Source organism: Pelophylax lessonae (genome assembly GCF_965119305.1).
Source record: "Pelophylax lessonae genome assembly, chromosome: 1".
NCBI classification, from domain to species: domain Eukaryota; kingdom Metazoa; phylum Chordata; class Amphibia; order Anura; family Ranidae; genus Pelophylax; species Pelophylax lessonae.
Window position 1 is genome coordinate 140,067,203 of NC_138768.1, and position 144,179 is coordinate 140,211,381.

General features: G+C 43.4%; 1 protein-coding gene across 1 annotated transcript; it reads right to left on the reverse strand.

Moving 5' to 3' along the window:
- Nucleotides 1–2,242: 2,242 nt before the first annotated feature.
- Nucleotides 2,243–112,242, reverse strand: LOC309555193 (baculoviral IAP repeat-containing protein 1-like). Its single transcript, XM_082257049.1, has 10 exons — nt 111,677–112,242; nt 98,546–98,645; nt 73,073–73,154; nt 71,999–72,035; nt 68,333–70,468; nt 23,854–24,021; nt 21,968–22,129; nt 14,290–14,376; nt 12,252–12,416; nt 2,243–3,017 (listed from the first exon to the last, which is right to left on the reverse strand). Exons 1-10 carry the CDS (start codon nt 112,221–112,223, stop codon nt 2,671–2,673), a joined length of 3,831 nt encoding a protein of 1,276 aa, XP_082113175.1. The 5' UTR covers nt 112,224–112,242; the 3' UTR covers nt 2,243–2,670.
- Nucleotides 112,243–144,179: the final 31,937 nt, after the last annotated feature.

Here is a 144,179-nt window from a genome sequence, read left to right on the forward strand (position 1 = left end):
CCTCTGGTAAGCAGCCCTCTTATCCCTTCACACATGGGTGTCATTTCCTGCTGTCTCATAAGAGAAGGAACCACTTGGAACATCTGATACTTGCTGGGACTTGTGGTACACTCCGGGTGTAGCACGTTATTATTAGACCTTTATTTCATTCACTTTTGGGTTAACCCCGTTCTTTTCACTTTTTTTACTTCATGAAGTTTTACTTTTGAGGACCTTTGTCCCTTCTGTTTGATTGTGCACATATTTCTTTTTGTCATATGTAGCCCTGTGGATTTTACACAGGCTGTATTATCTGAAATGCCCAGTAGATGGCAGATGGACTCAGTATGCTGTTAATAAAACATTGAGCACAGGACTTGGCCCTTTCAGTCACAGGTTTGTTGCATCATCACAGTGTGACCAGGAAGTGGTGTGTGAGAAAAGACTGAGGGAGATGGGACACCAGCTCTGGATGACTTCTTATCCTTCTGCTCAGGCCTTATCACCTATTAATGTCCTGGGAGGACTTCCTGCACAGCTCTGAGGAAGGAGGTCATGGAAGACTTCAAGAAGTTACCACATGCTCAGCCAGAGACAGGACATGTGACTAGCTGTGAAAGACTGCAGCACAGAGATAGAACCCTGTTGAGAGAACTTACTTCACCCAAGACCACACCAGCTGAGAGAGGGACCCCTGGCAAAGGCAAGCACTGAGTCCAGACGTCTGGTGAATCCAGTGAGAGGAGACTGCAGCGGACTGATCTGGTAAATTGCATTGTGAGGGTAAGCCAAGCCTCTCCCTGTATCACCACAGTGCACCTGTCTCCTCACTCACAGTAAAGACTCTGAGGTCCAGAGTGGACATTGCACAGCTCAGGCTGCTTCAATGACTCTGTGGAACAGGACTTATAAGGGCCCCAACTCTCCTTGTGCACCAACGGCCATTAGGGTGAAGATAAGGGGGTGGGACGCAGGTGTGCTAGTGGGTGGGTGAAGAAAATCCACATTGCATTGTTATCTGTGTTACTCTATTGTATTTTCCTATGTATGTTGGTTCATTTGCTGCTTACTATATAAAGTTAGTTCCAGTTAGGCTGTGTCAGTCTCATTGCACCAAGTATGTTCCCAGTGGGACCCCACATCCCTACCCCGGATGCCCCACTGGGTGGAGGCACTGCCGCAGACATGTACCCCAGCTCCCATATAGCGGAGGCTCAGGATCCGCCTGTCAGGCATAGTGAGTTAACTAGGGTTAGGGACCCCAAAGACACTAGGGGGCGCCCTCAAAACCCCGTTACACATATTATTGATTTTATGTCCCTTGTTGTTTTAGCGCTGCACATTTTTGCATATACAACTTTCCTTTAGATTTACCAAAATTGTGTAATATGAGGTAAAATCTAAATACTTTCAAGTTGTATGCAGTCAGGCCGGCCCTTCTACTACGTATTTGAAGGTAAATCCCAAAGCAATTGAACAACAAAAGTTGGGCAATGTGTATCCAGCCTAATGCCCCGTACACGCGTTCCGATAATCGTACGACAAAACTCGCTTTCGACCTGATCTCACGATAATCGGATCATTAGTACACAGCTTTCGACAGCCGATCACGACAGTTGGTCCAACAAAATCCGAAGGGACAAACAGGAAAACTTCTGTCGTACGACATCTTATCGAACAATAATCGTTTCGTCAGTACAGTATGCGTATGCTAAAAGTCGATCAACAAATACCACGCATGATCGGAAATAGTCAAATGACGTTGCACGACGCAGGGGTCAGACGTATATGACATCACTTCCGATATGTAGCTACGAAAAATACACTTGGTCAGTGAATCGTACGAAGAAAATCTGATGGTTTGTACGCAGAGTTGGTTTCGATTTCAGTAACATGCAACAATTACGAAACAGTAGTCGTACGATTATCGGAACGTATGTACGGGGCATTAGGCTGGCCATACATGTTCAACTTTTGTTGTATAATTTTCTGTTAGATTTACCACAAACCACATAATATGAGGTCAAAGCTTAACAACACTTTCACTTGTATCTAATTAGGCAGGCCTTTGTACTACATAGTTGAAAGTAAATTTCAAGAAAATTGTTCAGAAAATTGTAAGAAAATTGTATCGTGTATGGCCAGCCTTAGCCACTCCACTGGTCGCAGGCACTCTGACATCATTACATACAATGCAGGACAAGCAGTCTTGCATTGTAAGCAAGGATGCCAAGGATGCACCCAAATCCCACAGTCAGATCCAAAAGAAGAGCATTGGCTGCTGGGGAAGTGAGGTAAAAGGTAAGTATAGCTGCTATTTTTGTTCCCTCTAGATAAAAGGCACTTTGGGAGGGGGAACATACATTTTACTACGTTTCAGCGATGCAAAATTATGCAGGGGCCCTCGTGATTGGTAAGAATAGTGGATATTGCTGCAATGTTGAGACTGACCAAAATAAATAAAATAAAAGGGGGCAAGGTTGACTTTTTCAGGAAATTCCCAGTGTGCATATAACTTCAGGATCTACTGATCATTTATACATGCATTTGCCAAAGAAGGTAACCTCTGCTAATGCATATTTTCATAATTGCCTTGGTAAAAATTGTCCGTATCTGTAATGAGGTTACTTTGTATGCCTTCAAACATTTTAGGATATCTATATATTTAATATTCTAATTCTCAATGGTGGGTTAAAATGGCAAAAACCACTGCCATGCAATCTTTAAACTTTTACCTTGAGGGTGACTCTTTTTCATTGAGTTAAACACATTTAAATCATCTTCATCAAGCAGCCAGCCATACATTTGTATGTACACCAGGCGCGGTAGTCTGGACACGAATCGCACAAAGGAAATGACAGTTGTAGCATGTGACTTAATCTGCTGTATGAACACGCGAGTTATATTCAGGTTACTGAGTTCCGGCATGTGCTCTGATCTTTCAAAAAATCTTCTCCATCCAGATTCAGTGATGTTGGTGTTGAATTGAAGTTCAAGTTGTTGAAGATTTTTCAGATAGCCATTTCTTGTAGCATCAGCTATGAAGATTTTAATATATACATAGAAAAAATGTGAACATTGAGAACCTAGAATTATATAAAAATTATCCTAACTTAAAATAAAACCGTTCTTAACAGTATTTACCTAAAAGCTCCTTGGGATGACATACACACACAGGCCACAAAGGGGATTTAAGTGACTACTACTACTACTACTGGTATTTTCATGCACAACAATCTCTAGTGTTTACAGAGAATGGTTAGAAAAACAGAAAATATCCAGCGAGTGGCAGTTGTGTGGACAAAAATGCCTTATTGAGAGGTCAGAGGAGAATGGGCAGACTGGTTTGAGATGATAGAATGTCAACAGTAACTCAAATAACCACTCGTTACAACCAAGGTATGCAGAATACCATCTCTGAATGCACAATACATTGAATCTCGAAGAAGATGGGCTACAGCAGCAGAAGACCACACCGGGTGTCACTCCTGTCAGCTAAGAACAGGGAACGGAGGTGACAATAGAAGATTAGGAAAACATTGCCTGGTCTGATGAGTCTCGGTTTCAGCTGCGACATTCAGATGGTACTTGGTAGGGTCAGAATTTGGCATAAACAACATGAAAGCATGGATCTATCCTGCCTTGTATCAACGGTTCAGGCTGGTGGTGGTGTAATGGTGTGAGGAATATATTCTTAGCACACTTTGGGTCCCTTAGTACCAACTGAGCCTTGTTTAGGCACTTTCCTACAGTGCACTTTCACCCCCTTCCTGCCCAGGCCAATGTTTAGCTTTCAGCGCTCTCACACTTTGAATGACAATAGCGCGGTCATGCTACACTGTACCCAAATGACATTTTTATAATTTTTTCACACAAATAGAGCTTTCTTTTGGTGGTATTTAATCACCTCTGGGTTTTTTATTTCTTACAAAAAAAAAAGAAAAAAGACAGAAAATTTTGAAAAAAAAATACGTTTTTCTTATTTTCTGTGAGTACATTTTGAAAATAATTTTTTCTCCTTCACTGATGAGCGCTGATGAGGTGGCACTGATGGGCACTGATAGGCTGCACTTATGGGCACTGATGGGAAGGTACTAATATGCTGCACTGATAGGTGGCACTAATGGGCACTGAGAGGCGGCACTGATGGGCAGCACCATCAGTGCCCACAATCATTGCCCATAGTGATGCCAGTTAGTGCCCATCAGTGCCTAGATGATGAGGCACTGATGGGCACTGACTGGCAGCACTATGGGCACTGATTGTGGGCACTGATGGCAGGCACTGTAGGCATTGATGGTGGGCAGTAATTGGCACTTTATTTACATTTTGTGTAATCCGTGTCCTGATTACTTGTACTTGTCTCCCCTATGAGGAGGAGCCACTGATCGGCTCTCCTCGCCTCACACTCTGACAGTGTGAGGCGAGGAGAGCTGAATAACGTCACTTCCTCATTTACATGTGACCGGCTGTGATTGGACACAGCTGATCACATGGGTAAAGAGTCATGTCATTGACTCTTTACTGAGATCGGGGTCGCGTCATGTTCTACAACATGACCCGGCCACGATTGCTGGTCCACGCCCCCGGGGGCGCGCAAGAGAGGCTGTTCTGGTGCGCCGTCATATGACGGCGTCCCAGAACAATAGCTGCACCGCTCCGCCATCATTTGATGGCAGGCGGGTAGCAAGTGGTTAAACGCCACAGCCTACCTGACTATTGTGGCTGACCATGTCCATCCCTTTATAATTACAGTGTACCCATCTTCTGATGGCTACTTCCAGCAGGACAATGCACCATGTCACAATGCTCAAAACATCTCACCACTAATTTTCTGAACATGACAATGAGTTTGCTACTCCAGCGGCCTCCACAGTCACCAGATCTCAATCCAATAGAGCACCTTTGGCATGTGGTGGAATAGGAGATTCACATCATGGATGTGCAGCCAACAAATCCGCAGCAACTGTGTAATGCTATCAAGTCAATATGGACCAAAATCTCTGAGGAATGTTTCCAACACCTTGTTAAATCTATGCCACAAAGAATTAAGGCAGTTCTGAAAGCAAAAGGGGGTCCAACCCGGTACTAGCAAGGTGTACCTAATAAAGTGGCCTGTGAGTGTACATGCATTACTTATCTTCAGAGCACCCCGGTTGCCCTAAAACCCAGGGTAGTCAATAATGCAGAGATATCACTCTATATACAGCCATGATCTTGTGGTTTCACGGCTCACTAAGGCCTTCAAATTAATAATATATAGGACACTATTAGCCTTATTCAATTCTACGTTTTTAAGTTTAATACGAACCTATTTTTCAGGAGAAATTCCAGAAAAAGGTACATTTTAGGGTATTGCTTAGACACAATTAAACCTTCTAAATGTTTCCTATAACATCTATGAAATCTTCACTTTTTAACTTACTTGTTTATATGCAATAAACTAACCAATCAAAATCCATCTTGTTCTGATTTCAGATTAAATTCTGATTGATTGTTCTGGGTTACTATTAGGAACCAGCACAATAAGTCTGTTTAATACCATATAAAAGTACTTCAGCGAAAGTAGTTACAACTATTTATTTTTTAACTTAGACATATTATTTGACTACAAGATAATTTCATAGATAAACCCTGCTGCTCTGAACCTTCATAGACAAAATATAAAGCATGATCATAACACACATGCTATAGCATACAAAATAACATTAATGCTAACTAATCATATAAAAAGGGAATAAATCCAAGTAAAAAGTCCCAAATAAAGCCCCGTACACACGAGTCGAAATTCGGCCGGGAATTTTCGTCCGACGACCGATCTGCCGATTTTCGGCTTGTTAGTATGGTGCTTCCGACAACCGACTCCGACTTTTCGGCCGAAAGAATTCTGGTGTGCAGGCTATATAATTTTTGTCGACCATCAAAACACATCCGATTTTCGTCTCATTAGTACAGATTTCGATGGTGAAAAATCTTATGAGCAAGACTAGGCATGCTCAGAGATGAAAGAACACATACATACAAAGCAATCCAACACATGACATCACTTCTGTCGAGCGGGAAAATTCGTGTGCAGTCTAGAGCACATTCCAACCAACAGACACCACTCTGGACAAACGACGGACGACCGGTGGGCGGAAATTCGTTGTGTATGTAGGAGGCTTTAGAGTACTTGTGCAGATGTAAACAAAACAAGTGCTCCACCTCTAAGTGCCTCCAATGTTCCCATACAGACACTCACCACAAGTTGTGGACCTACTATTGCTAGTCAGGTCAGTAGAGCTTGTGTTTAGAAATATATTGGAGCACACGCTGGTTTTTTACACATGCACAGCTGCGGCCATTTTGTCCTCCCTATGCAAGCCATACATACCCAGTTCCAGTTCTTATAGGCACCTAAAAAAGTGAGTGTTTACAATATTTATGTTTGTGTTAATAAAATCAAACAGTTTTATGCTATGTGATCCTCCCTGCATGACGGTACACCATCTGAGAAGGACCCATAGGAACAAGCCGTTGGAGACTTAGGGGTATATCCCCAAACACAAGTGCTACTGACCTGACTACAATAGTAGGTCCACAACTTGTGGTGAGTGTGTCTGTAAGGGAACACTGGAGGCACTGAGAGGTGGAGCACCTGTATTGTTTACATCTGCACAAGCAATCTTTTATTTCGGACTTTTTACTTGGATTTATTCACTGTTTATATGATTACTTAACCTTTTATGCTATTTTTCATTGCTATAGCATGTCTGTTATGATCATCTTTTATATTTTGTCTATGAAGGTTTAGAGCAGCGCAGTTTATCTATGAAAACATCTTTTGGGCCTCATGCACACAGGGCATTAGAAAAAACAAGCTGCAAAGCCACTACCAATGCCAGGAAAAATCAGCTGTAAAAACGTGCTTTTAGTATCTTTTTTTATCGGCGTCAATGCGCGTTTAGCCACGTTAGCTTTTAGCAGCGTTTTTCTGCCTCTAGTCAAAATCAATGGTTGCCTATGCACCATCTTTGATACGGCTTTAGGCCATTGATTTGAATAGAAGTCACATCCAAGTCAGATCATGATGATCCGACTTGTGGTGCGAATTGCACTCCGAGGATCTTAAGGGGGAACTCCATGCCAAAATGGAAAAAAAATGGCGTGGGGGTCCCCCCCAAAATCCATACCAGACCCTTATCCAAGCATGCAGCCCAGCAGGTCAGGAAAGGGGAGGGGAGGAGCGAGCAGCACCACCCCCTCCTGGACCATACTAGGCCACGTCCTCAACATGGGAAGGTGGGTGCTTTGGGGCTAGGGGGGCTCTGCACCCCCCCACCCAAAGCACCTTGTCCTCATGTTGATGTCCTTATTTCACGACAACCCTGGCCGGTGGTTGTGGGGGTCTTCGGGCAGGGGGCTTATCAGAATCTGGATGCCCCCTGTAACAAGGGGGCCCCCCCAGATCACGGTCACCCCTATGTGAATGGGTATGAGGTACATTGTACCCCTACCCATTCACCCCAAAAAGGCAGTGTAGTGTAAATAATGACAAGAGACGGTTTTGAGAAGTCCCTTATTAAAAATCTGCCTCCGATCTTCCCCCTCTGATCTTCTCCACTGCCAATCCGGTCCTTCTCCGAAGATGTCTCCTGTGATTATGCCAGCTCCGCTCTTTGCGGCTTCTTATATAGCCATGGCCACCCGAAGACCTCGCCCCCTTGTGTCGTCACGCATCATCAGGTGACGACACAACGGGGTCTCCAGGTGATGTCACCGGGTGGCCACGCCCCACGGCTATATAAGAAGCCGCAAAGAGCGGAGCCGGCATAATGAGGGGAGACATCGTAGGAGTAGGACCGGATTGGCAGTGGAGAAGATCGGAGGAAGAAGATCGGAGGAAGACTTTTATTAAAGGACTTCTCAAAACCGTCTCTTGTCATTATTTACACTACACTGTCTTTTTTGGGGTGACCATACACATTCACATAGGGGGAGCGGGATCTGAGGGCCCCCTTGTTACAGGGGGCATCCAGATTCCAATAAGCCCCCTGCCCGAAGACCCCCACAACCACTGGCCAGGGTTGTTGGGAAGAGGCCCTTGTCCCCATCAACATGGGGACAAGGTGCTTTGGGGTGTGGGGGGGTGCAGAGCCCCCCTGCCCCAAAACACCCACCTCCCAATGTTGAGGGCGTGTGGACTAAATTTGGTCCAGGAGGGGGTGGGGTCACTCACTCGTTCCCTCCCCTTTCCTGACCTGTTGGACTGCATTCTCGGATAAGGGTCTGGTATGGATTTTGGGGGGGAACCAACGCCAATTTTTTGCGTGGGGTTTCCGTTAAAATCCATACCAGACCTGAAGGGTCTGATATGAAACCTGGGGGGGGGGGACCAGAGGGGGGGGGGACCAGAGCAGCCGCTCTGCGCCAGAGTAGCCGCTCTGCACCAGATCACTCACCTAGAACGTGATTTGACACTTCCGGGTCTGGGGCACGCGTGCACCACCAGCAACCTGCGTCCGCTGTGTTTGGACACAGCAGGAGCCAATCAGCGGATCCGGCGGCCTCCATGCCTGCCGAGACCTGCTGATCATTTGGGAAACCTGGGGGGGGGGGACCCCACGTTGTTTTTTTTTTTCGTTTCGGCATGGAATTCCCCCTCAAGATCCTCAGAGCGCAATTCGACCACAAGTCGGATCATCATGATCCGACTTTGATGCGACTTCTATTCAAATCAATGGGCTCCCATTGGGAGCCATTGATTTTTACATTAAAAAAACCCGTAAAAAACGTATGATGTGACTTAACGCTGTATAAGCAATGTTTAGCAGCGTCAGACGTTTTTACAGCTGTAACGTCAGTCCTCAGAACGCACTGGCCCTGGGTTTTTTCGCAGCTTGAAAATGCCTATGCCACTTACAGCTTCAAAACATCAGTGTGTGCATGAGGCCATAAAATAACATATAGGGCCGTTTTTAAGCAGCAAAAAAAAACCATCTGACGCTCCTAAAAGTAGCTGCAAAACGCCTTGTGTGCATGAGGCTCAGTGTTTTGATTATATAGAACTTGTTTTAAAGAGGTTGTACACAGAGAAAAAAAAATTTTCTCTTCTTTACATCCTGAAAGAGAAACCCATAATGAGCTAGTATGCATCGCATACTAGCTCATTATGAAATACTTACCTTAGAACGAGCCCCCGCCGTGCCGTCCGCTTACCTGTATGACGGGCGACATGTACAGTCGCCCGTCTTCTGGGATCGCGGCATCCGGCCATCTGATTGGCCGGAGCCGCGGTGACGTCACTCCCGCGCACGCGCGCGGGAGCCGACGGTCACGGCACGGGGCTCTGAAGGAACGGCACGATCTGCCGTTCCTTCAGAGCGCATGCGCCAGTGACGTCACTGGCTGCATTAAAGGTAAATATCTCCTAAACGGTGCATGTTTAGGAGATATTTACAGTACCTATAGGTAAGCCTTATCATAGGCTTACCTATAGGTACAACTTCCTGAGGAGGGTTTACTTCCTCTTTAATTCACAGCAGCCAAATCCACAGGAATGATTCATTTACACATTTTATACACTTTAACTCATTATTTCCTGGGCCCAAGATTCTTTTAGTTTCTCTTTATATTATTTGACCAGATCACTAATGTACCGTGAAACACATTCTGTATATATTGATAAAATTCAGTGAGGTTTGTAAATGTTAACCATAAATTACTAGAGAGTGACTGAATTTCATACTTTCCACACCGGATTAACAAATAGAAAGTGTGTAGCTTCTTGAAGAAATGATATATCTGCATCACTAATGGAGGGTCACAAACACATAGAGGATTCACATTCTTCCAGGAGATGACTTTAAAAAGTGGCTAAAGACTTAAAGTGGAATTAAACCTCTGCAAAAAAAACAAAATAAATAAAAACTGGGCTCATGAGCTTTATGCCATAATGTGCTAGTATACACACCATATTACTACATTATGACATGCAAGCAGGTGCAGTTAGCTAGCCTGCCACTAGGTGTCTCTGTGCCAGAATAGTGTCTGGTTACAGCAAACGGTGTCATCAGGTGCTAGGCCCCTTTTAGTTAGAGCCCACCTGCAGTGATGTAATGGGTGAGTCAGTGCCCAAATATAAGCCAGGGAGGAGCCCTAGTGCAGATGAAGCATGGGAGCCAAACACCCCACACCAGCACCGGTATAGCCAGCCTATGAAGGCACTGGAACGGGCAAGAGGAGAAGTAGACTTGCACTCCAGGACAGCTGGCTTTAAACTTCCTGACCCTTATTTGAGGGGTCTAGGGTGGGTTGCAAAAGGTTTTTTTAGGCCAGGCCTAGAGTTCTCTGGGTGAGGCTATTCCCCTTGAGGGCCCCGGTAGAGGTGTATATAGAGAACCCAGTCCTGTGAGTACCAATGACCCCAGGTGGAAGGAGAGGCTATTAGAGGGAGATAGCTGCTTAATTGCTGCATATGCTTTCACATGTGACAGCTGCAGTTTGCCAATAAATGTCATTGGCTATGTATTGTCAAGTGACTCCAGAAAGTATGGTATGTCAATGTAATATAAGTGTTATGCCATTTTCTAACTATGATCAGTAAAGTGCAGCAACCCTATTCTTGTGTGGACACTCCTCCATTGTCCTCCACACGCCCAAAAAATGTCCAAAAAAAGCCTGCAACAAAAACGCCCAGGTGTGTTGTTGCAGGCGTTTTTATGGACATTTTTTGGACGTCTTTGGAGGCAGGCATAACATCTGAACTTCTGTATAGGGGTATATATATACACACACACATATATGTATATATACACATACACACATATAGGTGTGATAGGAGCAGAGCCCTATGCCTGCAAATAATTTCATTAGCGCAGGCATAGGGTTCTGCTACTTTCACACCTATATGTGTGTAGGTGTATATATACATATATGTGTGTGTGTGTGTATATATATCCCTACACAGAAGTTCAGATGTCATGCCTGCCTCCAAAGATGTCCACAAAAAAGCCCAATAAACGCCTACAACAAAAACGGCCAGGTGTGAAAGGAGCTGAGCCACTACCCTGCTCTACTGCAATTCTAATACAAACAATCTTTTTCTATGGCGGTCACCCTGACATGGAAGGGTTTGGTCACCCTGCCATAGCAGTCAGAGTCAGTTCACCCTACACTACACTATGGTCACCCTGACACTTAACACTTTCCCTACAGAAACTAGATTTTTGAATCTAACTATAGTGGAAAATAGTACCCTAACTACACTAGATATTCCTTTCCTCACACTAATAAATTGCTAAATGACACTTTTGAAGCAGGAGTAACAGAACTGCTTCCACTCTCTTCCACATCCCTGTATTACAATGCTAGAGATTTGGCGGGGCTATCTTATATACTCGGGGGCGTATTCACTACTGATTGGCCTCTGGACCCCCTAGTCACTCCAATCACATTCCTAGCATCCTCCTGCCCCCTCAATTGGCTTTTACTGATGGTTCTGATCCAATCACCGGCTTTTAAAGCCCAGTTCCTGTCCCATTGCATTTTGGTCGGTTTTGGTTGACGAATTCCGAACTTTTTCAGCAAAAAGTTTGGAATTCGGCCGAATTTCGAACAGTCAATGTTCGGGTCGAACCGATGGTCGACCCGAACCGTTCGATCATCCCTAGTCATGAAGGGGGAAAAACCTTTTGGAGCTGAAGTGGTTAAAAGGAGTATACTAGAAAAATAATTAAAATTCAATGTGAAAATGAATATATGACCATATTAATTCTGACCATAGATATACTTAAAAGAGACCCTGCCAGGTATCTAAAGTTTTAAAGCAGACACAAAACAGTGTATACTCACCTCTCAGGTGGCTTATATCTCCTACCTACAGCACTGCAGCCACAGAAAGCCTCTTCTGTTTTTTTAACACTTCCAGGGACTGTTGGATGCCTGTGTCCCCTGCCATGTGTTTGGTTCCTTTGTTTTACTCATATAGTACTACCGAGTCCTACAGTGATGTTAGAGGAAAGTTAGAGACATTAACCCATATACAGTGGGTTACAGGCATCTTGGAAATGTTGATGTTGAAGAGGCTTTCCTGGGCTGCAGGCTAGGATGGAGCAGAGGTAAGAGAATTTGGTCATTGGAGGGGTGAGTATCCTCTGTCTCCTACTACAGAGGTGTTCCATTTTTAAAGCTTTAGAGACCTGACAGGGCGTCTCTTAAAGAGAAGGATGGTCATTGGTCACAGAGGGCCAGTCCTGAAGACACTTACTAGCACATACCCATGAAGTACTCACCTAAAAGTGCAATAGATTTATCATCAAGAATCTCCTTCATGGCGAGGAACTGGAGGTTAGCAAGGTTCTGGAACTGTTCAATAATGCGATTAGCAGCATGAGTCATTCCTTGGCCCACTGGCAAATACAGCTTCTTCAGATGAATGAGGGAGCCCAGTGCTGCAGCTATAGGAAATCATGGTTTATTATATTGTTTTATATCTTACAGTATTTCTAACTATGCTACGTATCTTATATACATTTACCCTTGGTCTTATGAGTTAAAGAAAATCTTTGCTGTGAGACCTATGAATGCTGCCATTGTTTCTCATTCTGCAAATACTAGCTGCTTGGTTTTCAAGCTGATTCTCTCATTTCAATACTTTGTAGCACTAACCCCAAACAAGTGTGCATATAAGAACTGATTTTACTCTACTTTCCTGATATGTGCACTTGTATTGGTCAGTGGGCCAGAAGTGGACATTTGTAACAGTCAGGCAGCTAGCATTATTAGAAGGTGGTCAGGAATGGAAGTCTACATTTCTCTTAGGCAAGGTTTACTTTACTCAGCAATAGAATACACAGATAACAGATTCCAGTTGTAATTTTTCTAGGCAAATAGCAAAATCACTGACTATAGCTACCCAGACCGGATTTTTCAGTTTTCAGTGAACTGCAGTTTTTACAATGAAAACGGTCAAAATGGAATGTAAACACCCCCATGAACCTACAACCTAATGAATCTCCACACTGTCTAGTTTGCTCTCATTCAACAACAATATTCAAAAGGAGTGCTCATTCTGTCTTATAGCCAACATATTTTACATCACTGTGACTACACTAATGTTCAGAGATTTAGGGAAAGTAAATTGTCCTTATAGGGATCTAGCAAAGGTAAGCCTCTTCATTAAAGATTGAAAACAATACTAAAATAGGTCCACCTCTCTGTGTTTTAATGCGGCAGGTCGTTACAAAAAGCCAGCTCTTTCCAAGCACACTACTATGTCAGGACATGGAACAAGCTGTATTTATCATTATATCAGAACATAAAGCATGTCACTTATGACACTAGGCAGTGATGTGGCTGTTGGGATAAGACATTTCCAAGACCACAGTGGCTCTCATGCTGTGTGCTCTTACTATGCATTGGCATTAATGTGCTGGATACACCACTGAAGAGTAGGGCTGTACTGAAAGTAATGCAAAAGTGGGCATAACTTTTTTATTAAATAATATGTAAATCCAACATTTCATATCCCCAATATGTGGCTTCTGTACCATGTACTTGTATGAAAAAGTATACTCTTCTCTTTGTATTGCTTCCTATGTGTGAAATCCCTGGTGTTTCTGCCAGTCCCTCTGTCATCCTTTTAAAAACTGACCACAATAAGCAGGTGAGCACATTATGGTCAGTTTTCTAGCTGTCCTGGGAACTCAGGCTGCTCTCCTCCAATGATCAGACTTGTCCTGACATGCCCCCCCCTCCCCCTTCCCGGGTGAGGGTACAGCTGCTTTTCCTCCCCCAGCTCTTATGCAAGTAAGAACAGAGGGAATGTGATCACTTATAAAAAAAAAGGGGGGTGGGAAGTGTTTATAAAGTTTTTTTTTTTTTTTTTTTTTTTTTTTTTTTTTTGTCTATACACAAATGTTCTGCCTTTCATTTCTATTAGTGGGTTGTTCACAAGGTGAGGGTTTACATAAACAGTACTTACATAAATTGTTGAAATATCTTCCTCTATAGTAACTTTTGTTCTTTTTCCTTTTCATTATAGGTACATAATGGATTACAAGCAGAAGTTTTTGGAGGTGGGGTGCTGACTGCCTGAATTCCACAAAAGTCCACAGAATGATTATGGAGATGACTATGGAGATGACACCATTGACAAGAGTCCCCAATGACAAGACCTTGCTCTGTCCTCATCTCTGTAAACATTTTGTAGCCTCTGTGGATGTCAGGCATCCTGCACTACTACAGCCGATGTTGTAATATTTATGTTCAGGTAGTAATAATAATATTATTAATAATGATAATAATACTGTAAACAGCAATGGCATTTACCAAAGTTCTCAGCGGTGTCTTTTTCTAATATTTTTTGATTGTCCAAATTTAAGACTTCCAAGGATGTTGAATTCTTCATTACTTCAGCTGCAAAGAACAGAGACAGTACAGTGTGAAAACCAGGTTATCCCAAGGGTTATGCAAAGAATCACACTATGCTGGTTTAGATTTGCTAGAGAATATTGGCTTTTAGTTTTACTGCTTAAAGATATTCATTATGTTTAATGTTGTTGTAAAAGTAAAAGTTTTTTTTACCTTAAAGTACAGCCAAAGCTTGTTTGGCTGTACTTCTTCTTTGGATCACAGGAGTGCAATCCGTTCGGCAATCCTTTGACCTATTTTCAGCAGACAGCGTGCTGAAGGACGCTATCGGCTGATATCACAGAGGGGGTCCAGGCTGGCGAAAGATCGCGATAATATGTTCGGGATCCATCCACAACCCTGGACCGGTTCTGGCACATGGCTCAGCCTCTCAGCGACCCGCTGACAGCCTGAGCCCACTGCTCCTACCCCATCCACAGCCCAGCGCTCCAGCTCTCTGCTCACAGAGCTCTGAGAACTGATCGATCAGTGGTGTTTGATCATTCGATTCTCAGTCTTAGAGCTGGTGGGGACAGATGCAGCACTGGACCAATGCTTCTCTTTTAATGCAGTCTCTGCATTAAAAATAAACTTTTTAGGGACCATGCACACTGGGCCAGCAAAAAAACGCTCATATAGAGTATTTTTGTACAGGCTTTTAGGAGTATTTAGCTTTTTTCTGCCAGAAAACTCCTCCCAATAATGCAAATCTGAAGGGGTTTTTTTTTGTCTGCCTCTAAACTCTGAGCCTAAAATATGCCTGTAAACATCCTAATGTGCAAGGGCACATAGGATAACATTGAGCTGCTTCTACAGGCAAAACACAAAACTCTTGTGGAAGCAGCATTTTTTAAGCCCAGCATGCATGGACCCTTAATAGTAGCTCCCTAAGCAGCCCCCCCTCCCCCTAAATTCGTACCCCTAAGCCTGATCTCAGGTCCAGCGGTGTCCATGTCTGCGGCTCTCTCCCCTCTCCCTGCTCTCACAGGCTTGGTTGGGTGTCTGAATTAACACAAACAGCCCAGCTCGGGATCGAGCATACATGAATGACCCCATAGGAATCCACTGCGGGGGAAAGAGGAGGTGAGGAGTCAGGAGAGCTGGCGGGGGACCCAAGAAGAGGAAGATCAGAGCTTTTGCACAGAGCAAGTAAGTATAACACATTTACAATTTTGGTAAATAAAATCAATTTAAGAACTATATCAAAGCTACAGTGCCTTGAAAAAGTATTCCCTTTAAAATTTCCACATTTTGTCATATTAGAACCAACTCTTGCAGTGGCAAGGGACAAGCTGTGTCTGGTGGCAGGAGAAGATGGCAAGTGACAAGCTGCATCTGGTAAAAGGCTACGGTGGCAAGTGACAAGCTGCGTCTGCTGGCAGGCGATAGTGACAAGTGACAAGCTGCATCTGGTGGCAGGTGACACTCAGGGCACCCACTGATTCTGCATTATGGTGAGTTGAACCATTTCATTTTATATTAAAATGTAATAATAGAAATAATGTACTGCAATCATACTGACACCATACCAACCATGGTTCCCTGATGATTAAAGCGCCAACACCAGACATTTGTCAAGGTCCTACCTTACTTCCTGTTGGCAGCCATCTTGGACATGTGCAGACTGTTGTCTTTTATAAACTCTTTTTGCATCATCACTTGCCTGCTGCCTGGGCGTCGCTCAGTGATGATGTTGCACACCTGACTATATATATCACCTGTTGGCTTGCAGTCCATTTCCCTTGTGTTGTGTCCCAAGGTGCATCACTGCTAGCAGTTTTCTGTTCTTCGTGTTCCTCCGTGCATGACCTGGCTTGGCTGATTACTTTTCTGGCTCTCTATTCCGCATCAGCAGATGACCCCGGCATCGACAGACTACATGCCTCTGAACTTGGCCCCCGGCTTGGATGACTACCTGCTTCTAGACTCGATCCTGGCTTGGATGACTACCCTCTCTGGACTTGATCACCTTTTGGGTCTCTTTGCTCAGTCGTTGCAGACCATGCTTGAATGCACAGCACACCTTGCTCCTGGTGCTGCTAGGCCATGGTTTCTCCTGCTGCTGCTCCTGTTGCCGCTCCTGCTCCTGCAGCTGGAATCGCTGTTACCAGAGGGATGACTGGTTCAGCCCCCCTCAGGCAGCGATATGGGAGTGAACCGAGTCAGTGTTGTGGCTTCCTAAATCAAGTGGGCATTTATTTTGAGATGGTTCCTCAGGCGTTTCCTTCTGACAGGTCCAAGGTGTGCTTCCTAATCTCGTTTCTCTTGGACAAGGCCTTAGCCTGAGTGAATCCCTTATGGGAGAACGATAATTCTGTGATACTCGTTTACCCGAGTTTTGTTGCCTCCTTTTGTAGGGCATTCCATGTGCCTGCTCGCTCTGCCTCTGCTGCTAAGCTGTTCCTGACCATTCAACAGGGTACATGAACCGTTGCCGAGTATGCCATCGAATTTCGTACCCTGGCAGCAGAGATGGGCTGGAATAATGAGGCTCTGGTGGCTGTCTTCTTTCATTGTCTCTCCGATGCATTGAAGGACGAGATTGCGGCCAAGGATCTCCCTGACAAGCTCAAGGCTCTCATTTCTTTCCTGATTTTGATCGATATTAGGTTTAGGGAGAGACCATCATTTAAGGAGCGCCTGTGGAGGCCTCCTACCAGATTGGCTCCTACGTTTTCTTCCCCACCCATTCCTACCTCACCTCCCAAGCTTCCTGGTGATGGTATGTCTGGCTCTGAACCCATGCAGCTGGGGTTCACTCGCCTTTCCGAGGTTGAGCGGGCCTTTAAGAGGAGGGAGGGCCGGTGCCTGTATTGCGGCCTTGGTGGGCATTTCCTGAAATCTTGTCCTTCCCATCTGGGAAATGCTCGCACCTAAGGTCCTGTCCGGGGCAGATAAACTGCTAATCACAGTTGTCCTCTCTGGGCAGCAGATTCGGTGATTACTCAGGCGTTGGTAGACTCCGGGGCAGGCGGTTACTTTATTGACAGTACGTTTGCTGCTGCAAATTCCATACCCTTGCAGCACCGTGTTTCTCCACTCGTCATCGAGGCGATTGATGGCAGATGCCTGCAATTGGCACAGGATACCCACGAGACTGTTTTCAGATGACATGGCGCTAGGGGCCATTCACAGGGAGTCAACCTGTTTCTAGGTTATATCGTCCCCAAACTACTCTGTTGTTTTGGGGTACCCTTGGCTTCAGAAACACATTCTGACCTTTGATTGGCAGTCGGTCGAGATCCTCTCTTGGTCTCCACAGTGTGGCGCTGTTTGTATCCATGGGCCTGTTAAGGTACTTTGTACCTCCTCGGATTCAGTGTTGCCTACTGAATATCATGAGTATCAAGATGTATTTGACAAGATGCGCGCTGGTACTCTTCCCCTTCATTGTCCGTATGATTGTGCCATAGACCTGCAACCTGGTGCCATTCCCCCTTGTGGCAGGGTTTATCCTCTCTCGGTTGCAGGTAATAAGGCCATGGAGGAGTACGTGGCGGATGCGCTTGCCCAGGGGCACATTCGCAAGTCCACATCTTCGTGTGGTCTGGCTTCCTGGCACCCTGACACCATTGTCCAAGCAAATTGGCTGCAGAGACTAGGTAACCGTGAAAGACTGTGTGGCAACTGGCAAAGTTAGTGACTGAGGCTGGACTGAGTCTTCCATTACTGTTGTGTCAGGCCCCATTCACATCTACTGATTTGGAATCGTGGGTGGAATCACCCGAGATTCCCAAATTGCACTGCAATGCTGGCAAAACACAGCATACATATTTGTGACATTCATTTTTAATGGCACCAAATCGCAGGGTGGTTTTGCTGTGATTGTTGCTCAAAAAATCTCCTGCTCCTTTTTCAGTGACAAGCTTTAGGTGATGCTGCTTGCCGCATGATAAATCACATGACAATTGTGCCAAAACTGCACCACATTTTAGGTGCCATTAGAAATAATTTACACACAAACACACGTGCTGCATTTTGCCAGCATGCCAGTATTACAGTGTGATTTGGGATCACTGACAGTGACAGAATCACAGCGATTCTGTCAGTGATCCCAAATTGCTAGATGTGAACAGGGCCTTAACCACTTAATGTCATGTACATGTATGTCATTGTGTTCAAGCGGGTATACCGGGGCCATGGCTGCAGCTGTCAGCTACAATTCCAGTATTGTTTTGTTCCACGATGCCCTGCACTGTAAAAGCGATCCTAGTGGCTAATAGGCTTGATTGCTTTTACAAGCGACAGGAGGGGTCATCTTCTCCTACTGCTCTCCGGTGCTTTTCCTGGGCTCTTCTGTCCCTCTAGAGAGCCTGGCATCTGATCCAGCAGTTGATGCATAGAGGTGCTACGCTGATCATAGAGGTGATCAGGGACCAGAATGTCACCGATCATCTTTATGGTCTAGGTCGGAGACCGGAAACAATGAGGCGAACACATACATAGTTCATGCAGGCATATGTAAACGGTGTTCGCACCACACATATTAGGTATCACCACAAACATAGTGGGAGCAATAATTCTAGCTCTAGACCTTCCCTGTAACTCTCAACTGGTAATCTGCAAAAAATTTTAAATCGTCGCCTATGGAGATTTTTTAGGTATCGTAGTTTGTTGCCATTCCACGAGCGTGCGCAATTTTAAAGCATGACATGTTAGGTATCTGTTTGCTCAGCACAACATCATCTTTTATATTTTTTCAAAAAAATTGGGCTATAGGGTTTTCCGCAATAAAATTCATTGAAGTGTATTTTTTCCAAAAAATTGTGTTCAGAAAACCGCTGCGCAAATCCCCTGTGACATAGAAAATTGCAACAACCACCATTTTATTCTCTTTGGTCTCTGCTAAAGAATATATAATGTTTGAGGGTCTAGCAAAAAAATACAGATTTTTGCATGTAAGAGAGAATTGTCAGAATAGGCCTGGTCTTCAAGTGGTTAATGGCATTGACTAAGGCTGGCCATACACTATACAATTTTCTTGTTCAACTTTCCTTTAGATTTACCAAAACCATGTAATATAGGGTCAAACCTAAACACTTTCAATTTGTATGCAGTCAGGCAGGCCCTTGCACTACATAGATTAAGGTAAATCTAAAGGAAATTGAATAAGAAAATTGTATAATGTATGGCCAGCCTAAGGCTGGGCTGAGTTTGTGTTACTGAAAGTCCAGCCTAGCACTGGCAGCCACAATGAACATGGCAGCGTGAGCCAGGCTGGACTGATTAAGCCTCAGTTCACAATAGGATCCACATATGAATAACACAGGAACCACCCCACATTCCTGTTTAATTCACATGTGCTTCAGGGTGGTGCGATTTGGGCCCAATCATTTTGAATAGGCTCAGATCACACCAAAGTCATGCATGCACCAATTTTGGAATTTCACTGAAACCAAATTTGTGTGGTTGTTTGCAACCTGTGTTTGGGGTGTCAGTGCAATCTCAACTACACCCCAAACAGGTTGCAAACGCATTCCATTTGCCTGCATTGGATTTCATGGTACAAAACAACCATGCTATCCTTTTTCCAAACTTTATGAATCTGGCACAATTTATTTTATTTAAAAAGACTTTTACTTAGTACCTGCTGCCCCCCCAAAACAAAAAATTATCTATAGCCCTGAACTCATGATACATTAGAGTGATGGACAGTGGGTAGAATGATTATCCCCTTGCAGATAGCTAAGAAGATCAGTGGGAACTTATCAGAGAGGCAGAAATCGCTTATTGCTCAAGAAACCCCTAGCAACCTTTGGAGCAACCCTGGTTGTGAAACCCTGCCATAGACAAACCTAATAGCATAATTTTACTTAAGAGTGCACAAGTATGGTTTTTATTTTTAATAAAAATGAAATATAACTATTTTTTGCATTAGGACTTTGTGCTCAGTATGTTTACTTTAAGGTTTACCAGGGAACATACAGTATCTCACAAAAGTGAGTATACCCCTTACATTTTTGTAATTTATTTTTTAAGTGACAACACTGAAAATATGATACTTTGCTACAATGTAAAGTAGTGAGTGTACAGCTTGTATAACAGTGTAAATTTGCTGTCCCCTCAATTTAACTTAATACACAGCCACTAATGTCTAAACCGCTGGCAACAAAAGTGAGTACACCCCTAAGTGAAAATGTCCAAATTGGGCCCAAAGTGTCAATATTTTGTGTGGCCACCATTATTTTCCAGCACTGCCTTAACCCCTTTGGGCATGGAGTTCACCAGAGCTTCACAGGTTGCCACTGGAGTCCTCTTCCACTCTTTTATGATGACATCAGGGAGCTCGTGGATGTTAGAGACCTTGCGCTCCTCTGCCTTCTGTTTGAGGATGCCCCACAAATGCTCAATAGGGTTTAGGTATGGAGACATGCTTGGCCAGTTCATCACCTTTACCCTCAGCTTCTTTAGCAAGGCAGTGGTCTTCTTGGAGGTGTGTTTGGGGTCGTTATGTTGGAATACTGCTCTGCAGCCCAGTCTCCGAAGGAAGGGGATCATGCTTTGCTTCAGTATGTCACAGTACATGTTGGCATTCATGGTTCCCTCAATGAATCATAGCTCCCCATGCAGCCCCAGACCATTACACTCCCACCACCATGCTTGACTGCAGGCTTTGTACTCCTCACCTGGTTGCCATCCCACATGCTTGACACCATCTGAACCAAATAAGTTTATCTAATGGTCTCATCAGACCATAGGACATGGTTCCATTAATCCATGTCTTTAGTCTGCTTGTCTTTAGCAAACTGTTTGCAGACTTTCTTGTTCATCATCTTTAGGAGAGGCTTACTTCTGGCATGACAGCCATGCAGATCAATTTGATGCAGTGTGCGGCATATGGTCTGAGCACTGACAGGCTGACCCCCCACCCCTTCAACCTCTGCAGCAATGCTGGAAGAACCCATATGTCTATTTCCCAAAGACAAGCTCTGGGTATGACGCTGAGCATGCACTCAACTTCTTTGGTCGACCATAGCGAGGCCTGTTCTGAGTGGAACCTGTCCTGTGTTAACCTCTGTATGGTCTTGGCCACCGTGCGGCAGCTCACTTTCAGGGTCTTGGCAATCTTCTTATAGCCTAGGCCATCTTTATGTAGAGCAACAATTCTTTTTTTCAGATCTTCAGAGAGTTCTTTGCCATAATGTGCCATGTTAAACTTCCAGTGACCAGTATGAGAGAGTGAGAGCGATAACACCAAATTTAACACACCTGCTCCCCATTCAGACCTGAGACCTTGTAACACTAATGAGTCACATGACACTGGGGAGGGAAAATGGCTAATTTGGACATTTTCACTTAGGAGTGTACTCCCTTTTGTTGCCAGCAAATTTACACTTTTGTAAAAGCTGTACACGCACTACTGTACATTGTAACAAGATGTCATTTCTTCAGTGTTGTCACATGAAAAGATGTAAAAAAATATTTACAAAAATGTGAGGGGTGTACTCACTTTTGTGGGATAATGTAGGTGCAGAGCTACCAGAGATATACAAACCCCAGAAAGGGATTTAACACCTAGCTGCATCCAACCAAAATTAAAATGTAGAATAGATAATATGTAATTATACATAACAGCAAATGAGGTTGAAATAATTACCCAGAGAAGACATGTCACTCTCCTGTAGAAATGATCCACACAGATTCAATTCTTTGAGCTTCTTGCAAGTTGTAAGTGAGTCTATCAGGCCATTATGTTCCACAGGGTTCTTGAAACTGAAGTGCAGAACTTCCAGATCTGCAAAACTAGGGATGAACTGGGCTGCAAAACAGGATTAACATACACAGTTAGGGCCGAATCGATGCTACTTTGTCCCCTAGGCCAGCTACTTTGTGCCCCTCCCCCCAACATGCACACAAAAGACACATGCACTGTTTAACAAAGATATAAATAAATGATCATACTCAGAGTGGATTAAACATTTTTTTAAATATCTCATATGACAACCCCTTTACATTTCCTTCATGTTAGTTTTTTAATTTATCTACCGAAGACCATGCTGATTTAAACAAAAGCCAAGAGATGGTAGATCAAAACGTCTTTCTGGTTGTATCAGAAAAAAATGAATGCATCACTGCAGACACATTTCTGGTTGTGTCACTAACCAGTAACAGGTTGTGTCTCTGTGGACATAGTTGGAGACATTTACCAAAACTTGCCCACGCAGAATCTGGTGCAGCTGTGCATAGTAACCAACCAGCATCTAGGTTTTATTGTCAAAGCTTTAGGCCCCTTTCACACAGGTGGACCGTTTAGATCCGCCTGTCCGTTTTTTTTGGCGGATCTGAACGGTCCCCCCATGCATCTCTATGGGGGATCGGATGTCAGCGGAGACATGTCCGCTGACATCCGATCCGATCTGTCAAATCTGGACGGATGGAAACCCTATTTTCCATCCGTCCAGCGGATCAGATTGGATGGGATCGGATGAGAACAGATCGACAGTCCGTTTCCATCCGATTTCCCCCATAGAGATGCATGGGGAACTGACAGCTGTGTCTCCGCATACAGTGCGAAGACACAGCTGTCATCCTCCTGCTCAGCGGGGGATCGGCGGCTCGATCCCCTGCTGAGAAAAACGGAATCCGTCCGACGGACATAGTGTGTGAAAGGGGCCTAACTGAACAAGCTGAAGTTAGAAGCTGATTACTGAGCACAGCTGCACCACATTCTGTGTGCTCCAGTTTTAGTAAATCCCCCCCAATATGTCAGTAAAATTATGCTTGTGTCTCTGTAGACACATTATTGGTTGTGTCAGTTGATACCAATTGTATTTCTGCACATACATTTGTGTTTATTTCTCCTATTATTTGGGCACTTTTACAGAGATGTCAGCTTTCAAAAACTAGCATTCGGATGACCCTCATTCACATACTTATTTTTACTTCTACACAAAAACTAGCAGCAGCCGACTAGGTTTCCATGCATATTTATCTTAATGCTGTTGCGTTTACATCATGCCAGGGGTGGGGATGGGAGCAGCTAAAGAGGGTTTGAGTTCCGTGTAGGCTGCGGTCGGGTATGAGCACTACATATAGACTGTACATACAAGGGTGGAAGTTTGCCCTACAGGTTTGGTAAGTCTATAAGTAGCAGGAGCCAACATAACTCTAAAGTGACCTGGCAGATAAGTGCCATTGCTGGAACTCATGTTGCTCTAGTGAATATCCCATGTGGCCTAGTAAGAAATCTGGTTGTGTATACAGTACCTGCAGCATTATCTTCATGTTTAAATTGTTCCGGCATGCACTTGTATAACAGAAGGGCACCCAATATTTGTTCTTTTGTCTTTAGTTCTTAGCCTCTATCAAAAAACCTAATTATGTTCAGTAATGATATTCCTTCTGTTTATTAGGGCTCATTCTAATGACACACTGCCCCACATAAAAGATAATGTTAGGTACATTTTTGTGCATATAAGGATGGTGGCAACCACAGCCACATTGACTTCTAATAATTAAATGTTAGGTTCTCTGGCCTCTTACCAAATCTTGCTGATTCAGTTCCACAATTGGGTAAATCAAGCACAATTTTTCTTATTTTGTTGAGTCTTGAAAATTCATTTGGCAGGTGGTCTATTACCTCTAGGTTAGGCAGTGTGACAGATAATTCCTTCAAGCAAGGGAAGTTGTGCATGCCACGGATCAGCAGGTCTAAAACATATTTAAGATAAAAAAAAGAAAAGAACATTTTAATAGTAGATGTTGGTCATCTTCATCATGATTAAAGTAAGTAAGAACTGTGTTTACAATATGAAAACAATAAACATCTACTAATCACCAGTCAATGGAAATGATTTTCTATATACCAGAGCATCATAAACATAGCTCTGAAAATGGATGTCAAAAGATTGTTTTTTTAAACTTTAATGTGTATAAAACATTGCTTTCTTAATCATATCAATCCAGTGGTTCCCTAAACTGTGGTCTGTGGGCTGGTACGCAGGGCCGGTCCCAGGCGGGTGCTTAGGGTGCAGTGCGCCCAGGCGCCGCCTGGTGGGGGGCGCACTATCCTCTCCCGGCCGGAAGTCTCTCACTGCAGCCTCGGAGCTGCCTGCTATATTCTTGTAGTTGTGAGCTGAGGCAGGGGCGGACGTACAGGGGCTGTGGGAGTCGCCATGGTGACCTGGCCCCATGCTGCAGGGGGCCCTAGAGGGCCCCCTGTATGCCTGGATAGGAGGAGAGGCAAGGACGGCTGAGACGGATCTCCTCGATCCTCAGCACAACTGTCTCCCATAGGAAAGTGAAACCAGTGTGTGCTGTGCTCTCTGCCTCCCCCTAGAGTGCAATACCCGGCAGGAAGGAAGGAAGCAAAAGGTACAGCACTGACGTTTTTTTTTTTTTTTTAAAGGCTTTCTCTATGTATTTGCATTTATCCCTGTGTTATTGTGTAGATGGGGGTGGAGGATGTGCCCTCCTCTCTTTTTGTTGTCACAGGCTCGATGGCTCCCCTGCACTGGAAGAAGCTGTCAGCCCGACTCCTTCATTACAATGCCAGCCTCATCCTGCAAACTCCAGCCAGGGGCCTCTCCTAGGGCCACGATCCAGCCCACCCCCAGCACAGACAATAGACAGAGAGGAGAGACATGGGATGCCAGTCTGTGCCTGGAGCCACACACAGCCAAAGCCCAGCAACCCACCATCATCCTTCCATCTATATACTGCCTGCCTTTGTACACATCTACAGCCCTTGCAGGAGCCATACACAGCCAGAGAGCTAAGTATGGCTCCTGAAAGGGCTGTAGCAGTGTACATCATCAAATTACTTCTATTATACCCGACAATACATCCAAGTCTATGGAGAGCTGCCTGTGTACTCCGCTACAGCCCTGGCAGGCGCCATACACAGCCAGAGCCCAGCAGCCCATCACCCTTCTAGATCACATCTACTGTACCCAACATAAAATCCATGTCTATGGATATCACATCTATTACACTCCTGCCTGTATACCCCGCTACAGCCCAGGCAGGTGCCATATACTTGCAAGGGCTCGTGGCAGATGTATTGGCAACTTTGGTTCCAAGTGAACATACACCAAGATATTACTAATAATCAATGCACATTAAAGGTGGCCATACACGCTACAATCCCATTGCCCAATCTTCTTTAGATCGACTAGCAACCATGTAGCTCAATGCTATGTATGTGTGTGTTTATATATGTGTATGTATTATGTGCCTGTGCTTATATATGTGTGTGTATGTGTGAATGAATATGTGCTTATATATGAGTGTGAATATGTGTGTATGCTTATATAGATGTGTGTGTATATGTGCTTATATATGACTATGAATATGTGTGTGTGTGTGTATGTGCATACATGTGTGTTTACATGCGTGTATGTATGCACATTCATTTTAATCCTGACCCCCTATATTTGTACAATCAAAAGTGTTTTTTTTTCCAGCTTGTTCATAGTACTAGCAAGAAAATGCCATTCCTCTGAAAAGCGATCCATGCTCATATCGCTTTTCAGAGGCATTTGGCAGGCGGTAAAAAGGCATTATGTTGCCTCCTCACCGCCTATTTTAACCCCCTAAATGCATCATCACTATGTTGCAACTGCGTGCAATGCACACAGTTGCGGGGTGGTTGTAGTGCAGCCCCATTTACCTGGGGGTACACTTCCAGCCACAGCATGTGCACCCCCAGCTGCTGCCTCTGCAGCTACAGGGTGAACAGTTAGGGGGTGGTAAAAACACAGTTTGTGTGCTTTTTACCACCCCTCAACCTCACATGTGAACAAGCCCTTTTTTCATATCTGCACAGCTGCGTGCTGCGTTTAGGCAGCAAAAAATAATTTCAGTGGGCTGCCCCACAGAAACACCGGGAAAAAAACTCCCTGTCTATTTTTTTCTTTCCTAATGGTTGCTGCGGGGGATCTGTCAGGATGAAGCCTTTACTGAATGGAGAGTCAGTGATCCATACTGATCACTGACTGTCTATTCATAACTGAAACATAGTAAACTGTGTTACAATGCTTCAGTATGTGAATGAATGGGGAGCTCTGTACAGAGCTATCCCTATCCATTTATTCTGTGCAGCTGAGGCTTCAGAGAAGGAGATGGAAAGCTGTGTCTCAAAGGTGGAACATCAGAGGTCTGTTTAGACTCCTGATATTTCACCAAAGCCCTCCAACGGGGCTCCTAAAAAAATGTAAAAAAAAAAAATATTTAAAAATATTATATTGTAAAAAAAATTTAATAAAAATAATAAAACTACTGACACCTGTGGCAGAACTACCACACAAACATTGCACTTGCGACTGGCCCTGACATTCCGCCACTGGGCTGGGAGGGAAGGGCCCCATCCGGGGGTCAGGGGGGCCCTTCATGGTTTTTTGCATCGGGGCCCTGAAGGTTCTAGTTATGCCACTGAGCTGAGGGAAGGAGCGACAGTGGGGGAGGAAGACAGGACAGAGGGAGATGCCGGTTTCCAGTTCCAGCTTTAAAAAGGCGAGCACAGGACAATGACAGATGATCAGGTGAGGTGTAAACATTGATGGGATGGATCGCTGAGTGTAGTGTAGCAGCTGCCTCTCCTTACAATCTTCCTCTCAGTCTGTTACTGCAAGCAGGCTGGGGGCTGCTCAGAGAGTTCCAGTCCAGCCCCTTTTTCCCATGCGGAGCTGTGGAGGAAGAAGTCTCATGGCATGTGTGTGAGTGTGACCAGCCATGCGATCCCACAGAGCCCAGCATACCACAGAGCCCAGCATACCACAGAGCCCAGCATACCACAGAGCCCAGCATACCACAGAGCCCGGCCCCACAGAGCCCAGCATACCACAGAGCACGGCCCCACAGAGCCCAACTTACCACAGAGCCCAGCATACCACAGAGCCCGGCCCCACAGAGCCCAGGATACCACAGAGCCCAGGATACCACAGAGCCCAGCATACCACAGAGCCCAGCATACCACAGAGCCCAGCACACCACAGAGCCAGGAATCAGGACAGGCAGCCAAGAATCAGGACCAGCAGCCAGACCCCAGGACCAGCAGCCAGACCCCAGGACCAGCAGCCATAAATATTTCTGCACCCAGGCGTCTGTTACCCTAGGATCGGCCCTGCTGGTACGGCCTTCTGGTTACTGTAAGGCTTCATGCACACTGGTTTCTTATAAACTCTGTTTATCCTGACAGGAGAAAATCAGCGTTATAAACTCACCTAAGCTGTATTTTTTCAAAACAGTCTAGGTGAGTTTATCAGAGTTTATCAGAGTCTGGAGTTTGGGAGTTTATTAATTTAATTGGCCAGAATTTTATTTTATTCTGGCTATTAAACACTGAGTTACTAAACGTGTCTAGAGTTTATGAGAGTTCAGCGTTTTTTTGTGGTCAGAAGAACTGCTCTTGAACGCAATTTTAGGGTGTTCAGACAACAGCCCATAAACTTCCCTGCTGATAAGCTGCTAAAAAAGTCCATGTGTGCATGGACACATAGGATAACATAGAGGGGAGTTTAGGGGGCTGTTAGAAAAAAAAATCACAAAAATGTGCGTTTTACAGCATCAGTGTGCATGAGGCCTAAATCCTCCCCTGTGTACATGGCTTTCTCAATGCACCTGAGGGAAGATGCAGTGCAGAATGACAGCATCCAGTAAACTATTGGAGTCACTACTGGGTGGGGTTATCTCCTGCCCAGAGGTGCCTGTAGAGCAGTGGTCTCCAAATGGCGTCCCCCGGACCAGATGTGATTCTTTGCCTGCCTTTATGCGACCCTTGGGGCACTATTCCTCACACTGATATAAAGCACTTTTCCTACCACTAAAACCATGGGCACTATTTCATCCACTGACACCAACAATAAGTCCCACTTCCTCCTACTGACACCAGAAATAGGACACTACTCCTTCTACTGATGCCAAAATGTGGCACTTTTCCTTCCACTGACACCAGTGATGGGGCACAATGCCTCATTGATACCAACAATTGGTAATATTTCCCCCACCAATACCAATGATGGGCACCATTTCTCCCACTTAAACCTATGATATGGCACTATTTCTTTCACTGAAACAAATGATGGGGCACAGTGCCTCCCTCTGATACCAACAATTACCAGTACCAATGATGGGACAGTATTCCTCCTCCTACTGACCACAGGTGCTATGTAATTTTTTTATTTCCACTAACAACCAAGCCTGAGCCTTCTCCCACTGGCCCCCCTAATGTCCGAATGGCAGTAACCTGGCCCTTTGTTTAGAAAGTTTGGAGACCCCTGCTTAAACGTCTTAGTTGTGGCATTTCAAGAAACACCAAGGGACTTGGGACCTCAGTTTTTTTTTTATTATACCTACCAATAAAACCAATGCTGAAACCAAAAAAAAAAACTTTATACAATAATAAGATATACCAAAAATACAAGCATAGAAGCAAGGCTTCATAATCTACCCTTTATAAATTGCACAAATTATACCTAAACGCAGTGGCGGCGTTTGCATGCAGTGCCCCCTAATCTGCATGCAGGGGCGCCGGACGCATGGAGTTCAATGGGGCTTTTTTTTTTTTTTGGCATCACCTGATTAGAGCCAGAGCCTCTAATAGGGCGATGCAAAGGGTGGACCCGAGGCGCAGAGCAGTGTGTCCTGAGCCCACCCATTGTGTGACAATAGCGAATGAAAATTCGCTATTGTCACACCGATCCTCCTCCTGGCCAATCAGGAAGCGCGTCCGATATGCGCTTCCTGATTGGCCGCAAGGCAAACCCCATGCCATTGGCTGAGGAGGAGGCGGGAGCGGGAGGACTGGAGGAGACGCGCCGCCGGGACCGAGGAGAAGCCGACGCCGAGAGACTGATCAGAAGCCGCCCGCCGCCACGCTGCTGCTCCAGGTAAGTAAGGGGGCACGCACGCTGATCTCTGCATTGGGGGAATGTATGCTGGTCAATGCATTGAAGGGGGCACGCACGCTGATCACTGCATTGGGGGCATGTATGCTGGTCACTGCATCGGGGGCATGTATGCTGGTCACTGCATTGGGGGCATGTATGCTGGTCACTGCATTGGGGGCATGTACGCTGGTCACTGCATTGGGGGCATGTACGCTGGTCACTGCATTGGGGGCATGTACGCTGGTCACAGCATTGGGGGCATGTACGCTGGTCACTGCATTGGGGGCATGTACGCTGGTCACTGCATTGGGGGCATGTATGCTGGTCATTGCATTGGGGGAATGTACGCTGGTCACTGCATTGGGGGCATGTATGCTGGTCATTGCATTGGGGGAATGTACGCTGGTCACTGCATTGAGGGAATGTATGCTGGTCACTGCATTGGGGGAATGTACGCTGGTCACTGCATTGGGGGCATGTATGCTGGTCACTGCATTGAGGGCATGTATGCTGGTCACTGCATTGGGGGAATGTATGCTGGTCACTGCATTGGGGGCATGTATGCTGGTCACTGCATTGGGGAATGTATGCTGGTCACTGCATTGGGGGAATGTATGCTGGTCACTGCATTGAAGGGGGCATGTGCGCTGGTCTCTGCATTGAAAGGGGCATGTACGCTGGTCACTGCATTGTGCGCTGGTCACTGCATTGAAGGGGGCATGTGCGCTGGTCACTGCATTGAAGGGGGCATGTGCGCTGGTCACTGCATTGAAGGGGGCATGTACGCTGGTCACTGCATTGAAAGGGGGCATGTATGCTGGTCACTGCATTGAAGGGGGCATGTACGCTGGTCACTGCATTGAAAGGGGGCACGCTGGTCACTGTGCATTGAAAGGCGGCATGTACGCTGGTCACTGTGCATTGAAGGGGGCATGTACGCTGGTCACTGCATTGAAGGGGGCATGTACGCTGGTCACTGTGCATTGAAAAGGGGGCATGTACGCTGGTCACTGTGCATTGAAGGGGGCATGTACGCTGGTCACTGCATTGAAGGGGGCATGTACGCTGGTCACTGTGCATTGAAGGGGGCACGCTGGTCACTGTGCATTGAAAGGGGGCACGCTGGTCACTGTGAATTGAAAGGGGGCATGCTGGTCACTGTGAATTGAAAGGGGGCACGCTTGTCTCTCTGCATTGAAAGGGGGCACGCTGGTCTCTCTGCATTGAAAGGGGGCACACTATACCTTAATTACTGAAGGCCCCTTTCGCACTTTTGCGACCTCAAAGTCACGCAATTTTTTACAGCGTTTTTTGCCGCAAAGCAGTGCCTATTACATTTTTCTGTTTGCGCACCAGCCGCCGCGGCTTAAACGACAAAAAAAAGAAACCACAAAAAAAAAAAAACCTCAGAAAAAAAAGGGATGGCGGGAATGCCATGGTTCCTAAGTTACCAACACTGTGGAGCTAAAGGATCTTTACTAAATAAACATTCAAAGAAAATTTATAGAAACAATGAAGCAAATGAACCTTGTTCTAACATAAAGCTAAATACAAGTTAATTTAATGTTAGTTCCCATTGGTCATTTTTAACCCTATCCAAGTTTCCCAGTTAGCTTGAAATTTTCCAGGTCTTTGCAGGTGTGCACCCATTTCTCAGCTTCCATAATATCATTAACATGTTTCATCCGGAGCTCCATAAAAGCCATATGTGGCTTTTTCCAGTAAACTGGTAATAACCCCTTAGCAGCATCTAATACGTGGGGGGAAATGTTCTTATTATAGGCCTTTGTAGAACTCAAAGTGTCATGAAAGAGACACTGTACAGAGCCATCAAGAATTAGCACTGTGGTAATTTAAAATATTTGTTTTCTAAATTTGATTCAAATTAGCCTAATTTTAGGACAGTCTCACCAAGTATGAAAAGATCTTTTTAAGCCACAACCTCACCAACACCTATCTGAAGTTGAAGGTGTGACGAACGCCCCTTTGCCTGGACATTCGCCACAGGCTCCTGGAGAAGTGTGGAGGCTAGCCTCCTGCCTACTGACTACAGGCCCTGGCTTTTAAAGGAACACTACTCTTTGTGAGGTGTATGCGGGGGGTGGGGGGGAGGATTGGAGTAATGTTATTTTGGATTCAAGTCTATGTCTCCCCGAGACACACAGACTCTGGGACTCTGAGCCCGTTAACATATGTTAAAGGCCTAGATGGCACGTTATCAATAAGGACTGCTCCACACAGTCAAACTCATAGCAGATGCTAATATCATCAGCTCAACCACCTGTCTTCCACACACATATTGTCTACTGTGGGGATGTGTTTATACTTGTAATAATGTGTATTGCACTTTATGAGCTTGATGCGACAGTCTGCCCTGGAGTGAGATCCTGATTAATCAAAGCATTGCTTAGATGTGGGTTCCATGTACTTCAATGTAGGAGATGGACAGTCTGCTACTGAGGTCTCCTGCTAGTGTCTATTTAATAAGGTGTTCTTTGTTTATACATAGGATAATGTGTATTTTGTTTCAGCCTTGTTGCCAGCTAGTCTGGTCACCCAGGCTGGTTTAAGGGCTGAATTAATTAGCATATTAATTATAACATTGTCCAGATGTGGATTTCCAGTTACCTATTGTTTCTGTCCAGATGGCTAGTTAATTAGCTCAGGTTAATTATGTTTTGGTATACAATTTCATCTGCATATGATATTGTTATCAGGCTCATCTGACCTGGTGTGTTTATGGGAGTGTAATGGGCGGGTTTACTCTGCCTCTGTATTGTATAAAAGTGGGCCATTGAGCCTGGATTAAAGAGATTTGTTTTACCCTTCATCAGGTCTAGGGAACCGGGAGCTATACTCACTACATCACTGGGGATTTGGGAGACTTACAACAGATATACTCAGCCGGAGTATTGGAGATACGTTACAGAAGAATACTCTGCAGTGAACATCTTCAGGACCCTATACCACCTGGACAAGAGTTCATAATTACTCTATTGTATTCTAGTACAGATAGAAGAGATATGTACCAACCTCAACATCTTATGTTTCTGAGAGTCTTTTATTACTCCCATTGACAACTGATGCAGCAGCATTTTCCATTCCAACTGATCACTGACACAGGGTAATATTTTACTTCCCTTACAAGGGGACATTTTTTACTTACACTCATATGGGAGCATAGACCACAGTCTAGCCTCAAAATAGTGTGAAAACATGACATCGAACTTGTAAGTCCTAAAGTGGAACTTCACCTAAAATATGATCTATCTAGGAGTGGGTACCTACTTCTGAGTACTGCTGATCACAGGGCAGTGCACCTGGCTGCAAAGTACTGGATTTGCCAGGCAAGTTATGTGGGTCTGCCATATTGCTATTTCAGACTGACTTTCAGAGCTGCCAAGTTATTGCTGCACAACATATGAACTTGGGCAAACTGAGATATGTGGCCCAGGAGGCCCCCGGTCTTGTTAAGTGTCTTGGTTCTGAAGTTAAAGAAATGTCCCTGAAGTGCTCTTAGGCTGAAGAAAAAACATAGTCACCACCGCTTACAAATTGGCCATTTGTTTAAAAAGTTTGGGGACCCCTGTATTAAACCATGTTAGAGGAAGTCAATATTTCCCTCTTACTGATTCCCTGCAAACAGATCCCTGCTTCTCCAGAAAGAGCAAATCTCACACTCTGCAGCGTGTTGTCAGGGAAAAGGTTATACAGTAATCTCCCGCTCCATCGCGGTTCAGTTTTTGCGGTCCCGGTAATTCGCCTTTTTGTTTTGTAATGTTATTTTACTATATAAATCATTAAAAATGAAATATTTTTGTGTTTTCCATAGCTCTTGCTCTGTCTCTTAGTATCTTTTATGTGTTTAAATGAGTTTCTATTGTTTTAAAAGTGTGTTTAAAGACCTTAAAATGCTTTTACACGTACAGTGACAGTGAAAAAAACATGCCTACGATGCATTTTAATAGGGTTTTTCTATTTCGCGGATTTTCACTTTTCACGGCTGGGTCCGGAACGTAACCCCCACAATGGAGGGGGGTTTACTGTAGTTATTTTTATAAAAAAAAATAACTGAAAGCCTGGCTATACACTATACCAGGGGTCCCCACACTTTCTATACAAGGGGCCAGTTTACTGTCCTTCAGAGTTTAGGGGGGCCACACTGTGGCCAGTGGGAGTAGAAAATGACTTGATGTCAGTGGGGAGTAAACAATGCCACATCTTTATTGGGAGGAGTAATGCCCCATCATTGTTGTCAGTGGGGGAATAGTGCCTGATTGTTGGTGTCAATCGCAGGAATTATGTTCCTATAGGTTTTGTCAGTGGGAGTAATAGAGCCCCATTATTGGTCTCAGTGGATGAATAGTGCCTCATCATTGGTGTCAGTGGGTGGAACAGTGCCCTATTGTTGGTATAAGTGTAGGCAATAGTGCTCCATTATTGGTGTCAGTGGAAAGCAATATGCCCCCACTGTTGGTGTCAGTAGGAGGAATAGTGCCCAAGGGCTAGATAAAGGCAAGCAAAGGGCCCCCAGGCCAAAGTTTTTAGATCACTGCACTATACAATCTCACTGCCAATCTCCTTTGGATTTACCATCAGCTATGTAATGCTGAGTTGATACTAATTAAATTGATTGCTTAGGTTAATCCTCACATTGCATCATTTTGGTAACTCTAAAGGAAATATTTCAAAAATTGTAAAATCAGATTGTAGAGTGTATGGCCAGCCTACAGTAGCACCCTGCACACCTTTTGATTTGATACACTTTAAAATGAATTTAGCCAATTTAACCACTTAAGCCCCGGAGGATTTGGCTGCTAAACGACCAGGGGGTATTTTGCGATTCGGCACTGCGTGACTTTAACGGACAATTGCGCGGTCGTGCGACGCTGTACCTAAACAAATTTGACGTCCTTTTTTTCCCACAAACAGAGCTTTCTTTTGGTGGTATTTGATCACCTGTGCGATTTTATGATCACGCGCTATAAACAAAAAAAGAGCGTCAATTTTGCATAAATAACAATATTTTTCACATTTTTTTATATGAAATTCCCCCAAAAAAAAAAGTAAAAATCAAAATTTTTTAACATTTTTGGCCAATTTGTTTTATGCTACCTATGTTTGGTAAAAAAAAAATTGCAAAAAGCGTATTTTGAGTGGTTTGCGCAACAATTATTGTGTTTACTAACAAAGGGAAAGATTTTTGTCATTTTTGTTGTTTTTTTTTTAACGCGTAATGGCGGCGATCTGCGATTTTTTTTGCGGTACTGCGACATTGCGGCGGACAGATCGGACCCTTGACTGACATTTTTTACACTTTTGGGGTTACCAGTGACATTTCTACAGTAATCAGTGCTATATATATGCACTGTTACTGTAAAAATACACTGGCAGTGAAGGGGTTAACTTTATTTGAGAGGGAGGGGCTCTGTGTGTCCCTAGGGGCGGGATTCTAACTGTGATTGGCTGTCTGTTGAGCAGTAGTTACACTGATCAACGGTCCTACATAGTACACAGGGGAGAATGACAGGCAGCTTGTTTACACAAGCTGCCTGACTTTCTCCCTCTCCCCCGCCGATCGCAGCGTGAGCGGCGGACATCGGGTCCGCCGGTCACACGCGCGGGGGGGTCTGTGACCCGCGCTCGCTCGCTCCCCAGAGCCTCACAGGCTAGTGACGTTTATTTACGTCACTTTGCCTGTGAGGGGCTGACCTCCGCAGTAAATCTACTTGCGGCGGGTCGGCAAGTGGTTAAACTGAAATGTAATTTGGGCTTTAAAACCTGTTTTAAAGGGTTTTCTAAATAACTTATGCATAGTTCCCAGCTGTTTTTTAGAGACTGTCCATGATTTGGAACAAAGTTCCTCTGTCCCTCTTTCCTCCTCATTTGTCCCTTATTTTGGCCTGATCTATTTAGTTGTGTAAGAAATGCATTTTTTTTATCTTTCAAAAAAAGTGTTTTCCAGTGCTAAAAAATGCTAAAGTTTCTCGCTGCATTTGTAAATTTCAAAAGCCAGTAGTAGTGGTAAAAAAAAAAGCATTTGTGGGTTTAATCAATAATTTTTTTGCATAATTCTCCCTTAACCAATTCCCAACCAGCTCCAGTATATTTACTGTGGCAGGCTGGCTTGTACAGGCAGAATGACGTAGGTTTACGTCTCTCGCCTGGGAGGAGCTAGGGGGTGAGCGTGCGCCGCCAGCGGCGCGCTCCCGCCCCCGATCGTCAGCTGGAAAGCTAAGGCATGTGTCAGGCAGCTCCGATTGCTGCCTGACACCCGCGATCGCTCCCTGCAGAGAGAGAAGGACGGTCGGCTGTTATAAACACAGCCGATCGTCCTTCTCCCTGAAATGATCACAGAGCTCATGTGATCCTTCTATATAGGATCACATGTCTCTGTGGTCATCTCAGAAGCCACACCCCCCCAGTTAGAATCACTCCCTTAGGGTCACATTTATCCCCTTGATCACCAACACTGTTAACCCCTTCCCTGCCAGTGTCATTATTACAGTAACAGTGCATATTTTTAGCACTGATTACTGTAGTAATGTCACTGGTACTCCCAAAAGTGTCAAAAATGTCAGTTAGGGGTCCGATCTGTCCGCCGCAATGTCGCAGTCCCGCTAAAAATCGCAGATCGCCGCCATTACTAGTAAAAAAAACCAAAAAAACAATAAAAATTACATAAATCTTTCCCATAGTTAGTAGACGTGATAACTTTTGCACAAACCAATCAAAATACGCTTGCAATTTTTTAACCAAAAATATGTAGCAGAAAACAAATTGGCCTAAAATGTTCAAAAATTTTGATTTTTACATTTTTTTGGGGAATATTATAAGGCAGAAAGTGAAAAATATTGTTTTTTTTTTTTTTTCAAAATCGTCGCTCTTCTTTTTGTTTATAACGCAATAAATAAAAATCGCAGAGGTGATCAAATACCAAAAGAAAGCTCTATTTGTAGGAAAAAAAGGGCGTAAATTCGTTTGAGTACAGCATCGCACGACCGCGCAATTGTCCAGTAAAGTAACGCAGTGCCGAATCGCAAAATAGGGCCTGGTCAGTAAGGGGGCAAAACCTTTCTGGTCCAGAAGTGGTTAAGGGGGCCTGGCAGGGTGTGTATCCTATGCTTACCTAGTTTTGATAATAGGTGTCGCTCGTTCTCATCTCAAAAAGTTGGGAGGTACAGTATGCTTATGTATTTGCTTAACTTAACTTATATATTTCTTCCTAAATTTTTTAGGTTGTGTGAAAAAGGTTCAGAACTTCTTTTGGGTTTTTTATTGCTGTATGTCCCCACTGGTAAGATTCCTCCTTGAACTGGTAATAAGGAGTACACGAAAAGAGAAGTGAGAAAAAAGATCTCTCCAAGGGAATCTAGACAGTATGAAAACCTTTTCTTAGTAGAGTAGAGGAGTGATGGGTCCTCTGTGAAGTTTTTATTGTGGTCTGTTTCCTCCTGTTCCAGTGAACCTTATTCCTCTTACTTCTTGCCCTGGTGTTACAGGCTTCCAAGGTAACAATATAAACTTGACAGATTTTCAAAATCTCCACTCTATCCAAAACCTAAAAAGTGTTACTAAACCCACAACAGTAAAATAAATCTCTATATTCATTACATGCTTGTTATACTCACTGTGGAACCTAAGGGGTTAATCATCAGCATTGTGTAAAAAGGCTGTTTGATCCTATCTTTTCTGATCCTCACCTTCTTCCACAGTACCCAATCCTTTCAATCCTGATAGAACAGATCCTTAAGGGCACTCTGCACATTCTCAGTTTGGTGTGTTTTGCTAGAGAGTTTTTTTTTTTTTTTTTTTTTTTTTAGAGGGTGCATGTGATCAGCACTGTTCAGACAGAGGGTCATGCAGCCTCATAGGACAGTCAGAGGAGAATGAAAACTCCTCCTACAAGCTTTAACCACTTGATGACTGCCCGCCGCAGATTTCCTACAGCAGGCAGCCGCTGCTGGGCAAATCGACGTAGCTCTACGTCGCTCGTTCCCACGTACCCCCGGCCCTGCAAAAGTTCTGATTCGGTTCAGAACTGATCAGTCATCAGGTCCAGGCCAATGATTTTTGGCCTGGACCTGCTGATCGGTCCTGACCAATCACAGACCTAGCTGTGCCTGTGTAATGTAAACACAGGCACAGAAATTACCCTCTCTTCCTTCCCCAAATCCTTTTTGGATTTCAGCATGAGAGAAGAGAGGATTAAACTGTGAGTACTGCACCAAGCACACACACACACGTAGAAAGACACATTTAACCCACTGGCCATCTTGCTATCAAGCAGTATCTCCCCAGCAAGCGTGCAAGATACGGGGTCAAGCTGTATAAGCTGTGTGACAGGGCCACAGGCTATACAGTTAGTTTCCGTGTTTATGAGGGTAAAGATAGCACTATGGAGCCCCCAACTGCCCAGACTACATAGGGAGCAGTGGCAAGATAGTTCGGGACTTGGTGTCACCCTTATTCGGAAAGGGGTACCATTTGTACGTGGGCAATTCTTATTCAAGCGTGCCACTTTTTAGTCACCTGCTTGAATTTTAAATTGGCGCATGTGGCACGTTGAGATATAATGGCTGGGACTTTCCCGAACGGCATGTAGATTCCCAACATAGTCGGGGGGCGAGAGCCTGCTTGAAAACTGACAAATTGCTTGCAGTGAAGTGGAGGGATACACGGAATGTTTTCGTTTTGTGCTCCGTTCACGCAGACACGATGGTCCAAATTCATACGGCAACCGGTGTTTTGGAGAAGCCCCTCTATGTCCACGAATATAACCTTAATATGGGAGGGGTGGACCTCAAGGACCAGCTTTTGGGGCCGTACTTAGTTGCCCGTAAAGCTAGACGCTAGTACAAAAAAGTGTCTGTTTATTTATTCCAATATAACCAAGGTTCCAATATAACCTTATTTATTCCAATATAACCAGGTTCCAATATAACCTTAATATGGGAGGGGTGGACCTCTACGACCAGCTTTTGGCGCCGTACTTAGTTGCCTGTAAAGCTAGACGCTGGTACAAAAAAGTGTCTGTTTATTTATTCCAATTGTCTTTGCTGAACGCTTTTGTGCTATACAAAGCGTCAGGATGAACTGGATCCTTCCTAGAATTCCAGGAAGAGATCATCAGTGCCTACCTGTATCCAGGAGGTGCTCCTGCCCCACTTTCCCTACCAGATGCAGTGAGCCGGCTGCATGAGAGGCATTTTCCACATGTCCTCCCGAGTACCCCTACCCAAAGACACCCCCAAAAAAGATGTCATGTCTGTCGTAAGCATTGATTGAGGCGTGACACCCGCACTTATTGTCCCTTCCGTCCTGGCCAACCTGGTCTCTGCATCGGGGAATGTTTCCAACACTGCCACACACTAGTGGAGTATTAGCTTAGGGGTACACCACGGCACAGTCTAGGGCACACTTACATAGGGTCTCGAAAGATGTTCGATGGCTATCGTCATTTTGAGAGACCCTAAGCTGGAATGTTGCAGTTGAAGAAAAAAAAAAAGTGTAAAAAAAAAAAAGTTACAAAAAGAATTACAAAAAAAATTAAAATAAAAAAGCCAAAAACAGTTGTCATTTGAGTTATTTTCCTTTTTCTTACTCTCTACTTCTACTCTTCCTACTTTTACTGTACTTTGTTACTGTTTTTCATTGGTAACCATTTTTTACTTTTCAGGTACCAATGTAATGTTTTTTTTCTATTCTATTGTTAACCAGTTTTCCTTGCAGGTACACCCAACAGCCACACTGATTTTATATATTCTGACACAAACAGTGTTTGCGCTCAGCATATATGGAAATCTCTGATGGCAGCGCTGTAGGAGGTGATTTCGCCAACGCAGTTTAAAAAAAAATAGGTATACATGGGGTTTGTCATGTATACCCATCATTAGAAAGTGGGTGGGATGTTTTGGGCGGTTAATGATGGGTATACTACACATTTTCTGGCGGAGATTTCTTCATCCACATCGATCGATGTGAATGAAGAAATCTGTTAGGTTCTCTTTTTTTTGTTCAGCCCACAGGCTGCATGAAAAAAAATACAATATATGCCAAACAAGGACCAGCAATGTACTGGTACGTTGCTGGACTTTGAGTGGTTATACCAGTATGATGCCTGCAGATTTAGGCATCATCTTGGTATCGTTTTTTACAGCCAGTGGTGGGCTTACATGTAAAAGTGATCCTAGTGGATAATTAGCCGCTAGACTGCTTTTACAGGCAGTGGGAGGGGACTCTCCCCCCCCCTCCCACAGCCTTCCGCGGTGGTTCATTTATCTAACCAAAGAGCTGATTGGAGACGAGAATGGCTCCAATCATCTCTATGGCCTAAGATATCAGAAGCTACGAGTATTTCATGACTTCTGTTTTGCAAGAAATAAACAGCGCCATTGGGAAATTGGGAAAGCATCTTAACACACCAATCTTGGTGTGGTCAGATGCTTAAAGGTCAGAGGAGAGATCTAGAGTCTAAAAGACCCCAATTTTTTCGAAAAAGAGTACCTGTCACTACAGATTGCTATCGTAGGGGATATTTAAATTCACTGTGATAACAATAAAAATGATTAACAAAAAAAACATGAAAGGGAAGGTGTCAAAATAACATAAAAAAGCAAATTAAATAATAAAAAAAATAAAAATTCAAGCACCCCTGTCCCCCCGTGCTTGCGCACAAAGGTGCAGGCAAGTGTCGGTCTTGTGTCACATGTAAACAGCAATTGCAGCATGCATGTGAGGTATTGTCGCGAACGCCAGGTCGAGGCCAGTAATTCTTGCAGTAGACCTCCTCTGTAAGTGGTAACCCGTAAAGACTTTTAAAAGCTTTTAAAAATGTACACATTTTTTTGCCACTGCACGGGCGTATGCAATTTTAAAGCATTTCATGTTTGGTATCTATGTACTCTGCATAAGATAATCTTTTACATTTTGCCACAAGTTTCGGGAAAATTATTATTATTATTTTTTTTTTTTTTACACAAAGTTGTCACTAAATGATATATTTGCTCACACATGCCATGGGTATATGTGAAATGACACCCTAAAATACATTGTGCTGCTTCTCCTGAGTACAGGGATACCCCATGTGTGAGACTTTTTGGCAGTCTAGCCGCGTACAGGACCCTGAAAACTAATCACCACCTTCAGGCTCTCTAAGGGCGCAAATTGTTGATTTCAAGTAGAACAATCCCCCCCAAATGACCCCTTTTCGAAAAGTAGACACCATAGGGTATTTGTTAAGATGCATGGTGAGTATTTTGCAGCTCTCATTTATTTTGGAAAATTAAGAAAATAAAGGAAAATGCATTTTTTTTCTCTTTTTTACAATTTCAAAACTTTGACAAAAAGTGAGATCTGCAAAACACTCAACATGCCTCTCTGCAAATAGCTTAGGGTGTCTACTTTCCGAAAAGGGGTCATTTTGGGGGGGGGGGGGTTGGGGGGGGGGTTATTCTTTCTTGGCATTTCATGGCCTCTGAAACTGTGATAGGTAGTGAGGAGTGAAATCAATAATCTACGTCCTTGAAATCAATAATCTACGCCTGAAGGTGGGGATTGGATTTCAGGGTCCTGTACGTGGCTAGACTGCCAAAAAGTCTCACACATGGGGTATCCCCATACTCAGGAGAAGCAGCAGAATGTGTTTTGGGGTGTCATTTCACATATACCCATGGCATGTGTGAGAAAAATATTATTTAGTGACAACTTTGTATAAAAAAATAAGAAGAAGAATTTTCCCAAAACTTGTGGCAAAATGTAAAATATTCCATGGACTCACCATGCCTCTTAGCAAATAGCTGTCAGAAAGTAAAAGCTGCTAAATTCCAATATTTACACCATAGTTTGTAGACGCTATAACTTTTGCGTCTACAAACTTATTGAGATTTTGAGATTTTTTTTGTCAAAGATATGTAGTTAAATACATTTTGCCCAAAATGTATGACAAAAATTGAGTATATTGGATATTTTTTTAAAAGACAAAGTAGAAAATGTCATTTTTTCTCAAAATTTTCGTTCTTTTTTTATTAATATCACAAAAAATAAAAAGCGCAGAGGTGATCAAATACCACCAAAAGAAAGCTCTGTTTGGGGGGGGCGTGGCTTGCCAGGAACCGTGATGAATGCCTGATTGCATAGATCCTGATCCACAGAGGACAACAGCGGCCCGCACAGCTTTCACAAGCACGAAATTCACACACAAATAGGGCGATCTGGACCCCTTCACATCCCTGGCCATGACTAGGAAGAAAAAGGAAGAGACGCAGAAGCTCACTGCCTTCTTCATCCAGAGGCTGCATGGGGACAGGCAAGATGGTGCTGGCTTCTCTCCACCTACACCCACACGCTCCCCGCCTAGCCCCACGATGAGACAACCACCTCGCAGGTATGCTGACTGCACCCTCAACTCCCCACAAGAATTTAACTCTACTCCCATGTCAGGGAGTCCTGAAAAGGCCAGATTCAAGCTAGATGGCGGGTAGAGGGGGGAGGGGGGGGGCCCTGACAAGGTAGCATAAGAGGACACTAGAGACCTGCCTGACTCCATTGAAGAGTTCCCCACTAATAATAAACCTGTAATGGACACTGTCCTAAAGGACATGTTGGTCTCACTGCGGAGTTCCTTACAATCAGACATGGCATCTTATATGAACAAAATGGGCAGAGACCTCCAATCAATTACTGAACATGTAGAACATGTGGAAGACAAAATGGGGGAGTATGCTACCACTATTAATGATCTTATGGATGCACATGACCAAAAGGAGGATAAAATGGAGTGGATCCGATCCAAACTTGCTGACATAGAGGACAGGTCGAGAAGGAATAATCTCAAAATCAGAGGGGTCCCTGAAAATATTCCTCAGGACAAGCTGCATGAGTATGCCTCCACCCTGTTCAAAGCACTTCTCCCTGACTTGTCGGATCTAGATGTCACAATCGATCGCATCCATCGTTTACCTAAGCCATCCTACCTCCCTGACACAGTCCCCAGGGATGTGATTCTAAGGCTCCACTTCTACCATGTAAAAGACCGCATCATAAAGGCATCCCGGGCGAATCCGCAACTGTCCCCTACTTACTCAGGCTTTCAATTTTTTGCTGACCTGTCTCAACACACGCTACAGAAACGCAGAAGCCTCAATGCTATAACTAAACCTCTGCACAACCATAACATCACCTACTGGTGGGGTTACCCGTCTAAACTAATGGTTACCCATGAGGGGACCACTCACGTTATAGATTCTTTGGAAAAGGGACTTACGCTCCTGCAGCAGTGGAACATTCTCCCGTGCTCACAGGAATCTACCTCCCCAGCGGGTAATTCTCCACGACAGGTCTCTGACTGGCATTTGGTCACCGCTAAAAACTCTCGTAAGCACAAATGATAACTGGGCTGCACACAACTATCCCTGGAAAATCCTCCTGGAACGGAGGTTCCCGTATTCCCCTTATTTTCTCCCCAACCTTGAGCAGCAGTTCAGATGCACAAAGTCTTGTTTCTCTCATCTGCAATTTGTTCTTCTATGCAGATGAGACCAAATGTGTTTATTTTTTGTTTCTTGTCATTGTTGTTCCTTTTTTTACCCTCTTTTTGTCACAGCTCTGCATCATCAATGAGCAACGCTTCCAGGAATCCACGACCTACACTTTTCTGGCGTTGGAACTCTATAGACCAAACATTGCTGAATTTGTCCACTAGGTGTCTCTACCTCCTCACTGTAAGTACTTATGCACTTCTGATTCTTAGCCAGCATTCACAGTCGTGTCCGCAATGGGGTTGAAATTTTTATCTATAAACTCTAAAGGCCTCAATCATCCAGTAAAGTGTAGAACTCTATGGAAGGGAGCCCTGCAACACCCCTGCGACATTTTATTGGTCCAAGAGACCCACTTTTGTGAATCTGATCCACCACGATGCTCACATAGCAAGTTCCCCTACATCTACTCTGCTAATGTGGCTAAGAAGAAAGGAGGGGTTATGACTGCAATTAAAGATTCTGTCTCTTTTACTCTGCTTAAGGAAGTTAAAGGCCTCTGGGGGAGATATCTAATACTCATTTGTGAAATAAACTCCACTGTTTATTTGCTTGTTAACGCCTATGCCCCTAACTCTCGCCAAATTCATTTTTTTAATAAACTACTACATATCATCTGGAAGAATCTACAGGGATCTCTCTTGATATGTGGGGATTTTAACATCACCCCGGACCCCACTATGGACTTGTCGTCTTCTCCTAAGAGAAAACCATCGGGCCTACAACCTCACATCCATAGCATAGCCATGACCTGCATGATGCGTGGAGGTGTTTGAATCCCACTGAAAGAGACTATAGTTTTTTTTCAGCCCCACACCACAGCTACAGCAGAATTGACCTGTTTCTATTGGATCGTGGCCTGTTGATGAGAGCGTCGTTGTGACAGGATTTACTTTGGACACGGGGTGACCAGGAAACTGGGGGGCACTGGGGATATGGTTTGGATTGCTTCAAATGGTACAGTGATATTCAGGAATGAGGTCTCTCTTGAAATATGAAGATTTTATTCCCTGTACATTGTGAGGTCTCTGACCAGGAAGTACAACTCCTAATATGGGCATTCCAGGAAGTTTAATGTGGAGACCGACTGTCTAACGACGTTGCTTTTGTCTGAGGTGGCTTTCCATTCACCTATTGTTAAGTGTGCTAATGAACTCACCTGCTGTCTGTCTGCTAAGGGATGTATTGACACTCAGAGTAATGTGTATAGGGGGCTGGATTTGGGTCATTGTTCATGTAGTGACTGCATTACTTCTAACATGTATATAAAGTATTCCTTTTCAATAAAGTCTGATTCCTGCTTGACCCTCAATACAGAGTCTCATCTCGTACTTGGGGGGGGGGGGGGGATTATTCATATGGGTTTGTGTTCGGGAATGAAATGTCCTAAACGACTGTAACACCTTTCATACCCGGGGTGTCGTTACAGTCGTCCTCCAAGATTAATGACATTACATGGTCAAACCATGCCTCGGTTTCACTTACTTTGGAGGACCCACTATCGACTAATACTGCCTTCCTTTGGAGACTGAGTGCTAGGCTCCTTCAAAATCCAGATCACAAAGCAGAAATGAATCAATGTTTATAGCATTATTTTACTGATAACGCTTCCTCTGCCGATAATCCTTTCCTCCTTTGGAGTGCTCATTCGTCAGAGGGACTTTTATCAAATTGGGGGCTAGGGTGTGGAGGCAGTGGGCTAAGCGGCTAGATGGCATCACTAAGGAAATTCATGTCTTAGAAACTAGAAACAATTCTAACCCTTCCCCGGATGTTTCACACAGGCTCTCTGTCGCTCGGCAGGAGCTCCGGTCCCTATTGCTTGAGGGACTTGAGTTCATGTCGAGGAGACTGAAGATGCATCACTATACCCAGGGCAACAGGGCAGGAAGGCTTCTCGCTCAGCACCTGAAGGGGAGAAGACAGAAGTCCTGGCCTCAGTTCTTATACCACCCCACCACCAATGAAAAGTTATTTCACCCGCAGGCGATGGCGAATGCCTTTGGGGATTACTACAGATCCCTTTATAACCTTGGAGAAGACACTACTATTCCTCAACCTTCCCCCGCAGTTATTGAGGCTTTTTTAGCTAAGGTCCACATTTCTAAATTGACCCCTACGTCCCTTGCATCCCTAAACGCCCCTTTTATTGGATCCCCTGTTGTCCACTTTCTGTCCTGTACAGGTGGTGCAGCAGTTTAAATACCTTGGTGTGGTGATCTCGGCTACCATTACAGATTATTGTCGCCTGAATCTCTTCCCCCTTTTGACAAGATTTAGGGACAAGGTGGCCATTTGGTCCAAGTTATGGCTTTCGGTAGCTGGCCGAGCTAATTTGGTGAAAATGATCTTAATGCTCCAACTTTTGTATTTTCTCCATAATGCCCCGGTAGTTAACCTTTGAAACTATTCCATTTGGTGAACTCCATCTTCCGCTCCTTGCTGTGGAGGTGGGGTGTCACCAGAATTCGACTAGAACAACTGTACAGGCCCAAGGACAGGGGAGGACTGGCCTTTCCCAATCCTTGGATCTACTATTTGGCGACGCAGCTGCAGCATTTAGTGAGGGCCCTCTGGGTGGGGGACCGGGACACTGGGGACTCTACGATCAGGGTTGTGCTTCATGAGGTTGCTGCGCACAGTGTTCCTGAGGCTTTGGAGTCGCAGCTCTTCTTCAAGTCTAAAAGGTTATTTCCCACCTATAGATTAATGCACAAAATCTGGGCTAAGGTGAAGCAGTTACAAGGGGTTACTGGCTTTACTGATTACAGCTTAATTTGGGATAATTTAACATATCCGGAGTTGGCTAAATTACAATGTGCTGCTCGGTGGAAGATGCGGGGAGTTACTCACCTTAAACAGGTGTTTTGCCAGGGACGTTTGCTGGACTTTTGCCCAGCTTAGTGCCGGCTATGACTTGCCTTCGGGCATGCTGTTTTCATATCTGCAGCTGCGGCATGCAATAGGAGCTCAGCCCTCCTTGCTGTGCCCGGAACTGTCCCCGACTCCAGTCTTTGCTATGATGAGGCGCTGTGACACGACTAAAGGGTTTATCTCGGAATGTTATTCTATGCTACTGACTGACTATCTGGAGAAATTTCCTAGCCCCGCTAAAACTCACTGGGAGACAGATGTTGGGGATATTAGTGACGATCAGTGGGATGAGGCACTGGAGTCGGTGCGCACGTGCTCTCTTAGCGTTGCGCAACGACTCTCCCAACTATACATACTCCGTAGGGTGCACCGCACCCCCCTCCGTCTTCATAGGATGGGTCTCAGAACAGACTCCTTGTGCACCAGGTGTAGTAGGGATTGTGGGGACCTCATTCACCTCCTGTGGCATTGCCCCAAGCTTCATAGATATTGGACGGCGGTGGTCCGGACTGTTAATGCTGCATTTTCACTGTCTGTAACGGTGGACCCAAAGCCGTGCCTTCTTGGCATGGTGAAGGATTACTCGCCTGATGCCAACGTACGGTTGGCAATGTCAAGGGCTTTGTTTCAAGCCCGAAAGCTCATTTTGCAGCACCGGACATCCCCGTCTCCTCCCACATTGGAGATGTGGTTGCACGCCATGGGAACTACTCTGCGCTGCGAGTGCCTGATATATCAACATAGAGGTGTCCCGCTGAGGTATGAAAAAATTTGGGGTGGGTGGTTGGCGCAGCCGGGCCTGGCCCCCGCAGATGTAATCATGGACCGCTTGTTGCAATAGTGCCCTATGTTTTTGATGTGGGGGTGAGGAGGGAAATGTGTGTTGTGCCATGGGACCATGACCAGGCAACTGGATGTATTTTGCTGGAGATGTACTCATCTGGGAATGCTGTGTATATTCTACTTGATTGTTTATTCTCTCTTTGTAAGAGAGCTTATTATGTGAAGCCTGTGAACCTTTGTTTTGTTCAATAAACTTTGTTTCTGATTAAAAAAAAAAAAACACACCATACCTGCAATGGGAAAGAGACTTTGGCGCACAATTCCACGCCTTGGAATGGCAAAGAGCAGTGACCACGACATTCGTGGCCACCAAATGTGCCGGTTTGTGGGAACTGACCCACAAGCTTAACTTACGGTGGTATCTTACTCCCCAATGCGTAGCAAAGTTTTTGCCACATTTGTCTCCACTATGCTGGAGGGGATGTGGTGAACGGGGCTCCCTCTTCCATATGTTATGGAGGTGTCAACGATTGTCGAAATACTGGAGAGATGTCTCAAACCTCATGACTCCCCTTTCCGATTGACCCCTCCACTGGCACTTTGCTCCCTAGGCATAGAAAAGACACCTCAGAACAGTGTTCACCCACATTTTGCTAGCATCACATTTGGTTCTCCTTAGACATTGTAAACGGCCTGACCCCCGTGGAAATGCTGAGACCATCCAAACTATCCAAACCCACGCTATGTATGAACTAATGTTTGCTTCATCTGTTAATAAATATCAGGCTGCCTCCCTAATTTGGGAACCCTGGACCACTAAATACCCTTCTGGTACTGCCTGTTACAATCCATGACAGACCTGTGACGTTTACACCCTTCTCCTCCCTGTTACTTGTTTCCGACAGTTTAGAGTCGGTATTTCTCAGGTAATCTCCATTGGTTTGTAAGATAGACACGCTTGCTTGCCCTGAATCTATCTGGGCCTTTTCCGGCGGGTGCCTCCCTGACCATAGGTGAGAGATCGGGGAGGACATTGGACGGGCTCTTTGGTACTATTTCACTATATGTTTTTATTAAGCATGATGTCACTTTCTTATTCTGTGTTGTCATGCTGGTGTCTGTGCTTTCAATTGCTGTATTTATGTGACTTGACATTTCTCTAATGTTTTGTTCATCAGTTATTTCTGTTTTCAAAACCCAATAAAAATTAATGAAAGAGAAATCTCTGTTTGTGGGAAAAAAAGGATGTAAATTTCATTTGGGTACAGCATTGCATGACCGTGCAATTGTCAGTTAAAGCCACGCAGTGCAAAGTTGAAAAAAGTGGCCTGGTCATTAAGCAGGAAAATCCTCCGGTCTTAAAGTGGTTAACAAGCGCTGGGTCAGACACTAATATAAGTCACAAGACTGCTATATACTGCTATTGAGAAAAGGTATTTAGCAGTTTATATTTACTAAAATTATTGTATTTCCATGCACTGTGTTCTGAGAAAGACCAGATTTAGTGAATGCAGCCTCCTGGGTTTAGTAACACTTTACCCAGCTGAATGAAGGCTAAAGTGCGTTCGGCTAGCTCTGGGAGGCTGTTATATGATGGCCTTCTGTGCTCGCGATTCTCGCACGGCCCCTGGGGCGTGCATTTGGAAGCGTCTGTGACCGCTGGGTCCCGCGTTATGGATTGGGGGAAAAGGGCCAATTACAGCGGCCCCTTGCCATGTGAGCATTCTGTCCAATGATGGGGGATTTCTTTGTAAAAAAAACAGGATCATGCCCAGTTCAGCTCATGCTGCTGGTGTGTTTCTCTCTCCTCATGTGCTGTATCGGTGTTGGGAGAGGAGAGAGAAACACAGCAGCATGAGTTGGCTTGGTCCTGAGTGCCCTACAGTGCCACTACAGTGTTCATCAGTGCCACTACAGTGCTCATCAGTGCCTATCAGTGAGTGCTCATCAGTTCCATCCTATCAGTGGATCTTATCAGCGCCCGTCAGTGCCGTAAAAACTGTGTAAAAAATGCGTTTTCATTTTCTTTCCACATTTTCCAAAAACTTTTGGAAAAAAATGACATATTCAAAAGACTCATTATGCCTCCTAGAATATACATTTGGGTGTTTGCTTTCCAAAATGGGGTAATTTTATGGGCGTTTCCATTTTTCTGGTGCTCCAGAGCCTCCAAAATTGTAATAGGTGGTCAAGAATTAGATGTGTAATTTATGTCCCTAGAACACCTGACGGTGCTCCCTGCATGTTTGGGCTTTGTATGTGGCCAGGCTGTGTAAAAATCTCACACATTTGTTATTGTCATACTCAGGAGGATTAGAAGAATGTGTTTTGGGTGTAATTTTTGCTATGTACATGCTGTGTGTTAGAAATATCTTATAAATGGACAACTTTGTGTAAAACAAAATGCGTTTTCAGTTTCTTTACACATTTTCCAAAAAGTTATAGGAAAAAATGACATGTTCAAAAGACTCTTTATGCCTCATATAATATACTCTGGGGTGTTTGCTTTCCAAAATGGGGTCATTTTGTGGGCGTTTCTATTGTCCTAGTGCTCCACGGCCTTCAAAAGTGTAATAAGTAGTCAAGAAATGAAATGTGTAATTTATGTCCTGACAGTGCTCCCTGCATGTTGGGCCTCTCTATGTGGCTAGGCTGTAAAAAAGTCTCACACATATGGTATCGTTATTCTAGCAGAATGTGTTTTGGGGTGTAGTTGCAAGTATGCATATGCCATGTGAGAGAAATAACCCATTAATATGACAAATTTGTGGAAAAAAAATCTACATTTTGCAAATTGTGGGGAAAAAAATACAACTTCAAAAAACTCACCATACCTCTTACTAAATACCTTAGAATGTCTACTTTCCAAAAAGGGGTAATTTGGGGGTTATTTGTGCTGTCCTGGCTCAAGAAATGGCTCAAGAAATGAGAGCCATCTGTACATCAGGTGTGATCAATTTTCAATGATTGCCACCCTAGCTTGTAGACTCTATAACCTTCACTTAGACCAGAAAATATACACCGATTTGGGTTATTTTTACTGAAGATATGTAGCAGTATAACTTTTGGCCAAAATTTATGAAGAAAAATTACTAATTTGCAACATTTTATTACAGGAACAAAGAAAATGCATTTTCTTTGCATGCAAAATTTTAGGTCTTTTTCATTTATAGGTCAGAAAAAAAACTGTGGTGATTAAATACCACCAAAAGAAAGCTCTATTTGTGGGAAAAAGGACAAAAATTTCATATGGGTACAGTGTTGCATGAGTAATTGTCATTCAAAGAGTGAGAGCACCGAAAGCTGAAAATTGGCCTGGTTAGGAAGGGGGTATATGTGCCTTGTAGGCAAGTGGTTAAATTAAAAAAAGAGTAAACACTTCTACTGATCCTCTGGAAGGAATTCTACCTTTATTTTTGGATCTGCTGATTCAAAGTCATTCGTGAAATTTAGAGGTTCATCATGGGATGCATTAAAACATTTCATGCTGGTGGACAGAAAAAGGAAAGACTTTGGACACGTGAAGATTAGTGATGAGCCGATCACCCTCCTGACCAGTTCGAACAAACAAACTCCATTGAAGTCTATGGGACTTGAATGTCAAAAATCCTCATTTTAAAGGCTTAAATGCAAGTTATTGCCCAACTAAAGTGTATGGGGGTCCAGGTACTGACCTGGGGAACATGTAGCAATGCAATTTGTTTTTTTTTAAATAATAGTTTTTAAAGGAGCAGTGATGTACTGATTTTAATGATGCTTAAAGTGAAATAATAAAAATGAAAAATTCCTTTACATTTCGTGCCTGGGGGGTCCCTTTAATGTGCCTGTAAAGTAGCGCATTGGTACGATGTATGTAGCCTGCTCCAGCAATACTGACATTTCTAAAGGATTAAATGTCATATACAAATATATATACAAAATTTCAAATTGCATGTACTTGCCCTACAGGTTCAGAAAAACTAGGCCTTGGTTGTTGTTGGTGCCTGAACACCGTAACCCCTCACAATTACTCTTGCTGGGTACAGGAACGGGCCCTGCTGGTAAATAATTCCATACAAATTTGAAATCGCATGATTTGTCATACAGCTGCCGAAAAATTGGGCCTTGGTTGTTGGTGGTGCCTGAACACTGCAACCCTTCGCAGTTACTCTTGCTGGGTGCAGGAACGGGCCCTGCTGCTAAAAATTCCATACAAATCAGAAATCGCATGATCTTGTCATATAGGTGCAGAAAAATTGGGCCTTGGTTGTTGGTGGTGCCTGAACACCACAACCCCTCATAGTTACTCTTGCTGGGCACAGGGAGAGGCCCTGCATTAGAAATTAGATATGAAATTGAAATCGCATTAACATGTCATACAGGTGCAGAAAAATTGGGCTTTTGGTGTTGGTGGTGCTTGAACACCGCAACCCCTCACAGTTACTTTTGCTGGGCACAGGGACCGGCCCTGCCGTTAGAAATTAGATACGAAATTTAAATTGCATGAACTTGTCATACAGGTGGCGGAAAATTGGGCCTTGGTTGTTGGTGGTGCCTGAACACCGCAACCCCTCATAGTTACTCTTGCTGGGCACAGGGAGAGGCCCTGCCATTAGAAATTAGATATGAAATTGAAATCGCATTAACATGTCATAGAGGTGCAGAAAAATTGGGCTTTTGGTGTTGGTGGTGCCTGAACACCTTAACCCCTCGCAGTTACTCTTGCTGGGCGCAGGAACGGACCCTACTGGTAAGAATTCCATACAAATTTGAAATCGTATGAACTTGTCATACAGGTGCAGAAAAAATGGGCCTTGGTTGTGGGTGGTGCCTGAACACCGCAACCCTTCACAGTTACTCTTGCTGGGCACAGGGACAGGCCCTGCCATTAGAAATTAGATACGAAATTTAAATCGCATGAACTTCTCATACAGGTGCCGGAAAATTGGGCCTTGGTTGTTGGTGGTGCCTGAACACCGCAACCCCTCACAGTTACTTTTGCTGGGCACAGGGACAGGCCCTGCCGTTATAAATTAGATACGAAATTAAAGTCGCATGAACTTGTCATACAGGTGCCGGGAAATTGGGCCTTGGTTATTGGTGGTGCCTGAACACCACAACCCCTCATAGCTACTCTTGCTGGGCACAGGGAGAGGCCCTGCCATTAGAAATTAGATATGAAATTGAAATCGCATTAACATGTCAGAAGAATTGGGCTTTTGGTGTTGGTGGTGCCTGAACACCTTAACCCCTCGCAGTTACTCTTGCTGGGTGCAGGAAAGGGGCCCTGCTGGTAAGAATTCCATACAAATTTTAAATCGTATGAACTTGTCATACAGGTCCAGAAAAATTGGGCCTTGGTTGTGGGTGTGCCTGAACACCGCAACCCTTCACAGTTACTCTTGCTGGGCACAGGGACAGGCTCTGCCATTAGAAATTAGATACAAAATTAAAGTCGCATGAACTTGTCATACAGGTGCCGGAAAATTGGGCCTTGGTTGTTGGTGGTGCCTGGACACCGCATCCCCTCATAGTTACTTTTGCTGGGCATAGGGACAGGCCCTGCCGTTAGAAATTAGATATGAAATTAAAGTCGCATGAACTTGTCATACAGGTGCCGTAAAATTGGGCCTTGGTTGTTGGTGGTGCCTGAACACCGCAACCCCTCACAGTTACTCTTGCTGGGCACAGGGAGAGGCCCTGCCGTTAGAAATTAGATACAAAATTAAAGTCGCATGAACTTGTCATACAGGTGCCGGAAAATTGGGCCTTGGTTGTTGGTGGTTCCCGAACATAACAACCCCTCATAGTTACTCTTGCTGGGCACAGGAACAGGCCCTGCCATTAGAAATGAGATATGAAATTGAAATCGCATTAACATGTCATACAGGTGCAGAAAAATTGGGCCTTAAACATAGATAGAAACATAGAATGTGTCGGCAGATAAGAACCATTTGGCCCATCTAGTCTGCCCAATATATCTGAATCCTATGAATAGTCCCTGGCCCTATCTTATATGAAGGATAGCTTTATGCCTATCCCATGCATGCTTAAACTCCTTCACTGTATTTGCAGCTACCACTTCTGCAGGAAGGTTATTCCAGGTGCCGGAAAAATGGGTCTTGGTTGTTCCTGAACATCACAACCCCTCATAGTTACTTTTGCTGGGCACAGGGAGAGGCCCTGCCATTAGAAATTAGATATGAAATTGAAATCGCATTAACATGTCATACAGGTGCAGAAAAATTGGGCTTTTGGTGTTGGTGGTGCCTGAACACCTTAACCCCTCGCAGTTACTCTTGCTGGGCGCAGGAACGGGCCCTACCGGTAAGAATTCCATACAAATTTGAAATCGTATGAACTTGTCATACAGGTGCAGAAAAATTGGGGCTTGGTTGTGGGTGGTGCCTGAACACCGCAACCCTTCACAGTTACTCTTGCTGGGCACAGGGACCGGCCCTGCCATTAGAAATTAGATACAAAATTTAAATCGCATTAACTTGTCATACAGGTGCTGAAAAATTGGGCCTTGGTTGTTAGTGGTGCCTGAACACCGCAACCCCTCACAATTACTTTTGCTGGGCGCAGGAACGGGCCCTACTGGTAAGAATTCCTTACAAATTTGAAATCGTATGAACTTGTCATACAGGTGCAGAAAAATTGGGCCTTGGTTGTGGGTGGTGCCTGAACACTGCAACCCTTCACAGTTACTCTTGCTGGGCACAGGGACAGGCCCTGCCATTAGAAATTAGATACGAAATTTAAATCGCATGAACTTCTCATACAGGTGCCGGAAAACTGTATTTGCAGCTACCACTTCTGCAGGAAGGTTATTCCAGGTGCCGGAAAAATGGGTCTTGGTTGTTCCTGAACATCACAACCCCTCATAGTTACTTTTGCTGGGCACAGGGAGAGGCCCTGCCATTAGAAATTAGATACGAAATTTAAATCGCATGAACTTCTCATACAGGTGCCGGAAAATTGGGCCTTGGTTGTTGGTGGTGCCTGAACACCGCAACCCCTCACAGTTACTTTGCTGGGCACAGGGACAGGCCCTGCCGTTAGAAATTAGATACGAAAATTAAAGTCGCATGAACTTGTCATACAGGTGCCGGGAAATTGGGCCTTGGTTGTTGGAGGTGCCTGAACACCACAACCCCTCATAGCTACTCTTGCTGGGCACAGGGAGAGGCCCTGCCATTAGAAATTAGATATGAAATTGAAATCGCATTAACATGTCAGAAGAGTTGGGCTTTTGGTGTTGGTGAAATTAAAGTAGCATGAACTTGTCATACAGGTGCCGAAAAATTGGGCCTTGGATGTGGGTGGTACCTGAACACCTTAACCCCTCGCAGTTACTCTTGCTGGGCGCAGGAACGGGCCCTACTGGTAAGAATTCCATACAAATTTGAAATCGTATGAACTTGTCATACAGGTGCAGAAAAATTGGGCCTTGGTTGTGGGAGGTGCCTGAACACTGCAACCCTTCACAGTTACTCTTGCTGGGCACAGGGACAGGCCCTGCCATTAGAAATTAGATACGAAATTTAAATCGCATGAACTTCTCATACAGGTGCCGGAAAATTGGGCCTTGGTTGTTGGTGGTGCCTGAACACCGCAACCCCTCACAGTTACTTTGCTGGGCACAGGGACAGGCCCTGCCGTTAGAAATTAGATACGAAATTAAAGTCGCATGAACTTGTCATACAGGTGCCGGCAAATTGGGCCTTGGTTGTTGGAGGTGCCTGAACACCACAACCCCTCATAGCTACTTTTGCTCGGCACAGGGAGAGGCCCTGCCATTAGAAATTAGATATGAAATTGAAATCGCATTAACATGTCAGAAGAGTTGGGCTTTTGGTGTTGGTGGTGCCTGAACACCTTAACCCCTCGCAGTTACTCTTGCTGGGTGCAGGAACGGGCCCTGCTGGTAAGAATTCCATTCAAATTTGAAATCGTATAAACTTGTCATACAGGTCCAGAAAAATTGGGCCTTGGTTGTGGGTGGTGCCTGAACACCGCAACCCCTCACAGTTACTCTTGCTGGGCACAGGGACCGGCCCTGCCATTAGAAATTACATACGAAATTTAAATCGCATTAACTTGTCATACAAGTGCCGGAAAATTGGGCCTTGGTTGTTGGTGGTGCCTGAAGACCGCAACCCCTCACAATAACTTTTGCTGGGCATAGGGACAGGCCCTGCCCTTAGAAATTAGATACGAAATTAAAGTCGCATGAACTTGTCATACAGGTGCCGGAAAATTGGGCCTTGGTTGTTGGTGATTCCTGAACATCACAACCCCTCATAGTTACTCTTGCTGGGCACAGGGAGAGGCCCTGCCATTAGAAATTAGATATGAAATTGAAATCGCATTAACATGTCATACAGGAGGCAGAAAAATTGGGCTTTTGGTGTTGGTGGTGCCTGAACACCTTAACCCCTCGCAGTTACTCTTGCTGGGCGCAGGAACGGGCCCTACCGGTAAGAATTCCATACAAATTTGAAATCGTATGAACTTGTCATACAGGTGCAGAAAAATTGGGCCTTGGTTGTGGGCGGTGCCTGAACACCGCAACCCTTCACAGTTACTCTTGCTGTGCACAGGGACCGGCCCTGCCATTAGAAATTAGATACGAAATTTAAATCGCATTAACTTGTCATACAAGTGTCGGAAAATTGGGCCTTGGTTGTTGGTGGTGCCTGAAGACCGCAACCCCTCACAATTACTTTTGCTGGGCACAGGGACAGGCCCTGCCGTTAGAAATTAGATATGAAATTGAAATCGCATTAACGTGTCATACAGGTGCAGAAAAATTGGGCTTTTGGTGTTGGTGGTGCCTTAACCCCTCGCAGTTACTCTTGCTGGGCACAGGGACAGGCCCTGCCATTAGAAATTATATACGAGATTAAAGTCGCATGAACTTGTCATATAGGTGCTGGAAAATTGGGCCTTGGTTGTTGGTGGTGCCTGAACACCACAACCCCTCATAGTTACTCTTGCTGAACTTTTCATACAGGTGCAAAAAGGTTTGGCCTTTGTTTTTGGTGGAGCCTGAACACCGTTATCCCTCACACTTACTCTTGCTGGGTGGAGGGTACAGGTAAATGGCCTGCTGTTAAACATTACATATGAAATTTAAATTGTATGAACCTGTCATACAAGTGCAGAAAAATGAGGCCTTGGGTGTTGGTGACCTAAGCCAAAAACATTGTTGGAAGCTAGCAGAATCAAGGTTGAGGAATAGGATAGGCAGCATATGCAGTCTTCAAGGGATGGCTCACCCCTAGCAAATGTAATCATTTACATCAGCATCAGGGGCTTGATAGCTGCTGTTGATCAAGGACTGATTCACTTTGATAAAAGTCAGCTGGTCAACAGAGTCTGTGGATAGACGCACTTTTTGTCCGTCACAAAACCTCCAGCAGCACTGAATGTCCATTCGGAAAGCACGCTGGAAGCAGGACAGACCAGTAGCTCCATTGTATATTGAGCAAGTTCTGGCCAGTGGTCCATCCTCCAGACCCAGTAACCCAGTGGATGCTCAGTTGGAAACGTCTCCAAGTCTGCTCTTGCCCCTAGATAATCATGCACCATATGATGGAGACACTGCCGATGGGTTCTTAAACCTAACAGCCCTGGGTGCTGAGAACTAAAGAACTGTTTAAAGACATTGGTCAGCTGGCCGCCTTTTCCTCCGCTCCTCCTTTGACTGAACGATGCCTCAGAAACACGTCCAGAGAATGTTGACCTCCCAGTGTCTGGAAAGGTGGTACACACATTTTTGTGGCCTCCTCAAGATCTTTCATCCTCTTCTCCCTCTGCGAAGGCAGGATGAGCTCTGCAACTTTACCCTTGTAACGTGGATCAAGAAGGGTTGCCAACCAGTAATTATCCCTCTCCTTGATGGCACGAATCCTGGGGTCCTTTCGCAGGCTTTGCATAATCAGGGAGCCCATGCAACGTAAGTTGGAGAAGGCATGAGCTTCTGAGTCCTCTGGGTCACTAAGGATGACATTGACAGCAGAAACAACCTCTCCCCAACCCCTGGGGTTTCTGGGGAATCAAAACCATCCCTTGAAGACTGCTGTATGCTATCCTCTACATCCATGCTGCCGAAATCCTCCTCCTCTTCCTCCTGTGTGTTTTGTGTCACCGCAGGAATGATATCTGCATAAAGGGTGCCTTCTGAGGAAAGGAAGTCCTCCTCTTCCTCCCGCTGTTTTGCCTCAAGTGCCCTGTCCATGATTCCACGAAGCGTGTGCTCCAGCAGGTAGACTAGAGGGATAGTGTCACTGATCCATGCATCATCCCAGCTCACCATCCTTGTGGCCTTCTCAAATGGTGACAGGACGATGCATGCATCCTTTATCAAAAGCCACTGGCGTGGCAAAAAAAAGCCAAGCTCCCCTGAGCCTGCCTTGTGCCATACTCACACAGGTACTCATTGATGGCCCTCTGCTGCGTGTGCAGCCACTGCAACATTGCCAATGTTGAGTTCCACCTGGTGGGCATGTCACAAATGAGGCGGTTGGTGGGCAGGTTGAATTCCCGTTGAATATCAGAGCACGTACTTTTCTGGCCTGCCTCAGGAGATTTCGTAAGCCCGGTTATCTGTTCAGGAAACGCTGCACCACCAAATTCAGGACATGTGCCAAGCATGGAACATGTGTCAAGTGTTCCTGTCGGAGGTCAGAGAGAAGGTTGGTACGATTGTTGCATACAACCATTCCTGGCTCAAGCTGTCGTGGCATCAACCATCTCTGAGCCTGCCCCTGCAGAGCTGACAGAATCTCTGCCCTGGTGTGACTCCTAACCCCTAGATAGACCAACTAAAACACTGCATGACATCTTTTAGCCCCTTGAACGCTTAGAGAGCACTGCTGCTTCAGAGGACAATTCAGCAGAAGAGGACATAGAGGAAGAAGAAGAAGAGGAGGTGGAGTAGCCATATGTGGCAGAACCAGCACCAGCTTTTTGGAGGCGTGGTGGCAAAACAAGCTCCACCACTGAACCCTGTCCTGCATCCTTCCCAGCTACCAGCAGAGTTACCCAGTGCGCCGTGAATGAAATGTAACGTCCCTTTCCATGCCTGCTGGACCAAGAGTCAGCAGTAATGTGAACTTTCCTGCTGACTGCTCTGTCCAACGAGGTCAAAACACTACCTTTCACATGATGGTAGAGAGCTGGAATGGCCTTACGCGAAAAGAAATTCACGAAAGGGAGCAGTCTACCAGATGAAAACGCAGCAATTGTACTGCTAGCAATTTGGTGAAGCTAGCATTAAGACGCTGAGCAGGTGGATGGCTGGGACAGTATTTTTTTCTATGGTTCAGCAACTGGGGTAGTGAAATTTGCCTGCTGGTCAAATCAAGTGGCGGTGTACTGCTAGCACATTGGGTGCAAGTATCTGTGGCACTCATTTCTATACCATCATCCCTCTCAATGCAGGTTTTTGAGAAGACATGAGGTATAGTAGGGTTAGAGATCCCAGATGAGGAGCAAGGTGAAGTATGCTTGTTTTTATCTTGTGGCTCGTTCAGGTGCTGTTGCCAATGGACTGCATGGCAGGTCATCATATGTCTTGTCAAGCATGTGGTGCCCAAGCGGCTGGTGTTCTGGCCACACGTGATCCGTTTCAGACAGGTATTGAAAACAACAACGCTGCGGTCTACTGCACATGTGTTGAAAAAAGCCCACACTAATGAACTTTTGGAAGTCTGCAGGGAGTTTGCAGCAACCTGCACCTGTGGAGATCTGTGGTGTGATGCAATAGGTTAGCTACTCCTATGGCAGCCCCTGGAGCACATCCTGCCTCGTTGGAGTTGTTCCTCCTCCACCTCCCCCTCCTCCTCTATCCTGTGAGGCACCCAAGTACAGCCAGTGACCTCATCATCCCCTCCCTCCTCGTCACTGGAGCAAACTTGGTAGTATGCTGCAGCTATGGCAACATTACTGCTAGTTTCTTGTCCGTCATTGTCACCCCCTCTCTCTAGGCTCCCTTTATCAACCTGGGAAACAACATCACAGCATTCAAATTGCTGCGCATCCTCCAGCAGCATGTCACTGACACTATGATCAAATATTTAGGTGACTCCTCCGTGCATGATGGTGGGGCGACAGAAGGAGTAGCTGTGGAGAAGGAGCCTGTGGAACAGGCTGCTTTGGCAGCTGTGGGGGAAGGCAAACTAGTATGAGCCTGAGTGACAGAGGACGAGGAGGATGAGGGCGGCTTTGTTATCCACTCCACCAACGCTTCTGCATGTTGTGGCTAAATAACACGGCCAGCACCGAAAAAAAAAAAGGGCCTGCCCCACCTGCAGAGGATGCACCATGTCTATGACCACCACTTTTCACTGTGGACACTTAAGCTGCTTGCCCTCTTTTTGTGGCCTGTGAGAGTCTGCCTCTCAGCCTTTCGGACATGATGTGGATTTTGGGGGGGGTTGATAAATATATATATATATATATATATATATTGTAACAGGAGGTCAGCTGGATCTGGGAATGTAGTCACAGGAAGGAGATACATTTCTACCTGATTTAGAAAGTCCATTAATTAATTTAGGGTGTTGGCTACAGAGCTAGCCAGCAGGAAGTTGAAAGGCCTTCACCTGTTCAGAATGAGGGAGTTAAGGCTCTATAATTTGTTCAGAGAAATTCCTATTGTTTGCTGCCTCCTGTCGCTGTGTGAGCTGGGAAGAGGAGGACAGACATACGTGTACCTCCCGACGCCGTGTGGGCATGGGAGAAGGACTGCTGCCGCCTGTCGCCGTGTGGGCTGGGAGAGGGGGACAGTCGGATGTGTGCCTCCCGACAAGCTGGTGAGCATGGGAGAAGACCCCCTACAGCGATGTGAAGCTAAGGAGGGTAACCACGAGTGAAGACGTCTCAAAGGTGAGAAGACAAAGTGTTCCATGTGAAGAGTGTGAAGAGTAAAGGGACCTGTTAAATGAACTGTGTTCAATGTGAAGAATCTGAAGAGTAAAGGATCCTGTTATAAATGAACATGTGCTGTGTGAAAGAAAACAAAGGGACATGTTCAATGGACAATGTTTGTGCTGTGTGAAAAGCAAACAAATGGACATTTGAGTGTCTGCTGTAGGATCAGCAGTGTCGGCCCAACAGTAGGTTGGAAAGACTTCTTAGGTAGGTTCCAGCTGTGAGAAGGTAGCCGCCCACAGAGGCAAGGATTTATTTTGTGTTTTATTTTATTTTGGATGTTTTGCTGCATACAGCCTGGTGAAGAAAACACCATTTAATAAACCACACTGTTTGTTTGCAAGCACTTGTCGGCTATCTCTCTGTGAAAACGCACCCCCAAAGGGGTCATCCACGCCTACCACCGAGCTAATCCCTCACATATGGTGGAGGTATGCAGTGGGCAGAAGCAGCAAGATCCCTGCAAGGAAGTGCAAATGTTTGATGAACTTTGTCTGGTGCATGAGATTGCACAATCTATGTGTGCAGGAGAGAAGATCCTGACAAAAAAAAAAAAAAAGTGTTTTAAAGAGACAGCGGTCTCAAAATTATTTGATGAACTTTGTTGTGTCTGGTGCAAGTGACTGCACAAACTGTGTGTGCAGGAAAAGAGATCTTGCAAGAGAGAGAACAACTACATGTGTTGAAGAGACAGTGGTCTGAAAATTTTTTGCTGGACTGTGAAAAATTTGTTTGTGGAGTTATTGAAGATGGGGCGTTCAAAACGCCTGAAGAATGCAAAGATAGATGAAATGAGAGACCGGATTCTATGGATGGAGGGGATGTTGCCGTCTGAACCAGCCCCATCCATGCCTAAAGAGAGTCTACTAAAGAGGAAGGTTGTTGTCCCTAGCAACACTGATGAAACCGCTATGGAGACGCAGTGTGCTCAGATGAAAAGTAAACTCAAAATGGAGGAGATGTTGAAACATCTGATTATATCAAATGCAGCTCAACAGCAAGCAAATGCAGCTCAACAGCAGGCAAATGCGGATTTTCAGCAGAGCTTTGCAGCTCAACAAAAGGCTCATCAAGAGAGCATGGCAGGCTGGAAACAGAGACGCCAGCAGCCAATGGAGGCCATCGGTTTGGAGGAAACCGAGTATGTGTGCAGGGCTGAGTTGGATGCCTTGCAACGGAAAATGGAAGAAAAGGAACAAGCCTTGGAATTGCTTAAAATGGAGCATAGAAACTTGCAGGAAATGAATGAACTACTCAAGTCTCATGTGTTACAGTGGGAAGAATCCACTGCTCTTCTTTTGGTCGAGTTGCAAAAACGCAGAGAGACTATAATGGAGAAAGATACCATCCTCATGGAAAAGGAAAGTGAAATTCAGACTTTGCAGAAGCAAAGTATGGCTGATATGTTGGAGTTGCGTAATCAGCTGGAAAAAAGTCTTCAGTCTTTGGGAGCTACAAAAATAGACCTGCAGGAGTCGCAGGAACAGAATGTTGCTCTGAAAGCGACATTGTCTCTCAGCGACAAAGAGAAAAGTGAAAGAGAGGCTAAATTACTGAGTACTGTGTATGAGCTCACTACTTTGAGCAATGTGGTAGATGAATTACGTGCAGACTGTGAAAGTTGGAAAGGTGAAGCCCAACGTTTCCAGCAGCAGTTAAAGGAGAAAGAAGCCTGTGTGGCAGAATTACATTCTTATTCCCAGAAACTAGCCAATGAGGTGAAGGCTCTTATGCAGGGAAAAGGAGATTGTGAACATAAGAGGGAAAAAGTAGAGGCACAGCTTCTGGAATCGCAAGTCAAGGTGTCAGAAGGTGACCGATTGTGTGCTAAGCTGTCAGAGAAGGCAAACCGACTGCAGGTTGAGTTGGACAATGTTACAAATCAGCTTTCTCAAGCAGACAGCAAATCTAGAGAAATTGCGGAAGATTTTTCTATCTTGGAATCGCAGCTGCAAGACACGCAGGAACTCTTACAGGAAGAGAGGTGTCAAAGGCTGAGTTTTAGCACAAAGCTCAAACAAATGGAGGATGAGAAAAATGGCTTCCTGGAACAATTAAAAGAGGAGGCGGAAGAAAAGAAAAACCTATCAGAGCAAGTCGCAACATTGCAAGCTCAGATAGCGGATATGAAAAAACGCATGGAAGAAAGCGTTGGTTCATTACAGTGTGTTGAAGATGTGAAAAAGAAGTTTGATCAGATGCTTGGTGAAGAGAAGACTGTGTCTGCAAAATATGCAGAAGAACGCGACCGCGCAGAAGCGGAGGCGCGTGATAACGAGAGCAAAGCCCTGTTCTTGGCTCGCTCTTTGGAGGAAGCTCTAGAGTGTAAGGCTGAACTAGAAAGTGTTAACAAACAGCTGCGTACAGAAATGGAAGAATTGGTCAGCTCCAAGGATGATGTTGTGAAAAGCGTTCAGGAGCTAGAAAAGTCTAAGCGAGCCTTAGAACAGCAAGTAGAAGAGATGAAGATTCCGTTGCAGGAACTGGAAGAGGAATTCCAGGCAACAGAGGATCTGTCCCAAAGAGGGGATAGTGTGCCTGATGCAGTTTTTAAAAGGATCAGTGTTTTGGGGTCTGTCCTGAGTGAGCCTCAGAAATGTGATGACATGTGGCTTGAATCACCCCTTTGGAATAAACCGTTCCTTCAAAAACTTCAAGCATTGGAAAATGTATCATTAGAACTTCAGCAAACAAAGGAGCTGAGTAAGAAATGTGATGATTTCTCAGTTCAGGCTGAAAACCTAGTGGGGAAAACTAAGGCTGTTGGTGAAAACGTGAAGCAAATGAATAAGTGCCTTTCAGGGAGTGTTTCCAAAATGGAACTGGTGAAAGACGGGTGGCAGAAGTTTGATCGTGATCTTGAGATGCATTCCATGTGGAATTCAGATAGAGAAAAAGAACTAGGTGACCTTGAGCGGTCAAATAGTTCAGCAGAAAGTGCATTGAAGAAACCTGTAAAAGAATGTGTTGCAGTTCCATGCTTCTTCACTGATGCAGAGAGGAGGTCTATAATGGATACCACCCAGATCGCTGGGTTCAACTGTGTTGTTGCCTTTGACCCCTATGTTGGTGGAAGGAAAGTTGATAATCTTCTTATTGGCTACTTCTGTGAAGAGTTGGGCAAGAAATATAAACTGGATATCAAATCAAATAGTAGGCCTTTACTGCGACTCGCTCAGGAGGGCGAAATGTTTAAGAAGTTGATGAGTGCAAATGCTTCAGATCTGCCTCTGAATATAACATGTTTGGTGAATGATATTGATGTCTCTGGAAAAAGGAACAGGGGTCACTTTGAAGAAATGGGTGACAGCCTGGTGTCGCAAATGAAAAATCCTCTGCACAGCATCTTAGAGCAAGCTAAACTCAAGAAACAAAGAGTCAATGATTGTGTACAGCTGTATGGAGAAGCAACTCCAGTCACAGAGGGACGTCAAGAGTCCCTACTTGGAACAAAGCTTAGTGAAGCAGAGGTTCTCAAAGTTTTGTGGAAAACCTTTATGGATTGCAGAGAGAGGCGGCTCAAGAATGTTGAAGACATTAAGACTAGCACAATTGAGTTGCCTATGGATCACGGTCCTCCATGGTGGATTGGACAGACGGTTATGAGGGACAAGCTGTCTGACATTTATGAGAAAGCTGTCAATGAAGATGACAGAAACGAGAAGGAGCGAAATGATGCCAAAAATGCAGTTGAAGAATGTGTATATGAGATGAGAGACAAACTGTGTGGCATTTATGAGAAATCCGTCAATGAAGATGACAAAACAGTTTCATCCGGAAGCTTGAGGATAATAGGAGGCTTATCAGTGAGTCAGCAGTGCTTGACACATGCGTGCCTGGAAATCTGTGTCCCAACCCTAGGGTTGAAACAAGAGGGGGGGGTATGTAACAGGAGGTCAGCTGGATCTGGGAATGTAGTCACAGGAAGGAGATACATTTCTACCTGATTTAGAAAGTCCATTAATTAATTTAGGGTGTTGGCTACAGAGCTAGCCAGCAGGAAGTTGAAAGGCCTTCACCTGTTCAGAATGAGGGAGTTAAGGCTCTATAATTTGTTCAGAGAAATTCCTATTGTTTGCTGCCTCCTGTCGCTGTGTGAGCTGGGAAGAGGAGGACAGACATACGTGTACCTCCCGACGCCGTGTGGGCATGGGAGAAGGACTGCTGCCGCCTGTCGCCGTGTGGGCTGGGAGAGGGGGACAGTCGGATGTGTGCCTCCCGACAAGCTGGTGAGCATGGGAGAAGACCCCCTACAGCGATGTGAAGCTAAGGAGGGTAACCACGAGTGAAGACGTCTCAAAGGTGAGAAGACAAAGTGTTCCATGTGAAGAGTGTGAAGAGTAAAGGGACCTGTTAAATGAACTGTGTTCAATGTGAAGAATCTGAAGAGTAAAGGATCCTGTTATAAATGAACATGTGCTGTGTGAAAGAAAACAAAGGGACATGTTCAATGGACAATGTTTGTGCTGTGTGAAAAGCAAACAAATGGACATTTGAGTGTCTGCTGTAGGATCAGCAGTGTCGGCCCAACAGTAGGTTGGAAAGACTTCTTAGGTAGGTTCCAGCTGTGAGAAGGTAGCCGCCCACAGAGGCAAGGATTTATTTTGTGTTTTATTTTATTTTGGATGTTTTGCTGCATACAGCCTGGTGAAGAAAACACCATTTAATAAACCACACTGTTTGTTTGCAAGCACTTGTCGGCTATCTCTCTGTGAAAACGCACCCCCAAAGGGGTCATCCACGCCTACCACCGAGCTAATCCCTCACAATATATATATATATATATATATACTGCACTGCTAATACAGTATATACTGCACTGCTGATATGTAATGAACTGACCGATAGATACTGAATGGCCTAATATGAAAGTGCTATATATATATATATATAGAGAGAGAGAGAGACTTGCCTGAGCGGTGTTATCTCTCTTCTTTGTCCAATCATAGCAGAGATGATGGTCAGGTTGCATGCTTTGGCCAATCACATAATGCACTGCACGCGCCGCAGTGCATTATGGATGCGGGCGCTCGAATTTTCCGCAAAGAAGCACATTTGTTGGTCAATCGATGAATGGGCGCACAGCCCATGTTCGAGGCGAACTAACATTTGTCTCGAACTCAAAGCTCACCCTAGTGAAGATCTAGATAGAAGAGAGAGAATCCAAGCCTGTGGATTACAATACAAGAGGCTCCCTGTTGTTTCATTCAACTTGTATCTTGCTATACATTTATTTAGTTAACTCTATGTATTTAAAATGTAGTAGATCTGGAAATCTTGTAATGTTTGAAAAGCAGTATAAATATAAATTCTCCTTTAGACCTTTGAATCCTAGGTAGCTAAGCCAGTTTTTAAAATGGTCACATGTACCAATAAAATACATGGTGCAGAACATATCCTGTATGTTCCTACAGTACATTAAAATGATACATAGCTATATAATAGATCTACAGTGTGTGTGTGTATATATATATATTTATATATAACACACACATACACACACACACACACACACACATACATATATATATATATACATACATACATACATACATATACACACACACACACACTGCTCAAAAGAAATAAAAACACATCAGATCTCAATGGTGATAAAGATCATGCTGGATATCTATACTGATATGGCTGGGTAAAGTGTTAGGAATGAAAGGATGCAACATTGTTTGATGGAAATGAAAATTATCAACCTACAGAGGGCTGAATTCAAAGACTCCCCAAAAATCAAAGTGAAAAATGATGCAGGAGGCTAGTCAACTTTGCTGAAATTTCATTGCAGCAATTCAAAATGGTAGTTTGTATGGCCCCCACGTGCTTGTGTGCATGCCTGACATCATCTGGGCATGCTCCTAATGAGATGACAGATGGTGCTCTGGGGTATTTCCTCCCAGATCTGGACCAGGACATCACTGAGCTCCTGAACAGACTGAGGTGCAACCCGGTGGCGCCGGATGGATGGAAACATAATGTCCCAGATGTGTTCTATTGGATTTAGGTCAGGCGAGCATGGAAGCCATTCAATGGCATCAATTCCTTCTTCCTCCAGGGACTGGCTGCATATTCACGCCACTTGAGGCCGGGCATTATCGTGCACCAGGAGGAACCCAGGAGCCATTGCACCAGAATAGGTTCTGACAATGGGTCCAAGGATTTTATCCTGATACCTAATGGCAGTCAGGATGCCATTGTCTAGCCTGTAGAGGTCTGTGTGTCCCTCCATGGATATACCTTCCCAGACCATCACTGACCCACCACCAAACCAGTCATGCTAAATGATGTTATAGGCAGCATAACATTCTCCATGGCTTCTCCAGACCCTTTCACGTCTGTAACATGTGCTCAGGGTGAACCTGCTCTCATTTGTGAATATCACAGGGCACCAGTGGTGGACTTGAAAATTCTGGTGTTCAATGGCAAATGCCAATCGAGCTCCATGGTGCCGAGCAGTGAGCACAGGGTCCACTAGCGGATGTCGAGCCCTTAGGGCACCCTCGTGAACTCTGTTTCTGATTGTTTGGTTAGAGACATTCACACCAGTGGCCTGCTGGAGGTCATTTTGCAGGGCTCTGGCAGTGCTCACCCTGTTCCTTCTTTCACAAAGGAGCAGATACCAGTCCTGCTAAAGGGCTAAGGACCTTCTACTGCCTTGTCCAGCTCCTAGAGTAACTGCCGGTCTCTTGGAATCTCCTCCATGCTCTTGAGACTGTGCTGGCAGACACAGCAAAACTTTCTGACGATGGCACATTTTGATGTGCCATCCTGGAGGAGTTGGACTGCCTGTGCAACATCTAAACATCTATAGGGTCCAGTTATTGCCTCATGCTACTAATAGGGACACTGACCCTAACCAAAGGCAAAACTAGTGAAAAACAGTCAGAAAAGATTAGTAGGGAACAAAAATCCCAGTAGTTTTCACCTGTAAAACCATCACTGTTTTGGAGGTCATTTCATTGTTGCCCATCGAATGCACCTGTTAATTTCATTAACACCAAAGCAGCTGAAACTGATTAACAACCCCCTCTGCTACTTAACTGACCAGATCAATATCCCAGGAGTTTAATTTAATTGATGCTATACTCTGTTTAAAAAGTGTTCCTTTAATTATTTTTGAGCAGTGTATGTATAAAGTATACTGTATATACATACACATACATTTGATAGAACAGAAAACTAAAATTTATAAAGGTTGTTTTTTCCTGCGCTATGGAGCCAAAACAAAAAAAACCTTAGTTGCAGCTGCTCATCACCATGTGAACATTGGAAACAAAAATTAAAACACAGCGCAATAAAGGGGAGAAAACAATCTTATATAAATATGGGTAGATATACCTGTGAAAATATATATAAAACAAAATAAATCCTCTTACCAAAAAATTGCATGCACTCAATAAACGTGGTGCAATAGTAAAGTGCAACACTGGTGATAAAATTGCCCCCAAAATATATATACATATAATAAATAACCAATGTCCCAATCAAAACACAGTCCGAATCAGCAAGTAGCCAGTGAAGAAATGTGAACCGTGCTCTGTGCCGTCTTCCTAGTGTTACTAGAGCATTATCACGGATACATCTTTGATAACGCCCACGAGCAGGGGCGAAACACGTTGACACGATTTCCGGCTGACAAGAGAACCAATGGCGTCACTTCCGGTAACCAGGTGCAACGCAATACAGGGAAGTGCATACCCGTAGCGGCCACAGGACTACCGGACACCCCTGACACACTACTAGCGATTTTTGCAGCATTTAACTGTAAGTGCAATTTTGGCTTTTTAAACAAACGTCTTTTAACGGTATCACGCTATGAAGATTGTTTCTTTTCTGCCATCTATGTACTAATGTCCACTGGGGAGACCCACATCAAGCCCATCCACCGCTGGTGGGATCAGGAATAAAGTATCCACCAGGCCAACCAGTGCCCAAGTACACCAGACCCTAAGCCTGAATGACCCATATGCAGTACTGCTAAGGGGTCCACACAGTACCGTGAGTGAATTTGTAATTGGAAGCGCACCTTCACTTACATCACTGGGTTTGTTTGAATTGTCACTAAGTAACACTAGGAAGACGGCACAGAGCACGGTTCACATTTCTTCACTGGCTACTTGCTGATTCGGACTGTGTTTGAATTGGGACATTGGTTATTTATTATATGTATATATATTTTGGGGGGCAATTTTATCACCAGTGTTGCACTTTACTATTGCACCATGTTTATTGAGTTTATGCAATTTTTTGGTAAGGCAATTTATTTTATTTTATATATATTTTCACAGGTATATCTACCCATATTTATATAAGATTGTTTTCTCCCGTTTATTGCGCTGTTTTACTTTTTGTTTCCAAAGAAAACTAAAATTACTTGAAATGATACAAATTTTAAAAGAGAAGTGGAAAAAAAAGTAATATGCACCTAGATGGATGCAGTATCAGTCTCTAAGACTGCCCCCTCTAAGACCAAGAAAGCGCTCAAAGACTGCTGACCATTCAGTTCAGTGAGCAGAAGGCTGGTTACTCTTTGCTCTGCCCCTCCAGCAATCACTGGAGCACTGGAGGAGAGGGGGCGGGAGTGACTGGCTTGAGCTCTCAGTGGCGTGCTGAGAGGCCGAGCCAGCTGCATTATATACCTCTTTCCACATAAGAACGGGTAATGGGATCTGTCAAAATGCCATCATGGGGATGAATTACTAAGGTAAAATTAGACTGTTCACTTTGCAAGGGAAGCTGCACTTTGCAAGGGAATTTTTCCCAGCATTTAGTGAATGTAGCAAAGTTTCACATTGCAATACCTAATCACGAGTAAGAAAAAAAAAAGAAATAAAAAAAAGGATTTTTGCTTGCACATGATTGGATGATGGAAAGCAACATAATTTAAACTTATACACTAAGCTTTGGGAAAGTTTTCTTTGTAACATTTTTACCTTTAGCAAATTAAACGCACAAGGTAAAACAAGATGGCACTGGAAAGTACATTTTCAAAATCAGATTTTGTCCTACCTGGATAATAGGTATCCTGGGAATTTTCAATCTCCAAAGATTCAAGAGTGGACATCTTAAGAATCAAGCCTTGTTCGTCCGCATTCAAATGTGTGTCATTTATAACCAGTTTCCTGAATGATGTTAAGAACTGCCTAATTGCTGGGGCAATGTGACTTGAAAGATCTCTGCAGTTTTTCAGTTGGAGTTCAATGTGGTCAGATATGGAGAAAAGAATCTCAAATTTCTTGCAGTTTTGTGGAGAAATGTTTTCACTGTTAATACCATTCACTTGCACTTTAAGGACAGTAGCTTTGTGTCCCTTTAATGACATAAAAGGGCGAATTACTGAGTCGCATATCTCAATTTGTTTGGGAAAAAATGATAAAAATTTATTTGAGTCATATTTCTCTTGGTTATCTTGTAGTGTCTTTGCAGGGGAAAAAAATGCTGAAGAGTAATCATCTTCCACTGTTGGAATTTCATATTTTTCATAACAGTGTTGGACTTTGTCCTTTTTTTCTATGCAAGACAAACTAAAGGAGACAGAGCTGAACAAATGCACACATTCAGGGTAATATTCTATGAAATTTAGGATACTCTCAGAAGATCTTTTGTTGAAATTACTTAAAGAAAACGACATTGGTTTCCCAGCAAGAAACTTCATGATTACTGGGGTACATTCGGATAGACATTGACTTTCAAGTGCTGCCTCTATAGCAAATTTCATCAATCGACCCAGGCAAACCCAGCTAGCATTTTCAATCATGACTCCCTGAGCTATCAAAATAAAAACATCTTCTTCAATTTCAAGGTCTGGATGCCGTTGTAGATGTTCGGTACTATCCAGATGGCAATCCAGCGCCTCAGGGTCGTCATACAGGGTGAACAAATAAGAAATTATCTTCTTTGTTGCCTTTACAGAAAACCTGGTGGCATATTTCAGAAGATAGCTATAACGCCCTATGAGTTTGAGAAAAGTGTTCACCTGCTTAAGGTAATTGAGACCTTTGTCAAGAACTATTTGGTCTTCTGACTCTAACATCTCACTCAGTCTCTTTCCAGCAAGAAACTCCTGGAAAGAGGGATCAAAAAACGTATATGTTGGCTGGAGCCTCTGCGCTGTGAATTTGCTCAAAAGTCCATATTTAATGGCTTCATCACCGCTGACACCAGCTTCTCTTAGGTCATCATCTGAAAACTGAAATTTTGACTGAAAAAGACCCTTGAGGGCAAGTTCTCCACATGAAGATACCTGTGAGCTCACCACTTCAGTTTCACAAGGAAACTTTAGCATGCTGTATCTTAAAAATGTTTTAAAAAGATTTGTGGCACACAATTTATTGTAATGAGGATGACTCATCCATGTGGAACACTGAGCGAGAACCATAACAGGGGTTTGGAAAATGGGAGTAAGGTTTTTAGGTGTTTTTAGATACACTACAAATGACTTCACAAATTCAATGTAATGTGAAAAGAGGTTTTTGAGTAAGTAAATAGAGCTATATAAGGGAAATGTTTGGATACTCAGAATAGTACTTGCATGCTGTCGCAGCTTCCATGACTTGTCAGTGGTCACAGTAATTGCCAAACTTAATCTGTTCCAAGGGTTCTTCAGCAAAAGTTCTTCTATTGCTTCAGGAACGAAGCCCGCCATGCCATAGTCATCAAGGAGGAACAATACCCTATTCTTTATTTGCTTTAAAATTTGTTCCAGGTTATTTTCAGAGAGAGATGCTGTGGATCCAATCAGTTGCTTGCAGACAATGTCATGCAGTGATTGCTGTGTCTCATTTGATGAGGATGATGCAGAGATATAAAACACAAGGCTGAACCTGTTGAGTATAGGACATTTCCCTGAGGCCCAGAGAATAGCAATCTTCTTGAGCAATGCTGTCTTCCCACTGCCAGCTTCTCCTTCTATCATAGTAATGTCCCCCAGTTCTGATAGGATGTCTGGTAATGTGAGCTGCATCATTGGCTGATTTCTGGTGTTCTTCAACACAACAGAGATATCTGCAAAGAGTGATCTCAGATCTATGGTAAGTAAATCTCCAAATGGGGATACCTCACAGAAACTAGAATCACTATACTTTTCAACGAGCTGCTTTTGCAAAGTTTCCACCTCTTTGAACAGCAAAGCATTTGAATTTGTTTCTGAAAACAAATATGTATAAAAATGTTATTGAGACCTGAAATTAGTTTGAACGGAGATGATAAACTGTATACAGCAACATATGAATTATTCAAACAATTTTTAGATGTAATGCAACAATGAATCTCCTAAGAATATTCCTATTTTTACAAAAACTAAATTTTTGCCTGTTCATGAAGGGGTAATATAGGGTGAATATTGCTTGGCCCGTAAGTGATTTATAATGCACAGACATGTATCACTGCCCAATAAAATATTTTAAATATGCACATATTATTTGGTCATGTGTGGCATCTCACTAGAACATATCATGGGGCGAGATAGAGTGTAGAGACAAATTGAGTTTGCCTAGTATAGAGACCTATGTGGCCAATTGTAAATTACAAGTGGTCATCAGCCATCCTATGGCCCAGCAGGTATTCCCACTTGGGCCTGTAGTTGCATAGAGAGCCACCGCAACCAAATTCACTAGTAACAAAAAAAGGGAGAGGAAGGAGCCGGAGAGACTGTTCCTAAAAAGAGGTTGCATGAAGGGATGCTCACAAATGCTATTCAAAAATAATATAACTTTATTGAAAAACAGGGCATAATATAACATGTAAAGAAAGGCCCCAAAATGTTAGGGGTCATGATACACATAGACGGATCAAGTGCAGTGAAAAAAAGCGAGATAGAGTGTAAACTGATTGGGGAGTTGGCAGGTATAGTAGGCAGAGAGGGAGCACATTGTGGGAACGGTGAATGGCAGAGAAGAAGAAGGCCAAAAGTAGATGATTATTGATGGTCAAATTAGAGAGCAGGCAGATTGTTCACTGATAAAACAGATTGGAAAGTGAAAGAATGGAGGCACAGAGAAAAAGGTCATGGATTGGAAGAGGAAAGAGAATGCTTCGGGATCAAATTGTAGATAGAGTATAGGGGATGCTAAGTGTGATTTTATCATTGACCATTGGGTAAATACGTACAGTGCATCTGAGCATGGTTGGGAGAAGAGAAGAGGAGTAGCTGAGAGTGCTGGTGGGGGACCCCAGAAGAGGAGGTTTGGGCTGCTCTGTGCAAACTGTTATGTAAGTATAACATCTATTTTATTTTAATATCATAAAACTTAAGGTCACCACTCAAGCTCCTGTAAGTCCAACTGGTGTTTCCTGCAAAGGGTGCTGGCTGGGCAGGAATCTACAGTACCTTCTCACATACTATGGATATGCATAGAGAAAGGTCCCAAACACCGCACACCTAGCACAGCCATTAGAAAACAGGTGGAAGCAGCCTCAGCCAGCTTGATTAATGCCACGACCCTAATGCATTTCACACCATCCACGGGGCTTAATCATGGACCTCCGTTAGGGGCGTGGCTTTGGATATAGCTGGCTGAGGCTGCTTTTACCTGTTTACTAATGGCTGTGCTTACTGTGCTGTGTTTAGGACCTTTCTCTATGCATATCCATCTATTTTATTTTACTTTAAAGGTTCCTTGAAATAAAAACCAAATACTGGATGGGGGTAAGTTTGAATAAAAAATGCCCTCTTACCTAGTTGACTGTCCATAATACTTGTGAACGATGTACCCTAAAAGATCATTAACATTTCATATGAGAAACATGGTATACAGTATAATTAGTACATATTGAACCATACTTGATACTTTTATTAATTTATGTAAAGCCAGAAGGAAAAAACTGTTGCTGTAACTGCCTAAAAAGCATTAGCTGGATTTGCTTTGTCCTTAATTTATTCATCAAGTCCATCTGCTTGTGTATCTAAAACGTGCCTATCCCTAGATTGACAATGCTGCTGTTAAAGGGTGACTCAGTTGCTCCTCTGTAGAATTAGGCCACCCTAACAGGAAGTGTGTTACTGGCTGGGTCACCAGAAAGCCTAACAAAAACTAATGCAGCCACAACATTTTCAGCTGAAGGAAGTTTAGCTAAAAAATACATTTTTCCCAACAGTTTTAGTTACACAATTTACCTGTAATGAAGTACTGTATGTTCCACAATATTTAGGCTGCTGGATTCTGTAGAAATCTTCACGACAGGACTGCTATGTCCTATATCTTTCTGCTGCCGAACTTCCGGCACTGTGAGGATTAACAGCTTTGGGTCTCTGGGCTCAGCTGCAGTAAAAACGATCCAATGGGGAAACTTTCCTTCCTGCTCTCTCCTCCATTGAAAAAAGTTCCTTCCCTGATTACACTGTCTCTAACATGATTTTTGACTGGGGAAAGAGAATCTTGTGACTGATCAGACTCGCCTCCCATTCAGACTCGCCCCCCATTCACAGATCATGTTACAGGCAGCAAAATATTTCATTTCAGTTTCATTTCATTTTATTGGATCATTAAAAGAGATATACAGTAATTTTTTTTATTTTTTGGGAGAAAAGGTCCTAAGCTTTCCCCAAAATATCTCCCTATATATTATCATATTCAATTGTGATATCTGGTCATTCTTACTTAATCTACTGTATTTTGTTAGTGGGATGGAGATGAGATGAGATGAGATAAAATGGTTAAAATTACCATCAGTTTTTGAACTTTAAAAGAGACACATGATGTATTTATCAAGAAATGGTAAATCTAGGATAGGCAAAAAATAATTCCATACCGTAAATCCTTCAAATTTTCTGTAATTTTGAGTATACTGATGTACGTCTTCTTTAGATTTCTTGCTCAGCAGAAATTCACACCTTAAAAAATAAATAGATTTTTTTATGTTCATTCCTTTTAGTAGGCAGTAATTTAAGTACTTCTAGGGGTAGCTGCAACTGTTTTCTGGGGTTGCTTAACAGAAAATTACTGACATTTAAATTTAGAAATATACTTTAAACACTTTTTCTTTATCGTACATCGCAGTCGCAGGATAGAGAGAAGGGAGAAGGCCAACATAATTACTATCTGGGTTATGCACCACCTATAGGTGAATGGACACTGGCAGGTCAATCAAACATGAAGTCCTCCCCTATATACCCCTCCTATACAGGAATTATCTCAGTTTTTTCACCAGTGTCTGTAAGGTGATGGTCACTGACAGACCCGTCAAATATCTGTCTGATTTTATGCTATGGCGTCTCCATCTCTCATTTTATGACTATGATGCACGCCGAGTTTATTTGAATTGGCTTCTGCTGTGAGACATTGCAAGGTCTTCAGGCTCCCTTTGAAAACAACATCCATCATCAGATTGCCCTTTGAGTTAAATGCTGAGTCCTCACTGGTATCTGGTAAGGAGTATACTGTATATACTGGTGGCGGACCACTATAGGGGTGAGTCTCTCCTCTCTGTACCCCTCACTGTGTGGAGGCTTAACATCCTGCACTCGCTGCACATTCTTCCTTTCAAGTTGGATGGTGATATACAGCATACACTTATTTGTTTTCTGGTAAGAAGTATACATACAGGTTGTGATACTAGCACAGCGGTGATCGCAACATCTCCCCACACTTACCTATTTGTGAAGGCGCAATACTCTGTATTCTTTGTGAGTGCATCTTTTGGCCTCTTCTATTTTTACTTATTGTTTGTTGGTTTTATGCTCTGGCGCCTATTTTTTTCATTTCATGCTAATGGCGATATATGGTGACTGTGTCTTTACCTGAGCTGATCTGACAGTATCACTACGAGAAATCAAGTGGTCCTTATCGAAGCAGTTCCCAGTATTTGAACTATCTACAGGCTCACCATAACTTGCTGTGTGCGATCAGTCTATGGGCGTAATACTCACCAGTTTCTGGTAAGCAGAACACTTATCGGTTGTGGATTTATTCAGTTTGGATATTTCAATCTATTTGTTTCTTACCCGTGGATGGAATTTTTGAACTATTCACTCAATTTTTATTGGACATTTCTATTACACCAATTTATGTTTGTTTTTTCTGATTAATTCTCTTATTCACTTTTAGTTTATCTAATCACTTAGCGCAATTTGTTTATATTTATGTTTTTGGAGTGCTGTCACACTTGAAGTTGCCCCTTACCTATTTATTGTTAGCACTAGTGCGGTTATATCTATTTTTTATTTTTAGACCCGGACAGGGACAAAAAGTAGGCCTGGGCATTTTAGACTAAGCAGCCCATACCAGGTGCGAATAGACAACTCATGCCCCCCCTCCCCACTAGGAGATCACAAGGCCCCCTGTGTCAAAGCTCACACTCAAGCCACACCCACAGAAAGCCCCATCTATATATTGCAGCTAAGCTACACAGAGGGGACATTAAAATATTAACTTCAGCATAGCCTGCTGGAAGTTCCTGTCTTTTTTTCCCATAGAAGCTGCTTGGCACTTCCAGATTTAAAGATTCAGCCATCTTTATGATGCAACCAGGGGAGTTCTATGCAGTGGGCCTGTGGGACTGAGAAGAATATGAGAAACTCCTATTAGAACCTAATAGTGGAAGAGGGGGTGGAGGGATAGAGGCAGATGGGGAAGGGGGAAGAGAGATAGGACTAGGAGAGAGAGAGAGAGAGAGAGAGAGAGAGAGAGAGAGATGGGAAGATGGGAAGATGGGAAAGTAGGAGAAGTAGGAAAGAGATGGAGGAAGAGGAAAGAGGGAGGTGAAAGGGGGTGAGAGAGAGGGACAGAGAGGGGGTGGGGGGTGAGAGAGAGGAGGGAAGAGAGAGGGGAGAGAGTGAGGGAGTTAGAGAGGGGTGAGAGAGTGAGGTGGGTGAGAGAAAGAGAAAGAGAGGGGGTGAGAAAGAGAGAGGGGTTGAGAGAGGAGAGAGAGAGAGGGGGGTGAGAGAGAGAAATGGGTGAGAGAGAAAGGGGGTGAGAGAGAGAGAGAAATAGGGGGGGGTGAGAAAGAGAGAGGGGTTGAGAGAGGAGGGTGAGAGAGAGGGGAGGTGAGAGAGCAAAGGTGAAAGTGAGAGAGGAGAGGTGAGAGAGAAAGAAGGGGGTGAGAGAGAGAGGGAGAGAGAAACGGGTGAGAGAGAGTGAGGGGGTGAGAGAAAGAGAGAGGGGGGAAATAGTAGAGAGGAGGGGTGAGAGGTAGGAAGAGAGAGAAGGGGGGTGAGAGAGGAGAGTTAGAGAGAGAGGGAGCGAGGGGGGAAATAGAGAAAGGGGAAGAGATCGAGGAGGAGTGAGAGAGAAGGGGAGTGAGAGAGAGAGAGGAGGCGAGGGAGGTGAGAGAGAAGGGGAGTGAGAGAGAGGGAGAAAGAGGTGGAGAGAGAGGGGAGGGGGTGAGAGGGAAATGGGGAGGAGAGAAGGAGGGTAGAGAGAGAGAGGAGGGGTAAGGAATGAAGAGAGAGAGGGGATCGGTATGTCTGCTATTCACAATTTTGGCAAGTCCCAGCATTATATGAAGTATAGTGCATCCCCCACCCACACAGGTCTCCTCTCAGTGCCCAGTGTGGCCTCTCTCCAGTCCATATAGAAGGCAGGCTGTCACACTCCGGTTCTCAGCTGCTCTTACCAGTCCAGGAAGTGTCGCTCTCCTCCCCAGGCTCTCTCGGTCCCTCTCTCTCTTCTCAGGGCGGGACCCAGAGCCAGCTGACTTCATCAATCCCATTGTTAAATCCATCCTGCCCTATCCACCAGGAGCCTCTCATAGGTCTCCCTACTGGCCCCGGACCTCGGCCTGAGTGCCTGAATGGTCAGTCCGCTATGCAGTTGTCATCGAGCAACTGCAGCCGACGCTGATTGGGGCTCGCTTGGCAGGGACCCCGCCCCCTGGAGTTTGTAGTCAATGAGAGAAGGGAGAGGTGTGAAGGCAAGGTTTCAACATCGGATCAGATTTTGATAGGCCATGCACCCCAACAGCTCAACGGGCAAATGCCCTGTGCGCCTTATGGCCAGTCCAGGCGTGGTCACTGATGTGCTGCATGTGCTCTTGGAGCATACCTGGAGGTCCAAAACAATTCTTCTGTGAATCGGATCCATTCAAAGGGCAGCTAGCTAAAATGGATGGTGCCCAAGCCTTGTTGGATAGGAGAGAAGAATTCTCGAGATTTGCCTGTAATGCGGCCTTTTGGCGCTGGACCCTGCGTAATGGAACCCTGTGCAGTGTTTGTCCTGACCAAGGTGTTTTCCAGCAGGGTGTTATACAGGTCTAGAGGAGTGGACCCTAGATTAAGGGTGAAGAGTCCTTGAAAGTCTTTTATGACAGCTGTGATGGGCGAAGGTTGGACTGCAGCTGGAATCCTTAACAACCAGTGAATAGTTGGACACTGCATCCTTAACAACGGATGAGTCATCAGCCTTCAGCAGGGCTCCCCACTGACAGCTGCATGTAAAAACCAAAAAATAAACATTTCCTATGTTTAGGGCATGTGACCTGGTATGTATTAGGAGGGGGGGACACTCGCTTGCCCCCACCCCCCCTTTCCTGGCCTGCAAGGCTAAATGCCCAAATAAGGGTCTGGTATGGATTTGGGGTTGGACCCCTCCCCATTTTTCATATTTTTGTTTTTGCTGGCAATGTTTTTTTTACATTCAGCTATCAGCAGAGAATCCCACTGACAGCTGATGACTTATCTGTTGTTGAGGATAGAGGTTTTTTTTTCTGCCACTAAACTCCCCTACCAAAACATTTTGATTACAGAATATGTGTGCATCAACACATAGGTTAACATGCAAGAGAGTTTATAGGCAGTTAAAAAAAAGTCTGATGCCTAAAACAGCAGCTGTGAAAATGCCCAGTGTGCATGAGGCCTTAAATGGCCCCAAGAAGGGGGAGGGAGCCGGGGGAGGTAGGTGCATCGCCCTCAGGTCCAGTGGACTCTGGTGGTAATCCTGCAGTGTTGACATCTCTTGATAGACCAGTGTTGTCAAGTGTATTTGATCCACTGTGTTTGTCTGGCATTGCAGCGATTCTTGACACATTATAATTTCATTGGAAGAATTTGGCAGTGGCATCGACAGCTGCAATGGACTGCGACTGCATTACCCTGAACGCACCTGATCTTGGCTGATCTTGCAGCCTAAGCAGGATTGGGCCTGGTTAGTACTTGGATGGGAGACTGCCTGGGAATACCAGGTGCTGTAAGCTTTCCCCTCCAGAGTGAGGGAGGCATCTGGGGCTGCTGTGTTTTTAGAATATCTCGAGCCAGAGGATGCTAGTCCAATCTCTGAGGTGTTGGTCTTGGTCTTTAGGTTGACTCTGGCAGAAACCTGGTAGGTTAAGTACACTGCTTTGGGGCCCTCTGGGTCCTTCACAGTTATTAGCTTTTGGCCTTGCATTTGCTCTTGGAGCAGAAATTACTGGCTCATTATTGTAAAACACTCGACCGATAGCGACCCCAAAACCAAATGGGGACATGAGGTCGATCTTAGATCTCAAGGCACTAGAAAAACATCTAAACGTTTGTTTCAGATGGGATTGATCTGATCAGTGATGGCCTCTCTGCAAGTGGTAGATTTCAGATGTACATAATCCTCAATGACACATATCTGTGCCAGTTTTTCCAAGCTCATCTGAGATTTTTGTGATTTGCAGTAGAAAATCGCCATTTTTGTTTTGTGGCACTTCCCTTCGGGATATCCACAGCCCCCTGAGGGTTCACAAAGCTCCTAGCCCAGGTGCTGGACTTGCTGAAGACACAGGGGGTGTCAAGCTCAGGATACCTCAATTATGTTTGCTCAGGGAGTAGTCGGTTCCAGGTTTAAAGCAAAATATAAGAAGCAAAAAGGTATCCTTCAATATGTCTCTGCATGAAAAATTAGTATCTGCGTTGAAGCGGTTCCCTATGTGCATTTCCACTCCAGGTCTTTTGTAGAGGAACATTCTTTCTGTCTGGAACATGAAGGTCCAAGCACTGGATTGCTGGAGGGCTCTGGAGGGTATTGCAGATTTCAAATTGATGGTTGATTGTTTGGAATCTGGAGAAGGGGACATTTTCCTTACAGTGGCAGGGGAGATAGTACCTACTGAAGCTAGTTTCTCCGGTTGGGGGGGCTGGTTTGGAGGTGGCTACAGTTCAGAGGACAAATCAGTTGCACAGGTTTGTGTTCAGGGTTTAGTCCAACAATGTCACTGTAGTGGCGTATATCAACCACCAGGGTGCCACCGAAAATCGTGCAGCTCTGCAAAAGGTGATCCACATTCTGTCTGGGGCAGAACAGCATGTGCTGTCTCTGTAGGCAGTACATATTCCAGGTATAGAAAACTGGCAGGGGGTTTTCCCAGTCCTCAGTGATTGTTACCGGGACTGTGGTCCCTGCATTCCGAGACATTCTTGGCAATCTGCCAGTGTTGGGGAACTCTGGAGGTGGATCTACTGGATTCCAGGTTCTACAACACGTTGGACAGGTTGTGTCCGGGATGAGAGTCCCACTGGCAATAGGGGGAGATGCACTGGTAACAGTAGTTCTCCCTAATCTACGCCATCTCCCTGATTTAACTACTGCCGCATCCTTTGCAAAGGATCTGGGAGGCGGTAACAATGATAATAGTGGTAGCCGGCCTAGCCCAGGAGGGCTTGGTACACCGACATAGTGAAACTGGCAGTGGACACTCTTTGGAGACTTCCAATCTAGCCAGACCTATGGTCTTAGATCCTATTATTTCTGCATTGTTTTTATTTTTAATTCTTTTTATCTCAATATGTGCATAAAAACGAACATTCCAAACGTCCTTTCAATAAAAGGACAAAACAATATTAAATAACAAAAAATTATTCAAATATTCAAATAATTATCTGTTTACTTAGGCTGCCCATACAATATACAATTTTCCTATTCAATTTCCTTTAGATTTACCTTCAACTATGTTGTGCAAGGGCCTGCCTGATTGCATGCATATTGAAAGTGTTTAGGTTTGACCTCATATTATATGGTTTTGGTAAATCTAAAGAAAAGTTGAACAAGAAAATTGTATAATGTATGGCCAGCCTTAGTATTCATAATCTCTTTATACTAATGTATATCCATTTAACTTAAATGATCGCCATTGTCCTGGTGTGCCCCAACCCCTTGCTCCATTACAATCATAGGTTTGTTACCTCATCATACCATGTGCATCCCTCTATATCCTCTTGGTTATCTCCTTACATTCAAACATTGGTTAATGTTGATTGACACCAATTATCCCAAATTTTACAATATTTAGTTGAGTATCCTCTATGCATATACAATACTTTTTAAAATGGTAAAATCTGATTTACCGCTCTTATCCAGTTCTTAACTTGAATCCACTTAACTGTGATTGTTTTCCTTGCCATAAACAGCGTTTCTCTAAGCATTATCTTGTGATATCTAGACCATGTTATTTCATCTAGTATACCCAGCAAGCAGGTTTCTGGGATCAAAGGTACAGGCATATTCAAAACAGAGGATACTATTTGAATTATTTCCTGCCAGAATCTTGATATCACTGGACAAAACCACATAGTATGAATAAATTCTGCCCACTTAGCACTGCATCTCAAGCATTTAGGAGATGCAATGCTATGCATTGCATAAAGTCTACTTGGAGAGAGATATGATTGATGTAGCATATATAATTGTATTAACCTATTGTTTGCTGCTGGCGATACATATAAATGGGAAGAGCAAGCTTCTTCCCAATCTTCATCAGTTAAATTGGGAATTATTTCCTGCCATTTTATTTCTATTGCCAAGGGATTCATTCCTGAATTGACCCTGGTTAAATGTGCATATATTTTAGAGATTAATCCTTTAGGGCCCTGGGACCTAAGAATACCGATTATTGGATATCTAGAGCAGGGGTTCCCAAACTTTTCAGACCGCGACCCCCAATATTAGATTGCTGACGACCCGCGACCCCGACCCCTCCCCCTCCCCCTCCCCCTCGTATGTAAGATTTGCGATTTGGTTACATACTGACAGAGCTAAAACAAAAAGGAACACAATCTCTAAGCCAGGCTATTTTATTAACAAATTATGGACAAAAACAAATACATCCATAACTGTGAAATGCTTACAGACAGAATACGAACAAGCTGCCGACCAGAAATGAAGTATTTTAAGTTGTTTCCACTGTTGATAGGAAAATGCGAGTGATGGCAGCGGCGCCTCTATCCATGTCATATAGTGCGCGCTCCACTCCGCACAAACACTTGGATATGCGCTTCATAAAAGCTAACATTTATCTGGTTAACGTTAGAGTGAGCGGCCTCTTTCTTTAAACAAATTTGTTTAGGCTTTACAATAAATATTGTTTATGGGCTAATTAATGCCACAATAATTTGTTTATTTTATTGGCTAATTGTATTTTTCATTTTTGTTTTGCACTGAATACCATTGAATATTTTCATTGAATGCATTAAATATTTGCCGTGCACCGCTATGCCAGAAAAACGTTAAGAGCCACCTATTTTTTTTATAATAAAGGGTTTCTATTTCCTATTTACGCGAAATCTACAGACGCAAACAGACAAAGTGTAATAAAATAAAGACCTAAATGTGTATTTCGGACTTTTTTTTCACTACAGTCTGAAAGAAGACATGTTATTGAAGACAAATATCCAAAAATCTCAAAATTGACCAGTAAAAAAAAAAACAATGTTTTTGCCTGCCGTGTCTCGCATTAACTCGCATTAAAAATAATAAAAAAAAGTTTCTGTAAATCATCTCGCGACCCCCCGCTCCCCACTCCGCGACCCCCCGGGGGGTCGCGACCCCCACTTTGGGAACCACTGATCTAGAGATCCCAGGTCCCAAGACTCCAAATTGCGCTTGTAATGCATGTCGCAACTGTAGGTATCTATATAATGAGGTATGTGGTATATCATATTTCATTTATATATCTGAAGAAGAGTACATATGTTTTATATCTTATACGTCTGCAAGGACTGATATCCCTTTTTGTTCCCAAAACTGATACTCTACCAATTGTTTCAGTTGAATAAACATTGGGTTTCGCCATAATGGGAGATCCATATTTGTGTGTTTCCCTCTATACATTTTGCCTCTCTCCATATTGTACAAGCTAATGTTAACATTGGTATTTGCTTATATTTTAATTTATTCAAAGGTGCTTCTAGGGCTATAAGTAAATTATCGATTTGTAAAACATGAGCCAGGTGTGATTCTACCATCTGTGATGTTACTGGTACTATCCATCCTGTAAGATGTTTAAGTTGTTTAACCGGTTGCCGACCGCCGCAAGTACATATACTGCGGCGGTCAGCCCCGGCCAGGCAAAGTGACGTATATATACGTCACCAGCCTGTCAGTTGCTTGTGAGCCAATAGCAGGCGTGCGCCGGCTCGTTCCCTGGGAAGTTCGTGCGTGTGACCGGCGGACCTGATGTCCGCCGGTCACTCGCGATCGTCCTCCGTGAAAGGAAGAAAGGCAGGCGGCTGATGTAAACAAGCCGCCTGTCATTCTCCCCTGTGTAGGAATGGTGATCATACTGTTCTACTATGTAGGACCGTTGATCACTGTTCCTACACTAGTAGCCATGTCCAATCACAGTAAGAAGCACGCCCCTAGGGACACACTTAACCCCTCCTTCCCCAATAAAGTTAACCCCTTCCCTGCCAGTGTCATTTTGCAGTAACAGTGCATATGTATAGCACTGATTACTGCAGTAATGTCACTGGTAACCCCAAAAGTGTAAAAAATGTCAGTCAAGGGTCCGATCTGTCCACCGCAATGTCGCAGTACCGCAAAAAAAACGCAGATCGCCGCCATTACGGGTTAAAAAAAAAACCCACCAAAAGCGACAGAAATCTTTCCCTTAGTAAACGCAATAACTTTTGCACAAACCAATCAAAATACGCTTTTTGTGATTTTTTTTTACCAAACATATGTAGCAGAAAACAAATTGGCCAAAAATGTTAAAAAATTTAGATTTTTACATTTTTTTGGGGGGAATTTCTTATAAAAAAATGTGAAAAATATTGTTATTTTTGCAAAATTGATGCTCTTTTTTTGTTTATAGCGCAAAAAGTAAAAATTGCACAGGTGATCAAATACCACCAAAAGAAAGCTCTGTTTGTGGGAAAAAGAAGACGTCAAATTCGTTAAGGTACAGCGTCACAAGACCACGCAATTGTCCGTTAAAGTCACGCAGTGCCGAATCGCAAAAAGAACCCTGGTTGGAATGGGGGTAAAATCTTCTGGGACTTAAGTGGTTAAGATAGTATCTGCATATATTAGGAAGTGCCATATCTGCTTCTGTTTTAGCTCTCTGAAGGGTGGTTAACTTTATTCTATTTCTACCCTTTCCCCAAATAAATGTGGTAAATAGGGCATCTATTTTTTTAAAAATTGTTTTAGGGACTACAACCGACATATGTGAAAAAATGTAGAAACATTTCGGTAATAGGACCATCTTGATTAAATTTATTCTCCCTGCAACTGAAAGTGTTAATTTAGCCCAAGTGGTTAATTTAGTTTTAATTGTTATCATGAGTGGTTTAAGGTTAGCCTGTAAAGATGCTTGTGGTAATCTTGTAATATTTATTCCCAGGTATTTAACCTCCCTGGCGGTATGATTCTTTCGGATTCTAGGTGCTGAAAGCGGTACCATTATTTTGCATGTAATTCTTAAGAATGAGCAGCACAAACCAACTATTTACTTAGGATTTTTTTTTTTACTGTGCGTTCTTCTTTATAACATCTCGGGTATGATAAAGTTTGAAACACAAAATCATGAATTATAATATAATAAATAACTATAAATAAGTTAAAGTATGTATGTATACATATATATACTGTATATATACATATATATATATATATATATATACATATATATATATACTTTTGAATTTGCCGCCGGTTCCACCCCCTGCGACGTCACGACGCAGGAGACGGAAGCCGGGGCACACAGAGCATCGGGAGGGAGCAATGTATCCCGGCACACACTTTAAATCAAAGACAAAATAATCCCACTATGTCTATCGTTTCTGCCAATGTAATGCCCCGTACAGAAGGAGTTTGCCGAAGTCGAAGTGCCAAAGATTCAATGGCTACTGAAAATAAGAGTGGTGATAGAGGGCATCCCTGCCGGGTGCCTCTATACAATTGTATGGCCTTGGTTAAAAAGCCATTTACCAACAGCTGAGAGGGTGGGTTTAGATACATTATTTCCACCCAAGTACAGATTTTCTCCCCAAATCCAAATGCCCTAAGCACTGCCTGTAAAATGGGCCATTCAATAGAATCAAAAGCCTTTGCTGTATCAAGAGAGGCCAAGACATTTGAGTCTGGTAATTGATCTCTAAGCTGAGCTATAAGTTGTGTTCTTCGAAGATTTATAGATGTGGATTTTCCTGGCATAAATCCAGTTGATCTGGGCCAAAATTTTAGCAAGAATTTTGTAGTCTGTATTTAATAATGATATGGGTCAGTATGAAGCACAATCTGTTAAATTTTTATCTGGTTTTGGAATTAGTACTACTGTAGCTAAATACATGGATTCAGGAAGTCTTTTTACCCTGAAAGCTGCATCAAATACTTGAACTAGCACTGGGGCAAGAATATCCACGTATTTACTATATACTTCTAACGGAAGTCCATCAGGTCCTGCAGCTTTTCCTGTTGCTAAACTTGTTATTGCTCTTCTTACTTCTTCCTCGCTTGGATATTCCTCTAATGCTTTAACCTGCTGGGTCGTTAAGGTTGGAAAGTGTATTTCACTCAGATAAGTTGAAATTTCATCTGCATTATACGTAAAAGAGGTGGCATACATATCAGCATAAAACGAGTGAAAGCATGACATAATACCAGCCACATCCCTTATGCATTCCCCGTCAGGGCACTGTATATTAATTATAACTAAACTCGTACTTTGTTGCTTAGCCATATGTGCTAAAAGACGACTTGAAGTATTCCCTTGTTCAAAGTACTTCTGTTGATATTCAAATTGTTTGTATTTAGCTATTGCTGCTATATGTGTAGTATATTTTCTTACTGTAATTTCCCATTGTAACGGACCGTTTCAGCAGACAAGGGGTTAAAATCAGTTTAGGTGATATGCCCCTTTCTGAGAGACAGGCACAGCTACTGCAGAACATCAAACTCCCGAACTGGATACAAAATAGCACTCCAACCTGGAACCTCACGAATAGCTGCTAGCAGACGAACAGGAAAAGCATACATCAGCTTACACTCCTAGCAATCAGTCTCCAACAGCATACAGTGAATCCCCCCAAGGACAAGACAAAGCTCCGAGTTGAGGGTAAAACAGGAACAACATTTATTGGAAGAACACAGCACACTTTTATACAGAATTTGGAACATCCTTCCCCCAACAACCGCTTTCCCATTGATCAATTTCACAGTACCTGCAGTCCCCCATAAGGTCCTCTCCAGACATGCAAATGAGGGCTCGAAAATGAGTCAGTTGTGATTGGTCAGATAGCTTGACCAGGAGGGCTGCTATGCAAATAAGGACTTGAAAATGAGTCAACAGGGATTGGTCAGATAGCTTTGACCAATGCAAGGATACAGAAGCCCCAGGGGGAAATCAATGTAAACTATAGTCAGACACAGAACAATGGTTCCCTAACAAGCCCTCAATACACATTACTCTGAGTGTCAATATCTCCCTTAGCAGACAACAGGTGAGGTCATTAGCACACCTGACAAAAGGTGAATGGGGAGCCACCTTAGACAGTCCGTCTCCTCAGAACTTCCTGGAATGACCATATTAGGAGTTGACTTCCTGTTCCTTACAGTTTACAGGAATAAGTTTTAGCTTCCAGGATAGAGGCAAGACTCCATTAGCCACATTGGTTAAAGAAACACAAAAAGACACAAAAATGCATAACTCCCAGTTTACTGAACAGAACCCCCACATTCAACCCATCCCCAGATAGCCTGGATCGGAGCGCTCAACATATCCAAACAGCGCTCAGATGCCACAAACACAGTCAAATTGCCATGGGGTTTACGTTTAGCATGGGCTAATGAGAGAGGGTCCATAGTCACCTTGCAGGAGGCGAGCAACCAGGCTTCTCCAATGCCCAGTGGCGAGATTGGTCTCGTTACACCCATTTAACCCTATTTATTTCAGTTGGTGTTTTCAAAAACACAGGTTCTGTATCTCTACATTGCTCTTCTAGATCTTCCGTTTCCTGCCTAGTAGCTCTTTTAACCGGTTGCCGACCGCCGCACGACTATATACTGCGGCGGTCAGCCCCGGCCAGGCAGAGTGACGTATGGATACGTCACTCTCCTGTCACTGACTTGCGAGCCAATTGCGGGCGGGCACGCGCCCGTCGAGGCGCGTGACCGCCGCGGCTCGTTCACAGACAAGTTAGTGCGTGTGACCAGTGGACTCAATGTCCGCCGGTCACACTACGATCGCTCCGGTGAAGGGAGAAAGGCGGAGCAGCTTATGTAAACAAACCGCCCGTCTTTCTCCCTGGTGTAAAAATGAAGATCAGACGGTTCTACTATTTAGGACCGTTGATCTTTGTTTTTACACCAATAGCAAGGGGTCCGATCTGTCCGCCGCAATGTCAAAGTACCGAAAAAAAATCGCAGATCACCGCCATTACGCGTTAAAAAAAACCCACCAAAAATGACAAAAATCTTTCCCTTTGTTAGTAAACGCGATAACTTTTGCGCAAACCAATCAAAATGCGCTTTTTGCGATTTTTTTACCAAACATATGTAGCATAAAACAAATTGGCCGAAAATGTTAAAAAATTTTGATTTTTACATTTTTTTGGGGGGGAATTTCATATAAAAAAATGTGAAAATATTGTTATTTTTGCAAAATTGACGCTCTTTTTTTGTTTATAGCGCATGATCAAAAAATCGCACAGGTGATCAAATACCACCAAAAGAAAGCTCTGTTTGTGGGAAAAAAAGGACGTCAAATTCGTTTAGGTACAGCGTCGCACGACCGCGCAATTGTCCGTTAAAGTCACATAGTAAAAAATCGCAAAAAAAACCCTGGTCTTTTAGCAGCCAAATCCTCCCGGGCTTAAGTGGTTAATATATGATATTGTTGATCTAAGTGCCCCCCGTAGATATGCTTTCAAGGTATCCTAAAAAATCAAATCTCTTTGGGATCCATGTGTTTCTAAAAAATATCTGCAATTGTTCAGGTATACGATCATGTGTTCCAATCTGTGATAACCAATATGGCCGAAATTTAGTTTGTAATATATTTGTAATACCTGGAATCTCTTCTGGGGAGTCCCTAGACCCCTAACATTCCATGATAGGAACTTACATTGTGTAGTCATCTTAGAGGTTTTTTTCTATATAGAGCTGTAGGTTCACTTCCCAAAAGGGATCCCATAGTGTATATCTAACCATCTATCTATGACATTTATCATGATTATACCACATAGCAATGTATTCCTTATATTTTATACCAATGTAATTATTGAGGTCAGTTGAGCACACCTGGACACAGTGATCTTCAAAAATAACGGAAAAAAATATAAAAAAAGAAAAAAAGATTACAAACAAAATTATCAAAAATAAAATAATTTTTTTTAAAAAGAAAAATCATCATGCACATATAGCAAAATTTTGACTAATAGGCCTTACTCCTAAAAAAAAAAAAAAAACAATGGGACATTGCCCGAGCTTACAATCATTTGCATGCAAGGACAATATAGCTGCAGCCTCCACTCAAGCTCCCACCTTATTCTCAGAGAAATTTCACCTTTTCTCTAAAGTAAGGAATACAGTAAAACCTTGGATTGCGAGCATAATTCGTTCCGGAAGCATGCTTGTAATCCAAAGCACTCTTATATCAAAGCGAATTTCCCCATAAGAAATAATGGAAACTCAGATAATTCGTTCCACAACCATTTATTCATAAATCCTTCAATTTATAGTCCATATAAAAAGATTATAGCATTGCGATAGGTTGTGTAACCATACAATGTCCATCCACAAATGACGCCTCCACAAGGGGATTGGAAGCAAAATCCAGCAGGAGCTACAGGGTAGCAATATGGTTCCATTTAATGAAGGTACAACATTTAGCAACTCACATGGTTGATGAATAAAACAGGCACATCTAAGTATGCAGGCATCCGGGGTAAAGCTGTCCACATAGACCATCTTCTGCACCGCCGGCTGCTAGTCTGTAATCCTGAGCGGGAAGACCACCCTGCAGTAAAGCGATCTGAAAGCGAGGGACAGCATGGAAAGGATGCCGTAGATGGCGGTGCAGAGGATGGTCTATGTGGACAGCTTTACCACTGATGACTGCATCCTTAGATGTGCCTGTTCCAATCATCAACCATGTGAATTGCTAAATGTTGTACCTTCATTAAGTTTAACCATATTGCTACACTTAGAGGCGCCTCTCTTCTCTTTTATACTCAGCTGTGATGCTACTTGTATATCAAGACATCGCTTGTATATCAAGTCAAAATTTATTTGAAAATTTTGCTTGTCTTGCAAAGCGCTCTTAAACCAAGTTACTCTCAAACCAAGGTTTTACTGTAATATAAAAAGAATTTTGCTAAGCCACAGAAAAAAATGGCTCAAAGAATTACCAGTGGTGGGAGGAGGGAGGGAGGGGGAGAGGAACCAGCACAAAAAAAAAAAAAAAAAAAAAAAAGAAAAACAATCATAGTTACTCGACTCCAAGTCTCTTCACTCCCCCCACCTCGTCATTCCATCATCTACATACTTCTTTTTTCCTTGTATCCTTCACCAGGAAAAAAAGAGTTTTCATTACAAGGTAAAACAAAGGAAAATGGCAATATTCTTCTTTCCTTTGACTTTATAGTTCCTTTCGAGCAAAGCTATTCATGTACACTCTCCGGAGTATTGAAGAAATATTTTTTCCCATCTTCCTCCACCCTTATCCTCGCAGGGTATGCCATGGAGTAAATAATGTGTCATTCTCTTAATTTTTTTTTAACTTCAAAGAAGGTAGCTCTCAATTTTTGTAGCTCTATTGAAAAATCAGGAAAAAAAAACCACTTGTGCGTTTTCATATTGAATTGTACCCTTTTGTCTTGCTTTCCGTAGTATAAGATCCCGATCTTTACAATTCAAAAATCATGCAAGTAAAGGTCTTGCAGGGGCTCCAGGGGCCGATGGATTTTGCAGGAATTCTATGGGCTCTTTCTACTGCAAATGCTGTGGAGAAAATTGTATCAGGAAATAGGGTTTTAATCCATGTCTCCACAAAATCTCCAGGATTCTTCCTCTCTGCCCTCTACGGTAAGCCCACAAATCTGATATTATTGTGTATTAATATGTTTTCTAGGTCATCAACTTTTTGATTAAGGTATGTTACTTGCTTTTCAGCTGCTAATATACGATTTGGCACTGGAGTGTAATTATCCTCTATTGAGGATATCCTTTTTTCAGCCTCTGCCATCTGCTCTCTCACAGCCTGCAGATCATGGCTTATTAAACCAATATCCATTCTAATTTCCTCCATTTTACCAGTCAACATAGTATTACTTGCAGTTCTAGCAGCCATAAGTTGAGAGTGTACCTGTTCAAGTGAGAGTTTTGCTGGTTTCTCTGCCGGCATGTTGCTCTCTGTATTGCTGCTGCTTCCTCCACTCCGTGTGTTTGGCGGGCTCCGACCTACTTCCTGCTTCTCGGTCTGCACAAACTCCTTCAAACGTTCTTTTGCCGTAGCGGGACGTTCCCTACTTGTCTCCTTACTCATATTGCCCGGTATATATCAAAAGCTGCCGCAATACTTGCATGGAGGTCTGGATCAAGGTGGGTATCAAGATGCACCGCATGGAGCTCGAGTGGAGGCCGCAGAGCTCCGATCACATGCCATCTTGCTGGCTAGCCCCGCCCCTATTTCTGCACTGTTAAGCACAAGGAAGAAGGCGCCAGGAAGTTAAATTACAGGACTTTGAAATCTTAAATGCCTGGTGGGAAGCCAGGAAGTCAGCCTCTGCCATCCGCTCTCTCACAGCCTGCAGATCATGGCTTATTAAACCAATATCCATTCTAATTTCCTCCATTTTACCAGTCAACATAGTATTACTTGCAGTTATTACATTACAGGAAGTTAAATTACAGGACTTTGAAATCTTAAATGCCTGGTGGGAAGCCAGGAAGTCGCACCTGCGGAAATGTAAGTGGGAGATTTTTCCTTTCTCCAAACAGGAGGGGAAATGCAATTGGTTTTGGTAAAAAGTACCATTAACCACTTGCCGACTGCCTAACGCCGATTTACGTCGGCAGTCAGCCCCTCACAGGCAAAGGGACGTAGGTGTACGTTGCTAGCCTGTGGGGCGCTAGGGAGCGAGCGTGCGCCGCCGGAGGTGCGCTCCCGCTCACTCACGGACCCCCCACGCGTGTGCCTGACGGACCCCCCCGCGCGTGTGCCCGGCGGACGCGATTGTCTGTTACAGCGAGTGAAAGGCAGGCGGCTGATGTAAACACAGCCGCCTGTTATTCTTCCCTTTGTAAGAATGGAGATCAGACGGTTCTGCTATGTAGGACCGTTGATCTCTGTTCTTACACCAGTAGCCACATCCAATCACAGTAAGAAAAATGCCCCTAGGGACACACTTAACCCCTCCTTCTCAAATAAAGTTAACTCCTTCCCTCCCAGTGTCATTTTTACAGTGCATATGTATAGCACTGATTACTGTAGTAATGTCACTGGTAACCCCAAAAGTGTAAAAAATGTCAGTCAAGGGTCCGATCTGTCCGCCGCAATGTCGCAGTCCCGCAAAAAAAATCGCAGATCACCACCATTACTCGTTAAAAAAAAAAAACAACAAAAATGACAAAAATCTTTCCCTTAGTTAGTAAACGCAATAACTTTTGCGCAAATCAATCAAAATACGCTTTTTGCGATTTTTTTTACCAAACATATGTAGCATAAAACAAATTGGCCCAAAATTTTAAAAAATTTTGATTTTTACATTTTGGGGGGGGGGGGGGGGGGATTTCATATAAAAAAAAGTGAAAAATATTGTTATTTTTGCAAAATTTACGGTCTTTTTTTGTTTATAGCACATGATCAAAAAGTCGCACAGGTGATCAAATACCACCAAAAGAAAGCTCTGTTTGTGGGAAAAAAAGGACGTCAAATTTGTTTAGGTACATCGTCGCACGACCGCGCAATTGTCCGTTAAAGTAATGCAGTGCCGAATCGCAAAATAGGCCCTGGTCAGGAAGGGGGTAAAATCTTCCAGGGCTTAAGTGGTTAAGGGTCAAATTTCGTCTCTATCCATTTTTTTACAGAGACTGTTGTTTCTCACTCCTTGATTTGTACTTCATGCAGGGTGTAATGCAGACAGTACTGCCTGGCGGGCCACCCTTGTGTCCTTGGGACTTGAACTTGTTCTTAGCTGTCCTTGCAGCAGCCACCTTTTGAACCCATTCAAAAAACTCAGTTAGTCCTTTGACTCAGAAGGTGGCTTCTTTGGGTACTATCACTTCAGCAGGAAGAGTGTCAGAGCTGGCGGCTCTTTCGTGTAAGGAGCCGTAATTGGTCTTGCATCATGGTAAGATGATGTTGAGTCCTTATCCATCTTTCTTGTGTAGAGTGGTTTCTAATTTTCACTTGAATCAGGGCAGTGTCATGCGTTTCTTTTTTTCCTAGTCCACAGTCAGCAGGGGAAAGATCGCTGCATAATCTAGATGTAGGTACAGGATTTACTTGAGTTTGTCAATGTCAACACAGGTTAGGAATTCTGGTTTGTGCTGCCTGAAGAACCCAGGAAGGGCAGAAGACATCCAGGTCAAATATTTCTCATTATATCTATCAGTTAAACTTTTAAGCCTATGGGTTAAAGGGCAAGGTCCCACCCTTTCTGGTGAGAGCGCACTCTACCAGGAATGTGGGGGTATCTTGGGCTATAAGCCATCAGATGTCAGTGGCTCAGGTTTGCAAGGCCGCTATAGGGACTTTGGGTCATACATTCACAGAGTTTTACCAGGTGGATGTCAGAGCTGTGGAGGATACTGCCTTTGGCAGCAGTGTGTTACGGGCGGCAGAATAGGTCCTTCTCTGGTGGTAGTTTCTGTGACTCCCTTCCCTCAAGTGTATTGCTCTGGGACATCCCAGATAATAATTGTTATAGCCTGCTCTGTGTCCCACGATGTACAATTAAGAAAATTTTATTTTTTCTACATACTTTCCTGTAAAATCCATTTCTTGGAGTACATCATGGGACACAGAGGTCCATACCCTCTTTCTGGGAAATGTACTGCTTGCTACAAAATGGAGGTACTTCCTGTATAGGAGGGGTTATATAAAGAAGGACTTCCTGTTTGATTGATCTGCCAGTTTCTATTCACCTATAGGTGGCACATAACCCACATAGTCACGACTATAGCCTGCTCGGTGTCCCGTGATGTCCTCCAAGAAATAGATTTTACCGGTAAGTATGTAGAAAAAAAAAAATCAAATTTTTAGAGAATTGCTGTCAACACTTATTGGGACAAAAATCTGATTGTTCATTTATAACAGATTGTTGTGCACATGACTTATCTTTCTTAAGTATGTTTAAAGCAAAAACATTTTTTTTTTTTCATTTTATATAGAATAGAGGTTTATAACCACTGTCAGTGTTTTTTCTTTGCTTTTGGTGTCTCTTGGAAGTTGTGGAGCCAATTTTTCCAGTTCTTTTATGAATGAACTTTGCAGCAAATTCAACTACTTTCCAATAAGGAATACAGCATCAAATCAAATCTGTTCTAATTGCAATATTTGGAACAGAGGGTTTATTTATAAATATTTTCACACTATTTTGCTCCCCCTTATGCTGCAAAGGCAACAGAGGGGGAGGACATATGCCTCAGCGGTGATGCTGTTTTTTATTTGAATGAATTACAAAGCTTCCTCTGATTGCCATGGAGGTAGGCAGATGACATTACAAACTCCGCCTCAATCAGAGGACACGTTGTATTCATTCATAGAACACAAAGCTTCCTGTGAGTGCTCAGAAATACAAAAAGGATCCCACGAGCAAACTCCCTACAGTAAATAAATAAATTGCTGCAAACACTCCACTTCTCATAACAGTGTAATCAATATCATTTAAATAAATAGTGCTGCACAATTGAATAAATAAATACATAAAAAAATATCTACCAATCAGTGAATAACTAGTGATAAGCACCAAAAAAAAAATTTAAAAATATTATCGACGTAAATAAATAAAGCAATATTAGGACATGCAATAAAATACATATAAATACAAAAGTGCAAAGTGATTCAATGTGCAAAATACAAAAAAGTCCAATATATAATATAATAATCCCCGTGAAACTAGGTGGAAAAACAACAATCCTTTGAAAGTGATCAGGCACCTTAAAGTGGCCAGTGCTGCCCAATGGTGAGTGACCAGAGTGTCACAGCTAAAGGGCAACCGTGCACCCCCTTGTGAGTGGGTGCTCACCTTAAAATATATACGATAAAGCGTATATGCCCATCTGGATCTAAATGGCTCCTCCCAGTCGAGACAACCTTGGCTGGTAAATCGTATCCCTCAATGCAGCGCCATATACAGATGTAAAGAAACACTCAATAGTGCTAAAATCCTTATTAAAATTTTTATTTATAAAAAAGAGATAAATCACACTCACATGTACAGGTGCATGTATGCACCTTCAAAGGGCCACAACTGTAATTGCTCCAACTGGAAAGTGATAAAATCATGGTGGTATAGTGAGAGATGCCGTTCCTGTCTGCCTGCTTCTATAACCCGGCAGCCGACAGTCTCACCAGAGAGTAGCGAAGCGTTCCCTCTGTCCTTGCCCCTCCCCTACGCGTGATGACACAAGGGACCACGTGTCTTCATCATATGCCCCTGATGATCACTAATAAAACAATTCAGATCAAATTCCACATTCAGGCCTTTTGGTGCAAGAGAATCCATTTTAAAAATCCATTGGGATTCTAGTTTACTAAGAGCGTGAATCATTGGCTTCCCCTCCAGTGCCTTTTAAAGGGTTCTATGCCCCAGAACTTTAATTGGGAGGGATCTCTATGATGGTATTGATCTAAATGTCTGGAAACACTGTGTTTGTCATAGCCATTTATGATATTCTTACTGTGTTCTTTTACTCCGATCCGTAACAGTCTTTTGGTCCTTCCAATATATTGCAATCCACAACTACATTTGAGAGCATATACAGCTCCTTCCGTATTACAGCTTATAAAATCTCTAATTTTATAGGAGGATTTATTGCATGATGATGCAAATTCAAATATTTTTTTCTTGGGGTATTTTGTTTTAAGACATGCATAGCATCTCTTGCATGGATAAAAACCTTTTCCAGTAAAAAATGAGAACCTTTTTTTGGGTGGATCTACTATTGTTTTCACTATTTTATTCCTTATTGTTGGGGCCTTTCTGTAAACAAATCTTGTTTTTTCAGGTAAAGTGTCTCGCAGGTGTTTATCTGATTTTAAAATATACCAGTATTTCTTGACTATTTTTTCAACCTTCTTGTGCTGTACATTGTAATCTAAAATGATTGGAAGCATATCCAAATAGTCCTCGTTTTTTTCTTTGTCCTTCATCAGTGCCGGTCTTTGTATTTTGTTGACTTTTTTTTTCAATGAAGGCTGTGTTGTATCCTTGTTTTCTAAATCTACGTCCTATAGTCTTTGCTTGTTCTTTAAAGTCTTCTTTTCTGGTACAGTTTCTCTTGATTCTCAGTAGTTGACCCTTTGGTATATTACATAGCCAATTTGTGTGGTGGCAGCTGTCTATGGGTAAATATCTATACCTATCTACTTCCTTAAAATTAGTTTTCGTAATTAGGTTTCCACTCTCCTGTAGGATTAGAAGATCTAGGTATGTTACTTCTTTATCACTTATATTCCATGTAAATCTTATATTTTTCTCATTCTTATTCAATCCATTCAGATAATTTTCCAACGTTTCCCTGGTTCCTTTCCATAATATGAATCCTTCGTCTATGAGCCTTTTATATAATATTAGTTCTTCTGGGGTTTCCTTATGAATTGATTCCTCTTCCCACTGGGCCATAAATATATTTGCAACGCTCGGTGCGAATCTTGAGCCCATTGCAACTCCAACTTTTTGATGATAATAAGTCTGTTGGTACCAGAAATAGTTTTTCTTAAGACAAAAGTCTAAACATTTTGTCAGGAATTTTCTTTGCTTACATATTAGATCTGTGTATTTCTTCAATGCCCATTTTACAGCCATGCATGCTTCATGGTGGCTTATAATTGTATAAAGCGATGCCACGTCTATCGTTGCCATTTGTATTACACCTTCATTTTCCGCGATGTCTTACAAGATTTGTAGGATATGCTTCGTGTCTTTGACGTAGGCCCTTGTTTTGTGAATTATTGGTTGCAAGAATGAGTCTATACACTGACTCATTCTTGCAGTTTGCGACTCAATCCCATTTACTATCGGCCTCGGGGCGGATTTTCCTTATCTTTATGAATTTTTGGCAATATATAAATTATTGCTTCTTTTTTAATTAATGCCTCCTTTTTAAGCCCCACATGTATTATTTTCTCTAATTCCTTCTTGTATTTAAACACTGGGTTGCTTGCTAATTTGCAATATGTTTCATTGTCTTCCAGCATATCTTTCATTATTTCTTGATATTTCTCTTTTGCCAAGATAACGATTCCTCCTCCCTTATCCACCGGTCTGATTACTACGTCATTTCTTTTAGTCAATTTCTTCAATCTGGTTTGTATGGCCCTGGGTTTGTCATATTTCTTTATTTTAAGATCCTTCAATTCAACCAAAGCTAAATCTTTGAATACTGTAATATGTTTGTTATTGCTCACTTGTGGATTGAAGATTGATTTGTTCCTTAAAGTGCTGTGCTTGATTCTGTTAGTATTATTTATATTTGCTGTATTCTTTGTAGGATTGCTTAGGACATATTTCTTGATGTTGAGTTTCCTTATATATTTCTGTATCCCTATATAGGTCTCAAATGTGTCCAAGTTCTTCTTTGGAGCAAACTTGAGGCCCTTATCTAAAACTTTTAATTCCTCTTGAATTAATGTTTTTACCACTTAGATTAAAAACACCTTCACCTATCTTTCTCATTTCCTTTTGTTGTCCCTTTCCTTCTCGGCAACCTCTCTTTTTTCTACACTTCTTCTTGAATTTCTTGGTTCTTCTTTTTTCCAGGGAGAGTAGTTCTCCTTTCCTCTCTCTAAAAAACGTTTCCTATATCCATTCTCTGTTCTGTAGTTTTGTTCTCTATTGTTGTCTTCTTGTCTTTGATATTGCTGCATATCTCTTTTCTCTTCTTCATTATAGTCCCTCAAGGGTGCGTAGTAGTTAGATGTCAGTATTGGGCTTCTCTCTCTCCTATAATAGTGTTGTTCCTGTGGAGGCCATCTTCTTGTAATGTTCCGGTACCTTTGGTACCCTAAATTACACTTTCCACAAGTATATGCGCCCTACCATTTACTTTTGGAAAGGTGCGCATACACCTTTAAGACTGGAGCTGTCATCACTCAGCGCCGGACTAGATGGCTATTTAGGGCGTCGGTTCTCACTCACATGTGTTCGTTCAAACACCTTTATCTGGATGCTAACCTTGCTTGAAGCTTCCATGCTTGCAAGCTTACTTCGCTGACGGAACCTCGCTGCGCTGATCCCTGTATCCCGCTACTGGATCATCTGCCTCTCCTGAACCACCCTTCGGCTGTATCGCTAATAGTGCTAAGTACCCCGCAGGGGAATTCTCTATAAACTTATTCTAAGCTTACACTATCTAGCTCTGCATAGTAGAGACTGTTTATCACATCTGCATAAACTAGATTGCTAGCTCTTGAGACTACTGCTACTTTTCTGCACTGGGTTGATCTCTTTTGTATGTTCACCTGCTATTCTATCATCTGCTATCATACAACATTGCTAAACCTTCCTGCATCCATCTGCTACTGTCTCACCTTCAAGTGTCTATCACCTACCACCTCCACTCAACCTATCCCTCAAGCTTCATCATTGTGTTACCACATACATAAAGTCACTCTAAGAACCAGCTTGCTAATTGTGTGTATTTACTGGCTGAAATAAGATCTTCCACACATGATGAGTCATTGAGGTTGGGAATGGTATCTCAGCATATCTCTTACATGACTGCTGACGTGGAACTATTTCTGCAGCTGAAAATCCACACCATATAGAAACGCAGGAGCGTTACACTTCTCTCTCTTGGGCCATTATTATAATTAAAATATGGCTTTCTGTTGTTTCTCCAATTAGGTGGTCTTCTCCATGTATTTTGAGGGGTTCTTTGTCCAGGAGGGATCCTCTGTTCGTTATTTCTTAAAGGATAAGTCTGATAACTTTGGTATCCTTGTTGATAATATCCATAATCTTGATCTCTTCTTCCTCTTCTTTCTTCTTCTTCATTTATAAATCTTCTGGGTGTATTATGGTAAGGCCTTTGGTCTCTTGGTCCTCTTGGTGTTTCTGGATCTACATAATGTGGTCTTCTGTTCTCTTCAAGGCTTCCAGGTTTAATCGGTGCCAAGTCCATTCTTACTGCTTTCTCTGGAGTTGAATAGGTGGAGATAAGATCCGATTCTCCTATTTGGCTTTGCCATTTAAAGACTTGGTCTGCTTTGTAATTGTTAGTGTCTCTTATATATTTCTTTGTTTTCCTGTGTTGGACTTCTTTATCTTTCACTTTTAAGTCCTTGTTTAGTTGTGTAGTTAGTCTAGTAAATTCTGGGGTGTCTTTAAATGGCTCCAATATTCCCTTTAGTTCTATTATTTGTGCATCTATTTTCCTTAATTTTCTTTGTTTTCTTTTAAGGAGAAATTTGATTAAATCAATACCCTGTCATTAAAGAAGTTATGCCACTAGATTACTAGATTCAATAATCTAGTTTCTGTAGGGAAAGTGTTAAGTGTCAGGGTGACCGTAGTGTAGTTTAGGGTGAACCGACTCTGACTGCTGTGCCAGGGTGACAGAACTCATCCATGTCAGGGTGACCGACATAAGAAAAAGATCATTTTTCTTAGAATTATTAGTAGAGCAGGGATGGGGCTCCGCTCCTTTTACACCTGGGCGTTTTTGTTTCAGGCGTTTATTGGGCTTTTTTGTGGACGTCTTTGGAGGCAGGCATGACATCTGAACTTCTGTGTAGGGGTATATATACACACACATATATGTATATATACACATACACACATATAGGTGTGAAAAGAGCGGAACCCTATCCCTGCGCTACTGAAATTATTTGCAGGGATGGTGTTACCCTCCTTTCACACCTATATGTGTGTATGTGTATATATATATATATATATATATATATATATATATATGTGTGTGTGTATATACCCCTATACAGAAGTTCAGATGTCATGCCTGCCTCCAAAGACGCCAAAAAAATGCCCAATAAACGCCTGAAACAAAAACGCCCAGGTGTGACAGGAGCGGAGCCCCATCCCTGCGCTAATAAAAATTCTAAGAAAAATTATACTTTTTTTCTGGTTCTGGACATGCTACAGAGCTGAAACTTCACAGGTACACTTTTTAGACCCCCCCCCCCCCAAGACACTAAATCCAAAGAAATCTCATTTTTTTCAATAATTGGCTCTCTATCAAAAACGACAATTTTTAAGAACTTTTTTTTGTGGGCAATGAGGCAATGAGGAACACATCATATTCTGATTGGCCAAATACAAAGTCGTCTATCATAGAAGTCGCGCTGAAGTAAAGCTAAGTCGCGCTGAAGTCGCGCTGAAAGTCGCGCTAACAATTCGCCCCTTATGAGGCGACTTTCTGGTCGCGGTAGTGTGAACCGGCTCTTACTTGTATCAAAGCATGTTTTATGGGTACAAGAAGGGTTTTGCTTTATCTAACCACACCCGTTTAATCCCCTCCCACTTTTAATGCAATTTGGCCACACCCACTGTATGCAGCAGCATTTCTGTTCTCTCCACAGCGCCCAAAGGTGTCCCAGGTCATTTACAGTCCTAGCTGAGCCCCTTGCACAAAGAAAACCATGCCCATTGTTTTTTTTTTTTGAAGCCCAACTTATTATTTTGCTCACTGATTTCATGAAACTCGTCTGAGCATGCCTTTTATCCATTCCATGACAAGCGTTCTCATAATTGTAGACCTATGCTGGTTTGAACCAAACCTCAGGCTTTTAGCGCTAACTATGGTAACAGTATTCAGTCTCTGTTCTTCTCTACAAGTCCTGATAAGCAATTCATTTGCTATCAATATGGCAGTGAAAATTAAAATTGTGTACTCTTATATTTAATGAGAATGGTCATATAGAACTTACTCAGGAAACCACTTTGCATGTTCTTTCCATGGATCATCATTTTCTTCCCAGTTCCCCAAACATCCTCCACAGGAGAAGCATTGCACTGTGTCTCTTGTACCTTGGTTAATGTATACGTATAGCAAGAAAGAAAGTTTGTAAGTATAGCTTAGGAAAGTTGCAAAAAGAAACAAAATTTTTTCATATACAATATTTAAAGTGCATGTAAACTCAAAAACATCTAAGTATGTATGTACAGTATGTACAGTATCTACAGTAAGTATGTCTTACTGTAGTCAGCACGCTGTGTGAGCCTCCTTACTTGACTGTTGGCCTGCCTATCATGTCTATTAAATAGGCAAACCAATAGCCAACAGAAGAAGCTTGCACAGCAGACTGAAAACTATTTTACAAATTGCAAGGCAGTGGCTTAACATTGTCAACTAACAACATGAAGTGCTGTTACTAGCAAGGCATTTACAAAAAACAATTTGTCAAAGAAACTGTACACAAAGAAGCATGATGCCAAACATACTGAAAGAATAGAATACACTTTAAATTACCAAGTGGATAGTACTTATAGATAGCAAAAAGATAAGAAAGTTATCATTCATAATGTAAACCAAACCACAAGGCATTGTATGTCTACTCTGGCAAGAAAACAATAAGAAATAGGCTGGAAATTTTTAACCGCTGTAAAAACAAAATAAAAATAAAAACATTTTTAGATGATCGTTTTGCATTTCTGATGTCCACATAGTGTCCAACAAATAGTGGGCCAAAAAGAATGTACTAAGCAGAATGGTTAAATACACACAACACTTAACACCATCTTGAGCATGTGACGATTAGGCTTAGATCATGTAAATCTATTAAGAGTAGAATAGCTGTGGCTTCTTTTATTTTCCAAATTCAGCCTGCTGGTGTCCTGCAAAGCGTGCAGACACTTATGACCTCTTTGACAGTTCCCTGAAGCTCTGCATTCCAACCTGTTACCTCTCTATCCTTTCTCCAGCCCCAGTCGCTCATACTCCTGTCAGTGGCTGTGAAAGTCTTGTGGGAAAAGACTCTTTTTACCGATCCGGCAAGGCTATCCCAGCTTCCGCCAGCAGTATGAGTGACATAAGGGTTGGGAACAGTGCACAGAGCTTCCAGAAAGTGTCAGAGGATATTAGTGGTATCAGCATACCAGAAGAGCAATGGCAGGTGGACTCTGGCTACAGAGAAGTGGCTTTCATGGGCTTCAAGCTAAAATTACACTCTCTTTTCCCACCCCAGGTTCATGCTTTCCATCAAGCATGTGTCTCTACACAGACTAGCAGACCTCCATATAAAAGGTTTCAGGGTTTTTACTCAAACATTTCCCCTGTTCCAAAACCAAAGGAGCATCTGCTCTATCTTTGATCTGAACACTTGTCTTCATTCAAGTCTAAATATTTTGCAAGAAATAGATCAGGTCTGCCATAGCATTCAGTGATTTGATTGTCCCTGCAATGCTGGCTCCCTAACTGGAGAGTCATCTGATCAGGATCCAACTGGACAATGCCACTGCAATGGCATACATGAACCACAAGGAAGCCAGAAGTCTTTCCGCAACAAGTGAGGTAGAAAGGATTCTAGCCTGGACAGAACTCCATGTTCCAGGTTTGTCTGCCATTCATATTCCAGGTGAGGAGGACAAGCGGCAGATAGACTACCTTAGCTGGAAGTACCAGGATCTGAGGGAATGGTCCCTTTTAATATAAAAATTGGAAATTTCAGCGCTAATGTGTTAAACTCATATGTGAATAAATGAAGGTGAAAGCAGCACACACATAGGAATCATAGACAAAAATTCCCAACACAGCATATAATAACAATATGTGTAGCGCTAACAAACAATGTGAATTAACTGACACAAATAATAAAATTGGTGCCAAAACATATAATCAACATACAAGGAAAAATTTCTGTGATCATGAGCAAAAAAGTAGTGCCCAAAAGACATACGGTATGTGTAAAAAACAAAGTCCATGCAAATAAAATGAAGACAATCGAACAGTGTCCAAACAAATTCCTCAATAGTGATATAGAGTGTTTGGATAAGAATTCAAGGAGCCACAAGTCCCAGCAGGTAGGTATAGTTTTCACATAAACCAGGGATATGGAAGAGACACCCGTGTAAAGATCACCCAAGGAGCGGATTAGCAGTTTACCAGAGCAAGTTGGTCACCCAAACTAATGTGTAGACCACTGTAGGCTTAATAGTAATACCAAAACGATCCACAAAATGTCACTTCACTAGTGTCAGGCAGCTCAGATCCCATATCCAATCAACATGTGTGAAAAAATGATGATAGGGACATAGTGTAACTCCATAAAACATAATCCATTTATTAGACCATAAAATAACAAACTCACATTTCAGAAGACATCACAGACGTTTTAAAATCAAATGCAAGGATCCAGAGGAAACAGCATCTCCTTAAACATAGCAGATTGTAAAGCCGGCTGTTGGGGGCGTGGTTGCGTCACGTCTGACTCCACCCGACCGGTTTCGTCATACGTTTGACGTCGTCAGGGGCATGGCTGTCAGACGTGACTCCATGCCTATATATCCCCCGAACAGGAACGGTGGGCGGGACCACACACGTTCAGTGTAATTAGACGAAGAAGGGCGGAAGTGCTATACAGTGATGGACCAACAAATGGGCGGAAGTGACCATAGACTGACTGGAGTGCATGAGGCCGCAATAAACATTAGCTATATTGCAGCCAATGCATAACGGGACAATATATATATATATATATATATATAGAAAAAAGGAGCAATATACAAATAGAATATATGATCCTTACCTATTTATGGAAAGCAGGAAGGAAAAAACATATCACCCTAAAAACGTAATATTATGAAATTGATAATTAGAGCACCATCTAGTGGTCAAAGTAAAAAATGGTCACTGCATTAACCCAGTAAGTCCATCAAGGTACTGCATTCCAATCAACATATACATGATATTAATAATGAGCAATAGTTATGTCCAGAGAGGGCTTACCCAACAATAAAAGTTATAAAATTGATATATTTTATCCAACATATATAAACATCCTAATCCCGAAAAATTATATAAAAATAATACACGAACAAGATGTAAAAGATAAAATTAAGATTAAAAATTAAAAAGGAACTCTAACTATTATTGATAAAGCAATTTACATCCCATTCGACGTTTAGGCCGAATGGAACATAAGTCTTTAAACAATATATCCACCGGGTTTCGGCACGGGAAATCTCCCTTTTGATATTAGAACCCCTCCAATGCGGGGTATACCTGTCAATGGTTGTGAAAAAAGTATCTTTAGGATTTTTATGGTGACACAAACTGTAATGTTTGGAAACACTGTGACCAGGGAATCCTCTTTTAATATTACCAACATGTTCGCCGAGGTGACCCTGAAGGATTATGTTTTATGGAGTTACACTATGTCCCTATCATCATTTTTTCACACATGTTAATTGGATATCGGATCTGAGCTGCCTGACACTACTGAAGTGACATCTTGTGGATCATTTGGTATTACAGTAATCCCCCGCTCCATCGCGGTTCAGTTTTTGCGGTCCCGGTAATTCGCGTTTTTTTTTGTAATGTTATTTTACTATATAAATCATTAAAAATGAAATATTTTTGTGTTTTCCATAGCTCTTGCTATGTCTCTTAGTATCTTTTATGTGTTTAAATGATTTTCTATTGTTTTAAATGTGTGTTTAAAGACCTTAACCACTTTACGACCGGCGCACGACGATCTACGTCGGCACTCAGCCCCGGCCAGGCAAACTGACGTAGGCCTACGTCAGCACTATTTGCCGGCCCTGTGCGCACTCCCGCGCATCCCCGCCGCCGCCGATGACTCGATTGGGTTCAGAACCGATCAGTCATCAGGTCCAGGCCAATCATTTTTGGTCTGGACCTGTTGATCGGTCCTGCCCAATCAGATCATCCTCTAAGCCTGTGAAATGTAAACACAGGCTTAGAGGAGATGTGCCCTCCCCCCACAACGGTCTTTTTGGATCCAGCGTGAGAGGAGAGCACATCTTACTGTGAGTATTGCACCAAGCACACCCACACACAGGTAGATAGGCACATTTCACCCCCGATCGCCCCCCCCCAATTAACCCCTACAGCACCTGACACAACACACACTATATACAGCATATAGCAGTTACCTATATACCTGTATAAGTGTGATTTGTGAACAGGTGTAGCACTTGCGACCCCCCCTTTTCCACTCAAATTACCCCCCACCCCCCCCCTAATAAAGATTTAACCCACTGATCTCCCCTGACCCCCCCCTGATCACCGCCGTTAACCCCTACACCCTCTGTCACATCAGCACTAATACAAACGCAATATACGGTGTTATTGTATTTTTGTATTAGTGTCATTGTGATCAGAATTAGCGCAGGCGACTAAGTTTCTGTCCCAAGAAGGTTTAGGGTCCCCGCCACCCGCCCAATAAGGATTTAAGCCCCTGACCCCCCCCTGATCACCCCTACACCCCCTGCCATAACACACACTGTATACAGTATATAGCATTTTGCTATATACCCGTATAAGTGTGATTTGTGGTCAGGTCTAGCGCTTGCGACCCCCCTTTTTCCACTTGAATTACCCGCCACCCCCCCTAATAAAGATTTAAGCCCCTGATCCCCCCTGATCCCCTCCTGATCACCGCTAGGTAACCCCTACACCCTCTGTCACATCAGCACTAATACAAACGTCTTTACAGATCTATTGTGGATCAATCAAATTTATATGCACAACAGTTCATCGCCGCCAACCCAAATTCACACCTTGCCAGACAATTCGGCTGGAAACCTATAACGTTTCCGAATTTAAGATCTTTCTGGGCCTTTCCCTCCACATGGACATAACTAAACAGAGTGAATTGCGGCTATATTGGTCCACTAGCCCAGTTCACCATATGCGCATGTACTCTGCCTCTATGTCCAGGACGAGATACGAGCAAATTCTGCGATTTATGCATTTCAGCGACAATGAAATCTGTCGTCCTCGGGGAGACCCTGCATACGATCGGCTCCACAAAATTCGGCCCCTCATAGACCACTTCAATCAGCGGTTTGCAGCCTTGTTTACCCCCGAACAAGTTGTCTGCGTTGACGAGTCCCTGATTAAATTTACTGGCCGCCTTGCTATGAAACAGTACCTCCCCAGCAAGCGTGCCAAGTACGGGGTCAAACTGTATAAATTGTGTGACAGGGCCACAGGCTATACAGTTAGTTTCCGGGTCTATGAGGGAAAAGATAGCTGTGTGGAGCCCCCCAACTGCCCAGACTACATAGGGAGCAGCGGTAAGATCGTTTGGGACTTGGTGTCACCCTTATCCGGAAAGGGGTACCATTTGTACGTGGACAACTTTTACACAAGCGTGCCACTATTTAGTCACCTTCTCCATTTACAAATTGGCGCATGTGGCACCGTGCAACCTAATCGCCGGGGCTTCCCCCAACGGCTTGTAGATTCCCGTCTTAGTCGGGGGGCGAGAGCCTGCTTGAAAACGGACAAATTGCTTGCGGTGAAGTGGAAGGATACACGGGATGTTTATGTTCTGTCCTCCCTTCACCCAGACACGACGATCCAAATTCCTACGGCAACTGGCGTTATGGAGAAACCCCTCTGTGTCCACGAATATAACCTTAATATGGGAGGGGTGGACCTTAACGACCAGCTTTTGGCGCCGTATTTAGTTGCCCGTAAAGCCAGACGCTGGTACAAAAAAGTGTCTGTTTACCTATACCAATTGGCTATGCTGAACGCCTTTGTCCTATACAGGGCGTCAGGACGAACTGGATCTTTCCGGGAATTCCAGGAAGAGATCATCCTTGCCTACCTGTACCCAGGAGGCATGCCTGCCCAACTTCCCCTTCCAGATGCAGTGAGCCGGCTGCATGAGAGGCATTTTTCACATGTCCTCCCGAGTACCCCTACCCAAAGATGGCCCCAAAGAAGATGTCGTGTCTGTAGCAAGCGCGGATTTAGGCGTGACACCCGTTATTATTGTCCCAAATGTCCTGACCAACCTGGTCTCTGCATTGGGGAATGTTTCGAGCGCTACCATACGCTAGTGGAGTATTAGCGTAGGGTACAGCACGACACAGTGTAGGGCACATAAACACAGGGTCTCGAAGGATGTTGGATGTCCATCGACATTTTGAGAGACCCAAGCTGGAAGAGAAGATCGCAGAAGATCGCAGTCCCTCCCAAATCAAGAAATAAAGGAACAGTTAGAAAGAAAAATAAAAGGATCCAAAAACTGTTGTGGTGTCAGTAATTTTATATGTCCTTCTACTCCTTCCTACTATACTTTTTTCAATGTCCTTTGTTTGTTTTTTCATTCTTTTGTGACCTGTTTCTCTTGCAGGTACTCGTCAGCTACCACGCATTGATTTTATATATTCTGACACAAACAGCGTTTGCGCTCAGCATATATGGATACCTTTGCTGATAGCAGCTGTGGTGATTTTCTGATTTCAGCACTGCAGTTAAAATCCTATTTTGGTATACGTGGATAGCGCCGTGTATACCCATCATTAAATCATTAAATTCAGTGGGTGGTTGTTTGGGCGGTTAATGATGAAGATCCAAAAACTGTTGTTGTCAGTCATTTTATATGTCCTTCTACTCCTTCCTACTATACTTTTTTCAATGTCCTTTGTTTGTTTTTTCATTCTTTTGTGACCTGTTTCTCTTGCAGGTACTCGTCGGCTACCACGCATTGATTTTATATATTCTGACACAAACAGTGTTTGCGCTCAGCATATATGGATACCTTTGCTGATAGCAGCTGTGGTGATTTTCTGATTTCAGCACTGCAGTTAAAATCCTATTTTGGTATACGTGGATAGCGCCGTGTATACCCATCATTAAATTCAGTGGGTGGTTGTTTGGGCGGTTAATGATGAAGATCCAAAAACTGTTGTTGTCAGTCATTTTATATGTCCTTCTACTCCTTTCTACTATACTTTTTTCAATGTCCTTTGTTTGTTTTTTCATTCTTTTGTGACCTGTTTCTCTTGCAGGTACTCGTCGGCTACCACGCATTGATTTTATATATTCTGACACAAACAGCGTTTGCGCTCAGCATATATGGATACCTTTGCTGATAGCAGCTGTGGTGATTTTCTGATTTCAGCACTGCAGTTAAAATCCTATTTTGGTATACGTGGATAGTGTCGTGTATACCCATCATTACATTCAGTGGGTGGTTGTTTGGGCGGTTAATGATGAGTAATACTACGCATTATTCCTGTGCTGATTTCTGATAGGTTCTCTTTTTTTCCGTTCAGCCCACAGGCTGCATGAAAAAAAAAAAAAACCTATATGCCAAACAAGGACCAGCAATGTACTGGTACGTTGCTGGAGTTTGAGTGGTTATACCAGGATGATGCCTGCAGATTTAGGCATCATCTTGGTATCGTTTTTTACAGCCAGCGGTCGGCTTACATGTAAAAGCAATTCTAGCAGGTAATTGGCCGCTAGACTGCTTTTACATGCAGTGGGAGGGGCCTCCCCCCCCCACCGCCGCCTTCCGCAGCCTTCCATGGTTTTTCTCTGGCTCTCCTGTCCCACCGATTAACCCGAGAGTGCAGCCGGTGGTTCAATTATCTAACCATAGAGCTAATTGGAGATGAGAATGGCTCCAATCATCTCTATGGCCTAAGATGCCGGAGGCTACGAGCATTTTATGACTTCTGTTTCGCCAGAAATAAACAGAGCCATTGGGAAATTGGGAAAGTATTTTATCACACCAATTTTGGTGTGGTCAGATGCGTTAAGGTCAGAGGAGAGATCAAGAGTCTAAAAGACCCCAATTTTTTTAAAAAAGAGTACCTGTCACCACAGATTGCTATCATAGGGGATATTTAAATTCACTATGATAACAATAAAAATGATTTAAAAAAAAAATTAAAGGAAAGGTGTCAAAATAACATAAAAAAGCAAAAGAAAAAAAAAAAAAAAAAATTGAGCCCCCCCCCTTACCCCCGGTGCTTGCGCGCAATGGCGCACGCAAGCGGTGGTCTAGTGTCATATGTAAACCACAATTGCAGCATGCATGTGAGGTATCGCCGCGATCGCCAGATCGAGTGCAGTAATTCTTGCAGTAGACCTCCTCTGTAAGTCTAAAGTGGTAACCTGTAGAGACTTTTAAAGGTTTTTAAAAATGTACATATGTTTTTGTCGCTGCGCAGGCATGCGCAATTTTTAAAGCATGTCATGTTAGGTGTCTATGAACTCGGCATAAGATCATCTTTTAAATTTTACCAAAAAAATTGGAATTATATAGTGTATTTGTGCAATAAATTAAAAAAAAAATGTATTTTTTTCGCAAAAATTGCGTTTGGAAAATCTGTGCGCAAATACCGTGTGACAAAAAAATTTGCAACATCCACCATTTTATTCTATAGGGCCTCTGCTTTAAAAAAATATATAATGTTTGGGGGTTCAAAGTAATTTTCTAGTAAAAAAAAAAATTTTTCATGTAAACAAAAAGGCACAGAAAAGGCTTGGTTTTCAAGTGGTTAGAAGAGTGGGTGATGTGTGGATAAGATTGAGCATAAAATGCCGGGACTGTTCAAACACCCCCCTAATGACCCCTTTTTGAAAAGTAGACACCCAAAGCTTTTTTCTGAGAGGCATGGTGAGTCCATGGAGTATTTTATATTTTGCCACAAGTTTCGGGAAAATTATTATTATTTTTTTTTTGTTGTTTTTTTACAGAAAGTTGTCACTAAATGATATATTGCTCATGCATGCCATGGGAATATGTGAAATGACACCCCAAAATACATTCTTTTGCTTCTCCTGAGTACAGGGATACCACATGTGTGAGACTTTTTGGGAGCCTAGCTGTGTACGCGCCCCCGAAAACCAATCCACATCTTCAGGTTTTCTAATGGCGTAAATTGCTGATTTTACCCCTGACTACCTGTCACAGTTTCAGAGGCCCTGAAATTTCAAGATGGCACAAAACCCCCCCAAATGACCCCATTTTGCAAAGTAGACACTCCAAGCTACTGGCTGAGAAGTATGGTGAGTCCATGGAATAGTTTATATTTTGCCACAAGTTTCGGGGAAGAAAATTTTTTTTATTTTTTTTTATTTTTTTACACAAAGTTGTCAGTAAATGATATATTGCTCACACAGGCCATGGGTATATGTGAAATGACACCCCAAAATACATTCTGCTGCTTCTCCTGAGTACAATGATACCCCATGTGTGAGACTTTTTGCCAGTCTAGCCGCATACAGGACCCGGAAAACCAATGCGCACCTTTAGGCTTTCTAAGGGCGTAAATTGTTGATCTCACTCCTTACTACCTATCACACTTTTGAAGTCCATAAAAAGCCAAGATTGCACAAACCCCCCCCCCCCCCCAAATGACCCCATTTTGCAAAGTAGACACTCCAATCTATTTGCTGAGAGGCATGGTGAGTATTTTGCAGCTCTAATTTTTTTTGGAAAATGAAGAAAAAACAGGAAAATGCATTTCTTTTCCTCTTTTTTCAATTTCCAAAACTTTGTGACAAAAAGTGAGATCTGCAAAACACTCAACATGCCTCTCTGCAAATAGCTCAGGGTGTCTACTTTCCGAAAAGGGGTCATTTGGGGGGGGGGGGGGGTTGTGCTGTCTTGGCATTTCATGGCCTCCAAAACTGTGATAGGTAGTCAGGAGTGAAATCAACAATTTACGCCCTTGGAAAGCCTGAAGGCGATGATTGGTTTTCGGGGTCCTGTACTCGGCTAGACTGCAAAAAAGTCTCACACATGGGGTATCCCTATACTCAGGAGAAGCAGCAGAATGTATTTTGGGGTGTCAGTTCACATATACCCATGGCATGTGTGAGCAATATATCATTTACTGACAACTTTGTGTAAAAAAAAAAATATATATATATATATATTTCCCGGAACTTGTGGCAAAATATAAAATATTCCATGGACTCACCATGCCTCTCAGCAAATAGCTTCGGGTGTCTACTTTCCAAAATGGGGTCATTTGGGGGGGTTTTGTGCTATCTTGGAATTTTAGGGCCTCCGAAACTGTGATAGGTAGTCAGGAGTGAAATCAACAATTTACACCCTTGGAAAGCCTGAAAGCGGGGACTGGTTTTCGGGGACCTGTACTCGGCTAGACTGCAAAAAAGTCTCACACATGGGGTATCCCTGTACTCAGGAGAAGCAGCAGAATGTATTTTGGGGTGTCATTTCACATATACCCATGGCATGTGTGAGCAATATTTCATTTACTGACAACTTTGTGAAAAAAAAAATATATATATATATATATATATATATATATATATATATATTTCCCGGAACTTGTGGCAAAATATTCCATGGACTCACCATGCCTCTCAGCAAATAGCTTGGGGTGTCTACTTTCCAAAATGGGGTCATTTGGGGGGGTTTTGTGCTATCTTGGAATTTTAGGGCCTCCGAAACTGTGATAGGTAGTCAGGAGTGAAATCAACAATTTACGCCCTTGGAAAGCCTGAAAGCGGGGACTGGTTTTCGGGGACCTGTACTCGGCTAGACTGCAAAAAAGTCTCACACATGGGGTATCCCTGTACTCAGGAGAAGCAGCAGAATGTATTTTGGGGTGTCATTTCACATATACCCATGGCATGTGTGAGCAATATTTCATTTACTGACAACTTTGTGAAAAAAAAAAAATAAAAAAAAAAAAAAAAAAAATATATATATATATATATATATATATATATATATATATATATATGTGTATTTCCCGGAACTTGTGGCAGAATATAAAATATTCCATGGACTCACCATGCCTCTCAGCAAATAGCTTGGGGTGTCTACTTTCCAAAATGGGGTCATTTGGGGGGGGGTTTGTGCTATCTTGGAATTTTAGGGCCTCCGAAACTGTGACAGGTAGTGCAGAGGTGACATGCACAATTTACGCCATTAGAAAACCTGGGAGTGTTTATTGGTTTTCGCTGTCCTGTACACAGCTAGGCTCCCAAAAAGTCTCACACATGGGGCATCTCCATACTCAGGAGAAGTGGCAGAATGTATTTTGGGGTGTAATTCCACATATACCCATGTCATGTGTGAGAATTTTATCTTTTAGTGACAACGTTGTGTAAAAAAAAAAAATAAAAAAAAAAATAGTAATATTCCCAAAACTTGTGGTAAAATATAAAATATTCCATGGACTCACCATGCCTCTCAGCAAACAGCTTGGGGTGTCTACTTTCCAAAATGGGGTCATTTGGGGGGGTTTTGTGGTATCTTGACATTTCAGGGCCTCCTAAACCGTTAGAGGTAGTGAGAAAATGCAATGAAAAATGTACGCCCTTTGAAATTCTGATGGTGGGGATTTGTTTTTGTGGTCCCGTACACAGCTAGGCTCCCAAAAAGTCCCACATATGTGGTATCCCTGTACTCAGGAGAAGCAGCAGAATATATTTTGGGGTGTAATTACACATATACCCATGGCATGTGTGAGCAATATATCATTTCAATGACAACTTTGTGTAAAAAAAAAAAAAAAAAAAAATTTTTAGTCATTTTTCAAACAACTGTGACAAAAAAATGAAATATTCAATGAGCTCAACATGCCTCTCAGAACATTCCTTAGGATGTCTACTTTCCAAAAAGTGGTAGTTTGGGGGGGTTTTGTACTGCCCTGCCATTTTAGCACTTCATGAAATGAGATAGGCAGTCAAAAATTAAAGCTGCGTAAATTTCAGTATTTACACCATAGTTTGTAGACGCTATAACTTTTGCGCAAACCAATAAAAATACGCTCATTGAATTTTTTTTGTCAAAGACATGTAGCTAAATATATTTTGGCCAAAAAAAAATACATAAATTGAGTATATTGGATATTTTTTAAAAGACAAAGTTGAAAATGTCATTTTTTTGCAAAATTTTCGCTCTTTTTTTTTTAATATCGCAAAAAATAAAAAGCGCAGAGGTGATCAAATACCACCAAAAGAAAGCTCTGTTTGTGGGAAAAAAAGGACGTAAATTTCGTTTGGGTACCACATTGCATGACCGCACAATTGTCAGTTAAAGTCACGCAGTGCCGAGTCGTAAAATACCCCCTGGTCGGAATGGGGGTAAAATCTTCCGGGGCTTAAGTGGTTAAAATGCTTCTACACGTACAGTGACAGTAAAATAAACATGCCTACAATGCATTTTAATAGGGTTTTTCTATTTCGCGGAATTTCACTTTTCGCGGCTGGGTCCGGAACGTAACCCCCGCAATGGAGGGGGGTTTACTGTACTATTAAGCTTACAGTGGTCTACCCATTAGTTTGGGTGACCAACTTGCTCTGGTAAGCTGCTAATCGGCTCCTTGAGTGATCTTAACACGGGTTTCTCTTCCATATCCCTGGTTTATGTGAAAACTGTACCTACCTGCTGGGACTTGTGGTTTCTTGAATTCTTATCCAAACACTCTATATCACTATTGAGGAATTTGTTTGGACACTGTTCGATTGTCTTCATTTTATTTGCATAGACTTTGTTTTTTACACATATGTCTTTTGGGCACTAATTTTTTGCTCATGATCACAAAAATTTTTCCTTGTATTTTGATTATATGTTTTGGCACCAATTTTATTATTTGTGTCAGTTAATTAATTCCATTGTTTGTTAGCGCTACACATATTGTTATTATATGCAATGGTCCCTTTTTACCAGCAAGTGTTTTAGGACCTGTATCACAGGTTGGGGACACCATATGTGGACCTCCTGTCCTCAAGGTTTAACAACAAATTGGATAGGTTTTTCTCCAGAGGCAGAGGTACTCTAGGGGAAGCAGAGTATGTTCTGGGGGCTATGTGGGGGGGATCACTACAACCTGATCTATTCCTTTTCTCCTCTCAAACTCCTTCCTTGTCTACTCTACAGGATTCAGATGGAGGGCAATCTGGCAATGCACTCACAGAAGTGTGGGGATCTCCTTTTATCTCCCTTTAGTCTCTTAAGATAGGGCTATAAATAAAGTAGATTTTGCATAAAGCAAAGTAAACAACAGTATCTTGTCATTCTATGTATTCATAAACAAGCAGTACTGTTTAATGTTTTAGCATGTACTGTATTAATATGTAAAAGGACCTGTGAAGAAAAATCCAGCTTGTGCGAGTGCAGAGGCTTCTATTAATGCATAGGGGGGCCAGGATGAAAAGGACTGCATCCTGGCCAGTTCTTCTACCATTGATTCCATGTTACCAGGTTGACTTGGCTCCGTAGGCTGTAAGCGAATATCATATTTAGATACGTTCCCATTATCGGCTCCCTGAAGGAATTGGCAGTTTGGATTGAATTTTCTGTGGTTCTCTATTGGGGTGGCACTTACAGCGTGCTTGCACAGAACTAAGCCACAGGAAAAGCATTGGGCACTGTTCTCTAAACCAGTATAAAAGAATCCAGCAGAAGCTAACTCTTGTGGAGACCAGGTTGAAGAAGGTGATAGACTGAGAAAACTCTTCAAACGCTTAACTTCATTTCTCATTGAATAGATGGGTCCTTTAGGCAGTTGCTCTCTTATTTTGAAGTGGATTTCTTCTTGGTCACGAACAGCTAGGTTCCAATCAATGTTCATTAAAGCTGGTAACTGAGCAGGAATAGTTGATTCAAACTCAGATATCTTTGTGAGGTCCATCCTTGTAAAGAAGCAGATGGGTCGCGCTACCTATATTAAAAAGAGAAGATTGATTTGAAATATAATTTCAATATTTGAAAGTAAAAATATTGTTTGAGTTTTCTCAGTTAGACCTAGTACTTAGGTACATTCAAATGGACTTGTTAAATAGTGCTGAAACTTCTTTAATGTTTTTAATTTTTTATTACATAAATGTGTACAAAATGACATGAAGATAAAACCATTCATTCATTAAATGATTACACCCATTATAACGGCACAACTGTGTTATGTATAAAATACCCAATTCATCAAGGTGGTAATGTATGTGAATGGATACACAGTTAGCCGGTACTCAACATGTTTCGCGGTTACCCACTTCTTCAGGAGTTTCAAGAATGGTAGGAGGAATTTTTCTAGTTAAAGAATGTATCACAATCAGTACATAATTAAAAACATATATATAATGCAAAAAACACATATAGTCAGTAAGTGCTGTAGAAAATACACTCCAGCGCTTACTCCAAGGTGCAGGTGCATAAATGATGGATATGGGGCAAGAAGGCAGGCATCAAAAATTGTTTCCAGGGTGAGTGTGGGAACAGACACAGAGGCCACAGAGAACTGTGTGTGTGTATATATGTACAGTATATATATGCATAGGAAGGGAGGAGAGAGATGGTAGAAGTAGAATATAATGATAAGAAACTATAATAAAGGGATATACTGATTTTAAAACGTATATAACATACATGCAATATCTGTTCATACTCCTATAAGGTCATTTGAACATGAATATTGAAAAAAGCTGGTGGGTCAGGGTGTTAGGCTATCAAATTATCCCAGACAGATAGACCGTTACGGTTTAGTGGACACAGTCCCAAAAAGGTTATCTGTATTATATATATATATACCGTATATATATATATATATATTGTAACAGGAAGTCAGCTAAATCTGGGAATGTAGTCACAGGAAGGAGATACATTTCTACCTGATTTAGAAAGTCCATTAATTAATTTAGGGTGTTGGCTACAGAGCTAGCCAGCAGGAAGTTGAAAGGCCTTCACCTGTTCAGAATGAGGGAGTTAAGGCTCTATAATTTGTTCAGAGAAATTCCTATTGTTTGCTGCCTCCAGAAGCTGTGTCCTGAAGCCATGTGGGCTGGGAGCAGGAGGACAGTCAGCGTGTGCCTCCCGACAGGATGTGTGGGCCTGGGAGAAGACCCCCCGGAGTGATGTGTGCCCGGGACGGTAACCAAGGGTGAATACGTCTCAAAGGTGAGAAGACGAACTGTTGATGTGAAAGAAACAAAAGGACTGTGTTGCCCTGTGAAGCTATTATAAAAGGACTATTGAGTGTCCGCTGTAGGACAAGGAAGTCTGCCCGACGGTAGGTTGGAGACAGACACTTAGGCAGGTTCCAGTTGTGAGAAGGTAGCCGCCCACAGAGGCAAGGATTTATTTTCTGTTTTATTTTATTTTGGATGTTTTTGCTGCATACAGCCTGGTGAAGAAAACACCATTTAATAAACCACACTGTTTGTTTGCAAGCACTTGTCGGCTACCTCTCTGGGAAAACGCACCCCCCAAGGGGTCATCCACACCCGCCACCGAGCTAATCCCTCACATATGGTGGAGGATGCGGGCATAAGCAGAGATCCCTGCAAGGAAGTGCAAATGTTTGATGAACTTTATCTGGTGCATGAGATTGCACAATCTATGTGTGCAGGAGAGAAGATCCTGACAGAAAAAAAAAAAGTGTTTTAAAGAGACAGCGGTCTCAAAATTATTTGATGAACTTTATCTGGTGCAAGTGACTGCACAAACTGTGTGTGCAGGAAAAGAGATCTTGCAAGAGAGAGAGAAAAACTACATGTGTTAAAGAGACAGTGGTCTGAAAAATTTTTGCTGGACTGTGAAAAATTTGTTTGTGGAGTTATTGAAGATGGGGCGTTCAAAACGCCTGAAGAATGCAAAGATAGATGAAATGAGAGACCGGATTCTATGGATGGAGGGGATGTTGCCGTCTGAACCAGCCCCATCCATGCCTAAAGAGGGTCTACTAAAGAGGAAGGTTGTTGTCCCTAGCAACACTGATGAAACTGCTATGGAGACGCAGTGTGCTCAGATGAAAAGTAAACTCAAAATGGAGGAGATGTTGAAACATCTGATTATATCAAATGCAGCTCAACAGCAAGCAAATGCAGCTCAACAGCAGGCAAATGCGGATTTTCAGCAGAGCTTTGCAGCTCAACAAAAGGCTCATCAAGAGAGCATGGCAGGCTGGAAACAGAGACGCCAGCAGCCAATGGAGGCCATCGGTTTGGAGGAAACCGAGTATGTGTGCAGGGCTGAGTTGGATGCCTTGCAACGGAAAATGGAAGAAAAGGAACAAGCCTTGGAATTGCTTAAAATGGAGCATAGAAACTTGCAGGAAATGAATGAACTACTCAAGTCTCATGTGTCACAGTGGGAAGAATCCACTGCTCTTCTTTTGGTCGAGTTGCAAAAACGCAGAGAGACTATAATGGAGAAAGATACCATCCTCATGGAAAAGGAAAGTGAAATTCAGACTTTGCAGAAGCAAAGCATGTGTGAAATGTTGAAGTTGCGTAATCAGCTGGAAAAAAGTCTTCAGTGTTTGGAAGTTACAAAAATAGACCTGCAGGAGTCGCAGGAACAGAATGTCGATCTGAAAACGACATTGTCTCTCAGCGACAACGAGAAAAGTGAAAGAGAGGCTAAATTACTGAGTACTGTGTATGAGCTCACTACTTTGAGCAATGTGGTAAATGAATGGCGTGCGGACTGTGAAAGTTGGAAAGGGGAAGCCCAACGTGTCCAGCAGCAGTTAAAGGAGAAAGAAGCCTGTGTGGCAGAATTACATTCTTATTCCCAGATGCTAGCCAATGAGGTGAAGGCTCTTATGCAGGGAAAAGGAGATTGTGAACATAAGAGGGAAAAAGTAGAGGCACAGCTTCTGGAATCGCAAGTCAAGGTGTCAGAAGGTGACCGATTGTGTGCTAAGCTGTCAGAGAAGGCAAACCGACTGCAGGTTGAGTTGGACAATGTTACAAATCAGCTTTCTCAAGCAGACAGCAAATCTAGAGAAATTGCGGAAGATTTTTCTATCTTGGAATCGCAGCTGCAAGACACGCAGGAACTCTTACAGGAAGAGAGGTGTCAAAGGCTGAGTTTTAGCACAAAGCTCAAACAAATGGAAGATGAGAAAAATGGCTTCCTGGAACAATTAAAAGAGGAGGCGGAAGCAAAGAAAAACCTATCAGAGCAAGTCGCAACATTGCAAGCTCAGATAGCGGATATGAAAAAACGCATGGAAGAAAGCGTTGGTTCATTACAGTGTGTTGAAGATGTGAAAAAGAAGTTTGATCAGATGCTTGGTGAAGAGAAGACTGTGTCTGCAAAATATGCAGAAGAACGCGCACGTGCAGAAACGGAGGTGCGTGATAACGAGAGCAAAGCCCTGTTCTTGGCTCGCTCTTTGGAGGAAGCTCTAGAGTGTAAGGCTGAACTAGAAAGTGTTAAACAGCTGCGTACAGAAATGGAAGAATTGGTCAGCTCCAAGGATGATGTTGTGAAAAGCGTTCAGGAGCTAGAAAAGTCTAAGCGAGCCTTAGAACAGCAAGTAGAAGAGATGAAGATTCCGTTGCAGGAACTGGAAGAGGAATTCCAGGCAACAGAGGATCTGTCCCAAAGAGGGGATAGTGTGCCTGATGCAGTTTTTAAAAGGATCAGTGTTTTGGGGTCTGTCCTGAGTGAGCCTCAGAAATGTGACGACATGTGGCTTGAATCACCCCTTTGGAATAAACCGTTCCTTCAAAAACTTCAAGCATTGGAAAATGTATCATTAGAACTTCAGCAAACAAAGGAGCTGAGTAAGAAATGTGGTGATTTCTCAGTTCAGGCTGAAAACCTAGTGGAGAAAACTAAGGCTGTTGGTGAAAACGTGAAGCAAATGAATAAGTGCCTTTCAGGGAGTGTTTCCAAAATGGAACTGGTGAAAGACGGGTGGCAGAAGTTTGATCGTGATCTTGAGATGCATTCCATGTGGAATTCAGATAGAGAAAAAGAACTAGGTGACCTTGAGCGGTCAAATAGTTCAGCAGAAAGTGCATTGAAGAAACCTGTAAAAGAATGTGTTGCAGTTCCATGCTTCTTCACTGATGCAGAGAGGAGGTCTATAATGGATACCACCCAGATCGCTGGGTTCAACTGTGTTGTTGCCTTTGACCCCTATGTTGGTGGAAGGAAAGTTGATGATGTTCTGGTTGGCTACTTCTGTGAAGAGTTTGGCAAGAAATATAAACTGAATATCAAATCAAGTAGTAGGCCTTTACTGCGACTCGCTCAGGAGGGCGAAAAGTTTAAGAAGTTGATGAGTGCAAATGCTTCAGATCTGCCTATGAATATGAAATGTTTGAATGATATTGATATCTCTGGGAAAAGGAACAGGGGTCACTTTGAAGAAATGTGTGACAGCCTGTTGTCTCAATTGGAAAATCCTCTGCACAGCATCTTAGAGCAAGCAAAGCTCAAGAAGGAAGATCATTCCCTTTTACAACAAAAAGTCAATGATTGTGTACAGCTGTATGGAGAGGCAACTCAAGTCACAGAGGGATGTCAAGAGTCCCTACTTGGAACAAAGCTTAGTGAAGCAAAGGTTCTCAAAGTTTTGTGGAAAACATTTATGGATTGCAGAGAGAGGCGTCTTAAGAATGTTGAAGACATTAAGACTAGCCCAATTGAGTTGCCTATGGATCACGGTCCTCCATGGTGGATTGGACAGACGGTTATGAGGGACAAGCTGTCTGACATTTATGAGAAAGCTGTCAATGAAGATGACAGAAACGAGAAGGAGCGAAATGATGCCAAAAATGCAGTTGAAGAATGTGTATATGAGATGAGAGACAAACTGTGTGGCATTTATGAGAAATCCGTCAATGAAGATGACAAAACAGTTTCATCCGGAAGCTTGAGGATAATAGGAGGCTTATCAGTGAGTCAGCAGTGCTTGACACATGCGTGCCTGGAAATCTGTGTCCCAACCCTAGGGTTGAAACAAGAGGGGGGGGTATGTAACAGGAAGTCAGCTAAATCTGGGAATGTAGTCACAGGAAGGAGATACATTTCTACCTGATTTAGAAAGTCCATTAATTAATTTAGGGTGTTGGCTACAGAGCTAGCCAGCAGGAAGTTGAAAGGCCTTCACCTGTTCAGAATGAGGGAGTTAAGGCTCTATAATTTGTTCAGAGAAATTCCTATTGTTTGCTGCCTCCAGAAGCTGTGTCCTGAAGCCATGTGGGCTGGGAGCAGGAGGACAGTCAGCGTGTGCCTCCCGACAGGATGTGTGGGCCTGGGAGAAGACCCCCCGGAGTGATGTGTGCCCGGGACGGTAACCAAGGGTGAATACGTCTCAAAGGTGAGAAGACGAACTGTTGATGTGAAAGAAACAAAAGGACTGTGTTGCCCTGTGAAGCTATTATAAAAGGACTATTGAGTGTCCGCTGTAGGACAAGGAAGTCTGCCCGACGGTAGGTTGGAGACAGACACTTAGGCAGGTTCCAGTTGTGAGAAGGTAGCCGCCCACAGAGGCAAGGATTTATTTTCTGTTTTATTTTATTTTGGATGTTTTGCTGCATACAGCCTGGTGAAGAAAACACCATTTAATAAACCACACTGTTTGTTTGCAAGCACTTGTCGGCTACCTCTCTGGGAAAACGCACCCCCCAAGGGGTCATCCACACCCGCCACCGAGCTAATCCCTCACAATATATATATATATATAGTTAGAAACATAACAGTAAGAGGGGTTGAGCTGAACCAAAAAGTTTGAAAAATGCGATACATACCAAATATGACATTCATAGGTGAGACAAATGTATCAGACCATTGATAGTATAAGAGGCCGAAGGTACAAGGGTATGTAAAGGATCCCACTAGGTAAAGGCCAGATATACAACATTCCACTGTGCCCCACAAATTGGCCTGGTGTTAGAGGATGATAGTATCCTATAAAGGAATATGTACAGTGCCCCCTTGAACTTTGCGACCTTTTGCCACATTTCAGGCTTCAAACATAAAGATATAATACTGTAATTTTTTGTGAAGAATCAACAACAGGTGGGACACAATCATGAAGTGGAACGAAATTTATTGGATATTTCAAACTTTTTTAACAAATAAAAAACTGAAAAATTGATTGTGCAAAATGATTCAGCCCCCTTAAGTTAATACTTTGTAGCGTCACCTTTTGCTGCGATTACAGCTGTAGGTCACTTGGGGAATGTCTCTATCAGTTTTGCACATCGAGAGACTGAAATTTTTGCCCATTTCTCCTTGCAAAACAGCTCAAGCTCAGTGAGGTTGGATTGAGAGCGTTTGTGAACAGCAGTTTTCAGTTCTTTCCACAGATTCTCGATTGGATTCAGGTCTGGACTTTGACTTGGCCATTCTAACACCTGGATATGTTTATTTGTGAACCATTCCATTGTAGATTTTGCTTTATGTTTTGGATCATTGTCTTGTTGGAAGACAAATCTCCGTCCCAGTCTCAGGTCTTTTGCAGACTCCATCAGGTTTTCTTCCAGAATGGTCCTGTATTTGGCTCCATCCATCTTCCCATCAATTTTAACCATCTTCCGTGTCCCTACTGAAGAAAAGCAGGCCCAAACCATGATGCTGCCACCACCATGTTTGACAGTGGGGATGGTGTGTTCAGGGTGATGAGCTGTGTTGCTTTTACGCCAAACATAACCTTTTGCAATGTTGCCAAAAAGTTTGATTTTGGTTTCATTTGACCAGAGCACCTTCTTCCACATGTTTGGTGTGTCTCCCAGGTGGCTTGTGGCAAACTTTAATTGACACTTTTTATGGATATCTTTAAGAAATGGCTTTCTTCTTGCCACTCTTCCATAAAGGCCAGATTTGTGCAGTATACGACTGATTGTTGTCCTATGGACAGAGTCTTTCACCTCAGCTGTAGATCTCTGCAGTTCATCCAGAGTGATCATGGGCCTCTTGGCTGCATCTCTGATCAGTCTTCTCCTTGTATGAGCTAAAAGTTTAGAGGGATGGCCAGGTCTTCGTAGATTTGCAGTGGTCTGATACTCCTTCCATTTCAATATTATCGCTTGCACAGTGCTCCTTGGGATGTTTAAAGCTTGGGAAATATTTTTGTATCCAAATCCGGCTTTAAACTTCTCCACAACAGTATCTCGGACCTGCCTGGTGTGTTCCTTGTTCTTCATGATGCTCTCTGCGTTTTAAATGGACCTCTGAGACTATCACAGTGCAGGTACATTTATACGGAGACTTAATTACACACAGGTGGATTTTATTTATCATCATTAGTCATTTAGGTCAACATTGGATAATTCAGAGATCCTCACTGAACTTCTGGAGAGAGTTTGCTGCACTGAAAGTAAAGGGGCTGAATAATTTTGCACGCCCAATTATTCAGTTTTTAATTTGTTAAAAAAGTTTGAAATATCCAATACATTTCATTCCACTTAATTACAGTTTTATATCTTCATGTTTGAAGCCTGAAATGTGGCAAAAGGTTGCAAAGTTCAAGGGGGCCGAATACTTTCGCAAGGCAGTGTATGTGGGTTATTATCAGGGAACATAGAAACCCCCCTGGATCTAACAAGAAGATATATAGGTAGAGGTTTTTTCTCCAAAAGAAAAAAAATAGTAAACAAAAAAAGGGCATACCTATATTAGAGGTTTTAAAGCTGTATTGTTGGCACTGATTCAGAAATGGAAAAACAGAAGGTGGTAAGCCTAGGGTGGAATCATACATTGGCAGTCAGCATGTGGGAAAAGGTATAAGCAGGGGTTCTAAGAATTACTTAGTAATACACAATAGTATTGCCCTATAGATCCAGAAGCAGTCACAAATTTTGAAATCCATTTCAGATCCATTTGCGTTAATGCCTTTTTACATGGACTGATTAACAAGGACACCTTGAATTTTTTAAATCTAAGGTTTTCTAGGTTACCAACCTTCTACACATTGCCAAATGTAACACTGAGCGCTCCGGTCCCTGCTCCTGGACCGGAGCGCTCGGGGCGTTCGTCCCATATCCACTCACCTGTGTCCACTCCGGCTCTCTCCTCCGCTCCCCGCTCACGTGGTTCCCGGTGTGCGCGCCCCTGCACCATAGGGCGCGCGCGCGCCGGCTGCTTGAAATTTAAAGGACCAGTGCACCAGTAATTGGTGCCTGGCCCAAACCTCCCTTCCTGTTTCCTGTTTCCTGTTCCCTGTTTCATGTTTCCTGTTTCCTGTTTCATATATAAGTGACCTGCCCCTTCCTGCCCTTGCTGGATCTTTGTTGCCTTATTGCCTAGTGAAAGCGTTGTTGGTGTATCCCTTGCCTGTTGCAGAACCCTTTGCTAACGACTACCGCCTTTGAACCTGTGCTGCCTGCCCTGACCTTTGCTTCGTCTGACTACGTCTCTGCCTGTTCCTTTTGTACTACGCCTATCTCAGCAGTCAGTGAGGTTGAGCCGCTACTGGAGGACACGACCTGGTAGTTACCGCCGCAGCAAGTCCATCCCGCCTTGCGGCGGGCTCTGGTGAAAACCAGTAACTACTTAGAACCGATCCTCCGGTACGGTCCATGCCATTCCCTCACTGACACAGCGGATCCACTCCCTGCTCCGCTCCTGCTACCAGTCCGGACCCTGACACCAAAGGTACACAAAAATTTAACCAAACCTCCCAGTAGGTCCATTATCTCTGGGATAGGGTTCTTAATGGGAAATGCCAACAAATATGTTGATTTGTTTCTACTACTGCATGTCTTGTGACTATCATCATACATACATGATGCGGCGGATCTGAGACATAGAGGGGATTCATGTTCCTCCAAAAGCCCTACTCGTTACTGTGGATATTGAGGCTCTTTATTCGAGTATCCTGCACGAGCAGGGCATTCGGATGACTGAATCCTTTTGACTGAATCACTCTACCTGGCCCCTTATGGGATTTCCTTTGGAATGATTACAATTTATTTTGAATTTTTTCACCTTTCTGGACCAGATTTATTTGCAGACACAAGGTGTTTCCACGAGCATGCCCCCCTTCGCCAGCCTCTACATTGGTGGATGGGAGCGGCAGGTGTTCTCCATTGATGCACTTGCAGACTGGTTGCCACATATCCTCTGCTGGTATAGTTTTATAGATGACCTCCTGATGATTTGGACAGGAACTGCAGAGGAATTACTTTTCTTTTTGAAGGCACTTGATGCCATGATCTTGATTTAAAATGTACGTATACCTTAAGTAAAGAGAAAATATCCTTCCCGGATGGATATGTCGTGATCAGTTTGTATCGCAAACCAAGTGCAGGCAAAATCTTGTTGTACGCCACCAGTGCTCATCCAACCCCACTAGTTAGAAGTATGCCCTATGCACAATATCTGAGAATACGCAGATATTGTACTTCAGAATCGGACTTTAAAACCAAGGCAAACAACCTGAAGTTATGGTTGCTTGATCGCGGTTATTCACGTTCAGCGCTAAAAAAAGCTTCCAACAGGGCCAGAAATAGGACTCTTTGCTATATTGCACTTCCCCTAAGAAGAGCTGGGCACAGTGAAACTTATCACCAAATATCCAGCTCATGAAAAGCAGTTACACACATTCGACAATTGCGAAACGCTGGCACCTTTTAACTACTGAGCATACTTTATCTAAATATGTTAGATCTATACCTTAAATAGTCTTTAGGCAAGCTACGTCTCTTGGAGACCAACTCACTGCAAGTCATTACCAGGTGACCCAAAATTCCCATTTACCTAGGGGCACATGTCATTGTGGCAAATGCCCTAGGTGCCCCTGGGTCACGGAAGGTACAGGCATTAAAATTACCCAATGGCGAATTACATAAATCATGGAAATATGCCGATTGTGCCACCCAAGGTGTCATTTACTTAATGTTATGCCAGTGTGGAGTTTTTACATTGGCAAAACTATATGAAAACTTACCAAAACAATAGGTGACCATATATTCTAATCGGGCAATTGGAAGATCTTGACTTTAGTTACCCGACATATTGGTTTACGTCATAGATTTGACAACTCAGAAATCACTTTTTTCATTTTGAAAGTCATCCCCTCAGATCCTCGAGGGGGGAATTGGGATACGCATATTTTACAACGAGAGACTTTATGGATTGAACGATTGAATGCAACAAGCCCACCTGGGATTATTGAGATGGTAACCTATAAACCTTTTTTGTGAAATACATCTCACAGGACTTAAACATAAACAAGGCTGTCCTTTCTATCCCCTCTCCTATACCTTCAGCCTCCCGGCTGTATTAAGGCTATATGGAGGTACTTCCTAGGATGAATCATTAACTATTGATAATTATTCCATCTGCTTGACTACAATTAGGTCAGTGTAAAACCTGGGTCCTTTCTCCTTCCTAATGTGTAGCAGGTATGATCTATGCACATCTTTGGTGTTATAGTCACATCTACCTCTGTTTTTGTGTATGTATATATATATATATATATATATATATATATTTATTCTTTTCAATAATCCTAAGTTAGTATTTGCATTGCAAGTAAGTATTTTTTATAATACATGTTTTCTACAACATTTGTTTATTCTATTTAATGTGTTGCTGCAGTGGCGCCCTGGTTTCTTGTCTCTGTGTGTGGTAAGCATTCATGGCCAATCGGTGTCTCCTGTCTCTGTTGTGGGCAAGTGTGCAGTCCTTTGGGAGGATTCACAGCATTGGGCAATCCCCTTGCTGCCTCCCGTCGTCTCAGCCTTAGAGCCTGGTTCATATTGGGCTTGCCTCGGCTACCAGACGGCACTGCCGTTGGCCTGGAATGACGTGCCAGGTTGGAGTGGACATAAAAGGGGGCACAGCGTTGCAGGTGGTCCTGTAATGCGATGAGCCATGCTGCTGGGCATTTTGGAGACAGATACTCAGATCAGGAATAAATATATGAGACCCCTGCTTATACCTTTTCCACATTACATGCTGACTGCCAATGTATGATTTCTCCCTAGGCATACCACATTCTGTTTTTCCATTTCTCAACCAGTGCCAACAATACATCTTCAAAACCCCTAATATAGGTATGCCATTTTTTTGTTTACTATTTTTTTCTTTTGGAGAAAAAAACATCTACCTATACAGTATATCGTCCTGTTAGATCCAGGGGGGTTTCTATGTTCCCTGATAATAACCCACATGCATATTCCTTATTCCTTATAGGATACTATCATCTTATGACACCAGACCAAGTTGTGGGACACAGTGGACTATTGTATATCCGGTCTTTTCCTAGTGGGATCCTTTACATATCCTCCTACCTTCGGCCCCTTATACAACAATGGCCTGATACATTGGTCTCACCTATGAATGTCATATTTGGTATGTATCGCTATTTTCAAACTTCAGTGAGGATCTCTGAATGATCCAATGTTGACCTAAATGACTAATGATGATAAATAGAATCCACCTGTGTGTAATCAAGTCTCCGTATAAATGCACCTGCACTGTGATAGTCTCAGAGGTCCGTTTAAAGCGCAGAGAGCATCATGAAAAACAAGGAACACACCAGGCAGTTCTGAGATACTGTTGTGGAGAAGTTTAAAGCCGGATTTGGATACAAAAAGATTTCCCAAGCTTTAAACATCCCAAGGAGCACTGTGCAAGCGATAATATTGAAATGGAAGGAGTATCAGACCACTGCAAATCTACGAAGACATGGCCGTCCCTCTAAACTTTTAAGTATGAAAGCAGTCTAAGGTCAATTTGGAGTTAACAGGCAGTAAGCCAGCGTTAAACGGTGTCAACCGGCGTTGACCGGCATCTAGTCAGCGCCAAGTCAGCACCAATCGGCATTTTCAGTTGTCCCTAGCAAATTGTGCATAGTTGAGCCAAAGGAGTATCCCACTCATTCCCTTTTCCCATCCAAGTTCTCAATAAATACAAAAAAAGCCAAAGATACTGGACTGGTCATTGTCTCAGTGCTCACACTTGGAGAAACATGCACAAAGGTACTATTGTTGCACCCGGTGACCCAGGGGGGCCCATATCCAGCAAAATGACTGGGAATCCTGCTACATAAACAAATGCCAGCAATCAATCAGTAAGTGCTATATAGTCCTCCTATGTAGTCTGTGTGGCTCAAAGAATTAGTCCTGATATATAAAACATGCCAAAGATGGTATTCCTACCCTAATTAATTCATGCAAATTGATTGATTAATGTGCAATCCATATATTTCACTCGTGATGATTTTTCCCTTTAACCGGTTGCCGACTGCGCACAGTATATTTACTGCGGCAGTCAGCCCTGGCCAGGCAGAGTGACGTAGATCTACGTCGCTCGCCTGTCACTGGGTTTTGAGCCAATAGCAGGCGAGCACGCGCCCGCTGAGGCGCGCGCCCGCCTCGGCTCGTTCACGGAGGAGTGCGGGCGTGTGACCGGCGGACCCGATGTCCGCCGGTCACACTACGATCGTCGGTAGAGCGGGAGAAAGGCAGAGCGGCTTATGTAAACAAGCCGCCTGTCATTCTCCCCTGTGTAAAAATGGAGATCAGACGGTTCTACTATGTAGAACCGTTGATCTCTGTTTTTACACCAATAGCCATGTCCCACTACAGTTAGAATCACGCCCCTAGGACACACTTAACCCCTCCCTGTCCAATACAGTTAACCCCTTCCCTGCCAGTGTCATTTTTACAGTAACAGTGCATATGTATAGCACTGATTACTGCAGTAATGTCACTGGTACCCCCAAAAGTGTCAAAAATGTCAGTCAAGGGTCCGATCTGTCCGCCGCAATGTCGCAGTACCGCAAAAAAAAATCGCAGATCGCCGCCATTACTCGTTAAAAAAAAAAACACCAAAAATGACAAAAATCTTTCCCTTTGTTAGTAAACGCGATAACTTTTGCGCAAACCAATCAAAATACGCTTTTTGCGATTTTTTTTTACCAAACATATGTAGCATAAAACAAATTGGCCGAAAATGTTAAAAAATTTTGATTTTTACATTTTTTTGGGGGGAATTTCATATAAAAAAAGTGAAAAATATTGTTATTTTTGCAAAATTTACGCTCTTTTTTTGTTTATATCGCATGATCAAAAAATCGCACAGGTGATCAAATACCACCAAAAGAAAGCTCTGTTTGTGGGAAAAAAAGGACGTGAAATTCGTTTAGGTACAGCGTCGCCCGACCGCGCAATTGTCCGTTAAAGTCACGCAGTAAAAAATCGCAAAAAAAACCCTGGTCAGGAAGGGGGTAAAATCTTCCGGGGCTTAAGTGGTTAAACCGGGTAGGTGTAAGTTCAGATGTTTCTCCAGATCCAATGCATGTTGCCAGTCATCAGTATTATTACTGGTATCCATTAAAAAAGCAGGCACTTTTCTCCTTCCAGTAAATGCCAGTGACAGGAAAAGGTTGCCAGTAAAAAAATATGGCTGTGACGTTCGGCACTGCACATGCGCAGTTCTGGTCCAGAGCCAGCCAAGACCATCCGAGTGCCTGCTACAGTGTTTTCAGTGGGGAGTGGGTCTGGAGGAGGTGGTGCCTGAGCATGTTGTGTGATGTCATGGTGTAAGGTAGCCGAGCAGAGTGGCTGGAGCCCTAATGTGCGGGTCTGCGGAACATGAGCAAGGCAAGATGGGAGTGGGACAGTCAGTGCTGTTTGGACTGGAGTGGACTGAAGGGACCACCTGGCATGGAGAGAGACTGTCACTGTGACTCGGGAGGGGACATGTCCTGTCAGTGATACATGCTGCTGCACACTGCAGTCAATGTCACTGTGAGAGTCAATTTCATGTGCGTGCCCGTCCCTGAGCTACTTACTATATCGAAAATGAAATAAGAAATATGTTTATTTCCCAAATATCTATCTCAAATTACATTGCTAATTGCATATTGTACTTTGTAGCCTGAACACTGAAATTTGCACTTAAAACTGTAATTTTGTAACTTTTGGAAATGCCAGCAAAACTCGGCTGTGACAGTAAATTTTGGGTGTCATGTCAGTAAATTTAATTTTGGTAGGTTGGCAGGAATTCAACCGATCTTTATCCTCCTTCATCATATCATATTTCTTTCACCAAAACTCAAATGAAAATAGAGTATCACAGCGTAAAACATTTTCCAATAGTATTTATTAAAATGTAAATTGAAAACTCATAATTAAAAGTGCGTATCTGATGCACTGCAGACAACAAGCCTCTTTCCATTTAGGGGTCCAGACACTCATAGGATGTGATCGTAAACTTCCTATCATGCAGCTTGATATCATCAGCCCCGCCTTGTGCGTTACATCACTAAACACGTGAGTTCATGTGATGTAAGGCGTAGGGCGGGCTGGAGACTAGGACCCATAAGGGGAAGGAGGCTTGTTTTCTGCAGTGAATCAGATATGCACTTTTCCAATTTACTTTTTAACCATTTAAGGACCGGAAGGATTTACCCCCTTAATGACCAGGCCATTTTTTGCAATTTGACACTGCGTAATTGTGCAGTCATGCAATACTGTACCCAAACTAAATTCATATATTTTTTTCCCACAAATAGAGCTTTCATTTGGTGGTATTTGATCATCACTAGGATTTTTATTTTTTGCGATATAAATGAAAAAAGACCAAACATTTTGAGAAAAAATGACATTCTCTACTTTTTCTTATAAAAAAATATCCAATAAACTCAATTTTTGTCATAAATTTAGGCCGAAATGTATTGAGCTACATGTCTTTGATTAAAAAAATCTCAATAAGCGTTTATTTATTGGTTTGCGCAAAAGTTATAGCGTCTACAAACTATGGTGTATATACTGGAATTTACGCAGCTTTTACTTTCTGACTGCCTATCTCATTTCTTGTTCTAAAATGGCAGGGCAGTACAGAACCCCCCACACCCAAATTACCCCTTTTTTGGAAAGTAGACACCCCAAGGAATTTGCTGAAAGGCATGTTGAGCCCATTAAAAATTAAATTTTCTTGTCACAAGTATTTTAACCACTTGCCGACCGCCGCACGACTATCTACGTCGGCGGTCAGCCCCTCACAGGCAAAGTGACGTAGGTCTACGTCACTAGCTTGTGAGGGTCTAGGGAGCGAGCGCGCGCCCCCGGAGGCGCGCTCCCGCTCCCGAGTGGTCACGGACCCCCCCCGCGCGTGTGACCGGCGGACCCGATGTCCGCCGGCCACTCTGCGATCGGCGGGGGAGAGGGAGAAAGTCAGGCAGCTTGTGTAAACAAGCTGCCTGTCATTCTCCTCGCTGTATGAGAGCTGATCATCTGGATCTACTATGTAGATCCGTTGATCACTCTGCATACAGCTGAAGCCCCAGCCAATCACAGTTAGAATCACGCCCCTAGGGACACACACAGCCCCTCCCTCTCAAATAAAGTTAACCCCTTCACTACCAGTGTATTTTTACAGTAACAGTGCATATGTATAGCACTGATTACTGTAGAAATGTCACTGGTAACCCCAAAAGTGTCAAAAATGTCAGTCAAGGGTCCGATCTGTCCGCCGCAATGTCGCAGTACCGCAAAAAAAATCGCAGATCGCCGCCATTACGCGTTAAAAAAAAAAACAACAAAAATGACAAAAATCTTTCCCTTAGTTAGTAAACGCAATAACTTTTGCGCAAACCAATCAAAATACGCTTTTTGCGATTTTTTTTACCAAACATAGGTAGCATAAAACAAATTGGCCGAAAATTTTAAAAAATGTTGATTTTTACATTTTTTTTTGGGGGAATTTCATATAAAAAAAAGGGAAAAATATTGCTATTTTTGCAAAATGGACGCTCTTTTTTTGTTTATAGCGCGTGATCAAAAAATCGCACAGGTGATCAAATACCGCCAAAAGAAAGCTCTGTTTGTGGGAAAAAAAGGACGCCAAATTCGTTTAGGTACAGCGTCGCACGACCGCGCAATTCTCCGTTAAAGTCACGCAGTGCCGAATCGCAAAATACCCCCTGGTCGGAATGGGGGTAAAATCTTCCGGGGCTTAAGTGGTTAAAAAATTACAAAAAAACAAAAAGATTTTTACACAAAGTTGTCATTGAAATTATATGTTGCTCACACATGCCATGGGTATATGTGGAATTACATCCCAAAATACATTCTGTTGCTTCTCCTGAGTACAGGAATACCACATGTGTGAGACTTTTTGTGGCAGTCTAGCTGCATACAGGACCCCGAAAACCAATCACCACCTTCAGGTTTTTTAAGGGTGTAAATTGTTGATTTCACTCCTCACTGCCTATCACAGTTTTGGAGGCCATGAAAAGTCAAGATTGCACCCCCCCCCCCAAATTACCCCTTTTTTAGAAAGAAGACACCCTAAGCTATTTGCTAAGAGGCATGTTGAATCCATGGAATATTTTTTATTTTGTCACAAGTTTTGGGAAAATTTATTTTTTTATATGTATATATATATATATATATACATATTTATATGTATATATATATATATATTTTTTTTTTTTTACAGAAAGTTGTCATTTAAATGATATATTGCTCAACCATGCCATGGGTATATGTGAAATTACACCCCAAAATACTGCTGCTTCTTCTGAGTATGGAGATACCACATGTGTGAGACTTTTTGGCAGTCTACCTGCGTACTGGATCCCGAAAACCAATCACCGCCTTCAGGCTTTCTTTTTTTTTTTTCTAAATCAAAAATAAGTTTTATTGAAAGAATAAAACACAGTACTAAGAAACAACACAAACAGAATATTCCTGAGACAATTCTACAGAGATAATAAGCAGTCATAGATAATTATATACGTAAACATGAATAAACACAATCTGTGCATAAAACCAAGCTATTACCACCTCAATCTGACTATTCTGGGACATGACCTCAGCTTTCAGTGGAAAGTTTATGTTTGTATTAACAGGGAATCAGGCTTAACCTATGAGTAGTCTGTCCATTACTTATTCTAGTGGACTTAGGCCAGGGGTGTCTAACCAGGGACCCCATTTTTTATCAAATTTGCGGGGACGACCCCTATGTTGGTAGATATATTTCTCTAATTTGAGGGTTTCTCCCATACATTGTAGCCATTCTTTGTAAGAGGGAGGCTTGTTAGATCCCCAGTACCGAAGTATCACCCTCCAAACCTGAAATAGTGCTCTGGCCACTGCCTCTCGAGTAAGAGCCGCCAATTGTAGGTCATCTATAATGCCTAAGAGGCAGGGCTTAGGTTCCAACTGTATGGAAGTCTGAAACACCCTATTAATAGTATTTAACACTGCCGTCCAGTAGGGGTGTAGTTTGGGGCATCTCCAAGTTAAATGGATCAGGTCCCCGTGGTCCCATGAACACTTGCTACACATGGGGGAGTCTAGAATGCCCATGATGTACAGTCTGACTGGGGTGAAATGTGCCCTTAGAAATAGGTAAAGCTGCATAAGCCTCTGTTTTATATTCAGTGGACACTGGGGCACTGCCTGTAGTGCTTCTTCCCATTGGTCATCGATAAAGGGGTCCAAATCTCTCTCCCACTTCTCATCTACCCCCAAGGGGAACGCAGTTAAAAAGTAATTAACCAGCATGGCATAGCATCTAGAAATGAATCCCTTTCTAGATACAGTTTCAGCCATCATGTTGAACACTGGTGTAGGAGACTGCTGCCATTCCACAGTGGAACCCTGCACCTCTACAGCATGCTTGAGCTGAACATAGTAAAAGAGTATAGAGCTATGTAAATGGAAATTCATACTTAATTCCTCAAATGAGCAAAGGACTTAATTCTTAAAAATATGGTGTAGATGTGTTATTCCCCCTTGTTGTATCTTAGCCAGCTCAGGAAATTGACTAATATGCCATATAGGACTATAGCGGGTGAAACCAGTGACTTATTGGAGCTGCTTGGCCTTCACAATTTCTGAATGAGGGTATAAGTGGGCATAAGGCGGTTGGATATAGCGAAGGCCCCAGCCTCCAATCCAGTAGGTACATCAGCCGCTTCAGTCATGTATAGCAAAATATAGGTGGAGGAATCAGGAACTAGCTGATGTTCCCTCGAAGTGGCGGGCACCAGACCCCTGCACAGGTGCTGCAACTGAGCAGCCAAGTTGTATTGCAAGGGATTAGGCATGGTCAAACCACCTGACTCCTTAGGTCTTTGGAGATGTTCTAGTCTCACCCTAGGTGCCTTATTGTACCACAATAATTGTCTAAAAATAGAGTTCACCTCTTGGAAGATACTGAGTGGAATCACTACAGGTACATTGTGTAAAAAGTATAATAACTGGGGCATTACAATCATTTTCACTAGATTTACCTTGCCAGCTAGTGACATCTACAGTCTGTTCCAAATTTTGATTTTGTCTCTAAAGAGGCTAAGTAAAGGGGCTACATTCAGGTGGCAGAAATCACTTAGTTGTGGGGTAATCTGTATACCCAAATATTTGAAGGAAGAGGTTACAGGGACCTGACAGGAGGGAGTGATAGGCTGTAGAAGATTAGCATCTAGAAGCAATAAAGTGGATTTATCCCAGTTAATAAGAAGCCCTGAATAAATGCCAAATTGAGAAATAGTGCTCATTGCTGCTTCCAAGGAGCGGAGGGTATCGCCCAATAGTAACATATTATCATCAGCATAAAGCATGACCATCTCTTGTAGCTCACCAAATTGAAAGCCCACTATATCTGGGGTTTGTCGATTAGATTCAGCCAGAGGTTCAATCGCTCGTGTGAAAAGTAATGCCGACAAGGAGCAGCCCTGGCGAGTGCCCCTGCCGAGCACAAACTCAGGTGAGATCCGGCCAGCCTCCCTAATGACTGCTAGCGGGTGCCTGTATAATGCTTTACCCAAGATATAAATATGGGGCCAAAGCCATATCTAGCAAGGACAGCCCAAAGATATGGTCATTCCACGCTGTCAAAGGCCTTGGCCGCATCAAGAGATAACAGTGCCCTACTGCTCATATTATCCCCTCTGGCCTGCATGTTAAGGAACAATCTACGGAGAGTGACTGCCGTGGAGTTTTGGGGTATAAAGCCGGATTGATCTGGATGTACAGTCTTGGAAATGGCTTTATTAGGGTGCATTGCCAGTACCTTTACGAACAATTTGATGTTACTTTGCAGTAGTGATATCGTTCTATCTGAACCACGGTCTGTGGGGTCTACCCTGTTTTAGCAGCAGAATTATATTAGCTTTAGGCATGGAGTATGGCAAGATGCCCCCCTCCTAGCCACTTTCAGCAAATATGACAAGATATTCCCCCCATATAATTTGTAAACTTCAATCGGCAGGCCGCCCGTCATCACCCAGTGCCTTGCAGTTAGGGAATGCAGTATCCGGTTGTTGCAGTTCCTCTAAGGTGATAGGGGAATCTAGCCTTCTCCTGTTTCAAATAGACAGCTCCGGTAGACGGACACTGTCCGGATAGGCCCAGATTTCGTCAGTTGTGCAAGTTTGTTTCGATTGGTTTGATGTAGAGTAAAAAAAAGCCAGTTCAGCCAAGATAAAGTCTGGCATACTGACCAGGCTGCCACCCTCTCCCCGCAAGGCACCAATAGAGCCACTGGGAGTCTGCACCCTAGCAATTCTGGCCAACAGCCTCCCTGTCTGTTCACCCTCCTCGTAAAAAGCCTGCTTGCAAAAGAATTGCTTTTTAGCTGCTGAGGATGATCACCTGATTCAGTGCCTCTTATGCAGATATCCAAGAACCCCTGGTACCCTCTTTAGGATCAGCGACATCCAATCTTTCCAATTGGCGCACCTGTTGTTCAAGGGCATCCCACAAGCCAAATGAGTGTCATTTAACTGCATTGACCTGGTTTATAAGTACTCTCTGTAGAAACGCTGTAAAGGCGTTCCAACTTTGTAGTAGGTTAGTGTGGTCTCGGTGTGCTCTTAAAAAGTCAGCTATGGAGGAGTGTACACTAGCATGTGAGGGAAAAAGATTTAGCCAAAAAGCATTGAGTTTCCATAGGGAAGGCAACAAAGATGTCCTAGGCTTAAATGCCAGGTAAAGCACCAACGGGGAGTGATCGGATATCCCCCTGGGGAGATATCTATCCTTTAAGATATGAGGGAGTAAGGGCGGAGTACCTACACCCAAACCAATGTGAGAGAGAGAGACATATGCGATTTTGAAAAGAAGGAAGACTGTTTCTCCCGCGGGTGTTTGGTGCACCAAAAATTAATCCAACCCACCTCGTGCAGACATTTATCCAGGATAGTACCTCTACCTAATCTGTGTTAGGGGATGGGTGTTTGTTCAGCTGAGGGTGGATGTATCAGTTAAAGTCTCCCATTAGGAGGAGGAGCAAATCGGGTTTGTCTAACAAGTACGCCAATAGGAGTTGGAGAACCTCCCTAGAAAAGGGAGGGGGAGTATAGACCATGGCAATAACACATCGTAACATATACAGTTGACAGTGCAGAAATACATATCGCCCCTCAGAGTCTACCAAACACATCTAATTCTTGAAACATCAGGGAGCAGTGTATCAATACACTCACCCTCCGAGAGTAAGAGGAGTGAGTGGAGTGATAACACAGGCATATTTTATACAGGATACGTCATCCTTAGTAAGAGGAGTCTCTTGGAAGCAATACACACCCGGATGATACTTAAGTATGGTTGAGTGAAGGCATCTTTACAAAAGATAAACAAGGAGCCAGCGTTCGGTAAAATCGGTTGGATCCCGACCTTTCCTCAGGGAGGCCCACTATGCAGACATTGTTCAGTCGCATGCGATTTTATAGATCTTCTGTCCGCATAGAGTTTGCGTCAGCCAGTTGTTTCGTGGTTTTAGAGTCACACAGAAGGGATGGCAACTTGTCCTCCAGATCGCTGATACGGCTTTCTGTGGCAGCGGTGTGCTCTCTAATTTTCCGGAGGTCTTGCCTGATTAATGCAACATCTTCTGACAGGCAGCCCAGATGCGTTTCAAGCTTATCAACTGATACCGTACACTTATTGACTGCCTTCAAAATCTCCCAAAGTGTAGTTTGCTTTTGTTCAGTGGGATGCTCATCCACTGTATCCTGTGTCTGGTCAGCCTGCTCTGTCAGCATGGTTTCTGCTCTTCTGAGCTGCTCCTCTCCTCTGCCTTCTCCCCTAACATGTCAGGAGCCATGTCCTCAGTGTCATTTGTGTGTGCAGGGGGCAGTGGTAGTTTCTGGGCATAGAGGAGCATGTCTCTAGTGCTCTCTTTACCTTGTGCCTTGGCTCCCTTGGATTTACAAGCCCCAGCCTCCTTGTCTCTCTGCTTATCAGCTTCACGAGACCTCTGTTGTAGCATGGCTGTGGCGCCATGTTGTGGAACCCGGGGCTGCACCATCCTCCTTTGTCATTTCGGCCACCTAGCAAGGCAGTAAAGTTAGCCAGTTGCTCTGGGCACAGAGGCAGTGAGATGGTGAGCCAGGGAGAGGATCAAGTACAGGATAAACCACAGTAGCTTAGAGAAGCAGGTCTTCTCACATGCTGTGCTCGGCTCCGCCACCCCTGCCTTCAGGCTTTCTAAGGGTGTAAATTGTTGATTTCACTCCTCACTACCTATCACAGTTTCAGAGGCCATGAAATTCCAAGATAGCACAAAATGACCCCTTTTCAGAAAGTAGACACGAAAAAAGGCTTGGTCTTAAAGTGGTTAGAAGAGTGGATGATGTGTGACGTAAGCTTCTAATAGTGGGCATAAAATGCCAGGACAGTTCAACCCCCCCCCCCCATGACTCCTTTTTGGAAAGTAGACACCCCAAGCTATTTGCTTGCCATGTGAGACCATGGAATATTTCATGTGTGAGACTTTTTGGCAGTCTAGCCTCATACAAGACCCTTAGAACCAATCACCGTCTTCAGGCTAAGGGCGTACATTTTTGATTTCACTCCTCACTACTTATCACAGTTTCGGAGGCCATGAAATGCCAAGATCAACCAACCCCCCCCCCCCCCCCCCAAATGACACATTTTTAGAAAGTAGACACTCTAAGATATTTGCTGAGAGGCATGCTAAGTATTTTGCAGATCTCGCTTTTTGTCATAAAGTTTTGAAAATTGAAAAAAGAAAAAAAAAAGGGGGTGCTTTTGGGGGTGTTTGAACTGTCCTGGCATTTTATGCCCAATATTAAAAGCCATTGCCACACATCACCCACTCTTCTAACCACTTGAAGACCAAGCCTTTTCTGACACTTTCTGTTTTACTAGAAAATTACTTTGTACCCCCAAACATTATATATATTTTTTAAAGCAGAGGCCCTACAGAAAAAAATGGTGGGTGTTGCATTTTTTTTTGTCACACAATATTTCCAAATGCAATTTTTTGGGAAAAAAAACACTTTTTTGAAATTTAATGCACAAATACACAAAAAAATAAGTAGTGTCAGGTACTCTTTTTTGAAAAATTGGGGTCTAAGACTGTAGATCTCTCCTCTGCCCTTAACCACTTTACCACCGGAGGATTTTCCTGCTTTACGTCCAGGCCACTTTTTGCAACTTGGCACTGCGTGACTTTAACTGACAATTGCGCGGTCATGCAACGCCGTACCTAAACGAAATTTACGTTCTTTTTTTCCCCACAAACAGAGCTTTCTTTTGGTGGTATTTGATCACCTCTGCGCTTTTCATTCTTTGCAATATTAATGAAAAAAGAGCGAAAATTTTGCAAAAAAATTGACATTTTCTACTTTGACAGTTAAAAAATATCCAATATATTCAATTTTTGTCATATATTTAGGCCAAAATGTATTTAGCTACATTTCTTTGACAAAAAAATTCTCAATGAGTGTATTTTTAACCGCTTTAAGACCGGAAGATTTTACCCCATTCCTGACCAGGCTATTTTTTGCGATTTGGCACTGCGTTATTTTAACGGATAATTGCGCAGTCATGCGACACTGTACCCAAATTAAATTTATGTCCTTTTTTTCCCCACAAATAGAGCTTTCTTTTGGTGGTATTTGATCACCTGTGCGATTTTTAGTTTTTGGAAAAAAAAAACGACAATTTTGAAAAAAAAAACCAATATTTTTTACATTCTGATATATAACATTCCCAAAAAAAAAATTAAAAAATCAAAATGTTTTAACATTTTAGGCCAATTTGTTTTCTGCTATATATTTTTGGTAAAAAAAAAAAATCACAATAAGCGTATTTTGATTGGTTTGCGCAAAATTTATCGCGTTTACTAACTACGGGAAAGATTTGTCATTTTTGTTGTTTATTTTTTTTTTACTAGTAATGGCGGCGATCTGCAATTTTTTTTGCGGGACTGCGACATTGCGGCGGACAGATCGGACCCCTAACTGACATTTTTTACACTTTTGGGGGTACCAGTAACATTACTACAGTAATCAGTGCTATAAATATGCACTGTTACTGTAATAATGACACTGGCAGGGAAGGGGTTAACTTTATTGGTGATCAAGGGGTTAAATGTATGCCTCATGCTTACTGACGTGTGTGAGGGGAGGGGGTTGTGTGACACAGACACAGATCGCAGGTTCAGCTATGCTGAATCCTGTAATCTGTCACTGTCTGTCACATAGGAGATCCGCCCGCTTTGTTTCCACAAGTGGGCGGATTTCCTCCCTCGATCCCCGACGATCGGGGAAGAGCGGCGGTGATCACCGCCTCTCCTCCCCTGGCCCGACTCCCACTGTGTCTGAATACAGCGGGAGCGAGCCTCCGGTGGCGCGCGCGCCGCCGAGAGAGGGGAGAGTCTGGTGACGTAGGTCTACGTCGCCAGACGATAACGAGACACTTTGCCGCAGTACCAGCTCAGTGAGCGGTCGGCAAGTGGTTAAAGGATCTGACCACACCAAGATCGGTGCGAAAAGATGCTTTCCCAATTTAAAAATGGCGCTGCTTATGTTCGGCGAAACTGAAGTGATAAAATGCTCGTAGCCTCTGGTGTCTTAGGACATAGTGATGATTGGAGCCATTGTGGTCTCCGATCAGCTCTATGGTCAGCTGACAGAACCACTGGCTGCTTTCTCGAGTTACCCGGTGGAACGGGATAGCCCGAGAAAATCATGGAAGGCGGCGGAAGGGGGGGGGGGAAGTCCCCTCCCACTGCTTGTAAAAGCAGTCTAGCAGCTAATTAGCCACTAGGATTGATTTTACATGAAAGCCAACCGCTGGCTGTAAAAAACGATACCAAGATGATGCTTAAATCTGCAGGCATCATCCCAGTATAATCACTCAAATTCCAGCGCCGTACCAGTATGTTGCTGGTCCTTGTTGGGCATATATTGTAAGTTTCTTTTTTTTTTTTTCATGCAGCCTGTGGGCTGAACGAAAAAAGAGAAGCTAACAGATTCCTTCATTCCCATCAATCGATGTGGATGAAGAAATCTCTGCCAGAAAGTGTGTGGTATGCTCACCATTAGACCTCCCTCCATCCACCCACTACTAATGATGGGCATACATGTAATGTTCTTTTTTTTTTTCGACCAGGTTGGCCAGGACAGGAGGTAGAGGTGAGGAGGAGACAAAAATAGTGGGTGTCACACCTATATCTGCATTTTCTACAGACACGACATCTTCTTTGGGGTGCTCTTTGGGTAGAGGTACCAGGGAGGAAAATGCCTCTCATGCAGCCGGCTCACTGTATCTGGATTGTGAATTTGGGCCACAGCACTTTCTGGATACAGAAGGGCTGTGATGATCTCTTCCTGGAATTTTAGGAAGGATTCCCTTCTTCCTCATGCTTTGTATAGCACATAAGAGTTCAGCAGAGCCAACTGGAATAAGTATACAGACACTTTTTTGTACCAGCCTCTGGCCTTATGGGCATTTAAGTATGGCGCCATAATTTGGTCATTGAAGTCCACCCCTCCTATGTTTGGATTGTATTCGCGGACACAGCGGGGCTTCTCAACAACACCAGCCACTGTTTTAATTTGGACTGTCATATCTATGTGAATGGAAGACAGAACAAAAAGATTCAGTGTGTCCCTCCACTTTACTGCAAGCAGCTACAGCATCTACAAACAATTAGGTCACACAGTGCCACATGCGACAATTTCAGAATCAAAAAGGTGACTAAAAAGTGGCACGCTTGTGAAATAATTGTCAGTGCATAAATGGTACCCCTTTCTGAATAAGGGTGACACCAAGTCCCAAACAATCTTGCTGCTACTCCCTATGTAGTCTGGGCAGTCAGGGGGCTCCACACTGCTTCTATCTTTTCCCTCATAAATCTGGAAACTATATGTATAGCCTGTTGCCCTGTCACAGAGCTTATACATCTTGACCCCATATCTGGCACACTTGATGGGGAGAAACTGTACGAAAGCAAGGCGGCCAGAAAATTTAATCAGGGACTCATCAACACAGACAGTTTGTTGGCGCGTATACAGGGCTGCAAATTTTTGGTTGAAGTGATTTACGAGGAGCCGAATTTTGTGGAGTCAGTCATATCCAGGGTCACCCCAAGGACGACAGAGTTTCTGATGATTGAAATTCATGAACCACAAGATTTCCTCATATCTAGTCCTGGCCATGGCAGCAGAGATAAATTGGGTCAGTGGACCAATATGACCGCAATTAACTCTTTTTAGTAATGCCCATGATGAGGGATAGGCCCAGAAAGTTTTTAAATTCGGAAATAGTGATACATTTCCATGCAAATTCTCTGGCAAAGCTCAGTTTAGGGTTTGCGGCAATACATTGATCGGCATATAAATTGCTTTGGCCCACAATAGATCTGTACAGATCTTCCGTGAAAAACAGCTCATAAAAACCAAGGGGAATAAAATCAGCTGTTTCCAACTAAATTCCGGGTTGACAAGCACAACAGACAACAGACAACAGAGGGTTGTAGTCAATGGAGAACATTCAGAACAAGGTCATGTTACCAGTGGGGTACCTCAGGGATCTGTACTGGGACCAATTTTGTTTAATATCTTCATAAGTGATATTGCAAAAGGCCTCGATGGTAAGGTTTGTCTTTTTGCTGATGACACAAAGATATGTAACAGGGTTGATGTTCCTGGAGGGAAATGCCAAATGGAAAAGGATTTAGGAAAACTAGAAGAATGGTCAGAACTCTGGCAACTGAAATTTAATGTGGATAAGTGCAAGATAATGCACCTGGGGCGTAAAAACCCAAGGGCAGAATATAGAATATTTGACACAGTCCTGACCTCAGTATCTGAGGAAAGGGATTTAGGAGTAATTATTTCAGAAGACTTAAAGGTGGGAGGACAATGTAATAGAGCAGCACAAAATGCCAGCAGAATGCTTGGATGTATAGGGAGAGGTATAAGCAGTAGAAAGAGGGAAGTGCTTATGCCGCTGTACAGAACACTGGTGAGACCTCACTTGGAGTATTGTGTGCAGTACTGGAGGCCATATCTCCAGAAGGATATAGATACTCTAGAGAGAGTTCAGAGAAGAGCTACTAAACTAGTACATGGATTACAGGAAAAAACTTACCAGGAAAGGTTAAAGGACCTTAACATGTATAGCTTGGAAGAAAGAAGAGACAGAGGGGATATGATAGAAACCTTTAAATACATAAAGGGAATCAACTCGGTAAAGGAGGAGAGCATATTTAAAAGAAGAAATACTACCACAAGAGGACACCGTTTTAAACTAGAGGGGCAAAGGTTTAAAAGTAATATGAGGAAGTATTACTTTACTGAGAGAGTAGTGGATGCATGGAATAACCTTCCTGCAGAAGTGGTAGCTGCAAATACAGTGAAGGAGTTTAAGCATGCATGGGATAGGCATAAGGCTATCCTTCATATAAGATAGGGCCAAGGACTATTCATAGGATTCAGATATATTGGGCAGACTAGATGGGCCAAATGGTTCTTATCTGCCGACACATTCTTGACACGGAACCATGAACCAGACGTACAACAACAGATAAGTGAAAATAAGAAAGCTTTATTGAAAAACAAGCTGTAAAGCAAAAGTCCAAACGGATGGCGAAACTGATGCAGAGTCTTTTGCGAAGCCAGGGGTCTGGAACCAGCAGGGTAGTCAGACGAAGCCAGGATCAGGAACCAGCAGGGTAGTCAGACGAAGCCAGGATCAGGAACCAGCAGGGTAGTCAGACGAAGCCAGGAACAGGAACCAGAAGGGTAGTCAGACGAAGCCAGGAACAGGAACCAGAAGCAGCAGCAGTCTTAGAAGCATGTGAACACAGGAGGACCAAGCAGGGAACTGAAGCCACAGACCTCCTATATATATGAGCTAGGCATCCAGCTCCTCCCAGTGGGAAGGAGGAGCCGCAGGGTGGGAGGCTACAAGAAACCCAGAAACCAAGATGGCCGCCAGCACATGTCAAACGAAGGAGAACAGCAAGAAGGTAAGACCATGACAGTACCTCCCCCTCAAGGGCCCCTCCTCCGCGGAGTAAAGAACGGTTTCTGAGGGAAGCGTGCGTGGAAGGCTCGGAGCAAGGCAGGAGCATGGACATCTGCGGAGGGAACCCAGGAACGCTCCTCTGGACCATAACCACGCCAATGAACCAAAAACTGCACCCGACCGCGGACCAGGCGTGAGTCCAGGATATTGCTCACCTCATACTCCTCACGATTGCCCACTCGGACCGGACGAGGCTGATGAATTCCTGAAAGACTGCGGGCGCATTGCACAGCCCAAAGGGCATAACCAAGGATTCATAATGACCGGTCCTGGTGTTAAACGCGGTCTTCCACTCATCGCCCGCCTTGATCCTTACGAGGTTATATGCCGCCCTCAGGTCGAGTTTGGTAAAGACCGTGGCCCCTTTAAGACGATCGAACAGCTCGGAAATCAAGGGTATCGGGTAAGCGTTCTTGATCGTGATGCGATTGAGACCCCTGTAATCGATGCAAGGCCTCAACTCACCGCCCTTCTTTTTCACAAAGAAAAATCCAGCCCCTGCCGGGGACGAGGATTTGCGAATGTGTCCGCGTGAAAGCGCCTCCCTCACGTACTCCTCCATGGCCTCATTCTCCGCTACCGACAGTGGATAGACTTTGCCACGTGGAGGAACGGCACCAGATTGTAACTCGATGGCACAATCGTATGGGCGGTGCGGAGGTAGGGCAACCGCGCGCACCTTATCGAGTACATCCCGGTACTCCTCGTATTCAGGGGGCAACAGAGAGTCCGAGGAAGTACACAGCAACTTGACAGGCCCATGGATGCAACTAGCCCCACACTGCGGTGACCACGAGAGGATCTCGGCCGATCTCCAATCGAAAATCGGATTATGCTTCTGGAGCCAGGGGTACCCCAAGACCACCGAGTAGTGTGGAGACGAAATAACCTGGAAGCAGACCGACTCTCTGTGGACGGCACCAATGGCTAACCCCACTGGAAGGGTCTCATGAGTCACATGTGGCGGCAGAAGGGGTCTGCCGTCTATCGCCTCAAGAGCCAGAGGAGAACCTCGAACCTGCAGAGGAATGGAATTGGCGGCAGCGAACACACTATCAATGAACAAACCACCAGCACCAGAGTCCACCAACGCCTGGGTCGTCACCGAGCCCCCGACCCAGGAGAGGACAACAGTGATCAGTGGTTTGTCAACACGGGAAACCGGGGACGAGGAGACTCCACCCAAGATCTGCCCCCGACAGGATCTCAGGTGCGAGCGTTTCCCGGACGGTTCGGACATGCCAACCGAAAATGCCCACCGAGACCACAGTACATGCATCGGCCCTCGCGTCTCCGGAGTACCCTCTCCCCCTCGGACAGGCGAGCAAACCCCAGCTGCATGGGTTCACCCCCAGACAAGTCATCCCCAGGAGGCGTGGGAGGAGAGGGAGGCACGGGTGGGACAATAAAGGTAGGCGCCAATCTGTTAGGAGGCCTCCGCAGACTCTCCTTAAAGGAAGGTCTCTCCCTGAGTCTGGTGTCAATCAAAATCAGGAAAGAAATAAGAGACTCGAGCTCCACTGGCAGGTCCTTAGCTGCAACCTCATCCTTCAAGGCATCCGAGAGACCATGAGAGAAAGCAGCGACCAGAGCCTCATTATTCCAGCCCACCTCTGCTGCCAGGGTACGAAACTCAATGGCGTATTCAGCTACGGATCGTGAACCCTGTCTGATGGACATAAGGAGCTTCGCAGCAGAGGCAGCACGAGCCGGCACATCGAATACCTTCCGAAGAGAAGCAACAAAACCGGAAAACTCGGCAACCACCGGATTGTTGTTCTCCCATAAAGGGCTGGCCCAGGCCAAGGCCTTGTCCGAGAGCAGCGAGATTAAGAAGCCCACCTTTGATCTCTCAGTAGGAAAGGCATGTGGCAGCAACTCAAAATAAATGCCCACCTGGTTAAGGAAACCTCGGCACTGAGTTGGCTCTCCCCCAAAGCGCTGTGGAAGGGGGGCAGAACCGGACATACCCCGAAACACCGCAGGCGCAGCAACAGGTGTCGGGGTAGACTCTGGCGCAACAACCGGAGCGGCAGTAGGAGCGGGCCCAGGAGCGACAACCGACTCATCGGCAACGGGACCGAAATGAGCCGTGCGTTCAAGCAGGGTTTGCAACGCCACGGCGAACTGACTCAACAGGTGATCCTGCTGATCAAGTCTGGCAACCAGCGAGGGTAGTGAGGATGGCCCTGTACCATCAGAATTCATGGCCTGTGGTACCGTGCGTTCAAGCAGGGTTTGCAACGCCACGGCGAACCGACCCAACAGGTGATCCTGCTGATCAAGTCTGGCAACCAGCGTGGGTAGCGAGGATGGCCCTGTACCGTCAGAATTCATGGCTTGGTCCTAATGACACGGAACCATGAACCAGACGTACAACAACAGATAAGTGAAAATAAGAAAGCTTTATTGAAAAACAAGCTGTAAAGCAAAAGTCCAAACAGATGGCGAAACTGATGCAGAGTCTTTTGCGAAGCCAGGGGTCTGGAACCAGCAGGGTAGTCAGACGAAGCCAGGATCAGGAACCAGCAGGGTAGTCAGACGAAGCCAGGATCAGGAACCAGCAGGGTAGTCAGACGAAGCCAGGAACAGGAACCAGAAGGGTAGTCAGACGAAGCCAGGAACAGGAACCAGAAGCAGCAGCAGTCTTAGAAGCATGTGAACACAGGAGGACCAAGCAGGGAACTGAAGCCACAGACCTCCTATATATATGAGCTAGGCATCCAGCTCCTCCCAGTGGGAAGGAGGAGCCACAGGGTGGGAGGCTACAAGAAACCCAGAAACCAAGATGGCCGCCAGCACATGTCAAACGAAGGAGAACAGCAAGAAGGTAAGACCATGACAATTCTATGTTTCTATGTTTCTATGACAAGTATATGGGGGAATGACGGGCGCTGTATAAGTGGTGGGCTTCCAATCAGGATTCGCAAGCGCATTAGGAAGGACACTATGGGCTTTACGGGCTGTCTTTGAATTCTTAGTGGCTGCGGGACACTACTTGTGCTAGTCACCGCACCAGCTTGAACTTATAAGTGTAGTGCTTGTGTACTCACTGTTGCTCTCTCCTCGCTCGCTGGAACCGAAAAGGGCTCCAGTAGGGGAGATTGCATAATTTCCTGTGTCTGTGTTTACATTACACAGACACAGGATGTTCTGTGAATCGCCAGAACCGATCAGAATGTCCAGGCCATAAATCATTGGCCTGGACCTGACAAGTGATTGGTTCTGGAACTAATCTGATCCCCGCTGGGTCAGCGGACTCAAGCGATGTAAAGATGCGTCAATTCGCACAGCCGAGACACCTTGCTGCAGTAAATATGCGGCGGGAGGTCTGCAACTGGCTAATAAATACTATTGGAAAAAGTTTTACTCTATGATACTTTAACTTCATTTGAGTTTTGGTGGAAGAAATTTGATATGATGAAGGAGCATAGAGATGGATTGAATTCCTGAGATAATTGGATCTGGGGAAACATCTGAACTTACACCTACCTGGTTTAAAGGGAAAATCATTATTTGACCTGAGATTAATTTGGGTCAAATACTGGAGGTGAGGGTATATATATATGTTTGTCAGTGAAAGTAAGAGCACTACAGTTAGTGGAACAATCCCAAGTGAAAAAAATTGGTTTTTAATACAGACTTACCTGTAAAATCCATTTCTTGAAGTACATCACGGGACTCAGAGCCATAAATCATAACATATGGGTTATATAGCCATCTACAGGTGAAAGACACTGGCAACCAATCAGAAAGGATGTCCCCCCTATATAACCCCTCCCACACAGGAAGTACCTCAGTTTTGTAGCAAGAAATAAAGACTCCATAAAAGAGGAGAGGGACCTCTGTGTCCTGTGATGTACTTCAAGAAATGAATTTTACAGGTAAGTATGTATTAAAAATCTATTTTTCTTTTCGTACATCACGGGACACAGAGCCATAAATCATAACATATGGGATATCCCAAAACAATGTATCTGAGGGGAGGGGGACACCAGAAATACTGCCATAAGACTACAAAAAGGACTACACTGCTGCCTGCATAACGCTGCGGCCAAGTGCAGACTCCTCCTGGGTCCCAACATGTACTCTATAGAAATGATTGAATGTATGCACCGACGACCAGGTCACAGCCTTGCAAATTTGAGCCAAATAGGCTTGATGGCGAAGTGCCCAAGAGGCACCTACTACTCTGGTAGAATTTGCTTTTACAGAAAAAAGTGGAACCTTCCCTTCTAAACCATACTGGGTAATAACCTTGCAAATTCAATGAGAAATCATAGACTTAGATGCTGCCAACCCTTTTCAGGGCCCTTCTGGCAGCACAAACAAAAGATCGTTCTTATGAATCTGAGCTGATCTTTCCAAGTAAATTTTAAGTGCACGAACTATATCAAGAGAATGCAACAACTTTTTTTACTCTGTCTGTCAGGAAAAAAGGAAGGTAATATAATGTCCTGATTCAAATGAAAGGCAGACACCACCTTGGGCAAAAATCTTGGGTGTGGACACAGAATCACCCTATCTTGTTTAAAAATCAAGAATGGCTCTTTACAAGAAAGAGCTGCTAATTCCTATACCCTTCTAGCCAAAGGTATTGCAAT

Bases quoted from the DNA above. Each gene is read 5' to 3' on its own strand.
- LOC309555193 (XM_082257049.1), bottom strand. From the start codon at position 112,223: ATGGACCTCACAAAGATATCTGAGTTTGAATCAACTATTCCTGCTCAG. The intron at 73,155-98,545 runs GTAAGTTCTATA...TTATTTTTTAAG, and splicing joins CATGCAAAGTGGTTTCCTGA to GTGTGAATTTCTGCTGAGCA. The intron at 70,469-71,998 runs GTAAGAGGGCAT...ATTTGTTTTCAG, and splicing joins TATTATGGACAGTCAACTAG to AAACAAATTCAAATGCTTTG.